This window comes from Oncorhynchus clarkii, chromosome 6, assembly GCF_045791955.1.
Source record: "Oncorhynchus clarkii lewisi isolate Uvic-CL-2024 chromosome 6, UVic_Ocla_1.0, whole genome shotgun sequence".
Taxonomy (NCBI): domain Eukaryota; kingdom Metazoa; phylum Chordata; class Actinopteri; order Salmoniformes; family Salmonidae; genus Oncorhynchus; species Oncorhynchus clarkii.
This window is the reverse complement of record NC_092152.1, coordinates 72,852,440-72,996,618: the sequence shown is the minus strand read 5'-3', so window position 1 is coordinate 72,996,618 and position 144,179 is coordinate 72,852,440. Positions and strand designations below refer to the sequence as shown.

Sequence of the window (144,179 nt, the reverse complement as noted above, 5' to 3'; positions counted from 1 at the left end):
GGGTGAAGGAGAAGCTGGAGGCTTGGGCATGTAGCTGCGGGGGGTGCAGAGCTGTTGGCCAGGGTTGGGGAAGCCAGAAGGAAAGCATGGCCAGCCATAGAGAAATGCTTATTGAAATTCTTGTTTATCGTGGATTTATCGGTGGTGAAAGTGTTTCCTAGCCTCAGTGCAGTGGGCAGCTGGGAGGAGGTGCTCTTATTCTCCATGGGACTTTACTGTGTCCCAAAACTTTTGGGAATTTGTGCTACAGGATGCACATTTCTGTTTGAAAAAGCTAGCCTTTGCTTTCCTGACAAGTTGCATATCGCGGGGACTATTCGATGCTAGTGCAGTCCGCCACAGGATGTTTTTGTGCTGGTCGAGGGCAGTCAGGTCTGGAGTGAACGAAGGGCTATATCTGTTCTTAGTTCTAAATTTTTTGAAAGGGGCATGCTTATTTAAGATGGTGAGGAAATTACTTTTAAAGAATGACCAGGCATCCTCTACTGACGGGATGAGGTCAATATCCTTCTCGCATTAGTGTTTTAGGGAGCGTTTGACAGTGATGAGGGGGTGGTCGTTTTTAAAAAGACTCATTGTATAAATGGTCGGGGTTTAGACATAATCATGACTTACTTTGTGGCCATGGAAGTTAGTGACGACCGTATTATTATCTGGCAGATGCTGGATAATGTCTCCGCCTACCCCCGATCTGCACTATCTAGTAACCACTATATGCTCCCTAGGCAACTACTGGTTGGACTAGGACAGCACGCTACAGGCCACATACAACCACACAATTGACATGCACTAAGGTAGCTAGCTACCTTATTATTATCATAATTGCGGTTCTTTGGTTGTTGTTTCCCTGTCTTCTCCTGGCCTTTGTTTGTGCCCCCCTTGCCCTGTCCCTCCAGGGCGAGCTCTTCCTGGAGACCCCGGCGGAGGTGCACGAGACGAAATTTGAGCTTCTCATTCTCGCTCCGTAAACTCTCCAACTCCGGAGAACTGGCGAGAATGCTGGCGACCTCTGGACCACCATTTAACCCGTCTCGTAGGAGGCTAAATTCCCGAGTGAGGAGCTCTATCTGCTCCTCTTGCGCGGTCAAACGTGCTGCCATGCACTCCGCCATCTTTAAATTACTATTCGCTTTCATCAGCAACTGGGAATAGAGTCTTCCTGCCATCAACAGGGAATGGAGTCACAGCGCCCTCTTTGCGCTTTAGTTTTGTGTTGTAACTTTCACATTTAGAATAGTCCGTTAATGTCGGCTTGATGCTGCAATTGTAAAAGCCACATACATAGTAAGAGTTTTACTGTAGCAATGACTGATTACTATTTCAATAAACGTGAGGTTGTCTTCTCTGGATTACCTTTACAGATAAGGCTGAGTATTAAATATCAAACCGGTAGGGGGCAGTATGAAAAAATGTGCCATGGTTTGGAGCATCGACGAGTTGACGTGTTTTGCCAGCTGACAACGACAGCATGTTCACAGTGGAGCTAGCTAGCCATGTAAACAATCATTCTGCAACTCACAGGCACCGGAGTCTGTGTATTGGTGTGATTTGAATGTAACTGAAGGAGTGGGACGGTTGTTTGATTTTTGTTGTTTTATGTCGCCCCCCTTCCCGAAATTGAAATAATTTTGGTGTCAATACCATGTACTGTAGGTGGCGGCAATACACCAAGGTGTATGTATAGTCTGTCAATACAACTTTGAAGAAGAAGAATCATTCTGCAAATTCGGCAGTATTTATACTTGAATGACGGTAAATATTTGTATAAATATACACATTTCTGAGAAGTATAGAAGATGGGCTGAGTTTTTAAAAAATTATAATAATAATTGCTTGCTAGGTAGCAGCAAGTCAGCTCAACATACCATGCAATAGCCATTGTTGTAGACGTTCCTGTTTCACTTCAGTCTGGTCAGATATAGGCATTGCTTTTGTAGCTACATTTGAATTATATAGACCAACTTCCTCTATATATGTTCTAGTGCACTTTGCAGCAGTGAAGGGGTCCACAGCAGCTTTGATGCAACCGTGAACATCATCATCATCATCATGGCTTCGAGCTTCGCCCCACCGAAACTGGCTAATTTCATTCTCACAGAGAGGCTGGGCAGTGGCACCTATGCGACAGTTTACAAAGCCTACAGAAAGGTACGCCATTCGTTGCAGACCGAGTTAGCTAGCTACTAGCTAGCCTATAAGCACAACTACTTGCATAAACAACACAAGTAAATAGTAGCAACTTCCCTAATATAAATTACAGTTTTAAGACTTCCCCTGTAGCCTGGCTTCCAAACTGATATCATGTCCCAGACTAGAGCATTGTTCAGACTACTGGATCTGTGTGCGCAGGGGGACAACCGGGAGGTGGTGGCAGTGAAGGTGGTTGGGAAGAAGACTCTGAACAAGGTGTCTATGGAGAACCTGCTGACTGAGATAGAGATCCTGAAAACTGTTCGCCACCCTCACATTGTTCAGCTGAAGGACTTTCAGGTTTACAATCCATTTAATATTTAATCAGCCCAATATTTAATCAGCCAATCCCCACTCATATAAGTACATTTCATATAGGCTATCCTGACTCCCACATTGCTTGCCAGACAAGAGAGCACAAACTGATCAGGGACTCAGCAGGCTACATTTCACATCCTTGTCTGAGTGAATTGAGTCTAATTGTGTTCTCTGCCATTGGTCAGTGGGACAGTGAAAACATATATCTGATCCTGGAGTGGTGTTCTGGTGGGGACCTGTCCCGTTTCATCCACAGTAGGCGCTTGCTACCTGAGAGGGTGGCTCGGCTCTTCCTGCAGCAGATAGGTGAGTCACACCAGAGTCAGTGGTGCGTTGGGTATAAGTAACCTACATTATTTAGAGAACTATTTAATGATGTTGAGCAGTTCTCTCTCTCTCCCACTCTCTCTTTCTCTCTCTCTCCCACTATCTCTCTCTCTTTCTCTCTCTCCCACTGAAATCAATTCAATTCAGAAGACTTTATTGACATGGCAAGTTATATTACTTGCATTGTCAAAGTATACATATAACAAAAAATGGTGGGACCAACACCAATAAGGCACTCTCTCTCTTACTCCCTCTTCTCTTGCTACATGTCTGAAAACAGCCTGCGCTCTTCAGTTTCTCCATAATCATAACATCTCCCATCTGGACCTGAAACCCCAGAACATTCTGCTCAATGGTTCTGTTCTTAAACTAGCAGGTACAGCACACTGGCAAGTGCCACAATCACACTTACATACAGTATTCCTTATGGTCACATTTCTATCTTTATTCATATTTTGCATTTCATCACCATGGGACTGTGATATAGCTACGAAATCATAGCAGTGCCAATATGCCAGAGGTTATTGGTGGCACTGTCTCTGCGCTATTCAGTTGTGACATTTAAAATGATGGAATGCAACAGTTGAACCACTGAATCATGCATTAGAGGATTTTGTTATGCTGCTACAAGTATTACCAGGTGTATCACAGTCTTGACTGAGGCTAGTCTAGGGCACTGAGCATTAAAACATTTTTGCCCTATGCTGTTGTCAGATTTTGGCTTTGCAAGTTACATGTCTCCGTGGGATGAGCAGAGTGCTCTGAGGGGCTCTCCTCTCTACATGGCCCCTGAGATGGTGTGTCGACGGCAGTATGACTCCAGGGTCGACCTCTGGTCTGTGGGAGTCATCCTGTATGGTAAGAGCACAGATTTAAATGGATAACTATCTCATCTCTCCATGCAATTAAATAGAACACTATCTCCTCAAGAACACTCTATGCTCTCTTAAGCACAAACCAGACATTTCAGTGACATCAAACTTCAACGTTACTGCTTTGAATTATATTGCTTTCTCACTTACTCTTATCATTTATTTGTTGTTCTTACTTCTGTATGTAGAGACACTATTTGGCCGGGCACCATTTGCCTCCAGATCCTATGCTGAACTGGAGGAGAAGATCCGCAGTGACAAGCCCATCGAGGTAAGCTCTGTTACATCTATCTAAAGAAATGTGTGGTAGCAATGATTGTTCATTCTGTGACTGCTGTTAGAAGAATTATTCTTTCCCCTGTGAGTATTTTTGCCACCACATGGTGGCACACTTGCCCAATAAACCTTATCTCACAGTGCTTTCTTGTTGGAAGGGACACTCCTGTGCCGGAGTGGGTACTACACTCTCCTCCTCAATCCAGTGGTCAGGACAGAGTGTAATTAGTTGGAAGATAGATATAATTTATTCGACAATTAAAAAAATATAATTCCAGCCACAAGTGGAAACACTGCATTTAAAATCATCAAGGATAACACAAAGTATGTGTTGCAACTTCTTATAAAAACATTGTGGTTCTCTGGTTGTGTTGTGTGTCTCAGCTGCCTGCAGGGGCCAGAGTGTCCAGGAACTGCAGGGACTTACTGCTGCGGCTGCTGGACAGGGACCCTGACACCCGCCTCACCTTCACTCAGTTCTTCTCCCACCCCTGGGTGGACCTCGAGCACATGCCCAATGCAGAGAGCCTGGGGAAAGCGGTGTGTGTGTGCGTGTGGGTGCATGCGGGTGTGTGAAAGAGAGTTAGATGTATTGATGTGACTCCCTGTCTGTCTCCTCTTGCAGAAGGATCTGGTCCTGAAAGCTGTTCAGAAGGACCAGGAGGGGGATAGATCAGCTGCTCTGTCTCTGTACTGCAGCTCACTAGAGCACTTTGTCCCCGCCATTCACTGTAAGAGCAACATGCACAGCCCCTACCTGCCACAATAACTTATCTCAGGTCTCTCATCTATATAATGTCTAATTCCGTACCACAGTCCAACATCAACTGAAAAGTCATACAAGCTCACAGAACTGGAGATGACATAATCAGAACACTATTGGTAACTGTCTAAGGAATGTATCTTCTCTCCCCTTTCCAGATGAGACAGACAGACTGCGTAAAGATGCCCTTAGGCAAAAGGTACAGAGTACAAGTATATTTGGTCTATTGTATTTTCATACCCCAAAGGCTAGACTGAAATTATTTGAATAACATATGGCATGGATGAAAAACACATGCTATGGATGACATCATAGAATGAAGTGAATGACAGCAATATAAACCGTTCCTGCAGGTTAGTCAGTACGTGTCCAGGGCAGAGGAGCTGAAAGCTCTGGTGTCTGCAGACAACAGCCTCTGCTTTGAGCAGTTCAAGTCCACCAGAGACATCCTGAGAGGTAATACAGCTAACTTTACCTGCTGTACATCATAAATACCGTATTTCATGACCCTTATATAGAGGACCTAATTTAAACCCTACTTTATTTGAAGGGAACCTTCATAAGGACTTGATAACACATTCATAACTCAGAAGGAGCACGTTATCAAGTGTAACTGGATATTGAAAAGTACCTAGAGGCGGTGTTCTGAGAAGGCCTCAGGTCCATCTCTCCCTCTCTCTCTCTTCTCTCTTCTCTCCTCCCTCTTCTCTCTCTCTCTCCTCCCTCTCTCTCTCTCCTCCTCTCTTCTCTCTTCTCTCCTCTCTCTCTCTCTCTCTCTCTCTCTCTCTCTCTCTCTCTCTCTCTCTCTCTCTCCCCCCCTCTCCCTCTCCCTCTCCCCCCCCCCCCTTCTCAGAGATGTCCCGTGACCAACCACGGGTGCTGGCTGCTCTGGAGCTGGCATCTACAGCCATCGCCATGGTGAGTGAGAGTGGACTACTATGCCATAGTGGGACATCTTCCCTTTTCATAACACACTTGTATTCCATTCCAGGAGGAGAATGGGATAGAGGACCATGATACACTGGCTCTGTACCAGCAGAGTCTGGGAGAACTACTGCTAGCACTGGCAGGTAAGGTCAACTCACTGAAAATCCCACATAGACTATATTAGTCCTTTAGATGGGGAAAACAATGAGTCAGTCATCTATGCCACATACAGCGTCCGCTGCATAGACTCTAATAAACACAGGTGTGATTTTACAACCCTGCAGGGAGTCCGGGAGTAACACAGTAATTCAATCTCCAGAATTAAGAGGGTATTACATCAGAGACCGCAGCAGAGCCTGCCCTGAGTGTCTGCTGTGTCTCCAGCCCTCAGCTTTGGCTGGCTGTTATTGTTATTAAAGAGAGACGGTGGCAGTGGTGGCCCATAATGGTCTCCTCTCCTCGGCGCTCTGGCTCAGTGTCTGTATGTGGACTAGACTCCTCTAGGCTGTGGCCTGGTCTCTATTAGCCCTGACTCCACATGACCTCATCTGGGAGATGGTCCTAGTGGTGGAGGGAGGCAAGGCAGGCAGGCGGGATGGGGATGATGATGCTGGAGCCAGATGTGGCTTTGAGCTGTGGATGAGACCTGGTGCCAGCGCCCTGTGTGTGGTATAGAGCCGCTCGCTGCCATCTGGTTCCCATTGAGAGCCCAACAGTTAATTTCTCAGTGTTATTACACACTGGAAACAAATAAAAACTATTATCTATCTTAATAGAGAAGAGACAGCTTGAGTCGTTAAATAATCATGATGGATCGGGGGAACAGGACCGTGGCACGTCATCGAGACCAGGGGACTGTGGGAGAAAACATTGTCCCTTTTGGTTGATTACATTCCCTCCCCAGAATGCCTTGCTGCTGGAGAACTGGTCCCCTCCTCCTCAGGCAGGCTAATTGAGGAAAGGCTGCTTCAGTTTCAAGGGTTCTCCCTGAGCCTCAGTGGGCTATCACAACCAAACTGGCTCGGTAAATTACCCACTCTTGTGCAAACATGGGGATTGGGAGAGCAGTGATTCATCTCTTTATATTCTCTCCACCCACCCACCCTCCTTCCTTCTCTTTCTCCCTCTCCTCCCCCTCTATGTCTGTCTTCCAGCTGAAGCCCAGGGGCGCCGGAGAGAGTTGCTCCACGGTGAGGTGAGTTACTGGGGATGAGAGGGTTTCGGTGAGAAAGTGATCTGAGTTACTGGGGATGAGGTGGATGAGAGGGTTTAGGTGAGAATGTGAGATAAGTTACTGAGTGTGGGGTGAATGAGAGGGTTGAGGTGAGTTACTGGGGGTGAGGTGGATGAGAGGGTTTAGGTGAGAATGTGAGGTAAGGGGGTGAGGAAAGACCTGGTTCAGTGCTCACCATAACAGCACAGAGCACCTGAAGACATACACACACCAGGTCTCTGAGACCAAACAAGCACAGCTATATCTGGGACACAACACCCAGGAGCATTCTCTGGTAGTCACGTGAATGTTTCCCTGAATAAAAGCTACTAACGTAATAGATCAGTGACACTGCAGTTTGGTGTACATATATCACCCATATACCAGCTAATTCTAGGGCTACAATACCTCCTTTGCCAATTGGCCTGGACCCTTTATTGTCGACACGGAGCCCCGCCGATCCATCACGACTGGACTGCCGACATGATCGCCCAATGTGGTCTCAACAGGCTATTCTGTTACGATGTCGCCGAAGAAGCATCTACTAGCCCCGGCCCGCTAGCTTTTCTGAACGCTGTGTCCCCTACTCGCCTAGCGTAGTAGTGACTACTGAACTGCACCCTGACTCACCTATTGCTGCTCTTTTGACCCTATGATCACTCGGCTACACAGCTGATGCCCCCTGGACTGTTTCAATAATAGGTAATTTTGTTTACCTGTCGGCCCCAGCCTCGAACTCAGGTCCTGTATGTACCTAACTGACCCACTCTGTCCGTTCATCACCATTTACCCGTTGTTGTCTTAGCTCTCCTGATCAACACCTGTGATTGCTTTATGCCTCTCTCTGTCAATATGCCTTGTCTACTGTTGTCTTGGCTAGTTCTTACTGTTTTTATTTCACTGTAGAGCCCTCAGTCCCGCTCAAAATGCTTTAGATAACTCCTTTGTCCCACCCCACACACATGCGGAGACCTCACCTGGCTTAACTGGTGCCTCCAGAGACGAAACCTCTCTCATCGTCACTCAGGTTTACCTCCACTGTACTCACATCCTACCATATCCTTGTCTGTACATTATACCTTGAATCTATTCTACCACGCCCAGAAATCTGCTCCTTTTATTCGCTGTTCCCGACCAGTTCTTATAGCCTTTAGCCGTACCCTTATCCTACTCCTCCTCCTCCTCTGTTCCTCTGGTGATGTAGAGGTTAACCCAGGCCCTGTAGCCACCCCTATTCCCCAGGCGCTCTCATTTGTTGACTTCTGTAACCGTAAAAGCCTTGGTTTCATGCATGTTAACATCAGAAGCCTCCTCCCTAAGTTTTTTTTTTCTCCCTGCTTTAGCACACTCCGCCAACCCTGATGTCCTAGCCGTGTCTGAATCCTGGCTTAGGAAGGCCAACAAAATTCAGAAATTTCATCCCCAACTATAACATTTTCCACCAAGATAGAACTGCCAAAGGGGGTGGAGTTAGCCTGCAGAGTTATGTCATGGTTTCCAGGTCTGTGGCCAATCAGTTCGAGCTTCTACTTTTAAAAATCCACCTTTCCAGAAATAAGTCTCTCACTGTTACCGCTTGTTATAGACTCCCCTCATCCCCCAGCTGTGCCCTAGACACCATATGTGAATTAATTGCCCACCATTTATCTTCAGAGTTTGTACTGTTAGGTGACCTAAACCGGGATATGCTTAACACCCCGGCCGTCCTACAATCTATGCTAGATGCCCTCAATCTCACACAAATTATTATGGAACCTACCAGGTACAACCCTAAATCCATAAACACAGGCACCCTCATAGATATCATCCTGACCAACCTGGCCTCAAAATACACCTCTGATGTCTTCACCCAGGATCTCAGCGATCACAGCCTCATTGCCTGCGTCCATGATGGGTCCGCGGTCAAACGACCACCCCTCATCACTGTCAAACGCTCCCCAAAACACTTCAGCGAACAGGCCTTTCTAATTCGCCTGGCCCGGGTATCCTGGAAGGATATTGACCTGGGATGCCTGGTTATTCCTTAAGTGTTTTCCTCAACATCTTAAATAAGCATGCCCCATTCAAAAAATGTATAACTAAGAATATATATAGCTCTTGGTTCACTCCAGACCTGACTGCCCTCGAGCAGCACAAAAACAACCTGTGGCGTACTGCATTAGCATCAAATAGCCCCCGCTATATGCAACTTTTCAGGGAAGTTAGGACCAATATATACAGGCAGTTAGGAAAGCAAAGGCTAGCTTTTTCAAACAGAAATTTGCATCATGTAGCACAAACTCCAAAAATGTTCTGACACTGTAAAGTCCATGGAGAATAAGAGCACCTCCTCCCAGCTGCCCACTGCATTGAGGCTAGAAACACTATCACCACCGATAAATCTACGATAATCGAGAATTTCAATAAACATTTTTCTACGGCTGGCCATGCCTTCCACCTGGCCACCCCTACCCCGGTCAATAGCTCTGCACCCCCCACAGCAACTTGCCCGAGCCTCCCCATTTCTCCTTCACCCAAATCCAGATAGCAGATGTTCTGAAAGAGCTGCAAAATCTGGACTCCTACGAATCAGCTGGGCTAGACAATCTGGACCCTCTCTTTCTAAAATTATCCGCCTCAGTTGTTGCAACCCCTATTACTAGCCTGTCCAACCTCTCTTTCGTATTGTCCGAGATCCCCAAAGATTGGAAAGCTACCGCGGTCATCCCCCTCTTCAAAGGGGGAGACACTCTAGACCCAAACTGTTACAGACTTATAAGGGGCGGCAGATAGCCTAGTGCTTAGAGCGTTGGACTAGTAACCGAAAGGTTGCAAGATCAAATCCTGAGCTGACAAGGTAAAAATCTGTCATTCTGCCCCTGAACAATGCAGTTAACCCACTGTTCCTAGGCCATCATTGAAAATAAGAATTTGTTCTTAACTGACTTGCCTAGTAAAATAAAATAAAAATCTATCCTACCCTGCCTTTCTAAAGTCTTCGAAAGCCAAGTTAACTAACAGATCACCAAACATTTTGAATCCCATCGTACCTTCTCCGCTATGCAATCTGGGTGCACCTCAGCCACGCTTAAGTTCTTAAACGATATCATAACCGCCATCAGTTACTGTGCAGCCGTATTCATCGACCTGGCCAAGGCTTTCAACTCTGTCAATCACCGTATTCTTATCGGCAGACTCAACAACCTTGGTTTCTCAAAAGACTGCCTCGCCTGGTTCACCAACCACTTCTCAGATAGAGCAGTGTCTCAAATCAGAGGGCCTGTTGTCCGTACGTCTGGCAGTCTCTATGGGGGTGCCACAGGGTTAAATTCCTGGCTGACCCTTTTCTCTGTATACAGTGCCTTGCGAAAGTATTCGGCCCCCTTGAACTTTGCGACCTTTTGCCACATTTCAGGCTTCAAACATAAAGATATAAAACTGTATTTTTTTGTGAAGAATCAACAACAAGTGGGACACAATCATGAAGTGGAACGACATTTATTGGATATTTCAAACTTTTTTAACAAATCAAAAATTGAAAAATTGGGCGTGCAAAATTATTCAGCCCCCTTAAGTTAATACTTTGTAGCGCCACCTTTTGCTGCGATTACAGCTGTAAGTCGCTTGGGGTATGTCTCTATCAGTTTTGCACATCGAGAGACTGACATTTTTTCCCATTCCTCCTTGCAAAACAGCTCGAGCTGTTGGATTCAGGTCTGGACTTTGACTTGGCCATTCTAACACCTGGATATGTTTATTATTGAACCATTCCATTGTAGATTTTGCTTTATGTTTTGGATCATTGTCTTGTTGGAAGACAAATCTCCGTCCCAGTCTCAGGTCTTTTGCAGACTCCATCAGGTTTTCTTCCAGAATGGTCCTGTATTTGGCTCCATCCATCTTCCCATCAATTTTAACCATCTTCCCTGTCCCTGCTGAAGAAAAGCAGGCCCAAACCATGATGCTGCCACCACCATGTTTGACAGTGGGGATGGTGTGTTCAGGGTGATGAGCTGCGTTGCTTTTACGCCAAACATAACGTTTTGCATTGTTGCCAAAAAGTTCAATTTTGGTTTCATCTGACCAGAGCACCTTCTTCCACATGTTTGGTGTGTCTCCCAGGTGGCTTGTGGCAAACTTTAAACTACACTTTTTATGGATATCTTTAAGAAATGGCTTTCTTCTTGCCACTCTTCCATAAAGGCCAGATTTGTGCAATATACGACTGATTGTTGTCTCCCACCTCAGCTGTAGATCTCTGCAGCTCATCCAGAGTGATCATGGGCCTCTTGGCTGCATCTCTGATCAGTCTTCTCCTTGTATGAGCTGAAAGTTTAGAGGGACGGCCAGGTCTTGGTAGATTTGCAGTGGTCTGATACTCCTTCCATTTCAATATTATCGCTTGCACAGTGCTCCTTGGGATGTTTAAAGCTTGGGAAATCTTTTTGTATCCAAATCCGGCTTTAAACTTCTTCACAACAGTGTCTCGGACCTGCCTGGTGTGTTCCTTGTTCTTCATGATGCTCTCTGCGCTTTTAACGGACCTCTGAGACTATCACAGTGCAGGTGCATTTATACGGAGACTTGATTACACACAGGTGGATTGTATTTATCATCATTAGTCATTTAGGTCAACATTGGATCATTCAGAGATCCTCACTGAACTTCTGGAGAGAGTTTGCTGCACTGAAAGTAAAGGGGCTGAATAATTTTGCACGCCCAATTTTTCAGTTTTTGATTTGTTAAAAAAGTTTGAAATATCCAATAAATGTCGTTCCACTTCATGATTGTGTCCCACTTGTTGTTGATTCTTCACAAAAAAATACAGTTTTATATCTTTATGTTTGAAGCCTGAAATGTGGCAAAAGGTCGCAAAGTTCAAGGGGGCCGAATACTTTCGCAAGGCACTGTACATCAATGATGTTGCTCTTGCTACTGGTGATTCTCTGATATCCTTCATGTCCTTCTTTGGACACTGTGTTAACAAACCTCCAGACGAACTTCAATGCCGTACAACACTCCTTCCGTGGCCTCCAACTGCTCTTAAATGCATGTCAAACTAAATGCATGCTCTTCAACTGATCGCTGCCCGCACCCGCCTGCCCGTCTATCATCACTACTCTGGACGGTTCTGACTTAGAATATGTGGACAACTACAAATACTTAGGTGTCTGGTTAGACTGTAAACTCTCCTTCCAGACTCACATTAAGCATCTCAATCCAAAATTAAATCTAGAATCGGCTTCCTATTTCGCCCAAAGCCTCCTTCACTCATGCTGCCAAACATAACCTCGTAAAACTGACTATTCTACCGATCCTAGACTTTGGCGATGTCATCTACAAAATAGACTCTACTCAGCAAATTGGATGTAGTCTATCACAGCGCCACCCGTTTTGTCACCAATGCCCCATATACTACCCACCACTGCAACCTGTGTGCTCTCGTTGGCTGGCCCTAGCTTCATATTCGTAGCAAAACCCACTGGCTCCAGGTCATCTATAAGTCTTTGCTTAGTAAAGCCCCGCCGTATCTCAGCTCACTGGTCACCATAGCAGCACCCAACCTTAGCACACACTCCAGCAGGTATATTTCACTGGTCATCCCCGACGCCAACTCCTCCTTTGGCCGCCTTTCCTTCCAGTTCTCTGCTGCCAATGACTGGAACGAATTGCAAAAATCACTGAAGCTGGAGACTTATATTTTCCTCACTAAGCATCAGCTGTCAGAGCAGCTTACAGATCATTGCACCTGTACGTAGCACATCTGTAAATAGCCCACCCAACTACCTCATTCCCATATTGTTATTTATTTTTTGCTCCTTTGCACCCCAGTATCTTTATTTGCACATTCATCTTCTGCACATCTATCACTCCAGTGTTTAATTTCTAAATTGTAATTATTTTGCCACTATGGCCTATTTATTGCCTTACCTCCCTAATCTTACTACATTTGCACACACTGTAAATATACTTTTCTATTGTGTTATTGACTGTATGTTTGTTTATTCCATGTGTAACTCTGTGTTGTTGTTTGTGTCGCACTGCTTTGCTTTATTTTGGCCAGGTCGCAGTTGTAAATGAGAACTTGTTCTCAACTGCCCTACCTGGTCAAATAAAGGTGAAATAAAAAAAATCTATAACAATATCAGTCATATGACACTATAATTGTATCCACTGCACTAGCAATGGTCAGGTGAAATAGCCAAGCCTTTCCCTTGACATTTAGTTGGAGAGGTATACTCTTACAACAGTTACTTCAGTTAGTTTGACTGTATTAATATTCAGTGGTAAAGGAAAGTTATTCTTTTGTGTTTTGAGCATTTGTTTTGCAAGCAACCAGGTCAACAACACACAACAATGTTTCAACAACAAACCCCAGAGGGAGAGAGATTTAAAGCTGGGCTCATAGACCTCCCTATTTGAAGTTTTATGGGCGCTTGGCTTAAGTAAATTCAGATGCGGCTGTAATAATCGAACGCTGGGGAGGACTGCAGATCAAAAGCATGTGTGTGAGAACACAAAGAGCCCCGACTGCAGCTAGGAATGGTCTCCATGTGTGTTGGTTCATCTCTTGAGCACAGTTCAGCCTTTCTTAACTCAGGGCTGTAATTCCCAGTTCAATGTGCCTGGGCTTATCATATAAGAACACCAGCCTTGAAATAGTTGGAAGGTTAATACATTTATATTACAGCTGTAATCTTACTTTGGGTGTGATTTGATAGTATTACAGCCTTGGTGCTGAGGTTAATATGATATAAAATGTTGGGAGTCTGGGTGGATGCAGCCGCCTCTGTCTCGGTCAAGAAGATTATTCTACCACAACAGATCTGTCTTTTAAAGGGTCATTATAGGAGGCCATCCACCTTGGTCTACCCTCATCATCATCACCATCACCAGACGTTATAGATAGGAGAATGTGAATGACTGTGGATGGATTACGTACTAAACACCACCTCTCACAGATCAAGAGCCTAATGACCAGAGCTGAATACCTCAAAGAACAGATCAAGGTAGGAATAGCGATGACTTGACTTTAGATATTAGTAGATATAAAAATCCCACGCTAACATTTTGGCCCATGATTTTGAGTCTTTTTGTGTCTTTCAGATGCTAGAGACCCAAAAAGATGTGTCAATGGATAGAGAGCCTCTATCAGAATCTGTGAGAAGTTGTGAGTATTATTGTGAGGATAGCATAGTATTCACATTTCCCCTTAGATATTGTGTACGTGCTGGTGTAGGGGTGTGCGTCACAGAACGTCCCAGCACAGGGGCTTGCAGCTAAGCAGACTGGTCATTTACTTAACCAGGGGTTAAGTGAGAAGCTGTAATGAAATTTCCCTTCAGTGGAGGTTTAACCACTACTAAAATACAAGCTTGTTGTCTTACCATGCTGGCCTCCCCGTAGGAGCATCTGGATCTTTGATTTCAGCTCAGTCCTGTACAGCGCTGCCCTCTGACCTATTAATCCCACCTTGTGAAAGTGAGACTTGGTTATAACCAAGAAGAATAATCCCCCCCCCCCCAGTCACAACACACACATGCAGAACACAAACATGCACAATGCACACACTTGGACAACACACACACTAGCTGCGAGGGAGGGAGTTAGTTGATATATAGTAGAGCCAGACAATATCCTGTTTCGAGTTAGAAATTCCAGAGGAATTATGTGCAAAGGGGGTTCAATGAATTTGGAACAGATTCAGGTTTCATAAACATGGCTTGTTACGTTGCTGTTATTTTAACACACCGGCGGCCACAGTCAGCCATGTCATGTTGGCAACTCTCCAGCTGGAGGGGTCACAGCAATGCCCAAGACTGTCTGGCTGGTGACCTTAAACTACTACTACGCTAACTACAAACAAAGCAGTAAAGTCTAGGCCTAATGCTCTCAACTGTATCCTAAATGCCACCCTATTCCATACATAGCTCACTACTTTTGACCGGGCTGAACTATGAATGGAATAGGGTGCCATTTGGTACACAGCCTCAGTCTCTGAGCTTGTCCCATAATACAGGACAGTAATACAGCCATTCTACCTTTTTATTGCCATGTGTATTGAATACATTGGAAATCTTAATTACTCAACATAAATCTACTCACAGATCAGTACTGAGGTAAGCCATGTCTATATGATGATAATGCAGTCTCTAACACATCTGTCTGTCGATGCTCGCCCTCCTCAGCATGCTGTGTGCAGTGAGCCAGCCTGGCAGTAGGAACCAGAGAGAGGGTCCATCGTGCCTGCGGAGCCCCAGACCCCTGCACCTCTACGGGTCAGGCTAAGGAATCCCTCAGGCCTCTGAGACCATGGCCTCAGTAGTCTCGAGTCACCCTACTCGTAAGTCTCAATCATCGCGCGGCTGTTGTTTCCCAACAAAAGTGAGAAAGCCTGGAAATGGAGGCTATGGCGTCAGAGACAATCTACCCTGTTATTACTCTGCCTGGACATCAACTAGCAGCTTGTCAGCCTTGCATCCCCCTCACCAACACAACACTGAAGACTGTCACAGTCTCGAGTCACTGCTCAGCCTCAAAGCCCTCCTGCCTAACCATTCATATGGAAAGGCTGGACAGCTTGTATGCTAATACTGTACTGTCATGATAAACTAGTGCTGTATCATGTTGTTGTGTTATGTTGCAGGATGAATAAGGGTAATAATGAGCCTCAAATGCTTGTAGTTGCACAATAGATGGCGACTCAGAATGGCTACCCAGCATAGAAAGTTTGTCGTCTGTAACTGAAGGGAGTTATCGAAATGTATCATGAATATTTGGGAAAGCCCTTCTGTCGCCCCACACACACACACACATGCACACACACACAAACGAAATCCCTTTTCTGTGGCCTGACCACAGCCTCACCACGCTCCCTCTGCTGATGGAGCAGCCTCTACCACTATGAGAGGAAAACTGGAGAGGTGCGGCTGCAGCCTTATTTACTCTGTAGACTTTCATTTACTTTTGGGTTGGCACCGGTCAGGATGAAGGCATACAGTAGCAACTGTGAAGTCAAGGCGTGCGTCACAACTCAGCCTGCTTTAGTAGCCTGCCAAAAGGTTGGACATTTAGTGACAGGTTAACCGTTATTACTGTTGTGGGTCTTTTCCTTTCTGTTTGTTTTCAGTGAGCAAGGTTGTGTGCATGAATCTACTTTCAAGGGAACTTTTAGTATTTGTGAATATGCTGTATCATAGGAGGCGATCTGCTGTCTAATCAGGAAATTGAATGGTGTAACTGAAAAGGAAGAAATGTGTGTCGAATTGAGAACTGACAATTGTGTATTGTTTTTGTTGAAATATTTTGTATGGATATGATTTTATAAATTATTTATTACCTTAAAAGGCTGATTCAATTTCATTAAAATGGCTATGTAATGTGTTGTCATGGCCTGTATTCATTGTGTTTTGAGATAAAGCCCAAGATTGAGTAAATTAAAATAGAGTGCCTTTGGAAAGTATTCAGACCCCTTGACTTTTTCCACATTTTGTTACATTACAGCCTTATTCTAAAATGGATTAAATAAATACAATTCCTCAGCAATCTACACACAATACCCCATAATGACAAAGTGAAAACAGGTTTTTTGAAAATGTTGCACTCATTAACAAAAAAAACATACCTTATTACATATGTATTCAGACCCTTTGCAATGAGACTCAATTGAGCTCAGGTGCATCCTGTTTCCATTGATCATTCTTGAGATGTTTCTACAACTTGATTGGAGTCCACCTGTGGTAAATTCAATTGATTGAACAATATTTGGAAAGGCACACGCCTGTTTATGTAAGGTCCCACAGTTGACAGTGCATGTCAGAGCAAAAACCAAGGCATGAGGTCGAAGGAATTCCATAGAGCTCCAAGACAAGTTTGTGTCGAGGCACAGATCTGGGAAACGGTACCAAAACAAATCTGCAGCATTGAAGGTCCCCAAGAACACAGTGGCCTCCATCATTCTTAAATGGAAGAAGTTTGGAACCACCAAGACTCTTCCTAGAGCTGGCCGCCCGGCCAAACTGAGCAATCGGGGGAGAAGGGCTTTGGTCAGGGAGGTGACCAAGAACCCGATGGTCACACTGACAGAGCACTAGAGTTCTTCTATGGAGATGAGAGAACCTTTCAGAAGGACAACCATCTCTGTAGCACTCCACCAATCAGGCCTTTATGGTAGAGTGGCCAGACGGAAGCCACTCTTCAGTAACTGGCACATGACGGCCCGCTTGGAGTTTGCCAAAAGGCACCTAAAGACTCTCAGACCATGAGAATCAAGATTCTCTGGTCTGATTAAACCAATATTGATATCTTTGGCCTGAATGCCAAGTGTCACGTCTGGAGGAGACCTGGCACCATTCCTACGGTGAAGCATGGTGGTGGCAGCATCATGCTGTGGGGATGTTTTTCAGTGGCAGGGACTGGGATTCTAGTCAGGATCGAGACAAAGATGAACAGAGCAAAGTAAAGAGAGATCCTTGATGAAAACCTGCTCCAGAGTGCTCAGGACCTCAGACTGGGGCGATGGTTCACCTTCCACCAGGACAACGTCCCTAAGCACACAGCCAAAACTACGCAGGAGTGGCTTCGGGACAAGTCTCTGAATGTCCTTGAGTGGTCCAGCCAGAGCCCGGACTTGAACCCGATCGAACATCTCTGGAGAGACCTGAAAATAGCTGTGTAGCAACGCCCCCCCATCCAACCTGACAGAGCTTGAGAGGATCTGCAGAGAAGAATAGGAGAAACTCCACAAACACAGATATGCCAAGCTTGTAGTGTCACACCCAAGAAGACTCAAGGCTGTAATCTCTGCCAAAGGTGCTTCAACAAAGTACTGAGTAAAGGGTCTGAATACTTATGTAAATGTGATATTTCTGTTTTTTATTTTTAATACATTAGCAACAATTTCAAAAAACAGTTTTTGCTTTGACATTATGGGGTATTGTGTGTAGATTGATGAGGAAAAACGATGAATCAATTTTAGAATAAGGCTGTAACAAAATGTGGAAAAAGTCAAGTGGTCTGAATACTTTTTTCCGAAGGGACTGTACTTGTAGTTCGGGTTGAAATGTAAAGCTTGGTAAAATAACATTGTGGTCTGAGTGTAAGGTTTCATGGATGTCTTGGTGAGTCTGTCACTGCCTGTTGGAGGCCTACTGCTGTCTCCTGGCCATAGTCACCATTTGGTTCCCTCTCCTGAGGACACAACTGGCCTGTTTCTATAACGTAAGGAGAGGAAGCCCTAATGTAATCCAGGGTAGCAGGGCGTGTAGAGGACTGGCATGAGCACCAGTAGAGATGGCGGTATACGCTATAAGGAGATGCCAAAAAGTTGAATAGTCAACCACTATGCCTTTTACCACTTTGACCCCCTTGCCAACCAACCACAGCCCTGTGGCATTGTGGGTTTAATTGGCTTCCATTTCAGTTCAGCTCCATCATGAGCACTTGTACCCTTTCCCCCTCTCCTGGGTCTCTATCAGCCTCTATTGGTACTCCTAATGGGACGACGGTGGAGCTGTATTGACATCAGCTAAAGTTATAAAGGGGGGGGGGGTTAATCCGTAAGGAACTAAGGACCTCTCAACTCTCCTACCCCCAAACACACACACATCAACCATTCACCGTGGGTAGACTGCTATCATGAATAGAACATTGTACAGATGAGAGACAAAACTCTCCCCTAAATCCCTGTGTCACCCCCTCTCGTAGGCCTGGGGGCAGGCAGGGGTTTGTTTCAGAGAAACGTTGAATAAAGATAATTTAGAAAATGGGCTCCAGCACACTGCAGCCTCTGTAAATCCTCCCTCTGCCGTCCCCCACTCACCCCAAGGCTCCCCTGCTTCTGTTTGTTTTGATTTTGTTCCCAGAAGCTGAGTGGGGGATTTGAAGGAGGGTGAGTTAGAGTTGGACAACTTTGAGATGCATGGCGATGGTTAGACAGATTGGCTGAGCCAAGTTAGGAGGGTCTTACCTCAACTATACAGAATCCCTTTCCCTCCCTTCCACTTCTAAATGTACAAGTGAAACGCACTTTTGAACAATCTAAGGACTGTCTGTTAGGCGTTACATTATTTTCTAAACAAAATACTTGCTCGTAAGTAAGCATTTCACTGTGAAGTCTACACGTTGTATTCGGCGCATGTGACCAATCAAATTTGATTTAGGTGAAGATGGGAAGGGGACAACTTGGTCAGTCTATTGTCAAAGGAACTATGAATTGAACACAAATTTCCTGTCATGACTTCAAATTCCACTTATCTTGACTCATTCAAACTTAATAGATTACATAACACTTCCATACAGTTTGTTAAGGACCTGTAAATAAAGAATTATTACTATGAGCTATTTGTGCCAAGGATTTATATTTACCTACTAACCTGCCTAAAACGTTATTAGCAGGATTTAGGAGATTAGTAGACACAAAAACACCCATTGCATTCTCACTGTGTTATAAAAGTGATACATTTATTAATGTGCTATATTTCCATATTATTTCTCTGAAAAGGTAATTGAAGACCAAGAGAACTGAGAAGCACTGTAAGGCTAAACGATCAAATGCACAATCCTGCATTCTCAAGAGTCGTGACTGACCTTTTAACACTGACACAGAAAGTGCCATTTACACACAAGTAATTAGGCACAATTTACTAGGAAGCAGTAACTTAAACCAGAAATGTCTCAAAGAGCACAGAGAGTCCTGGCCTTCTCTTCCAAATAAGATGTATTGTGCAGCCAGACACTTAACATTCCTGCTTGGGTTTCAGTTACACTGGGCCTGATCCCTAAAGTATTACACAATGCTGGTATTATGAAAGGTACACAGCAGTCACAAAGTTACTTGTGGTTTCAGCAGCCACAGGAGGCATTCATTTAGATGCAATCACCCTGTTCTAGGACTTGATTTAATATTGTGTCAACAAAATACGTGTCTCTAAAAACTTTTTACAAATTCCAGGGAAGATGGATGATATGAGAAGGGGTCCTGTTTTGTCTTTTCATGTAAAAGTTGCTATTGCCAGGACTACCAGAATTGCAAGTGTATCATTTCAAAGATCAACGCAGTAGATATTTAAAACGATTCCATGTCTGCTGGTCCTTTAGCTTTGCTTGGCAATGGCACAAGTTCACATTCAAAGGCGACACGTGACTTTGGAGCCTGATCCAAAATGACATTTTTCCCTTATTGAACATTCCAGTCTTCTCTACTTCCAGCGCAGTTACATTTGCCTATACTTTAGGTCTGATAGTTTTGGTGTGATGTTTAATTTAGTTGGGGGTTGGGAAACATTCCTACTTTTGAATAACATACAGGATGTCAAATAAACAGTTGGACTTTTTGACTCACACAATCATTTTATTACATAAATTATTTTCCATATATAACAAGTACCCATTATTTCTTTCCACACTGGTTGAGATGACAAATCTACCTGCAGAATTGTTTCAAAAACATTGTTTTTGTACATGTAAACTACTGCCATATTATTCATGAGGTGGTGTATTGACTGCAAAGTCACAATGGACAAAATTGGACACTAATTTACAGCATTAATATATGACATATACATGTAAAACATAAATTCCTTTTTTTGATGTATATAATTTAACATCAACATGACAGTTACATTTCCCTATGGACCAGCATCTACCCAACAAGGTGAAATAAAAAAGAAATGACTGACGATGATAACAAAAACAAAGATTAGTTTAGAAAAACTTCAAGTGACATCTTGTAAAGATAATGACAAGACACGGGAAGGATTAGCTTCATTAAAAAATAATGGAATAACTTCTTAGCTTTTTTCCCTTCTTACTAAATATCTAGGCTAACTGTCAAGCATGTTTCTGCCCTGGAAAGGAACCCATTACACTTTATATGAAATTAATAATAAATTAAACTAGGCCTATTAACAAGTAGCTTATGTACTGCTGTTCATAGTAATAAACTGGTATTTCTTATTTTTTTTCAGAGAAAAAACACTAGTGCCTCTTCTTTTGTCCATATAAGTCTATCATAAGCCCACATTCATCTTGTAGAGGCCAGTCTATAAGGAGAAGGGTGACTTCTTGCTTTCAATAAAGAAAGGGGGTCCCTAAAGGGGGAGAGTGGGGGGACATTTTAAATAAAACTATCAAGAGTGGGGGATGTGTCATGGGGGGTAGGGGGGCTGCTGGAGAGGCACTTCAGCTAATTTAACTAGGCCTACTTGATTCCAAACCCTTGTCTGTTCACTGGCAGTTCCCTACAAATATTTGAAGTGTGATGGCTGCAACAATGCAGAGGCCCCTAAAATAGAGAGGAAAGCAAACAGAAACTGGACTGGTCCAATGTTTATCTTAAGTCTTAATAAAGCCACACTCCAAGGACCATTGAGACGAAACTAAACAAATAGGCATAAGAGCTTAAAAGGTAGCCCAGAAGTAATGGCTGCAATGCCCAATGAGGAGTATTGTTACAATGAAGTCAAGTTTGGTTCACTTCTCCCTAAACAATCACTTTATGGATCTTTACACTCCAGAACAGTTTCGACCTAGGATATTTCATGAGTAGCCTAGGCCTAGTTTGCAAACTGAATTGGTGGTCTGAATGTCCTGACCATTCTTGTGTCCCAGATTAAGGCATCACATCAAAATATGAAAAATCAATTAGGCCCATAGGAGATTACTAGGAGCAAATAGTATTCGCTACATCAAACCCACGTGCTCATTAGATTGGACCCGTCCCCGAGCAGACTGTCCTGTCTGTCCAACTGAGAGGTCACAACAAGAGGTCACATTCAGTCTCAAAAGAATATCCGTGCAAGAGTGATGCATAATAAGGCCATATAGCTCGACAGCTGCGAGGAACTAGAATTTGAGTCAGGAGGATATATCTCCTCTATTTTCGAATCATAGTCTTCATCCTCATACATATCGTCCATATCTGCCTGGTCTGAAATAACACTGTGGTCTCCAATCTGGCAAAGTTTGCTCATGTTCTCCTTGACTACCTCACAGAACGGCCTTTCCACCCCGTCGCACACACACTGGTTTAGTAGCATGCCATTTGGGATGAATAGCATCTGTTGTATTGTGGCTTTGCACCTGGAGGAGCATTTCCTTCCATTGAAGAGTTGCCCACAGTAAGACAAGTAGGCTGTCAGGGAGGAGTGGCAGCCGGTGTCCTCCTCACAGCGTTGACGGGCCTCTGTGCATCCTATCCCCCCCGCGTCTCCAGGATACCTTCGGGGGAGGCATGGCTCAATCGCCCGCTTTGCATCCCTACACTCCATGTCCTGACCACAGTCACACCTCTCGAGGTAAGGACCGTTGCGGGTGTGATTCAGTCTTATCAACGCGTTGATACAGTGGCTGGGGCATTGCCTCCTGGTGCCTCTAATGTTTCCTTCACAGGCGGCTAGATACTGGCTATATGCAAGCTCACAGTCTGCCTCCTCATGGCATCGGAGCAGGGCTTGCCAACATATTAACTGGGCATCTAGCGCCAACAGCACCGATGAGAAGAGCGCCAGAGCGCTGCACCAACTTTTCATGCTGGAGAGAGCTCTAGTTCGACGATGCGCACATTTTCCTCCAGTTAGTGCGGGACAGCCAAGTCTATGATGAATTTAAAACGTAATGTAACTAATAAATCCATTTAGTATGAGGCGTTTATGGTCCAAACATAAATGTGTTTAGTAGGCATTCATGGTCCAAACATAAATGTGTTTAGTAGGCCTAGCTACAAACCTAAAGATGTCCCTCTGTCTCTCCAATACACGCTTGACAGTTGTGGAATAATAGTCCGTTTTATGCGGTAGAATGAATCCAGTCTGGGACGGATGAGTAAAAATGTTGAAATCCTTTGCATAGAGTCAGCTACGCAACAAAGCAATACTATCCCTCGCAAATCTGTCACAGTCGTGTCAGTAAAAATGGAACAAAAAGTGACCACATGCGCAGTCCAAAGTTCGGACACCTACTATCCACATTTCGTGCCCTCGTTTGAAAGCATAACTCTTTACTCTTGTTTTTCAAAATATGTCCAACTTTCTTGGGTTTAAAAAACGTTCATATTTTCCATGTTCCATTCCATACTATTTTGGTTGAATTCATTAGGACTGCCTCTTCTCACTGTAGCATTTCCTCTCGCTATGTGTCTTTGTCCCCCTCTTGCAGTTACGCTTCACGCTTCGTTAATCTTTTCCCCACAACACCCCTCCTTTTCCAGAAAAAGAAAGGATAGTTTTCCTTGCCCCCTCTCCCATTTACAATCCTGGTCAACGATTGGTCGTCATTGAGGAGTTCGTGGGACTCATTTCTATAGCAACGTAGTTTTTGGCAATCTGCTCGTCATACAGGATAAATAAAATGTTTATAAATTTAATGAAACTCACGACCTGTGTGGTCCCCTTTACAAAACACGTCAACGTTTGGGGAGGTAGTGAGTGTGGGGCGCACACAAGCCCCCTAGCAGTCGACAGAAAGCATTCCATTGCTAGAAGCTCACATCTGCACCCACTGCTCCACTTTTAAGTGCAGAAAAAACAAATCTGTTCCTTTTTAACGATAACTCGATGAGGGAAACCTCTATGAAAACCGTCGCACAGTGAGGGTTTCACTTAAAGTTCTACTAATTGTCGCCCTTTTCACTCTCCCTCACGCTGTTCTTTCTAGTGAGTTTTTAAGCCCTGATTGATAGAACAGAATGGAAGAGAATAGTATTTTCTGGCCCGTTTCACCCCAATTGTGTCAGATTGGCCATGCAGTGGCACAGTGTCTTTCTAGGCTGAAGATTGTTCACGCCCTGCGCCTATCAATAGAGGAAGGTTTCAGCATCAATATATTTTACAGCTCTCCCCTTTCACACCGCACTTGAAAACTACCAATAGCTCAGGCTTCTCTGCTATTGAAATGCTAACTAACGTGTTTTGAAAAAAGCGATTGGAAAAACCCGTAGCGACACCCGGGCTGTCTAGAAATGTCACAAAGCAGTTTCTGGCTGGCTTCTCCCTGAAAAACACTGTACACTTTTGCAAAAAGCCATTGATTCTGCCAGATGGCTGAGCTTATTATCAGACTTCACTGGAAGGTAAAGTTGCCACTAATAATGGTTATAATAAAAAATAATAACATCATTATAAAGGTTAACTTAAGAACGTGGTTATAACAATGGTTATACATATACATACATATACATATACAACTGTAACATAATAATTTGGCCTTTCAGTATTGTAATGATAATAATTTCATGATAATAATTAGGGGCTAATATGGATTTTGGATTAAATTCCGTTTGTCATTAATTCAACAATCACTAATCAACAAACATTCCGATTACGTTGTATTTTTGTCTCCACCTAGTGTTCAGAACATTAGGTTTTGGTTTTATAGCATCAAACGATGGCTACTGTAAATTATATGTTAGAAATCTTCCGTCCTTGAGTTTCTGACCAGATGGTCAGACAGGCTGGAAAACAAATGGAGAAACATGAAGCATACATCATAAAAATCTGTTTATTATGCTTTCAACAGTCAGTCAAAAATCAATACAGCATTGAACAACAAAGATGATGTAAAAGAAGCAAAGAGTGGACAGGAAACAGAAACATCATGAACAACATGTCTCTTCCTGAAATATCATCATGAGATCAACCTGAATCACCCCATAGGGTGACTGGAAATGAAATAATGTATTTTTGTTGGCTTTATAGTATCATTGCAGGTCACACACTTTAATACAGATAGGTATGTATAGGTGATCAGGCTCTGTAAGACTTGAGTAAGAATTCATTATATTCACACTTGTTTGTTTTGCTTCATGGAACTGACAAGAAAACACAAAGTAGCTATCACATAAAACAAGCTACTAAGGCATGTTCACCATCCTTTCTTCAAATGCTATTACTGTAATGTCACGAAAGGGCTGTTCAACTATTACAAGACATGAACCACTGCATTTAAGAAATATATACTGTATATTACTGTAATTCAAATAAGGTTGACAAACCCCTCTCCTGCTCTCACCTGCGTCTTTATTTAGTGATACAACAACAAATCAGACAAATATCAAGTACTATATGTTCATATATGTTCATAGTATTGTGTACTTATTAAACACTATGACCAGCACTCAGCCAGAGGATGACATTTTCAAAGACAGCATTTGGCATATCATAGCGTTTAAACGACACCAAACCACCAGCACAAAACAACACTGAGATGGAGAGGTCATGGTCAATATGAGGACAGGTTAAAGGCTAGAGTTGAAAGGTTAGATGGGTTGGCATCACAGAGGACGAGCTGTCTCTTAGCAAGGCCCCAACGAGTTAATGACCATAGACTAGATGGACAACAGAACAGGCAAACCGCAAATACATTTACACCTGCGATAGATATAACAGACACTTGGTTTGTAATGTACTGAATGTGGTCCCAAGACAAGAACGTTTGATTTAGTCTCACACTTAATATGACTAGTTGATATACTTTGTGCCATTGTCTAAATTATTTTTGGCGAAGGGTCTTTGGCATAAGACTATTACTCTGATTACCCCACAGCTTAGACAGTGTTTACTCTGATTCCCCCACAGCTTAGACAGTGTTTACTCTGATTACCCCACAGCTTAGACAGTGTTTACTCTGATTCCCCCACAGCTTAGACAGTGTTTACTCTGATTCCCCCACAGCTTAGACAGTGTTTACTCTGATTCCCCCACAGCTTAGACAGTGTTTACTCTGATTCCCCCACAGCTTAGACAGTGTTTACTCTAATTCCCCCACAGCTTAGACAGTGTTCACTCTGATTCCTTGGCCAGGAGCTGCTGCAGTATGTTTGTGTATGTGAGGCAGTGTTGACTGTATGTGTGTGTATTCAAAGCAACATGACTATCAACGTTTGTACATGATCATAGATCATATCTTACACAGATCCTTTGTTGTATAGATAAAGAAAGTAAGGGAGGGAGAGAGAGAGAGCAGGAATTCAATCAGCCAGCCAGATCACATGAGATTGCACTTTTCAGCAGACTGTTTGAGGTCTTCCAGCGTGGCCTGGGCCTTGTCCTTCAGCTGGTCCATGTCCACATTCTGGATGTTGGTCAGCTGGCCCAGGACAGACGTTTTGGACGCCTCCTCCTTGTTGTCATCAGCGATCATCTTGGCTAGCTCTGTGGGCAGCTCCACGTCATCCCCCGCCTGCTGGATCTGAGTGTCATCCAGCTCATTCTGGGTCGTACACACAGTGGAGACAGACACACACACACAGGCCAGTGGGAGAGGGTGTAGGGAGCGAGGGCAAAGGAAAGGGAGAGGAATGAGATGATTGAGACATAGGGAGAAAAGAAAGAGAGTACAAACAGAGCACATTTGTATGGTGTTTTTGCTTCAAGGACACAACCTAGATCTGACCCTGTAATAACTGTAATAACATGTAGTAAGAAAATGCTTGAATCAAATATGCAGAATCAGTAATGGATGTACCTTTGGCAGTCTGTATTTGTCCCGGAAGTGACTTCTAACTGTTGCCCGCTCAGCTTTCTTCTGCGCAAAACTAGCATCTCGTTCCTGCCTGGGTTAAACCAGAGAGAAAATGGTTAACAGCGGATTAAATAGTGTCGCTGCATGTAAACGCACGCACGCACGCACGCACGCACGCACACACACACACACACACACAACGTCTGCAAAGGTGGGATGATCTCAAGGCATTACTCAAATTGATGCTTCATAACAAACGCCTCCTTCATAACCTCCATAATTAGACGGAAGGATTAAGGATTTAACAGCATTAGTGGCAATGTGTAACTGACATGGGCTAATTGAGTGACTGTCAGTGACTGACATAACAAGAAGCGGCTTCCTATGTTGCTTATGCCCAGGGCTGGCCCTGTATCCCCTGAATGATAGGGATATGACCTTGTCATTGGCCATGCACATGTATCATGCCATTATTTACAGTACTGTATGCACTATGATGTCATGCTGTCATTCAGACCACACTGTTGGCATGATCACATAGGTCTCGTGACATCACCTCGATGCTATAATGATAATTTAATTAATCCATAAGGCTCCATAATGTCAACATGTCACGGTATGGATTGTTGTTAGATTTGTTTGTAATGCGATGTATCACAAATGCACAAATTCATTGGTTACTATTAACCACATAGCTCAGCCATCGCAGTCAGTAATGAAAAGGTCGCTGCTTCGAATACCTGATTGGCCACCTTGGCTAGCGTACACTGCGCCCAGCCCGCCACAGGAGTCGCTGGTGCGCGATGAGACCCTACCGACCAAGCCCTCCCCAACCCGGGCGACGCTAGGCCAATTGTGCGTCGCCCCACGGACCTCCCGGTCGCGGCCGGTTACGACAGAGCCTGGGCGCGAACCCAGGACTCTGATGGCACAGCTGGCGCTGCAGTACAGCGCCCTTAACCACTGCGCCATCCGGGAGGCCTGATAATAGATTTTTATACCACTGTGGATCTCATAGTGAGGGCTGAAACAAAAGAACACAGGGAGCCCTCTGCTGAGCTGCACTCTGACTCAAGAGTCCAGGCCAACAGAAGGTGGACAAGCAGCAGTAACACCTGGGGGTAGAGGAGGAGGGAGGGAGGCAGAGAGAGGCTCTTGCAGTCAGATCCAGATGCAGTCTATTGCCGGTCCACTGCTCACCTGGGGAATTATATTCAGACTTCTGGGATGTAGAGCAGCATTGACTCACTGACTGACTAGCACTCACCTATTTCTACAGCTGCTAACTTAGTGAGCCCACAGAAACCTAGGATCACACCACTCTACAGAACTCTACACCCTTCCAACCCAGAGCCTAGGACAACACCACTCTACAGAACTCCACGTACAGCAATACTGCAATACTACCCATTTGGTAACTCCAGCAGAGGGCAGACAAGAGACAGTTTGTGTTTTCCGTGGCAGCCCTCTTAGTATTACTCAAATAATCTTTGTCCCTAATTTTCCAATAATCAGATTGAAATAGATTGAAAGATTGAAAGACAAGACTAGACCTACAACTTGCACCAAACATTCCGAAGCAGACTCCATGAACCGAGGTGATGTCACGAGACCTATGTGATCATGCCAACAGTGTGGTCTGAATGACAGCATGACATCATAGTGCATACAGTACTGTAAATAATGGCATGATACATGTGCATGGCCAATGACAAGGTCATATCCCTATCATTCAGGGGATACAGGGCCAGCCCTGGGCATAAGCAACATAGGAAGCCGCTTCTTGTTATGTCAGTCACTGACAGTCACTCAATTAGCCCATGTCAGTTAATGTGTTTTAATTGGTAAATTAGTTTGCCCAGCTATCTAAACTAGTAATCTTGGCCGAATTACCAACCGAGCACGAAGGGTGATCTCCAGGGGGCCCCAATTGATTTTGTTAGTCACTCTCATTCAAATATCATATAAACATGGGAAAATGCATGGCAAAATTTATAGAATGTAGAATGTATAAAACTTGCTTTAAAACTCCAAAATGTTCTCTCCGCTGTCAAGGGGGGGGCACTAAAATGTTTTGCCCGTGGGCCCCCCCAACCAAATCTCGCCTTGGTCCCCCAAAAGGCTAGGGCTGGCCCTGAGTGTACAAAACATTAAGAACACCTTCCTAATATTGAGTTTTTTGCCCTCAGAACAGCCTCAATGCGTCGGGGCATGAACTCTACAAGGTATCGAAAGCGTTCCACAGGGTTCCACAGGGATGCTTCCCACAGTTGGTTGGATGTCCTTTGGGTGGTGGACCATTGTTGATACACATTGAAAACTGTTGACCATGAAAAACCCAGCAGCGTTGCAGTTCTTGACACAAACCGGTGCACATGGCACCTATTACCATACCCTGTTCAAAGGCACTTAAATATTTTGTTATTCCCTTACACCCTCTGAATGGTACACATACACAATCCATGTCTCAATTGTTTCAAGGCTTAAAAATCCTTCTTTAACCTGTCTCCTCCCCTTCATCTACACAGATTGAAGTGGATTTAACAAGTCACATAACTTTCACCTGGATTCACCTTGTCAGTCTATGTTATGGAAAGAACAGGTGTTCTTAATGTTTTGTTCACTCAGTGTATATTCACAGTGGCATTACTGTTATCTTGCCCACTATGAATTTACATGAGCATGTAAACCACCACACAGCAGCACATAAGCCAGCTCTCTGTGACAGCCAATGGTAGAGCTCCTGATGGCACTGAGATGACGAGTCTTGTGTCTTCTCCTCTCAAGGGCATCATATAACCAGGGGATGTCATTGTGACTACTGTGCCTGATAACATGATTATATATGACATGCCACTGCAAACAACCCCATTCCAACAACCCTATTCTCCTTGGATTATACAAAGCACTGACACCAGACTTTGTGCTATGATCTATTGTATGGCGGTAGCCACATTATAATAGCCCACCTCCCCTGAAGCCCAGTGTAATGTATGATGGTATGGGATTGAGGTCAAAGTGGGCTGTGGACAGTTGAGGCTAGTCTCTGAGGGGAGTCAGTGGATGCTCCACCATGTCTGACATGTCAACAGTAAACAGGCTGTTTGTCCTGGAGCCTGGAGCCATGTGACCTTAAGCCAGGGTAGTGCCCTGTAGTAAAACCCATTTCTTTTTAATGAAGTATACTTTTCATATAGATACAGGTGTGTGTGGAGGCACTGTACATGATAAGACACATTTCAAGGGTATTTTTTCACAGGACAAGATATATGTTCAGATTTCTTAGCTTTTGTAGAGTGATCGGTTTCAAACCTTGAGGACATCTTCTCCTCTCACATATGGGAATTTGAAGTAAAGTCAATTCAATTAGCAGATGTTTTATGATGTGGACAGAGGACAGTCTATGGCTATGGCAATGGGTTTCTATGTTATACCCAGATAAAAATACATTTCAAGATCAGAGATACTCACATCAGACTCATTTATTCTGTTGAGGTGTCTACTCTTTGTGAACAAAATGAAGATAGAGGCCTACATCACAGGGACATGCATGAAAAGGGGGGGGGGGGACTATTTGGAGAGCTCATAGATGATGATATTCAAAATGTTACATCAATACATTTTGAGATAAATTGGACATAAAAGTAACTGAATTCATGTTCTAGAATGGATCTGAGGACAATTATCAACCTGAAGCATTAGGATATGCCTATTGGGAAACGAGCCGTTTTACAGTATAATTGGGCATTAAACTCAACTGTGATTACTGACACATTTTTGTTTCTAGTCTATTGCAAGAATTCCAATGGAAAACCGTCCTATACAGCCCAATTCTTGAAACCTGAAAGAAAACTAATTTATCGAGTGTAGCAGCTACGTGGTGAGCTCGGGAGCACGCCGTGGATCCCACTGATGCGTAAAATAGTGCATGGCGCACTGGGGCTAATAAAGGCACGCGCTCAGCTGCGTCTTTACATTGGACATTACACATAATAAACGCCGCTTTATAGTACGCAAACCCTTTCAAAAACTATAGGCTATTCAAATGGATCGATAAACTTGGGTTTGGTCTTACTTTTCCTCCTCTAACTGTTGTTGATATTGTTCAAATTCCTCCTGGGTCATTCCTGCCGCTGCGGCTTCCGATTTCTCTCCTTCGGGCTTTTCCTCAGTCAAACCCCCGGTCAGGTTCTTCACATGCCCTCCCACCATTTGTTTCACCATAAAAGCCATCTTTCTCCCTCTTAAGAGTCCGTTAACTGACCGGGTCAGAACGTGGACCTTTGATGCGCTCTTGATGAAAGCTGAGTAAATCAATGTATATCCATCCACCGAGGTGTCTCAAAAATATATGGATAAAGTCAATACAATCATCCAACTGTTTTACTCTCGACCCTCAGTCTCGCACCGCTGTGAGGGAATGAGAACCTACGCGTTTCAGCACCTGTGCCAATGGACAGCTCCGCGTTGAGGGTGGAGGTTAGCAAGAGAGGACGTGGCTGCACAAATATCTGAGTCAATAAATTTGACTCTCAACTCTACCAATCGTGTTTTTTCCCCCAAACCCAACCCCCACTCCCTTTGCCCAATCCCACGGATCGCTGGATTAAGCGTGCGCTTTCACGATGCGCCCTAGCACCACACGTGGGTTCCCGTGATTCGCCGTCTGATTTGACTCAGTATTGAGTCAGACAGGCGCTCCTCACATTCACCACGGACTCCGGCAGGGACAGACACACGTGACGTGTCTGCTAGCTGTTTTGTATGGTTTTGATGCCCGTGCGTCTTTGGGGTCCTTTTGTGCGCTTTTTTGTTGTTTTGAAAATCATAGGGTTTCCAAACGCATTTATGTCATATGAAATAATCCGATCCAATTTGAAGAAATACATCACTTATTATTATTTTGGCATCATTTGTCCTGTGTAGTATAGTCTAATACTATTTTTTTTCAAAAGTTAATGTGGAATATCATCTGTTTTCCACTGAGCGCACATAAACATGTGTCTCATATAGAGTGGGGGTGGGTAGTTGTCTGCTGCTCAGGGAAAGAGAGAGAGAGAGAAAGAGAGCAAGAGAGAGAGAGAGCGAGAGCAGCTCCTGCAGGCAAACTGGTGTGTAATTGCATTTGAAAGGAATGTTGCACAAACCTCAATAAACAGTTGTCCATGCCCCTGATAAAGGCTATTTTGCTTTATGGTTTACACACAGACCACACACTCACATCACTCAGATCTATTTGATCCTTCACCGCCAGGTCATTAACAGTGTGTCTCACCTAACCTATCTCCATACACAACAGTACAGGAAAAGGGTATGGTGTTACAAATTAGTGAGACCAATTAGAGATCAGAATGTTTCCTTTTTCTAGGCCTAAGTGTGTCTGCTGGCCTCTACTGTAGGGGTCGTCATTAAGACAATGTTATTTAAATATTTGGATACAGATCTCTTGCTCTCTCTGCCCCCCTCTCTCTCCCTCCTCTCTCTCTGTCTCCACCCTGTCTTTTTCTTAAATCCCAAAAATGTGAAATGTATACTCTCCACAGATACAGTATGAGGTGCATCTTCAATTAACAACTTTTGCGTCATGATGTGCGCAGCACGCCTGACACCAAGAAGCATGCCCTACTTTCCAGTGGATTAGGAGAGACAGATCATGTCTCAATGCACTCTGTCACTGGCTTAACAGACCCACCTAGGTAGTTTCAAATCCCCTGGCTGCCAAACTTCAAAGCCTCCTCTACATAAAGTAAATTGAATTATAACTTTCCAAATAAAGTATGATCGAATTGTAATCTGTGTAAAATATAAGAAGAGGAGGAGATGTGAGGATATGTTTCTTATTTAAGCACAAGTGTTCTCCTGGGACCTGCTCTCTGATCACAGCTCAGGTCTCGTCTTGTCTCACACACTGCTCGTCATGAGTCACCATTCAGCCCTGGATAAGGAGGTTGCATACAGACCCATATTAATATACGTTATGTCAATTATACAGACGCACAGTATATAGACTGCAGATACCAGTGGGACCAGGGTGTTTGAGGGTCTCCAGGGGCATCCATTCTACTGCAGGCCATGTCACATGAGCGTGCGTAGTGGTGGTGGTGAGGAGGATACTGATATTGATACAGCATGGTGCTTCAGCTTTTCTACATTATATATACTCAAATAGGCCTATACAGTTACTCTGTAATTGATGACTCTGACAGACAGAGGATATAAATCTATCTCAATCTCCCTGTGCATCTCTCTCTTCCTCTCTCTCTCTCTGCTCAAGGACTGAATCACCACCAATCTTCTCAGACAAACAAGCTTGTTGAATCTTTGAATGTTAAGTACTGGTATGTAAAATTCAAAACGCGAAAATACAACAACATGTCTCTGCATTGGAGTAATTATTCAGAAAATCCTTAGTTTCATTAATAGGTTGCCATTTTCTGTTCATTTTAGTCTAGATGATGAAAAAACAGATATTCATTGCTCTGCAGGACATATTCTTACATACTGGTAAGTGCCAAAATAAAGGAAACACCAACATAAGGCATGTTATTAATAGGGCGTTGGGCCACCTCGAGCCAGAACAGCTTCAATGCGCATTGGCATAGATTCTACATGTGTCTGGAACTCTATTGGAGGGATGTGACACCATACTTCCACAACAAATTCCATCATTGGGTGTTTTGTTGATGGTGGTGGAAAACGCTGTCTCAGGCACCGCTCCAGAAACTCCCATATGTGTTCAATTGGGTATAGATCTGGTGACTGAGAAGGCCATGGCATATCGTTTGAATAATTTTCATGCTCATCAAACCATTCAGTACCACTCGTGCCCTGTGGATGGAGGGATTGTCATCCTATGGGGGGGCATAGCCATGGTAGCCAAAATAATGACCTGCCCAGCATTTGTATACATGACTCTAAACATGATGTGATGTTAATTACTTAATTAACTCAGGAACCACACCTGCTTTCAATATACTTTGTATCCCTCATTTACTCAAGTGTTTCCATTAGATTGAATGTTCTGTGAAAATGACCAATGGAGCTATATGCAAAGTATAGACGTGACCCATGAGTGCGTTAATGAAAATGTCTCACACAAACCCTTATATAATGAGCACGCATGGACAAGCACTTTACACACAAACCCCAACAGAACTTTGCGGGCCTGTCTGGGTGAGGGCACAGCTGGCCCTGCCTCAGCCTCAGCCTGCCTGGATCAGCCTATTTCTGTGTTTGTGTGTCACAGTGTAGCATATGGAGCTGTAGCTGAGGGGCTTGATTGCTGTGACCTCTGAGACATAACCCCAGTTCAGTGTGAAGGGGGTAGATGTACTACCCAAGGAACCATCTCCCCTCTGACTTCCCATGTTCTGATTAACTGGTACTAACTGGTCCAGTGAAAATACACACACAGAGTATCCTTATCCTCCAGGTAGGAAATCACCAGCAGAATTTACAAATGTGCTGCTCACTAAATGTGACTTGAGCATTTCCAGTGATTAGTGTGAGTAAACGTGACAGAGAGCACCATGCTATCGATCTCTCTGGGTTAGGCAGGTGGTGGTGGTGTTTAGGATTACCAAACGATGGGATAGAGACTCCTGTATGTCAGCCATCCCTTCTGATACTCAACAGAGGTCACACCTTTGTTTCCTCAGACGAGGGCTTAAAATCCTCATGTAACTACTGACTGCAGCAGCACACAATAGAATGGTTCAGGGAGCTTTGCTTGCTTGGAGCTCTACAGCGATGAGTATATGCAGTCATCAGCTGGTGCAGGGCTGTCACTTACTTTGCCTAAGGGACCATTTCTACAAAGGCAATTATCCAGAGGGTCACTCACTTTTCACCTGCGGTGCTTGAACAAAACAATCTAATGCTAGGAATGACCTAATTCCATTGTGTGGAGTGTTGTTTCTCCAACATCAAATCTTTTGAAATAATCCAAGAGGCAAGTGTTGCTTGGTGTTAGTGTTACATCATGGCAGGCTGCACACAGCCCATGGACAGCATGTTTGACACGCCTTAGGTTCGTTTTTTAGGTGCTAAACTACATTCTGGGTCACGATGCTAAAACTGGGCCTTCCACTTACATCACTGTCTACCATATAAGCAACATATTATGTTGCGGCTTAGCATGAGTATGAAGACATTCTAAGTGGTAGTGGAGGTCAGGAGGCTTTAACATGAATAGAAAACCATGGGCATCATAATGTAGATTGGATATGAATCTTTATTTGATTTATTTAACCTTCATTTTATCAAGGAGTCATACTGAGACTCATTTACAGATGAGCCCTGAATGACAAAGTACAGAAAATACACACATCAATATAAATACATAATGCAAGCAGAAAGAAAAACTAGGTCATACATTTTTTTCTTAGAATGCGCCATATCCTGAATATGAGCCTAAGGTAAGTTACATCATGCAACACAAGACTGGTCCATACCAGCTTCCTATTCACTTAAACCTTGTACATTTCACCCTCAACCGCTCTCTGTCCCCTTCTCTCCCATTACCTCACATTCCCACCCTTCCCATCTCTTCAATTCTCTCTCTACCCCTCCACATCTCTCCCTCCCTCCATCCTGTATTTTCCTGATGTAGTCCAGTTGCCTGAGAGGGAGAGCAGAGCATAATAAGGTAGTGCTGACTGTGGTGAAATGGGATGCAATAGCCGGAAGATTCTCTTTCATCTGAATTGCTGCAAACAATTGGCAATGAGAGGGCGAAAAGAGAGAGGAATGGTGAGAGAGGGAGAAGGGAGGAGTGGTAAAATGAGGATGGGGAGGAGAGGAAGTGGAGGAAATAGGGTTAGAGGATAAGGGAAAGGTCAGAGGTGACTGGGGGCAGGAGCAGGAGTGGTGAATGGTGATGGTAATGTATGTCAAATTAAATCAAAATAAAACTTTGTCACATGCATCGAATACAACAAGTGTAGACTTTACCGTGAAATACTTACTTACAAGCCCTTAACCAACAGCGCAGTTCAAGAAGAAGAAAATATTTACCAACTAGGCTAAAATAAAAAGTAACAATAAAAAGTAACACAATAAGAATAACGAGGCAATATACAGGGGGCACCGGTACAGAGTCAGTGTGCAGGGGTACAGGCTAGTTGAGGTAATCTGTATATGTAGGTGGGGGCGAAGTGACTATGCATAGGTAACAAACAAACAGCGGGTAGCAGCAGTTTACAAAAGGGAGGAGGGGGGGGTCAAATATAAATTGTCCGTGCGATTTTTATGAATTGTTCAGCAGGCTTGGGGGTAGAAGCTGTTGAGGAGCCTTTTGGTCCTAGACTTGGCGATCCGGTACCGCTTGCCGTGCGGTAACAGAGAAAACAGTATATAACTTGGGTGACTGGAGTCTCTGACAATTTTATGGGCTTTCTTCTGACACCGCCTATTATATAGGTCCTGCATGGCAGGAAGCTTGCCCCCAGCGATGTACTGGGCTGTACACACTACCCTCTGTAGCGCCTTATGGTCAGATGCCGAGCAGTTGCCATACCAGGTGGTGATGCAAACGGTCAGGATGCTCTCGATGGTGCAGCTGTAGAACCTTTTGAGGATGTCATCATGACTGTCTTGGTATGTTTGGCCTGCCTTTTCCTGTAGTCCACGATCAGCTCCTTTGTCTTGCTCACATTGAGGGAGAGGTTGTTGTCCTGGCACCACACTGCCAGTTCTCTGACCTCCTCCCTATAGGCCGTCTCATCATTGTCGGTGATCAGACCTACCACTGTTGTGTCGTCAGCAAACTTAATGATGGTGTTGGAGTCGTGTTGTGGGTGAACAGGGAATACAGGAGGGGTCTAAGTACGCACCCCTGAGGGGCCCGAGTGTTAAGGATCAGCGTGGCAGACGTGTTGTTGCCTACTCTTACCACCTGGGGGCAGCTCGCCAGGAAGTCCAGGATCCAGCTGCAGAGGGAGGTGTTTAGTCTCAGAGTCCTTAGCTAAGTGATGAGCTTCGTGGGCACTGTGGTGTTGAACGCTGAACTATAGTCAATGAACAGAATTCTCACATAGGTGTTCCTTTTGTTCAGGTGAGAAAGGGTGGTGTGGAGTGCGATTGAGATTGAGATTGCATCATCTGGGAATCTGTTGGGGCGGTATGCGAATTGGAGTGGGTCTAGGGTGTCCGGGAGGATGCTGTTGATGTGAGCCATGACCAGTCTTTCAAAGCACTTCATGGCTACCGACGTGAGTGCCACAGGGCGATAATCATTTAGGCAGGTTACCTTCGCTTCCTTGGGCACAAGGACTATGGTGGTCTGCTTGAAACATGTAGGTATTACAGACTTGGTCAGGGAGAGGTTGAAAATATTAGTGAAGACACGACAATTGGTCCGTGCATGCTTTGAGTACACGTCCTGGTAATCCGTCTGGCCCAGCGGCTTTGTGAATGTTGACCTGTTTAAAGGTTTTGTTCACATCGGCTACCGAGAGCATTATCACACAGTCATCTAGAACAGCTGGTGCTCTCATGCATGCTTCAGTGTTGCTTTCCTCGAAGTGAGCATAAAAGGGCATTTAGCTCATCTGGTAGGCTCGTGTCACTGGGCGGCTCGCGTCTGGGTTTCCCTTTGTAGTCCGTAATAGTTTTCAAGCCCTGCCACATCCAACGAGCGTCAGAGCCGGTGTAGTAGGATTCAATCTTAATCCTGTATTGACACTTTGCTTTTTTGATGGTTTGCCTGAGGGCATAGTGGGATTTCTTATAAGCGTCCCACTCCTTGAAAACGGCAGCTCTAGCCTTTAGCTCGATGCGGATGTTGTATGGTGTAAAGTGGTGGTTATACAGTGAGGGAAAAAAGTATTTGATCCCCTGCTTATTTTGTACATTTGCCCACTGACGAAGAAATGATCAGTCTACAATTTTAATGGTAGGTTTATTTGAACAGTGAGAGACAGAATAACAACCAAAAAATCCAGAAAAACGAATTTCAAAAATGTTATAAATTGATTTGCATTTTAATGAGGGAAATAAGTATTTGACCCCCCCTGCAAAACATGACTTAGTACTTGGTGGCAAAACCCTTGTTGGCAATCACAGAGGTCAGACGTTTCTTGTAGTTTGATTTTATTTGATTTTATTAGTTGGCCACCAGGTTTGCACACATCTCAGGAGGGATTTTGTCCCACTCCTCTTTGCAGATCTTCTCCAAGTCATTAAGGTTTCGAGGCTGACGTTTGGCAACTCAAACCTTCAGCTCCCTCCATAGATTTTCTATGGCATTAAGGTCTGGAGACTGGCTAGGCCACTCCAGGACCTTAATGTGCTTCTTCTTGAGCCACTCCTTTGTTGCCTTGGCTGTGTGTTTTGGGTCATTGTCATGCTGGAATACCCATCCACGACCCATTTTCAATGCCCTGGCTGAGGGAAGGAGGTTCTCACCCAAGATTTGACGGTACATGGCCCCGTCCATCGTCCCTTTGATGCGGTGAAGTTGTTCTGTCCCCCAAAGCATAATGTTTCAACCTCCATGTTTGACTGTGGGGATGGTGTTCTTGGGGTTATAGGCAGCATTCCTCCTCCTCCAAACACGGCGAGTTGAGATGATGCCAAAGAGCTCCATTTTGGTCTCATCTGACCACAACACTTTCACCCAGTTGTCCTCTGAATCATTTAGATGTTCATTGGCAAACTTCAGACGGGTATGTATATGTGCTTTCTTGAGCAGGGGGACCTTGCGGGCTCTGCAGGATTTCAGTCCTTCATGGCGTAGTGTGTTACCAATTGTTTTCTTGGTGACTATGGTCCCAGCTGCCTTGAGATCATTGACAAGATCCTCCCGTGTAGTTCTGGGCTGATTCCTCACCGTTCTCATGATCATTGCAACTCCACGAGGTGAGATCTTGCATGGAGCCTCAGGCCGAGGGAGATTGCTTCTGTGGACAGGTGTCTTTTATACAGGTAACAAACTGAGATTAGGAGCACTCCCTTTAAGAGTGTGCTCCTAATCTCAGCTCATTACCTGTATAAAAGACACCTGGGAGCCAGAAATCTTTCTGATTGAGACGGGGTCAAATACTTATTTCCCTCATTAAAATGCAAATCAATTTATAATATTTTTGACATGCGTTTTTCTGGATTTTGTTGTTGTTATTCTGTCGCTCACTCTTCAAATAAACCTACCATTAAAATTATAGACTGATCATTTCTTTGTCAGTGGGCAAACGTACAAAATCAGCAGGGGATCAAATACTTTTTTCCCTCACTGTACATGTAGCCTATGCATGGTGGTGGAATACACATAACCCTCAAAAGAGGTCTGTTCAGTTCTATATGGGATATTCATTATGCTGCAATTGTAACTAGAAACATAGTGACATCCTTTGGACACTTAGGATATGTAAAAATTACTTTAAAGAAGGTTCCATTTAGTGAGTTACAGTTGTTCAATATGTTGAACCCAAAAAATATAAAAGCAGCAGTCAATCTCCTCCAATTCCATCCTGTCATCTGGACGTGGCTCAAAGGCCGTCCCCAGGCTAGACACTCCTCCTGTTTTCTGTGTGGAGTTACAGACCCCCACTCCTCACCCACCCCTTCCCTCCTCACCCCTACCGTTCCCTCCTCACCCCTTCCCTCCTCATCCCTCCTCGCCTCCCCATGCCAACATCCCCTTCTGTCTTACGTAAGCGGTAGCCAACATATAGCCCTATCCTCATTCTAGTCCCCCCCCCCCCCTACTCATGCAGGCAGGCCAGATTAAGACTGTCACGAAGACCATGACAAAGATTCCTGTATGAAGTGATGTATGCTTGAGTCATGGCAGAGCCGTGTGCACTTCTAACCACATTCAAATAAACAGTGTCCCTGCATGTTTATATGATGTTAACTGACTTCCTCCCAGCTAAAGTGTCCTCACATGCCCGTGTTAGGGCCCCTCCACTACACTACACTGACTGGCCCACTCTGAGTGCAAGAGGAATGTCTAGGATTAAAAGTAAACAAAGCGAGGGATCCGAGGGAGGGAGAGAGAGTCTTTGCCTTTGAGAGCGTTCAGTTCCCAGGCTTGGGAGAACTAGGATGATGTAAGAGGTCGGGCGTGGTCCGTCTGGGGGCGTGGTCCATCTGGGGGCGTGGTCCAACTCCGTCTCCATTCTGTTCTCATCATGAGGCTCCACTCTGCTCTGCCACACTGACCCAAGCAGCTTGCCCCAAGCCCTGGCTCCAACCTAATATTAAATGGGATCTGGGGTTGTCTTTTTATTAATGTGATGTGTTTGTGTATGTGTGTGTGTGTGTGTGTGTGTGTGTGTACAATGGTCCCCATCCATTCACTGTTTCAGTCACTCATTGAGAGAGAGAGAGAGAGAGAGAGAGAGAGAGAGAGAGAGAGAGAGAGAGAGAGAGAGAGAAAGAGAGAAAGAGAGAGAGAGAGAGAGAGAGAGAGAGAGAGGAGAGAGCGCACGCTCTGAGTAGGCCCTCATGCTTACCCACTACTAGTGGACATATTGAAATGGAGTGCAGTGAAATAGGACAAGTGTAAATATGGGGCCCTGTGGAGTGTGCCATATAACGAAGTGAGGAGTGAGACAGTAATATGGACAGCGCAGAAGTAGTCATGCCCACAGACATTCACAAGGAGAGTGTTTGAAACACTGCCAGGGAACATTGCCAAACACACACTGTTTAACATCTTCCTAAACACACAAATGAATTTGCTTATGCACACACACACACACACACACACACACACACACACACACACACACACACACACACACACACACACACACACACACACACACACACAATGACAAGATGGCACCAAGACATGGACGCCCTGTCCTTGCCCTAAGCAACTTTGCAGTATTTCACAAGCATATCCCCACACCCGCAATAACATCTGCTAAATATGTATGTGACCAACAAAGTTTGATTTGACTTCTGTACAGCTGACTCAAAGTACAAAGTACTGTGGCTATGAGGATAGCCATGGTACAGTAGCATTCCATCCTTGATGAACTGATCTGATTTCCCGCTATTTCACCTCACTGCATATACATCATAGTTGTCCTCATATAGAATAGAATAAAGTTGTCAGAAGATACCCACTACACAGTGCATTTGGAAAGTATTCAGACACCTTCCCTTTTTCCACATTTTGTTACGTTACAGCTTAATTTTAAAATTAATAAAATAAATAAAAATCCTCATCAATTTACACACAATACCCCATAATGGCAAAGCGAAAAAAGGTTTTTAGACATATTGAAAATGTATTAAAACATTTCAAATTAAATATCTTATTTACATAAGTATTCAGACCCTTTGCTATGAGGCTTGAAATTAAGCTCAGGTGAATCTTGTTTCCATTGATCATCAATCCATTGATGTTTCTACAACTTGATTTCTACACCTCCGAGACAGAATTGTGTCAAAGCAAAGTACAGAGAGAACCTTGACGAAAACTGAGAGGTTCCTGTCCCGAGCTCTGTGTTGTATTGACTTCCTGTGACAGGAGGAAGGATGCGCAACGGTGTTGATCTTAGCCTCGAAGCCTCTCGTCCCCATCCTGTCACATCCAGCCTTTCTCTGCCTCCTCAGGTTCCTGGCCCATTGCCCAAAACCCAACTTCTAGACACACTTCTAGATGTGTGTAAGCTATCCTACAACAGTCAGACCTCACAACAACACACCAGAGAAGGCTGGTGGGAGGAGCTATAGGAGGACAGGCTCATTGTAATGGCTGGAATCAATGGAACGGTATCAAACATATGGAAACCCTGTTTGACTCCATTCCATTCTTTCCATTCCAGACATTACAATGAGCTTGTCCTCCTATAGCTCCTCCCACCAGCCTCCACTGCAACACACACACACACACACACACACACACACACACACACACACACACACACACACACACAGCTGACTAACTAACTGCCCAGCGATGAGCCTTCAAACACTTCTAAATGTTAATGTACGCCTACAACATTCAGACCATACAACAACAGAACAGCACACACAGACTACTGTCTGGCTGCTGTCCTGATGACACAAACCCTCCCTCCCTGCCTCAGTCAGTCTGTTGAGGCCAGTGAACATGAGATGAGTTCAGTAGAGGACGACAGAAGGCGACTCAGATGCTTGTTGCCAACTAGACTTTGAAAAACCAGGCCTATCCCCTGGGCACACTCGTCAATCTCTCCACTACTGGAGGGATTGTCTACCCTCTCCCCTCCTCTCCCTCTCCCGCTCCCCTCCTCTCCCTCTCCCTCTCCCCTCCTATACCTCTCCCCTCCTATCCTCTCCCTTCTCCTCTTCTTTCCTCTGTTCTCTCCCATTCTTCTCCCCCCTCTACCCTCCTCTCCCCCATATTCTCCTCAATCACCAAAATTATTACTACTGGCCCAATGAAAGAGGCTGTGTTGTGTGTCATGGCCAGGCTGAGGTGAAGGATAGGTGAGGCCCAAACTTAGGCTGCTGATGGCAGAGGAGGTCAACTGCAGCCAGGAGCCATCAAACTCCCAGGACTGCTGGACAGGGACCTCAGATTTATGTGACAGGCTGCCTGGAGATGTTAGCATCGCTGGGCCTCCGGTCCCAAGCGGAGTGACCAAAGACCGTCACATGCACACACACACACACACACACACACACACACACACACACACACACACATATGCATGTATGCAGGCACACAAGCACACACAGTCACATACACACACAACGTCACATTACCCAGTCCACCATCACACACCCAACACCCAACACACAATGGCTCGCTGGGCGGACAAGTCATACACACATCATTGGATAAAATAGAGCGGTTACACAAGCCATCGCATAGAACATCAGCCTTGGCTTATCCTGACCTGAAACACCACCACTGTATGGGTTGTAATCAGTCAAGTCCAACTTAAAATGGATTTAGGACATGAAACCTCCAAGTCAAATAAGAGAATATACACTCCTAGAGCCAGTAGGATTTGTGTGAGGAAGTCAACAGAAGAGGGTCTTTTCAAAGGGCCATGGCCCCCTTTTATACTTATTGTGAAACTCTCCTTTAAGAGGTCCAAGAATTCCCCCGGAATTCTCTGCATCCCCGAATATCCTGCAGTTCCCGCTCCAACATATAAACAGAGACACACACACACACACACATAGCACCGTGGAGCTGTCAGGGCGGAATTGATTTATGGCCTTCAGAACCAATCTCATCACAGGTCGGTGAAGATGACACCACCTCTCTCTGCTGTAGTTTCTTATGAATGCCACAGGTCTCAGCTTTCAGTCTCCCCAGGGTAGGAAACCAATGCTCCATTCAGTTACAACGCCCAGCCCACCCACACACACAATGTGCATCAAGGGATGGATCCATCAGTGGCTTTCTTCCATCAACAACCCTGGGGCAAGGCTTACTTTATCAACCAATGTCCTTCACCGGGACATTTCTTTGTAAATAAACATCAGTGCTTGGCTGCTTGCTTGTATGCTCTCCTGTCTGGGTACAGGCTTGAGTATTAAGGGTTAAAGCAAACATTATCTGGGGAGCGAGAGAGAGTGAGCCACGTGAGTCAAGCACGTCAGCGGCTGCCCGTGTCTGCCTTGGGTCCAGTAAGGTGGTGAGTAATCTGGCCCAGGGTCCCTGCCTCGTCTTGCAGTGAGGTCATTACTGCCAGCTGACCCAGAGAGGCCAGACAAACAGGCAGAGCAAGCCCTGGTAAAAACACATGCCTCATCATACACAGCATCTCCAATCACAAACACAAACACACCTTTTATTGTGAGTCTTACATGTTGAGAAACACAATGATGATCATTCACATGATCTCACTTCCATTTGTTGTAATAATCTAATTATGGTTAAAAGGGGAAACCATTTCTCCATAGACTCAGACCCAACATGACAGAAAAAGATAATGGCACCAAACTATTTCAAACTACCCTGACCATTACAAGCCATTGAGTTGCTCACCTCAAATAGATCCAGTGAAGGAGAAGAAGAGGGTGAGGAGGATGCCTGGGAAACCCTCCATAGGATCTGCTACAGATGCTAGATCTTAATTTAACCAGATCCTCACAGCAGGAAAATAATGCTGCAGCAACAGGAAATGTTCATTATTATGTGGATAATAATTCATGGACATGTCATACGGACACATAACGCACCGCGACTTGAACTCCTCTCCTGTTTTTAAATCCTCATGGTGTTCATGCAGAACCTGTCTGCTCTGTTCCTCAACAGCTTGTTGTTCTAAGGCTATGTGATTACATGTCTCTTCGCATGTGAGTTGCCACAACACATTATCTTCATTACTGTGAATGTACTGGAGGAGCCACGAGTCATTCCTGCCCATGGATGGTAAAGAGGCTGTTACTCACATACGGCCCAGCCTGAGATACACACAGGAGCTGTGTGTATGCATTGTGTGTGTGTGTGTGTATCTGTAGACTCCTCTCTAGACTGGAGAAATGCAGACTGGACCATGCAGTCCACAGCCACACACAGCCACTCACTCCTGGGTGCATTCCATCAGCCACAATGTGTCGGAGAGAGTCTGATCCCAGTCTGCCTGGCTTTCACTACTCATCTCTGTCAGCAGGGTCCAGGGTCATGGCTGCTCTATCCTCCTCTCTCCCCCTGCCTTCGCCCTGCCACCCAGAACACAGACAGCTCAGCCTTGTGTGGTCCTCCAGGACAGTACAGGGACAGTAGGGGATGGAGGATGGAAGAACCAGGTTGAGGGAGGGGATCATCAGGCAGAGTCAGTGTGTGTGGAACTAGAGGGACATTCAGGTCCTTTGGGTGGTGGATCATTCATGATACACACAGGAAACTGTTGAGCATGAAAAACCCAGCAGCGTTGCAGTTCTTGACACACTCAAACCAGTGCACCTGGCACCTACTACCATATCCCGTTCAAAGGCACTTAAATATTTTGTCTTGTCCATTCACCCTCTGAATGACACACGTAGGCAATCTTAACCTGTCTCCTCCTCTTCATCTACACTGATAGAAGTGGATTTAATAAGTGACATCAATAAGGGATCATGGCTTTCACCTGGATTCACCTGTTCTTAATGTTTTGTACACATGTTTATACAGTACACCGTTTTTGGATGGTTGTTTACTGGTTGTTGTTACTTTAAAGGACTTACAAGCATAACATGAGCCACTGACATTATTCATGATGCCAGTACTGTTTATATTTACTTTGAGCTAATATTCTTTAAGAGGAACGTGAGCTCAAGCAGCAGAACATTTTGAGCTCCTGCCCAAGTCAAGCGCTATGTGTGTACCCTGTGTGCATGTACCCTGTGTGTGTGTACCCTGTGTGTGTGTACCCTGTGTGTGTGTACCCTGTGTGTGTGTGTGTACCCTGTGTGCATGTACCCTGTGTGTGTGTACCCTGTGTGCATGTACCCTGTGTGTGTCTGCTATGGAGTTGAAGTGGTCTGTAGATGTGTGGAATGTGAGAAAAGCTCGTCTTACAGAAGCTGCTTGTTCAGGGAGACTGTCAGCAAGCTGATAGCATGGACCAACTAGTCGATGACAGCGGGCTGCATGGGCAACATGATCTAGTCCTCAGTGTTGAGTCAACCACTGACCCATCTAGATTCATTAAAGCATCAGTTAATCTGCACAACCTCAGTCACATCTACACCTTGTATTCATGTATTAAATCTAGCTCTTCTCTTCTTTATGGTTGTCATGCCATGGAATCTAATGTACTGGTGTTTCAGGTGGCTAACTAGGCAATGATGGAGGATAAAGTGATCCAGGAGAGGGGGTTGGGTAGAGGAGGAGGGGGTCTATGGTGGTTCCAGGGGCCCTTCACCCTGCTCTGAGAGAGATGTGTGTTGGCACCGCACGCCCCTCCGGCAGGCAGTGGGCGCGGGGCTTGGGGCAGAAGGGTGAAATGTCACAGACAGAATGCAAATCCAGCCTGACAACTGGTGCAGAAAACATGTTCTCTCTGACTCTTGGAACCTTGCTATTTCACAAAGCCAAATGAACATATCAGCCATGCGGTGCCCCGGGCGCCAATTGGGTTATTTTTAAAAGAGTCCCAAAAAAACAGCCCAGCTAGCATTACATCATCACAGCTTTGTTGTTGCTGCTGTTAGCCATCTTCTCCAGCTCAGAGCTCCACCTCCCTCCCTCTCTACACACCTGTCTCCCAGGAGGAGCTCTACACACATGGGATAGGGTTAGATGTAAGTTGGCCATCTGGAGTCTCGTTGTGGTAGAGATGATAAAACAACTACACGCTGACTCCTGTTAGTCATCTCCGATACTGTATGCTCAGATCAGATCCAGCATATTGAGCATCATAACATGCTGTTTGGTTCAACCTCGCCATGATCATTTCCTATCCATGATCTGCAATGCCACGCGTCAGTGAGTCCATAAGCTATTTTGTTCAGACGTCCATGTGACCCAGGATTTGTGGTTCCACGTACGAACGAACGGTGAGCCTTGCTCTGCCATGTGTATTTGATTCATAGCTCACGGGTTTTTCTCTCAGTACATGATGTCCACTGACAACGACCCGGCCAGGGCCAGCCCAGCTCAGTGACGTCACACGGTCACAGGGGCCGAGACATGGTCCTCAGTCCTCCCTGTCATGTACTGCCTGGGGAGTCAGGGTTACTGAGAAAAGGCTCTGCCTACCTGCCAGGTCTAGTGGGTCGATGACTAGCTGTGACGGCAAGGTCATGCCTTCTACAGTCAAACCTGAAAACTTGTTGTCTGCACAACTGGTCCAAGCACACCAAGACAGTAATGAAGAGGGCACGACTAAACCTATTCCCCCTCAGGAGACTGAAAAAATGTGGCATGAGTTCTCAGATCCTCAAAAGGTTCTACAGCTGCACCATCGAGAGCATCCTAACTGGTTGCATCACTGCCTGGTATGGCAACTGCTCGGCCTCCGACCACAAGGCACCACAGAGGGTAGTATGCGCGGCCCAGTACATCACTGGGGCAAAGCTTCCTGCTATCCAGGCCCTCTATACCAGGCGGTGTTGTTAAAGACTCCAGCCACCCTAGTTATAGACTGTTTTCTCTGCTACCTCACGGCAAGCGGTACCGGAGCACCAAGTCTAGGTCCAAGAGGCTTCCAAACAGCTTCTACCCCCAAGCCATAAGACTACTGAACAGCTAATCAAATGGCTACACAGACTCTGTACCGGTACCCCCTATACTGTATAAAGCCTCGTTATTGTTATTTTACTGCTGCTCTTTAATTATTTGTTACTTTAATTTCTTATCTTTCTTTAGGTATTTTTCTTAAACTGCATTGTTGGTTAAGGGATTGTAAGTAGGCATTTCACCTGTTGTATTCGGCGCATGTGGCAAATAAAATATGATTTGAACTAAGAATCCTCATACTGAAGAGCACAATTACAACAATAACAAACCACTGAATAGCATTACAGAATATTATTCAGCCCATTAGTCCATCCAACCACCTCAGAATGTGATTACAGAAAAATTATTCAACAGCCATCTGCACTCACTTATGTGGCACAAGGCTGTCGTACTACTACCACGACCAACTAATAATAACCAAGGCTGTCGTACTACTACCACGACCAACTAATAATAACCAAGGCTGTCATACTACTACCACGACCAACTAATAATAACCAAGGCTGTCATACTACTACCACGACCAACTAATAATAACCAAGGCTGTCATACTACTACCACGACCAACTAATAATAACCAAGGCTGTCATACTACTACCACGACCAACTAATAATAACCAAGGCTGTCATACTACTACCACGACCAACTAATAATAACCAAGGTTGTCATACTACTACCACGACCAACTAATAATAACCAAGGCTGTCATACTACTACCACGACCAACTAATAATAACCAAGGCTGTCATACTACTACCACGACCAACTAATAATAACTAAGGCTGTCATACTACTACCACGACCAACTAATAATAACCAAGGCTGTCGTACTACTACCACGACCAACTAATAATAACCAAGGCTGTCGTACTACTACCACGACCAACTAATAATAACCAAGGCTGTCGTACTACTACCAAGACCAACTAATAATAACCAAGGCTGTCGTACTACTACCACGACCAACTAATAATAACCAAGGCTGTCATACTACTACCACGACCAACTAATAATAACCAAGGCTGTCGTACTACTACCAACTAATAATAACCAAGGCTGTCATACTACTACCACGACCAACTAATAATAACCAAGGCTGTCATACTACTACCACGACCAACTAATAATAACCAAGGCTGTCGTACTACTACCAACTAATAATAACCAAGGCTGTCATACTACTACCACGACCAACTAATAATAACCAAGGCTGTCGTACTACTACCACGACCAACTAATAATAACCAAGGCTGTCGTACTACTACCACGACCAACTAATAATAACCAAGGCTGTCGTACTACTACCACGACCAACTAATAATAACCAAGGCTGTCATACTACTACCACGACCAACTAATAATAACCAAGGCTGTCGTACTACTACCACGACCAACTAATAATAACCAAGGCTGTCGTACTACTACCACGACCAACTAATAATAACCAAGGCTGTCGTACTACTACCAACTAATAATAACCAAGGCTGTCGTACTACTACCAACTAATAATAACCAAGGCTGTCATACTACTACCACGACCAACTAATAATAACCAAGGCTGTCATACTACTACCACGACCAACTAATAATAACCAAGGCTGTCATACTACTACCACGACCAACTAATAATAACCTAGGCTGTCATACTACTACCACGACCAACTAATAATAACCAAGGCTGCCATACTACTACCACGACCAACTAATAATAACCAAGGCTGTCATACTACTACCACGACCAACTAATAATAACCAAGGCTGTCGTACTACTACCACGACCAAACTAATAATAACCAAGGCTGTCGTACTACTACCACGACCAACTAATAATAACCAAGGCTGTCGAACTACTACCACGACCAACTAATAATAACCAAGGCTGTCGTACTACTACCACGACCAACTAATAATAACCAAGGTTGTCGTACTACTACCACGACCAACTAATAATAACCAAGGCTGTCGTACTACTACCACGACCAACTAATAATAACCAAGGCTGTCGTACTACTACCACGACCAACTAATAATAACCAAGGCTGTCGTACTACTACCTACTAATAATAACCAAGGCTGTCATACTACTACCACGACCAACTAATAATAACCAAGGCTGTCATACTACTACCACGACCAACTAATAATAACCAAGGCTGTCGTACTACTACCAACTAATAATAACCAAGGCTGTCATACTACTACCACGACCAACTAATAATAACCAAGGCTGTCGTACTACTACCACGACCAACTAATAATAACCAAGGCTGTCGTACTACTACCACGACCACCACTAATAATAACCAAGGCTGTCGTACTACTACCACGACCAACTAATAATAACCAAGGCTGTCATACTACTACCACGACCAACTAATAATAACCAAGGCTGTGTACTACCACAACCAACTAATAATAACCAAGGCTGTCATACTACTACCACGACCAACTAATAATAACCAAGGCTGTCGTACTACTACCACGACCAACTAATAATAACCAAGGCTGTCATACTACTACCAACTAATAATAACCAAGGCTGTCGTACTACTACCAACTAATAATAACCAAGGCTGTCATACTACTACCAACTAATAATAACCAAGGCTGTCGTACTACTACCAACTAATAATAACCAAGGCTGTCGTACTACTACCAACTAATAATAACCAAGGCTGTCATACTACTACCACGACCAACTAATAATAACCAAGGCTGTCGTACTACTACCACGACCAACTAATAATAACCAAGGCTGTCGTACTACTACCAACTAATAATAACCAAGGCTGTCATACTACTACCACGACCAACTAATAATAACCAAGGCTGTCGTACTACTACCACGACCAACTAATAATAACCAAGGCTGTCGTACTACTACCACGACCAACTAATAATAACCAAGGCTGTCGTACTACTACCACGACCAACTAATAATAACCAAGGCTGTCGTACTACTACCACGACCAACTAATAATAACCAAGGCTGTCATACTACTACCACGACCAACTAATAATAACCAAGGCTGTCATACTACTACCACGACCAACTAATAATAACCAAGGCTGTCATACTACTACCACGACCAACTAATAATAACCAAGGCTGTCATACTACTACCACGACCAACTAATAATAACCAAGGCTGTCATACTACTACCACGACCAACTAATAATAACCAAGGTTGTCATACTACTACCACGACCAACTAATAATAACCAAGGCTGTCATACTACTACCACGACCAACTAATAATAACCAAGGCTGTCATACTACTACCACGACCAACTAATAATAACTAAGGCTGTCATACTACTACCACGACCAACTAATAATAACCAAGGCTGTCGTACTACTACCACGACCAACTAATAATAACCAAGGCTGTCGTACTACTACCACGACCAACTAATAATAACCAAGGCTGTCGTACTACTACCAAGACCAACTAATAATAACCAAGGCTGTCGTACTACTACCACGACCAACTAATAATAACCAAGGCTGTCATACTACTACCACGACCAACTAATAATAACCAAGGCTGTCATACTACTACCACGACCAACTAATAATAACCAAGGCTGTCGTACTACTACCAACTAATAATGACCAAGGCTGTCATACTACTACCACGACCAACTAATAATAACCAAGGCTGTCGTACTACTACCACGACCAACTAATAATAACCAAGGCTGTCGTACTACTACCACGACCAACTAATAATAACCAAGGCTGTCGTACTACTACCACGACCAACTAATAATAACCAAGGCTGTCGTACTACTACCACGACCAACTAATAATAACCAAGGCTATCGTACTACTACCACGACCAACTAATAATAACCAAGGCTGTCGTACTACTACCAACTAATAATAACCAAGGCTGTCGTACTACTACCAACTAATAATAACCAAGGCTGTCGTACTACTACCACGACCAACTAATAATAACCAAGGCTGTCATACTACTACCACGACCAACTAATAATAACCAAGGCTGTCATACTACTACCACGACCAACTAATAATAACCAAGGCTGTCGTACTACTACCACGACCAACTAATAATAACCAAGGCTGTCATACTACTACCACGACCAACTAATAATAACCAAGGCTGTCGTACTACTACCACAACCAACTAATAATAACCAAGGCTGTCATACTACTACCACGACCAACTAATAATAACCAAGGCTGTCGTACTACTACCACGACCAACTAATAATAACCAAGGCTGTCATACTACTACCAACTAATAATAACCAAGGCTGTCGTACTACTACCAACTAATAATAACCAAGGCTGTCATACTACTACCACGACCAACTAATAATAACCAAGGCTGTCATACTACTACCACGACCAACTAATAATAACCAAGGCTGTCGTACTACTACCACGACCAACTAATAATAACCAAGGCTGTCATACTACTACCACAACCAACTAATAATAACCAAGGCTGTCGTACTACTACCACGACCAACTAATAATAACCAAGGCTGTCGTACTACTACCACGACCAACTAATAATAACCAAGGCTGTCATACTACTACCACGACCAACTAATAATAACCAAGGCTGTCGTACTACTACCACAACCAACTAATAATAACCAAGGCTGTCATACTACTACCACGACCAACTAATAATAACCAAGGCTGTCGTACTACTACCACGACCAACTAATAATAACCAAGGCTGTCATACTACTACCAACTAATAATAACCAAGGCTGTCGTACTACTACCAACTAATAATAACCAAGGCTGTCATACTACTACCACGACCAACTAATAATAACCAAGGCTGTCATACTACTACCACGACCAACTAATAATAACCAAGGCTGTCGTACTACTACCACGACCAACTAATAATAACCAAGGCTGTCATACTACTACCACAACCAACTAATAATAACCAAGGCTGTCATACTACTACCACGACCAACTAATAATAACCAAGGCTGTCGTACTACTACCACGACCAACTAATAATAACCAAGGCTGTCGTACTACTACCAACTAATAATAACCAAGGCTGTCGTACTACTACCACGACCAACTAATAATAACCAAGGCTGTCGTACTACTACCACGACCAACTAATAATAACCAAGGCTGTCGTACTACTACCACGACCAACTAATAATAACCAAGGCTGTCGTACTACTACCACGACCAACTAATAATAACCAAGGCTGTCGTACTACTACCACGACCAACTAATAATAACCAAGGCTGTCATACTACTACCACGACCAACTAATAATAACCAAGGCTGTCGTACTACTACCACAACCAACTAATAATAACCAAGGCTGTCATACTACTACCACGACCAACTAATAATAACCAAGGCTGTCGTACTACTACCACGACCAACTAATAATAACCAAGGCTGTCATACTACTACCAACTAATAATAACCAAGGCTGTCGTACTACTACCAACTAATAATAACCAAGGCTGTCATACTACTACCACGACCAACTAATAATAACCAAGGCTGTCATACTACTACCACGACCAACTAATAATAACCAAGGCTGTCGTACTACTACCACGACCAACTAATAATAACCAAGGCTGTCATACTACTACCACAACCAACTAATAATAACCAAGGCTGTCATACTACTACCACGACCAACTAATAATAACCAAGGCTGTCATACTACTACCACAACCAACTAATAATAACCAAGGCTGTCATACTACTACCACGTCCAACTAATAATAACCAAGGCTGTCATACTACTACCACGACCAACTAATAATAACCAAGGCTGTCATACTACTACCACGACCAACTAATAATAACCAAGGCTGCCAAAAGACACCAAGAACTGCGTTATTAAGCCTTTCTATAACAAAGCCAAAAGCTGCCGAGCCAATAGACCACTGGGCATAAACCTCCCAGTCCGCAGACACAAAACAATGCCCCGGCCAGACAGTCAGGACCACAGTGACACCCGTATCTATCTGAGATGTCTGCACGCATGGCCACAAATAGAAGCTAATTGCTGCTGAGACATCAGCTGAAGCAACAGATTATTTTTAGGGGCTGTTCAGTGGAGTGAGAGATCTGATCACAGACCAGAGTAGACGAAGGAGAAAGAAGGGAATTGATGGAAATTTGTGGAAGGGGATTTGTCAGGGATCAGGGAGGAGTGGAGTGGGGAACACAGTAGGCTCATGTGCACAGCTGAAACAGCCACACATCGCAGCCACATCAGCCTGACATTGGCCTGACTACTCCCTTCAGCTCCAATCACGTCACTGCTCACTAAGTTCCTGTCATCACCGAATTGGGCTGGAATCGGAAAACATCCCCACATGTCCTGCTGCTGTGCCAGTACAAATTAACCCATTTTGACGTCAGTGTCTTTGTTCTCTGCATATTTCTCCCAGTAAAATAACCTCATCTGTTCTGTATAAAGCATAGCATTATTATTATATATCTTATCTAGGGCTTCTATTTCTATGTTCTAGAACATGTTCAGTGTCTCCAGCCTTGAGTTATTGCAACAACATCAGGTGATATAATTAAGCAATAAGGCCAGAGGGGGTGTGGTATATGGCCAATATACAATGCAGATTGCCTGGACACAGCCCTTAGCTGTGGTATATTGGCCATATACCACAAACCCAAGGTGCCTTATTGCTTTTATAAACTGGTTACCAACGTAATTAGTATTTTTTTTGTCATACCCATGGTAAACTTAAAGGATAATGCCCGAGAAGCCGGTGTTTGAAGGATATATTGGCGTGGGTGTTGTTAGGCCCGAGACAAAGTCGTTTCATTTGGCCTGTTTTCTATTGATATTTATTTTTATATATCGATAAAAATGATACTGATTCATGATTTCAACTGGCTGAAAAAAGCTGCCTGCCTCATCCCGACTACCGACACGTCCATTACTATGCGACAGCTGGAGATAAATGGATATAGAATATTGAAACATTGCTGCAAATGTCAGAGAGACAGACAGCAAGGTTTATACAAATCTCCACTGTTGAAAACTAAATGTTAGTCTAAAAGAAATGTGAGATAATGTCTAAATACTTTTGATAACAGAGATCAAGTTTATAAATTGCCTGGCCTGGCTGATAAAACAGTGGATTGCACAGTCAGATGGAACAGAGTAATTAGGCCTTTTAACATCATAGATTTAGCCGGTGGTAACTTGTGGAATAGACACTGGCTTGAATGCGGTTTTAACCAATCAGCATTCAGGACCCACCCGTTGTATAAGGTCTGATATACCACGGCTTTCAGCCAATCAGCATTCAGTGCTCAAACCACCTAGTTTATAATTGGATTGTGATCACAGCAGCATTTTGAATTGGATGAGGTACCCATGAGGAGACATGGCTTCCTGTCATAGCAGACAGCTGTCGTACATGGAGTAAAAGAAAGACGACCTCGCCACATTCTGTCACATGTACATCTGTCAACTCAACTACTCCAAATGGCCCGGAGGCTAAGGCACTACAATGTACACGCTAACTCCACAATCCACACTAGCTTCTAGTCTACAAACATCAGAATCCTCCTAGATTTAACAAAAATTGTTGGCGTAATCAGATTAATTCATGGTGGGTTTTAATGGGTTGCTGTCAAGAAATACCAGGCTTAGGAGATACGTCGTCAGCAGAGATCCATAACTTATCAAAAGCTGATTAAAACAGGACGCATCCTCCACTCATCTGTGCAAGTGAAGAGCACGCACTGAACTGTGTGTGTGTAGTTGACAGGATTGTGGCATTTAATTGTGAATGTGAGTGTCAGTGTGAGATGAGAATCATACGCAAAATACCTGGAATGAACTATGACCCTTCCAAGGTAGGATGACATCTCTGTACCTCACAAGAAGCCTAATGCTACATTTGAACACACAAGAGGGGTGACTAACTATGGTGTTACCACTAGAACACTAGCAGTATATCACATACAGGCTTTTTAATGATGCATTGCATTTTACCAGGCAGATCAATTAAAAACAAATTCTTATTTACAATGAAGGCCTGACGTAACATATTTATCTCCATCCATCCATGAGTTCTACTGGAGTAGACTACACGGTGCCAGCTGATGGTGATCCATGGTAGTGGTACAACCATCACATGACTGGGTGAGTAAGATTAATTGTTGCACTCTTGCAGTAGCCTAAGCCATAGAGATCTAAATCTGAGAGGTCCCTCTCCAGCAATGCTCCTCCTGTGTTTTCAGCAGCACTGTATAATGTGAGACGGAGTGACGGCCCAGTGTAATGATGGGTCCTGACAGCTGAGCAGAACCGCACAGCCTTGGCTGAGAGCACCTTGTGTTGTGTAACCAGCCCATTGTTACCACTCTGTGGACTGTTAGCGCCATTAACATTCATAGGAATCAAAACGAGCCAGCCAGCCAGGGACATAGACAACTGCTGTAAAGGGGCGAGACAGGACGAGGGATGGAAACAGAAAGACACATGGGCAAAGAAGGAAGGCTTTGAGCCAGAAAGAAAGACACAAAAGCTGAAGATAATTGAGTCAAATGTTTCTTTTTTTCCCTTTACAAAAAAAATAAAAATACACAAGACAGAACAGAAAAGGCCCGTAAAGCTGTTCCATTTGAGCTGGACTGTGTGCTCTGCTCAGTTCAGGCTCAGAATCATTCTGTGTGCCCCCTGTTCGCAGCAGAACATCACTGGAGGCAAGTGGAGGAACAGCCACTCCAGAAAGGAGAGAATGGAGAAGAGAATGAATGATGAGAGGAGCTTTAGTCTATTTGACTGACCATTGGAAATGGAAACAGGTCAGCTGACACAGAACACTGCAGCTTCACACCTTGAAGGCTCTTTTGGCACATCAGCAATATCTGTTATCACACCATCATAAACACTTCTACATTCTAAAACAGAGCTGCGTGTGAGAATTATTTTAGGCTCAATCTGTGAAATCACAGGTTCTGACAAGCATTTCGCTACACTCGCAATAACATCTGCTAACCATGTGTATGTGACCAATAAAATGTGAAGACCACAGGCCACAGGACCAATCCATAGTTAGAATACCTTATTCACAGTTCAACCAAATAAGATTCATTGGCCCAAGTATATGTATGAACCCAGTGGGTATGTAAAGTGTGTGGAATTGCTGTATTACCTCTGTGTAAATGAATATTTACTGTGTGGCAATGTGTGTAATAGCATAATGACTCGAGGTTCACTTCATATGGAACAAACACCCAGGGCATCCCCAGTGGCCCACTGCCCTGCTGTTACCTCTATCATCCAGGACATTCACATGACTGAATAGTACCCAGGTGCTTTCAGAGGGGAGCCCCCACTCCCTGTGATGTCAGTGTTTACATTCTTTCCACACTAATCAGATGGAATGATTTATTCATAATCATGGTAGCATAATAAACATTGAAAGCACTGACAGTTAAACCCAAGGCCTCTCGCACAGCATGCACATACCCAACCCCAGCGTTCGCTTCACACAGACACTAAAACATTCTTATATCCTTCAGTCTGTCTTTTCGTGGCTTCTTTAAGTTTTTTTTTTATTTTTTATCATTTAAATATAAAACAAGCCCACATATGATGAATCGACCATGTTGAGAAGTGCTCCTCCCTCTCCTGTTCTGTAGTCCTGTGTTGAGTTGGAGATGGGCGCTTCCCAGCTGAGGCTCTTTATGCACTGGCCTCTTTTCTTCTCAAATGTTCACGTTCTCTTTAACGGACATAGAAGAACCTGTTCTGGAGCCGGAGGGAGACAACTTCAAAGCAAATCAACAACCAACCTCAGAGACGAGAAAAAAAAAAAGGGATAGAAACGGAATAGTCTGAGTGGAGGAGTAGGTTCTGGAGGCTGAGGGGGATCTGGAGCTCTGTATACTGGAGGCACTTTGGCACAGAGCCAAGGCCCCAAGCAAGGCCCCACACAGGAGGGTAAGGGACAGACAGCATGCAGCACCACACTACCACCCAACACAGAGATACAGGAATGATCATGGCACAGAGAGAGGAGAGATTGAGAGCACCTGACGAACATGTGGAGGAAAAGGCCAGCCTCCCCATTATCACGTTTTGGAAAATATGAAAATCAGAAAAGAGTTTGAGGTGGTGACAATGCCACAGTGGAGAGACTGGGAGAACAGGAGGAAGGGGGTAGAGGGAGGCCGACGGAGTGAACAGAGGAAGACAACCAGCTGACAGAAAGCTATACAACACACACGCTGTTCCTTTCTTTCAGAAGAGTAGAGAGGGAAGGTAACACAGGGGAGGGTTTACTACAGTCTCAGGTCAGGTATCAGGTAGGGTGTGGTCTACAGGTGAAGCAGGCAGATGACTTCCGCTCCTGCTTCAGTTAGTTTCCCCCAGCCTGGACGCTCCCTCCCTCCGCTCTAGTCTGCTGTGTCTTCCCTCTCTGCCCCTCACAGGTAGAGCTCCTTGGCTCTGATATGTGACAGCTTGTCTCTCAGCATGCGGAAGGAGGGCCGCAGCCCCACGTCCAGGGTCCAGCACTGCTTCATGACGTCGTAAACCACCACCGGGCATCCGTCGGGGGCGTCCATCTTGTAACCCTTCTCCACCCGCGGCACCACCTCCTTCAGGGGCTGAGGAGCAGAGAGGAGGGCGTTATCAACTCAACCACATACTCTACTAGTATGTTATAACATCCTCCACTGTCTGAACAGCGGCCTCAACCTATCTGCCTGTGCACAAGCTTAACAGCTATTAAATAATACGAAAGACATCACTCATCAAGATATAGCCATTTTTGCCTTGCATTGGAGAAGGCAATACAGAAATCTGCTGCCCCCTGCTGGAGGCATACTTACAATTCTGGGGTAAGGCACACGCCCAAAGGAGTAGATCTCCCATAGCAGGATACCATAACTCCACACGTCTGACTTAGTGGAGAACCTCTGGAGGGAGCAGAGAGAGAGGCTGAGGTCAACTACACAAGACACAAAGACAGAGCTTAGGCTACACTATTTACACTATTTAAACATCCTCCCATTTACACTCCCTCCCTCCTTCATCCAATCCCCTCTTTTTCCACCCTCACCTTCTCTCGCAGGGCTTCGGGGGAGGTCCATTTGACGGGCAGTTTGGCAGTGTCCTGTGTGGACGAGGCCTCCTTGGTCAGACCAAAGTCACTGACCTTGGCGATGTTGTCATCAGACACCAGCACGTTCCGGGCCGCCAGGTCTCTGTGCACAAAGTTATTGGCCTCCAGGTACTCCATGGCTTCACATACGTCACTGCACAGCAGGGGAGAACGAGGAGGAGTCACCAAATGGAGATGTGAGACACAGATAAAGAGAGAAACAATGGGATCACTCAGCCAAGACAAATAACTCATTTCATTGTAGATAAGTGATACCAATAGCCATTTAAAATACTTTGGTTCCTGGCATCCTCTCCAGGGAAATCACATTATAATTGCATAAAGAAATCCAATACTGCAGAACTTCCTGAGGATGACTTACAGTGAGAATTTGAGTAAACAGTCTCCTCCCAGCACGGTCCGTCCTCTAGAACGGAGGTAGTCCACTAGACTGCCCTGTGGTGGGGGGAGAGAGGGACAGCTGTCAAGCTGGGCAGTATGAACAGACCCTATCATAAAGAGACAGTGGACTCCAGCCCACAGCCTAGATAGAGTAGTCCCTGGACAAGCAATAGACTAGACTGAAGTACCTTGGCCATGTACTCTGTGACGATGTAGAGACTGCCCCTCTCCTCTACGATCACGCCCAGCAGCTGAACCAGGTTGTTGTGCCTCAGTTGCCTGCAGGGAAGAGAGAGGGTTTTTAGTGACATAGCTACACACTAAGGTGTACAGACACAGAAACACACAGTAATAAGGTATTATAGAGAAAGTGGATAAGACCATAAAACAGAATGGTTGAGACCTACGTCATGACGGAGGCCTCAGCGATGAACGCCTGGGCCGTGGCGTCGTGTTTGATGCACTTCACTGCCACCTTGGTCCCTCTGTAGTCCCCCACCATCACATCTGAACAGATACATAGAGATGTAACATTGGACAACGACACACAGATCTCACACGGGATGGAAAGAGACATCTTTATCAGCGCTGGTCTCAGTTAGGGTCTTTACCTCCAAACTCCCCTTTGCCAATGGTCTGGATGAGCTTGAGTTCCTTTCTGTTCAAGGCCCATCCGCCTGTGTGTGTGTGTGTGTGGGTGGGGGGAAGAGATCGAGAGAGAGAAAGTCAGACTCTGGTTCCAGCAGAACTAATGAAATATCATCCTTCCCCAGACAGAGCAAAGCACAGGGTTAAAGACTTACTGCTAATTGAAGTGATTAAGCCCAGATTTCCTGTACTACAGAAGATGAAGACAGACCGAGTCACTGTGTATTCTTACAGACCAAGAGTGACTCAGAGAATGGAAACACAAGGTTAGTAAAAGTGTTCTTACTCCTGGAGAATTCATCCTGGGCGGCCACCGTTCCCTCCATCAGCTTTGGCTTGATGAGTCTGGTACAGAGGCCGTCGGCATCTTTAGTGTAGTGCTGAATGGAGATCGGCGAGAGAGAACATGGCGAGTTGGATAGTGTGTATATTAACAGTAGCTGCATAGTCACACTGAGGAGGTAGAACTGCATTGTCAACCGTATGTCAAAGACCAGACAACAAAGAGCAGGAGTCAAGAAGGCTCTCAGCAGTCTGGGGTGAAAAGGATGCTGGGATTGTAGGGCTAGAGGGGACTGCTAGTTAACAGGAGAAGCATGGGAATTGTGTGTTTGGTGGCGAGAGGTCACTAACCACACCTTCACTTTAGATACACTCACATAATCCTGTCGACACCAACTGGTCTACGTGTGATCAGGTCAACCAGTCAAACACACCGGCCATCCTTTTGACCTGTGATTAGTTTGTTAATCAATGGAGAAGCACCCAGTCATAGAGTGTAATCTGACTGCCACTGTGTTTTACATGTGAGTAGCATTCACAACCACCAGAGGGCAGCATGGTATAGGAACTATTGCCTCTGTAAAAGCTACTAAACAAATATATTCATGTCAACACTATTTGAGCTTTAAAGACCCATTATCAAATTAACACATTATTTCTGCATATTTGCGGTCATGAAACCAAGGTTTTATAACTGATATTTGGACAATACAAAAATAGTCAATGTGCCTGAATACACACTTGAATCTCCACACAAGTACCCACCATCCATAATAACCCAAGTACTTAACATGTGATTGACTAATCCCTTAAACACAACAGTGTTTGATTTCCATTATGTGGTTAACACCACAAATCCCACTGAATGTGGGTCTATTGACAGGGAAGGATAACTTGTGTGGAGCCTGTTGTGATAGGCCAGTGGAGAGTAAGGGGAAAAAGAATGCGCTAGAAATCACAAGAATGTGAGAAATCCAGTCACAATATTAGAGCGAGAGAGCGAGAGAGATTTGACGATTACCGATTGTTAAGAAAACCTGAAATAGGCATGCCTGATTAATCGGTCGACCTCGACTCACGATATAGCATCATGATACTTGGGTGCCGATTCTGTATGTTTTGTGATTTGATACTTCAATTTTGTTTGCTATTTGATGTTCCAAACATATTGCTCACTATATGTCTGCTGCAGAGAGACGAGAGAGTATGACAAAAGGAGTTTTGATCAGTCATGGAATTAAAAAGTGCTGAAAACATGTTGGCTCCCTATTTAAAAAAGGCAGAACAAGCTATAGGGTGAAAAATTTAAAAAAAGGTACAGCCGACTAGCGCTTGCTAACGTTATCTTAAATCCATACTTGGAGAAAAAGTATCAATAAAATAATATTGATTTCTCCCCGATCAATAACCTCCACCCCCTTTGCCTTCTCCAACTATGTCACTAAGCGTCATTGACGAGTACCTTAACACCGTGCAGGGAAAGCAGATTGGGAGGGAGTAGCCTAAACAGTAAGAAACAGGGAGCGTTTGGGACTGACAGGGAAGGCAGAGTGGGAGGGAGTAGCCTAAACAGTAAGAAACAGGGAGCGTTTGGGACTGACAGGGAAGGCAGATTGGGAGGGAGTAGCCTAAACAGTAAGAAACAGGGAGCGTTTGGGACTGACAGGGAAGGCAGAGTGGGAGGGAGTAGCCTAAACAGTAAGAAACAGGGAGCGTTTGGGACTGACAGGGAAGGCAGAGTGGGAGGGAGTAGCCTAAACAGTAAGAAACAGGGAGCGTTTGGGACTGACAGGGAAGGCAGAGTGGGAGGGAGTAGCCTAAACAGTAAGAAACAGGGAGCGTTTGGGACTGACAGGGAAGGCAGAGTGGGAGGGAGTAGCCTAAACAGTAAGAAACAGGGAGCGTTTGGGACTGACAGGGAAGGCAGAGTGGGAGGGAGTAGCCTAAACAGTAAGAAACAGGGAGCGTTTGGGACTGACAGGGAAGGCAGAGTGGGAGGGAGTAGCCTAAACAGTAAGAAACAGGGAGCGTTTGGGACTGACAGGGAAGGCAGAGTGGGAGGGAGTAGCCTAAACAGTAAGAAACAGGGAGCGTTTGGGACTGACAGGGAAGGCAGAGTGGGAGGGAGTAGCCTAAACAGTAAGAAACAGGGAGCGTTTGGGACTGACATGCTGACACCACCTTACCTCCACCAGCTGCATGAGGTTCTGGAAGAACTCCTCCTCGTCGATGCTGAGCTTGCCGTTGTGGTAGATGATGCGGTAGTGCTCCACCTTGCCGTCACAGCTGACACACAAGGTGTAGTCCCCAGGGTAGTTGGTGCTCTCCCTCGCCAGGAACAGACCAGTCTCTGGGGGGTAGAGGAGGAGCTCTGCCTGCTCCCGCGTTATCTTACCATGGAACCATCTGGAGATGGACACGAGAAGGATAGGAGAGAGGGGGAGGGATAGGACACAGAGATAGGGCCTTAGTGGACTACAGAAAATTACCATACCAAGGTCATCAAAAGGGCAAAAATACAATTTATAAGTAGAGGGGAGATCTACTCATTATTGCTAGCGTGCAATGTTGGCGATGTAACGCATACAAAGCCCTGTATTAAAAGAGTTGATAAACAGTCAGTCATAGACAAGGTAAAGGGGACAACAGCAGTAGATCAGCATAATGTAAGGCAGTGGCATTTCTAAGCAGTTGTACTTAGAGCAGTGGAGTGACCCTGTCTGTGTCTCAAGGAGCCAGTGAGAAAGTGCCTTGGCGTAAACAGGAAACGCAGACACAGAAAAACACACATGGGCAGGCAAAGACGGAAACTGACACAGGCTCTGCAATAACAGGAAAATGCAAAGCAGCTCAGAGCCGGCAAGGCGCAAGCCAGGGCCTACCAGACCTCTCTATTCACAGAGAGGTGAGACCACACAGAGGAGAGAGGCTTTTAGAGAGAACAGCACAGTGGCTCTCATCCCCTCAGAACAGTCTATGAAACCTGCCCCCGGCTGACCGCAAGGCAAGCTGCAGGACACTGGACACACGTGGTTCCCTTCTTTGTTTTGCCTCAAGCTATTAAACACGGCCTCCATCTCACCTCATGTACAAGATCTACAGGATTCTACTGGATAAACTCCACCCCTTGCTTGGCTTTTTCCTTAAGATCATTCATTTCTTATCTGTAGTAGACCCTAACACAGAATCCCCCAGCAGTATGGAAACAGGAGCAGTAGGAGGTCCTCAGGGGTCTCTCTGGGGGCTGGTGAGTTAAGGGTAATCAAAGTGTGTAATTGATTTACACAGTTCCCTTCCTCCCTCCCTCCCTCCCTCCGTTGCCCAGCACAAAGACAGAGCAGGGCCTTTGCAAAGCGGCTTAATGCGGAGGGAGGATTGAGTTGATTAGATCAGCGGAGCTGCTTCTCCATGGACAGCAGCCTCCTTAACTCCCATTAATCTGAGAGCAGGCGCCAGTAAGCCAGCAGTCAGCCAGACACTGAGTAACCAACAGCCAAAACACAGGAGGAGCACACAGGAGCTACCAGCCAAACATATGACCAACCAGTCAGACTATTTAATGAGGAAGCAGGGCATGTAATATGCCATTTATATGTTTCAGTTTGTGCCATTCACTAGGGAGAACAGGCTGCTAGAAGTAAGGGAGAAATAGAGTAAGGAAGGACAGTGGGGAAGGAGGTAGGAGAGAGAGAGACTGCAGTAAGCAGGGGACGGAGGCCTTTTGCCAGTCTTCTTTAGGGTGGTGCTGTAACCCCACCTCCCTTCCAACAGAGTGGATGATTACCAGCAGGTGGCAGCAGTGAGCTGTGAGGTCAAAGAGCAGCATCTCTCAGGGTGTGGAGATCAACAGACCCAAGAACACAGCTGACACTGTTCGTTATATAAGCCAACAGGGAGTTTTCCCCAAGACATCTGTTACAAATTCATAATAACATAATAACAACAACCCCCCCTCAGACTCACACCACTAACCACTCCTCTCTGAGGGTATCCACAGTGCTGATGTATTATTGGCTGTATTTACAGAGAGTTTGCTCTCTTACAGCTGAAGGAGAGTAGGAGGGCAGTGGACTCTGCCCAGTCCCTCCACTGGTGACCTCTACTTCATAAGGACAGCAAACCCACTCACTCCCTCTAGTCAGTTCCCTGTCCAGTGGAGTAGCCGTGCCTTTGTTCTTCCTTGTAACACTTGACTGGTTGCCCTTCACCACACAGCTTGAGCTTTCCTCTCCTCAGCTGAGCGGTTAAGCTCAGAAGAATGAGATGTTGGGGGAGAGAGTCTGCAGTGTGTGTGTGTCTGTGTGTGTGTGTGTGAGTGAGAGAGAGAGAAACAGAGAAAGACACACACAACAGTGTGTTTTGGTCCAACACGTTTGAGTGCATCAACTTCAGCCTTGTCCTGTGTGTGTGAGTGAGTGAGATAACTCTGTGATTATCTCCTGGCCTCCAGTTTTATACCATTTGCATAAGTCTAATTTTTTTCCTCTTTTGAAATAGCTGGCCCTTCAAAGAGCCAGATTCAAATCGGAGCGGCACTTAGCCCCACCCACATTGGCAGGCAGCCACCCAGAGAGCAGACGGGACAGAGAAGAGGCGGTAAAAAACAAACAAATATTACCAACATCTCCTGTCAGGCCTTTGTAACACACACCACCCCCCCCCCCCCCCCCCCCCCTCCTTCTAATGAACTAAGCACCATAGTCATACCTTTAATATACAGTGAAAGATGGGAACTTCTCACAGGTAAGGGCACATCTTATGTGACAGAGCAGCTGAGGTCCTATCATGTACTTACGGCATAAGACTGAGTTTTCCCCCTGACTTGACCCCTTCCCTTTTCTGGACGTAGTTAGCTGGGATGGTGCCCTCTCTGCCCACTGTGTTCTTCGCTTTGTACCAGTTGGGATCCTGAAATATCAGCAGAAACACCCTTTAACCTCTACGGGATCGGTGTGCTAACGTAGGCTATGTGATTAGCATGAGGATGTAAGTAACAAAACCTTTTCCCAGGACATAGAAATATCAGATATGGGCAGAAAGCTTGAATTATTGTTCTTCTAACTACACTGTAAAATGTACAGTAACTGTTACTGTGAAATAATACCATGCTATTATTTGAGGAGAGTGCACAATTATGAACTTGAAAATGTATTAAACAAACCAATTAGGCAGTCTTGAGACAACATTTTTAACAGAAATGCATTGGTTAATTGGATCAGTCTAAAACTTTGCACATACACTGATGATCTAGTGGCCAAAATCTAAATTGTGCCTGGGCTGGAATAATACATTATGGCTTTCTCTTGCATTTTAAAGATGGTACAAAAAAAGTGTGTTGTCTTTTTACCAGATCCAATGTGTTATATTCTACTACATTAATTTCACATTTCCACAAACTTCAGTGTTTTCTTTCAAATGTAATCAAGAATATACATATCCTTGCTTCAGCTCCTGTGCTACAGGTGTCATTTTGGTGAAAATTGAAGAAAAAAAGGGTCCAGTTTGGAAAGGTGAGCCGTGCTTACCCTGGTGACTCCAATTATGGTCAACACATCTCCTTTACAGAAAGGCAGGTCCTGTTCATTCGTCGACTGGAAGTTGTACTTGGCTACACACTCTGTGCCAGGCAACCATGGCACCTAGGTCACGAGTGAAGAGGAGAGGCGCTGTTATAAAGGCTGAGATTGACTACAGTAAAAGGTTACAGACAGTCATAGCTTGGACGAGTGAATTGCATTTATGCCGTCATTGACACTAGGGAGAAATTCAATTGCAATAGGGTTAAAATAACACGAGCATTTAAAAAAAGGTCTACAACTTAAATAAGCATGCACCACTCCAGACCTGACTGCCCTTCACCAGCACAAAAACATCCTGTGGCGTACTGCATTAGCATTGAATTGTTGCGATATGCAACTTTTTTTTATTTTTTTGAATTTTACCCCTTTTTCTCCCCAATTTTGTGGTATCCAATTGTTGTAGTAGCTACTATCTTGTCTCATCGCTACAACTCCCGTACGGGCTCGGGAGAGACGAAGGTTGAAAGTCATGCGTCCTCCGATACACAACCCAACCAAGCCGCACTGCTTCTTAACACAGCACGCATCCAACCCGGAAGCCAGCCGCACCAATGCGCCGGAGGAAACACTGTGCACCTGGCCACCTTGGCTAGCGCACACTGCGCCCAGCCCGCCACAGGAGTCGCTGGTGCGCGATGAGACAAGGACACCCCTACCGACCAAGCCCTCCCTAACCCGGGCGACGCTACGCCAATTGTGCGTCACCCCACGGACCTCCCCGTCGCGGCCGGTACGACAGAGCCTGGGCGCGAACCCAGGAACTCTGATGGCACAGCTGGCGCTGCAGTACAGCGCCCTTAACCACTGCGCCACCCGGGAGGCCGATATGCAACTTTTCAGGGAAGTTAGGAACCAATATACACAGGCAGTTAAGAAAGCAAAGGCTAGCTTTTTCAAAAAGAAATATGCACAAACTCAAAAGTTCTGGAACACTGTAAAGTCCATGGCGAATAAGAGCACCTCCTCCCAGCTGCCCACTCTACTGAGGCTAGGAAACACTGTCACCAATAAATCTACGATCATTTCAATAAGCATTTTTCTACGGCTGGCCATTATTTTCCACCTGGCTACCCCTACCCCAGTCAACAGCTCTGCACCCCCCACAGCAACTTGCCCAAGCCTCCCCATTTCTCCTTCACCCAAATCCAGATAGCTGATGTTCTAAAAGAGCTGCAAAATCTGGACCCCTACAAATCAGCTGGGCTAGACAATCTGGACCCTCTCTAAAATTATCCACCACAATTGTTGCAACCCATATTACTAGCCTGTTCAATCCCTCGTAACGTCTGAGATCCCCAAAGATTGGAAAGCTGCCGCGGTCATCCTTGTCTTCAAATGGGGTGACACTTTAGACCCAAACGGTTACAGAACTACATCTATCCGACCCTGCCTTTAAAAAAAGTATTAGAAAGCCAAGTTAATAAACAGATCACCAACCATTTCGTACCTTCTCCACTATGCAATCTGGTTTCCCAGCTGGTCATGGATGCACCTGAGCCACGCTCAAGGTCCTAAACGATATCATAACCGCCATCAATAAAAGACGATGTGCAGAAGTCTTCATCGACCTGGTCAAGGCTGTGTGTTGGTGTTGGAGGGCCAGTAGGAGGCACTCTTTCCTCTGGTTTAAAAATATCCCAATGCCCCAGGGCAGTGATTGGGGACACTGCCCTGTGTAGGGTGCTGTCTTTCGGATGGGACGTTAAACGGGTGTCCTGACTCTGAGGTCATTAAAGATCCCATGGCACTTATCGTAAGAGTAGGGGTGCTAAATTCCTAATCTGGCCCTCAAACCATCAGTCACCTAATAATCCCCACTTTGCAATTGGCTCATTCATCCCCTGTAACTATTCCCTAGGTAGTTGCTGCAAATGAGAACGTGTTCTCAGTCAACTTACCTGGTAAAATAACAGATACATTTTTTTTTTTTTTTTAAAGTGTTATTTACTTATTTTGCACCCCAGTATTTCTACTTGCACATTCATCTTCTGCACATCTATCGCTCGTGTTTAATTGCTAAATTGTAATTGGTTCACCACTATGGCCTATTTATTGTCATATGGGCTAAGTACAGGCCACTATGGCCTATTTATTGTCCTATGGGCTAAGTACAGGCCACTATGGCCTATTTATTGTCCTATGGGCTATGTACAGGCCACTATGGCCTATTTATTGTCCTATGGGCTATGTACAGGCCACTATGGCCTATTTATTGTCCTATGGGCTATGTACAGGCCACTATGGCCTATTTATTGTCCTATGGGCTATGTACAGGCCACTATGGCCTATTTATTGTCCTATGGGCTATGTACAGGCCACTATGGCCTATTTATTGCCTTACCTCCATAATCTTACTACATTTGCACACACTGTATATAGACTTTTCTATTGTGTTATACGTTTATTTATTCCATGTGTAACTGTGTTGTTTGTATCGCAATGCTTTGCTTCATCTTGGCCAGATCGCAGTTGTAAATGAGAACTTGTTCTTAACTGGTTAAATAAAGGTGGGGGGAAAAAAATAGCTACACTGGTTTGTCCTACACGCTATTCAGACCATATAGCATGTGGGCCTATTCTTTAGGCATTAACTGAGGCTCCTACGTCTAACCGGTGGTGTCGTGGCATTAGTGTTGTAAATAGCATCTTCACAGGAGTCATGGTTGTATGTTATCAGCTAGAGGCAATGACAGTACACAGCAGCGTGTGTGTGTGTGTGTGTGTGAGAGAGGGACACAAGGTGTGTCCAAAATGGCACCATATTCCCTGGAGGCTCTGGTCATAAGTAGTGCACTATATAGGGAGGGGCGCAGCCACTATCCTCATATAACCTGGTGTATTCCTGAAGCAATGCTCTACGCACAGCTCTGTATGTCTGATATCGTTATCGGGACACACATCCCTCAATCATTTCCTGATAGGAGTCAGAGAGACGAGCGTCACAGAGGGAGCGATGTGAGTTATGTACTGTTGTGTGCCAAAGATTAAAATAATTTGGGTTGATAAGCAAATGTGAATATGGGGGATGCAAGGGGGTTGTAATCATGCTTTGTGGCTGCTGGCAGATGAAAAGCAGAAGCACTAAAGTCAGTCAGGAAATATGACACGTCTGGAAGGGGCACGGCACATTAGAATGTGTGTGTAAGTAGGATGCGTGCGTGCATTAGTGATTCACTTATAACCTGCAGTCCCCGTGGTTGTATATGCGGGGCAGGCGCGTTTAGGGTCATGACATATTGTGTGGATGAAGGTGGGTTGAATAAAAGAGAAAACAATACCTTTAAAAAAAAATGTGAAGAACAATGTAGAATTCTTGTGCATTTTATAATAACAGGGTATACTGGTTCTCTTTCATTACTTTAGGCTGTCAGCCTGAGCTTCAGGGCCCAACTGTACGTGTGTCAAATCGCCTATACACCAATCACAAAATTATTGTGGGAACAGGCAGAGAAAGTTGGGAGTTTAATTCAATAAGAGAAAAGCTGTGAAATGGAAAGCTGAAAATAAAGAGAAGCGAGGGCCAGAGAAGTAATGTTTGGGAAAGCATTGGTGACGTGGTAAGAGGATGATAGCAGTGATCTGTGTGATGGCTCTGTACAAATTTGACAGTCACAAGACTGGGGACATCAAATATGCCGATGGAAGATCAAGGGAACAGTAGCCTATTGTTCAGATGGGTTAAATGGAAAATGAAATCTGGACACTAACCTCTCAGCCTTAATATTAACACCTGCAGAATTAAAAATCTCTTGCAGTAAAATGATAGACCAAATGTAGGCAACATTTTTACTCAGGAACAGGAGTGGAGAAATATGATTTCTTTCTTTCATCTAGAGAGAATGCAAATACACAGTTAAATGGCATCTCTTCATTTGTTGGAATCATAAAAGCTGATAGTATTACAACCACATAAGATTTCAGTTCTGCTTGGGTGCATATTTATTCAGAAACATGTTGGGTCGTTTTCATAGCTTTCTATTTCCTTACAACGGGTCAAACTTAGCACAGAAAATCTTCTGTTTTGAGTTTAAAATTCAAATAAAAAAAATCTCCCCACCCAGTCCGTAAACGTCTTTGCTCCGCAAAAGAAGCAGGGATGACAGAACTTTACCGATGTCAACTAGATTGAAGCATTCATTCTATCGATTTATGACAATATTATGTTGAGCAAGGATTTATTTAGTCTTCTAGGGCAGTGATTCTCAACTGGTGCGTGGTTATAAGTGGATTGTAGGTGTCCCCTACTTATTTTCCACCATCATTTGCAAATAAATTCATTTAAAAAAAAAATCATGCTTAACACCCCAGCCATCCTACAATCTAAGATTGATGCCCTCAATCTCACACAAAATATCAATGAACCTACCAGGTACCACCCCAAAGCTGTAAACACAGGCACCCTCATAGATATCACCCTAACCAACTTGCCCTCTAAATACACCTCTGCTGTTTTCAACCAAGATCTCAGCGATCACTGCCTCATTGCCTGCATCCGTAAATGGGTCAGCAGTCAAATGATCTCCACTCATCACTGTTAAACGCTCCCTGAAACACTTCAGCGAGCAGGCCTTTCTAATTGACCTGGCCGGGGTATCCTGGAAGGACATTGACCTCATCCCCGTCAGTAGAGGATGCCTGGTTATTTAAAAAAAAATGCCTTCCTCACCATCTTAAATAAGCATGGAAAAATGTAGAAGCAGGAACAGGCATAGCCCCTGGTTCTTTCCAGACCTGACTGCCCTTAACCTCTTGAACCTCTGGGGGCAGTATTTCATTTTTGGATGAAAAACGTTCCCGTTTTAAACAAGATATTTTGTCACGAAAAGATGCTTGACTATGCATATAATTGACAGCTTTGGAAAGAAAACACTGACGTTTCCAAAACTGCAAAGATATTGTCTGTGAGTGCCCCAGAACTAATTCTACAGGCGAAACCAAGATGAAATTTCATACAGGAAGTGAGACAGATTTTGGAGGCGCTGTGTTCCAATGTCTCCTTATATGGCTGTGAATGCGCAAGGAATGAGCCTACACTTTCTGTCGTTTCCCCTATGTGTTTGCAACATTGTGACGTATTTGTAGGCATATCATTGGAAAATTGACCATAAGAGACTACATTTACCAGGTGTCCGCTCGGTGTCCTCCGTCGAAACTATTGCGTAATCTCCAGGTGCATGCACGTTTCCATTTGGTTCAGAAGAGAAAGTCAACTGCCCCGAATGATTTATCATCGAAAGATGTGAAAAACACCTTGAGGATTGATTATAAACAACGTTTGCCATGTTTGTCGATATTATGGAGTTAATTTGGGAAAAAAATTGCGTTGTAATGACTAAATTTTCGTTTTTTTTTCTTAGCCAAACGTGATGAACAAAACGGAGCGATTTCTCCTACACAAATAATATTTTTGGAAAAACTGAACATTTGCTATCTAACTGAGTCTCCTCATTGAAAACATCCGAAGTTCTTTAAAGGTAAATGATTTTATTTGAATGCTTTTCTTGTTTTTTAGAAAATGTTGCGTGCGGCATGCTAGGCTTAATGCTATGCTAGCTATCAATACTCTTACACAAATGCTTGTGTAGCTATGGTTGAAAAGCATTTTTTGAAAATCTGAGATTACAGTGTTGTTAACAAAAGGCTTGTGAGCCAATATATTTATTTCATTTCATTTGCGATTTTCATGAATAGTTAACGTTGCGTTATGGTAATGAGCTTGAGGCTATAATTACGCTCCCGGATACGGGGATTGCTCGTCGCAACAGGTTAACCAACAAAAAAACATCCTATGGCGTTCTGCATTAGCATCAAACAGCCCCCGGAATATGCAACTTTTCAGGGAAGCTAGAAACCAATACACACAGGCAGTTAGAAAAGCCAAGGCTAGCTTTTTCAAGCAGAAATTTGCTTCCTGCAACAAACTCAAAAAAGTTCTGGGACACTAAAGTCCTTGGAGAATAAGAACACCTCCTCCCAGATGCCCACTGCACCGAGGATAGGAAACAGTCACTACCGATAAATCCAATATAATTGAGAATTTCAATAAGCATTTTTCTATGGCTAGCCATGCTTTCCACCCGGCTAACCCGGTCAACAGCACTGCACCCCCCACAGCAACTCGCCCAAGCCTTCCCCATTTTTCCTTCGCCCAAATCCAGATAGCAGATGTTCTGAAAGAACTGCAAAATCTGGACCCCTACAAATCAGCCGGGCTAGACAATCTGGACGCTTTCTTTCTAAAATTATCTGCCGAAATTGTTGCAACCCCTATTACTAGCCTGTTCAACCTCTTTCGTGTCATCTGAGATTCCCAAAGATTGGAAAGCAGCTGCGGTCATCCCCCTCTTCAAAGGGGGGGACACTCGACCCAAACTGCTACAGACCTATATCTATCCTACCCTGCCTTTCTAAGGTCTTCGAAAGCCAAGTCAACAAACAGATTACCGACCATTTCGAATCCCACCAAACCTTCTCCGCTATGCAATCTGGTTTCAGAGCTGGTCATGGGTGCACCTCAGCCACGCTCAAGGTCCTAAACGATATCTTAACCGCCATCGATAAGAAACAATACTGTGCAGCCGTATTCATTGACCTGGCCAAGGCTTTCGACTCTGTCAATCACCACATCGGCAGACTCGATAGCCTTGGTTTCTCAAATGATTGTCTCGCCTGGTTTACCAACTATTTCTCTGATAGAGTTCAGTGTGTCAAATCAGTGTGCCTGTTGTCCGGGCCTCTGGCAGTCTCTATGGGGCTGCCACAGGGTTAAATTCTTGGACCGACTCTCTTCTCTGTATACATCAATGTCGCCGCGCTTGCTGCTGATGATTCTCTGATCCACCTCTACGCGGATGACACCATTCTGTATACTTCTGGCCCTTCTTTGGACTCTGTGTTAACCCTCCAGACGAGCTTCAATGCCATACGACTCTCCTTCCGTGGCCTCCAATTGCTCTTAAATACAAGTAAAACTAAATGCATGCTCTTCAACCGATCGCTGCCTGCACCTGCCCGCCCGTCCAACATCACTACTCTGGACGGTCCTGTCTTAGAATATGTGGACAACTACAAATACCTAGGTGTCTGGTTAGACTGTAAACTCTCCTACCAGACTCACACCAAATATCTCCAATCCAAAGTTAAATCTAGAATTGGCTTCCTATTTTGCAACAAAGCCTCCTTCACTCATGCTGCCAAACATACCCTTGTAAAACTGACCATCCTACCGATCCTCGACTTCGGCGACGTCATTTACAAAATAGCCTCCAATACCCTACTCAATAAATTGGATGCAGTCTATCACAGCGCAATCCGTTTTGTCACCAAAGCCCCATATACTACCCACCACCGCGACCTGTACGCTTTCGTTGGCTGGTCCTCGCTTCATACTCGTCACCAAACCCACTGGCTCCAGGTCATCTACAAGACCCTGTTAGGTACAGTTCCCCCTTATCTCAGCTCGCTGGTCACCATAGCACCACGCACCTGTAGCACACGCTCCAGCAGGTATATCTCTCTGGTCACCCCCAAAACCAATTCTTACTTTGGCCGCCTCGCCTTCCAGTTCTCTGCTGCCAATGACTGGAACAAACTACAAAAATCTCTGAAACTGGAAACACTTATCCCCCTCACTAGCTTTAAGCACCAGCTGTCAGAGCAGCTCACATATTACTGCACCTGTACATAGCCCATCTATAATTTTGCTCCTGCACCCCCATTATTTCTCTCTACTTTGCACATTCTTCCACTGCAAATCTACCATTCCAGTGTTTTTTTTTTTAAGAAGTTTGTTGTTTTTACTGTCTATATTGTATTTACTTTGCCACCATGGCCTTTTTTTTGCCTTTACCTCCCTTCTCCCCACATTGTATATAGACTCATTTTTCTACTGTATTATTGACTGTATATTTGTTTTACTCCATGTGTAACTCTGGTGTTGTACGTGTCGAACTGCTTTGCTTTGTCTTGGCCAGGTCGCAATTGTAAATGAGAACTTGTTCTCAACTAGCCTACCTGGTTAAATAAAGGTGAAATAAAAATAAATGTAAAAAATTTGCGCAATGTTATTGGGCCTCTGATTTTCACATACAGTTGGATGGGTTATTAGCAATTGCGAGCAGGGATGAACAAACAGTTGACTTTCGCACTACTAGCATGTGCAGGTGTGTTCTCCTCTCACCTGGATCCCAGACATGGTAAAGGGGGTGGGGGAGGTGTCCTCAGGCAGGTGTCACTGGTCAGCTGGTACCATCAGAGCTGCAGGACAACAGAAGAGAAGATTGACAGACTAGCACCACACTGGAACATGATGTTGTCTACCAGGCTGAGCATACCACATGTGGTCTGGTCACTAAGCAAAAGAGAACCAGATTCAAAATGCTACTCTGGTTAGTTCTGTTAAACAGCTTTAAATCTGCAGTTTACTGTATGTCAACTCAACAGCTGTGAATAAGCTTCACATGCAGAGGAAAAATAGTCTACTGTCACTACCTTGTTTTTCAACCAATGTGCATGAACACTGGCACAACCTCATCTACTGCAAATGTTTTTTTTTAAACACTTAATGTGCAATAGCCTACGTACTAGAATTTGTGAAATATAGGCCCCCCCAAAATAAAGACTGCTCTATGCAGATAATCATTTCTAAGCGCTAATAATTGTGCCTCTCCACGGTGACCTTCAGAGCGAGGTACATGCATGAGAGTTGATCCTCCCAAAGGAAATGACGCCTCCCTCTGCCTGTTGTCCACTGCTCAGATCGCTAAAAGCTAAACCCACCACTTTCTCAGCTCATCTGTCAGGCAAAGCTCTGTGCTGTGAGAGCTGAATGATCTGTATTGGCTGGAGGTAGCTGACCCTACAGTGTTTCTACCTACAGTAGACGGGCAGTTCTGAGAGAGCAGTATGTAGGCTAGGCTACAGTATGCAGGGCTGTAAGAGAGCAGTATGGTGTCTGTATCAGCTGCATCTAGGCTACATTAGTGAGCAGTATGATCGGTTTTGGCTGGATCTAGGCTATAGTATGCAGGCAAAACACAGCAGATGCCGGGCCTGAAGCGTGTCTCTGTGCTCTGTCCCTGAGGATGAGAAAGAGGAGGAAGCCAGAGAAAAGACTAGAGGCACATGACAAGGCCATACAGTTTATGCTGCATCAGACAAAGGCACACACGGCATGGTCAATTCACCATAGGAGGGCCAGTACAGTATCACACAACCTCATCCACTGCCTCTCAACTCAGGCCGGCCGAGAACAGGAAGTGAGGGGGAACTGGAAGTGGCTGACTCGTATTTTCCGATGGTGTGGTGGTGGGTGGGTCGGAACTCCATAAATGTACGGTAGAGATCTAGAACCATTAAATTACGCATGTCTCATCCATACAGCCACTACGGTGTATCAATGGCTCACAGCACAGCAGAGCACTGCATGTCCTGTATCCTGTGTTAAAACAGGAAGTTGGCTAATTGCAGACTGCTGCAGATCTGTATGCAAACTGACAGAGCCAAATATAGCAGCTCTGGTATACCCAGAGGCCACCCACTTTTCTATTTGGAATTCTTAGTGTCAGTCAGTGCAAAGGGAAAGCATCACAACAAAAACCTGTTGTTTTTAATAATAAATATGCATCTCTAATCTAGCCTACTTCCATTGTCCTCTAAGAGGGACTGAATATCCTCCTCACTTAAGTGTCAGTCAGTGTTTGTGTGAGAAACAGCCATATTCCATCATCCATTGCTGCTATAGTGCTGGTGAAAGGAAAAGATTCAACACAGAGCTGGTGAGGAAATACAGGCAAGGTTTCTGAACCAAGGTAGGAAGGCGGATTACATCTGAGAAATGAGCTCAACTCCAGCAGCAGTGCTGACGTACGAAGGTCAAAGACAGATGCTTAGCACCCACTCAGCAAGTCTAGTTCACTGAGGTGCCTACACACACAGCCATGTGAGTGATGCTCTATACCCCCGAGCGCAATTTTCTCCTTTCCCACTCATCCCTCCATTCTTTTCAGCTCTCCCAGGCTCCCTGCTGATATCGCTACCATGGAAACCAACAGTGATGTAACACACACTATACAGCCAAGATAACTACCTCTTCATATAGCAGAACACTCCTTTCTCAGCTGAGTTCAATGACAGTCATTAGGTGCTCCATTTCGGTTACATTCACACTAGGTCTAAATCAATCCATTCACAGAGACAAGAAATACTGCTGAGAAAGAGACAGCGTACTACAGACAACCATAAATGAACTCCATTTTACAAGCAGTGCTGTGCCGAGGTATCTAGTTGGAAAAACTTTACACCACTCTCCAGTGAGTGTAAAAAACACATCTCTGAAAGGAAAACCATCAATCCAAAACCTCTCAGTACTCCTCTCTAGCGTTGAATGAACACAGACATCGATAGTATCCACAGCAAAATCTATTATTTCTACCATGTCATGCTTATGTGTAGTCAACAAGCACTAAGCAAGTAGGTACTGTATACATGTTTGCCAGAAGAGCCTCCCAGATGAATAGCATTGCTTCAGCTACATGTGGAGAGAGATCATTCTGCTTGTGCAGTCAGCGTGCTACTTATTGTTTTCCTGTGCTGGCTGAACTCTCCATGGCTGCAGCTGGTCGGAAGTGAACAGTAATTCACACTTTCAAAAACAACCACACAATCATGATTAGGCCTACAGTATATAACAACTACGCCAGTGACAGACAAAAAAATGTGTTGATATGTGCCACATATGAGTAGTAAGCTAATGTTTCTCAACAGCATATACATGACAGGTTGCTCCAGGTAGAAATGGATGGTGCAGAGTTGAGTTCACATTTCAGTACTCAACTACCTTACATGACCGGAGTGTCTGGCAGTGGTGTGGCCTTATTTCTATTAAAGCATATTGGCTGACTGTCATTTATATTCCATATCAATAGGTTTAGGTTACTAAATGATCATCTAAATTTGTCCTATACCCATCATGAGGTTGCTACAACGTAGCCTACAAATTAAAGTTCATAACATAGGTGCACAGGTCAAGAGACAAAATTGGAGTAATCAAGGTGAAACAGTGACACATTCAATACCGCCTTGAACACTCTTGCCTGCATCTAGCTGATATGGGGTGTAATCATTAGTCGAAACAGTTGCAAAATGAAACAAAAACAAGTTTATAGGACATATTCAGTTAGGTCCCTCCCATTTTCATTCCATTTGCTTTTTTATTTTATTTATTTATTTATTTCACCAGGTAGGCTAGTTGAGAACAAGTTCTCATTTGCAACTGCAACCTGGCCAAGATAAAGCAAAGCAGTGTGACACAGACAACAGAGTTACACATGGAGTAAACAATAAACAAGCCAATAACAAACAAGTCAATGACAGAAGAGAAAAGAAAGTCTATATACAGTGTGCGCAAAAGGCATGAGGAGGTAGGCAATAAATAGGCTATAGGAGCGAATAATTACAATTTAGCAGATTAACACTGGAGTGATAAATGAGCAGATGATGATGTGCAAGTAGAGATACTGGTGTGCAAAAGAGCAGAAAAGTTAAAACAAAAACAGTATGGGGATGAGGTAAGTAGTTGGATGGGCTATTTACAGATGGACTATGTACAGCTGCAGTGATCGGTTAGCTGCTCAGATAGTTGATGTTTAAAGTTGGTGAGGGAAATAAAAGTCTCCAACTTTAGCGATTTTTGCAATTCGTTCCAGTCACTGGCAGCCGAGAACTGGAAGGAAAGGCGGCCAAATGAGGTGTTGGCTTTGGGGATGATCAGTGAGATATACCTGCTGGAACGTGTGCTACGGGTGGGTGTGGTTATCGTGACCAGTGAACTGAGATAAGGTGGAGTTTTACCTAGCATAGACTTATAGATGACCTGGAGCCAGTGGGTCTGGCGACGAATATGTAGTGAGGGCCAGCCGACTAGAGCATACAGGTCGCAGTGGTGGGTGGAAAAAGGTGATTTGGTAACAAAACGGATCACACTGTGATAGCAAACTGGATGCAGGCTGAGTAGAGTGTTGGAAGCTATTTTGTAGATGACATCACCGAAGTCGAGGATCGGTAGGATAGTCAGTTTTACTAGGGTAAGTTTGGCAGCGTGAGTGAAGGAGGCTTTGTTGCGAAATAGAAAGCCGATTCTAGATTTGATTTTGGATTGGAGATGTTTAATATGAGTCTGGAAGGAGGGTTTATAGTCTAGCCAGACACCTAGGTATTTATAGTTGTCCACATATTCTAGGTCGGAACCGTCCAGGATGGTGATGCTAGTCGGACGGGTGCGGGTAGTGAACGGTTGAAAAGCATGCATTTGGTTTTACTAGCGTTTAAGAGCAGTTGGAGGCCACGGAAGGAGTGTTGTATGGCATTGAAGCTCGTTTGGAGGTTAGTAAGCGCAGTGTCCAAGGAAGGGCCAGAAATATACCGAATGGTGTCGTCTGCGTAGAGGTGGATTAGTCCAGCTGTCTTCATCAACCTGGCCAAGGCTTTCGACTCTGTCAATCACCGTATTGTCACAGTACGGTCTTTTATCGATGGCGGTTATGATATCGTTTAGCACCTTGAGTGTGGCTGAGGTGCACCCGTGACCGTCTCGGAAGCCGTGTTGCACAGCAGAGAAGGTACAGTGGGATTCGAAATGGTCAGTGATCTGTTTATTAACTTGGCTTTCGAAGACTTTAGATGGGGAGGGCAGGATGGATATAAGTCTGTAACAGTTTGGGTCTAGGGTGTCACCCCCTTTGAAGAGGGGGATGACCGTGGCAGCTTTCCAATCTTTAGGGATCTCGGACGAAACAAAAGAGGTTGAACAGGCTGGTAATAGGGGTTGCAAAAATGGCGGCGGATAGTTTTAGAAAGAGAGGGTCCAGCTGATTTGTACTGGTCCAGGTTTTGCAGCTCTTTCAGAACATCTGCTGTCTGGATATGGGTGAAGGAGAGGCTGGGGAGGTTTGGGCGAGTAGCTGCAGGGGGGTGGAGCTGTTGGCCGGGGTATGAGTAGCAGGAGGAAGACATGGCCAGCCGTTGAGAAATGTATTGAAATTTTCGATTATCATGGATGTATCAGTGGGGATCGTGTTACTTAACCTCAGTGCAGTGCAGTGGGAAGCTGGGAGGAGGTGCTCTTGTTATCCATGGACTTTACAGTGTCCCACAACTTTTTGGAGTTAGAGCTACAGGATGTGAATTTCTGCTTGAAAAAGCTAGACTTTGCTTTCCTGACTGACTGCGTGTATTGGTTCCTGACTTCCCTGAACAGTTGCATATCGTGGGGACTATTCGATGCTATGGCAGTCCGCCACAGGATGTTTTTGTGCTGGTCAAGGGCAGTCAGGTCTGGAGTGAACCAAGAGCTATATCTGTTCTTAGTTCTGCATTTTTGAACGGGGCATGCTTATCTAAGATGGTGAGGAAATGATTTGAAAGAATGACCAGGCATCCTCGACTGACGGGATGAGGTCAATATCCTTCCAGGATACCCGGGCCAGGTCAATTAGAAAGGACTGCTCGCAGAAGTGTTTTAGGGAGCGTTTGACAGTGATGAGGGGTGGTCGTTTGACCGCGGACCCGTAGCGGATACAGGCAATGAGGCAGTGATCGCTGAGATCCTGATTGAAAACAGCAGCGGCGTATTTGGAGGGCAAGTTGGTCAGGATAATGTCTATGAGGGTGCACATGTTTACAGATTTAGGATTGTACCGGTTGGGCTCCTTTATGATTTGTGTGAGATTGAGGGCATCTAGCTTAGATTGTAGGACTGTGTTAAGCATATCCCAGTTTAGGTCACCTAACAGAATGAAGTCTGAAGCTAGATGGGGGGGGGGGGGGGGGCGATCACTTCACAAATGGTGTTTAGGGCACAGCTAGGAGTGGGGGGGGGGGGGGGGGGGGGGGGGTCGATAGCAGGCGGTAACAGTGAGACTTATTTCTGGAGAGGTTCATTTTTTTAATTAGAAGTTCAAACTGTTATGGCATAGACCTGGAAAGTATGACAGAACTTTGCAGGCTCTCTCTGCAGTACATTGCAACTCCTTCCCCTTTGGCAGTTCCATCTTGATGGAAAATGTTGTAGCTGGGTATGGAAATCTCAGAATTGTTGGTGGCCTTCCTAAGCCAGGATTCAGACACGACAAGGACATCAGGGTTGGCGAAGTGTGCTAAAGCTGTGAGTAAAACAAACTTAGGGAGGAGGCTTCTGATGTTGACATGCATGAAACCAAGGTTTTTTCGATCACAGAAGTCAACAAATGAGGGTGCCTGGGGACACGCGGGGCCTGGGTTTACCTCCACATCACCCGAGGAACAGAGGAGTAGTAGGATGAGGGTACGGCTAAAGCCTATCAAAACTGGTCACCTAGAGAGTTGGGGCCAAAGAATTAAAAGGAGCAGATTTCTGGGCGTGGTAGAATAGATTCAGGGCATAATGTACAGACAGGGGTATGGTGGGGTGCGGGTACAGCGGGGGTAAGCCCAGGCACTGAGTGATAAGAGAGGTTGTATCTCTGGATAAGCTGGTTATAATGGGTGAGATCACCGCATGTGTGGGAGGTGGAACAAAGGAGGTATAATGAGTGGAACTAGGGGCTCCATTGTAAACTAAAACAATGAACTAACCTAAACAACAGTATACAAGGCATATTGACATATGAGAGAGACATACAGCGAGGCATAAAGTAATCACAGGTGTTGATTTTGAGAGCTAGCTAAGACAACAGCTAATCAGCTAAAACAGGGCTTCCATTTAAGAAATGTTTTGCAACAGAATTGGCAGAACAAATACACCCCTGATTACTGTCACACAGTTCACTTTCATAGCAGCCAAATACAGCATCATTACTATGCGCGTTGTACTGTATAATTCCTAATTTCACCTTCGCTTGTAGCCTTCAGAGCACAGTCAAACCGTCATACCATAACAAAACCGCTACACAGCCTATAAAATCGGGACGCAATATTTTTTTCCATGGCAAAAAAAAAAACTACACACTAAGCAGACCAAATTCTTTGGTCCTTTAAAAAACTGCTGTATGTAGAATAGTTTGTTATAGGTTGGAAAATGACTCTGGATGACAATGTTTTCCTAAAGAAGTTAAATCCACTTAGTTTCCTTGCCACAAAACTAATGATATCAAAACTGATATCATCCCAGCCCTAGTTGTAACTATAATAACGTTATAGTCAACCAAATAGAATTTACATGTTAGTAATCCCACAGTCCAATCCAAGTGGACAAATCACACAGTACAGTGTACTACACGCAGTTACAACGGCAGGCCCCGGCGGCAATGAATAAAACCGAAAGCTTACCTTGGCCTCACTTGGAAGAGTTGCAGTGTTGGATAGCCTTAGCCAGCTAGCGAACATAAATAGCATTCTTCTCTGTTTGAGTTATTGTTGAGTAGCTTAAATTAAACTGCATTAGTTGGTAAACTAAAAGGTAAACCAAGAAATATATAGCTAGATCACCCTCTCCGTGCCTCTTCTCCTTAATTTGTTCTAAACTGTTCAACTATCATCTTTGAGTCAACTACTCACCACAATTTACGCACTGTAGTGCTAGATAGCTATAGTTTATGCTTGCTGTACTAGATTCATTCACTGATCTTTTGATTGGATGGACAAGATGTTAATTCATACTGCATTGGGTCTGAATGGCTGGACGACTTCCTAAAGAAGTCATCATAATTACTGTGAAAGTCTACGGAAGGGGAGAACCATGAGCCTACTTGTTGTTTTAAGTCAATGTACCCAGAGGAGGACAGACAATAGCTGTCCTCCAGCTACACCATGGTGCTACCATAGAGGGTGCTGTTGAGGCTACTGTAGAATTGCTTGCAAAACAGTGTGTTTTAATCAATTATTTGGTGACATGTGAAAGTTAATGTTGGGAGGAGTTTCATGGTAGGCTCAGAGGTTGCAGGTGTGTTGGTGTGTGCTGGGCCTGTAGCACAGAGAAGTTGTTATTGTAGAGTTTACTGGCAGCAAAGAAAGGTACGGGGAGAAATATGGAAATGTGACATACTGACTATGTAAATACAGAGCAACAGCTCACACTACAGTACACACACACAGCTCAGTGGAGTGGTCCGATGTAGACGAGACAAGTGCACAAACAATGACTCAATAGTTTAGTTCCTATTGATTAGCATAACCACAGCAAAAATCACAAGATGGGTGACCTATGTTCTATGAAACATGATGTCATTGCATAGAGTATGGAAGTCACAAGTGCTATGCACACAAGTGAGATATCATTATTCTCTTTGCACAGAGGCATAGTGTAAACAATCCTATGGTGAAAAGCACAGTAAGTCCAGTGTCGTGACTGGTGTCCTGACAGCATCTACTTTCTACTAGCCTTAGCCTAACTGAGTGAGGAGAACTGAACATGGACCCTCCCTTGCAGAGCAGAGTGGAAGTTTGAGGTATTGTGCTCTGTTTGGAGTGTTGGCGGTTCTAAAGCAGGGCCCAGACAGACTGTATCTGGCGCAGACAGACTGTATCTAAATTGCTGCAGTCAGACAAGGCCCAGCTGTCACGGTGTTGTCTGCTGCCGCTCTCCTACAGTCCCTTGCAGCAGGAACCAGGAAGTGGGCTACAATTAGTGCTAGCGCAGTGAGACACGATGTGCCCTGAGATAGGGAGCCAGGCTGCTCAGGCTGCTCTGAGTCTTAAAAGCCCTTCTGTTCTTTTCATGTCTGCACTAATCCTGTGTCCCGGTGCCCCAGCAGCACTGCAGAGCAGAGAGAACAGACAAATGGCACAACGTGGTATCATGAGTCGCATGGCACTTCCACGACAGGACCAGGTCAGCACCCCTACCACAGAGAAGACAGGTGACTCAATATCTCACATGGCAATTTCTCTGGCCAAATGCATTTTAAAATGCTGTCCCCATTACACCATTCAGTGCTGGCGAGCTTCCCTCAGGCTTGGTGTTTGTCAAAGTCTACATAAAAAGGCACCACAAGGGACACACTATACTAACAATTGGGTCAGTTTCCATCCAAAAATAGAATACACAAGCCTTTGATTGTGGGGAATACACAAAGGTAAAAGTGGAACAAGTGCAACAGTGAGAAGAGAATGATGATATTTGAGTGAAGTGATCAGCCTAGATCTGGATTCCTCTGTTTAAGACGAACAGAGCCGATACAATATGTTTTGCGATTAAATAGTGCGATTTGATTTCCAAACATATTGCTCACTGCAGCAGATAAACAAGATAAAGTTTTAATCTGTCATGGAAATACAAGTGCTGAAAAGATTTTGGCTCCCCATTTTAAAATAATATGGAGAACAAGCTACAGGATTCAACATACCAGAGTTTGAGGAGGTACAGCCGACTAGCTTTACCTAGCAAAAAAAATAATATATACACTGCTCAAAAAAATAAAGGGAACACTAAAATAACACATCCTAGATCTGAATGAAATATTCTTATTAAAATACTTTTTTCTTTACATAGTTGAATGTGCTGACAACAAAAATCACACAAATTAAATCAATGGAAATCCAATTTATCAACCCATGGAGGTCTGGATTTGGAGTCACACTCAAAATTAAAGTGGAAAACCACACTACAGGCGGATCCAACTTTGATGTAATGTCCTTAAAACAAGTCAAAATGAGGCTCAGTAGTGTTAGTGGCCTCCACGTGCCTGTATGACCTCCCTACAACGTCTGGGCATGCTCCTGATGAGGTGGCGGATGGTCTCCTGAGGGATCTCCTCCCAGACCTGGACTAAAGCATCCGCCAACTCCTGGACAGTCTGTGGTGCAACGTGGCGTTGGTGGATGGAGCGAGACATGATGTCCCAGATGTGCTCAATTGGATTCAGGTCTGGGGAACGGGCGGGCCAGTCCATAGCATCAATGCCTTCCTCTTGCAGGAACTGCTGACACACTCCAGCCACATGAGGTCTAGCATTGTCTTGCATTAGGAGGAACCCAGGGCCAACCGCACCAGCATATGGTCTCACAAGGGGTCTGAGGATCTCATCTCGGTACCTAATGGCAGTCAGGCTACCTCTGGCGAGCACATGGAGGGCTGTGCGGCCCCCCAAAGAAATGCCACCCCACACCATGACTGACCCACTGCCAAACCGGTCATGCTGGAGGATGTTGCAGGCAGCAGAACGTTCTCCACGGCGTCTCCAGACTCTGTCACATGTGCTCAGTGTGAACCTGCTTTCATCTGTGAAGAGCACAGGGCGCCAGTGGCGAATTTGCCAATCTTGGTGTTCTCTGGCAAATGCCAAACGTCCTGCACGGTGTTGGGCTGTAAGCACAACCCCCACCTGTGGTCATCTGGCCCTCATACCACCCTCATGGAGTCTGTTTCTGACTGTTTGAGCAGACACATGCACATTTGTGGCCTGCTGGAGGTCATTTTGCAGGGCTGTGGCAGTGCTCCTCCTTGCACAAAGGCGGAGGTAGCGGTCCTGCTGCTGGGTTGTTGCCCTCCTACGGCCTCCTCCACGTCTCCTGATGTACTGGCCTGTCTCCTGGTAGCGCCGCCATGCTCTGGACACTACGCTGACAGACACAGCAAACCTTCTTGCCACAGCTCGCATTGATGTGCCATCCTGGATGAGCTGCACTACCTGAGCCACTAGTGTGGGTTGTAGACTCCGTCTCATGCTACCACTAGAGTGAAAGCACCGCCATCATTCAAGTGACCAAAACATCAGCCAGGAAGCATAGGAACTGAGAAGTGGTCTGTGGTCCCCACCTGCAGAACTACTCCTTTATTGGGGGTGTCTTGCTAATTGACTATAATTTCCACTTGTTTGTTGTCTATTCCATTTGCACAACAGCATGTGAAATTTATTGTCAATCAGTGTTGCTTCCTAAGTGGACAGTTTGATTTCACAGAAGTGTGATTGACTTAGAGTTCATTGTGTTGTTTAAGTGTTCCCTTTATTTTTTTGAGCAGTATATATATATATATATATATATATATATATAGCCTAGGCTATATACAGTTGAAGTCAGAAGTTTACATACACTTAGGTTGGAGTCATTAAAACTTGTTTTTCAACCACACTTTCTTGTTAACAAACTATAGTTTTGGCAAGTTGGTTAGGACATCTACTTTGTGCATGACACAAGTAATTTTTCCAACAATTGTTTACAGATTATTTCACTTATAATTCACTGTATCACAATTTGTGGGTCAGAAGTTTACATACACTAAGTTGACTTTAAATAGCTTGGAAATTTCCAGAAAATCATGTTAAGGCTTTAGAAGCTTCTGATAGGCCAATTGACATCATTTGAGTGATTTGGAGGTGTCCATGTGGATGTATTTTAAGGCCTACCTTCCAACTCAGTGCCTTTTTGCTTGACATCATGGAAAAATCTAAAGAAATCAGCCAAGACCTCAGACAAAAAAAATTGTAGACCTCCACAAGGTTGGTTCATCATTGGGAGCAATTTCCACACGCCTGAAGGTACCACGTTTATCTGTACAAACAATAGTACGCAAGTATAAACATCATGGACCACGCAACTATCATACCACTCAGGAATGAGACGCGTTCTGTCTCCTAGAGATGAACGTACTTTGGTGCGAAAGGGAATATCAATCCCAGAACAGTAGCAAAGGACCTTTTGAAGATGCTGAAGGGAACAGGTTCAAAAGTATCTATATCCACAGTAAAACTAGTTCTATATCGAAATAACCTGAAAGGCAGCTCAGCAAGGAAGAAGCCACTGCTCCAAAACCACCATAAAAAAAGCCAGACTACAGTTTGCAACTGCACATGGGGACAAAGATCATACTTTTTGGAGAAATGTCCTCTGGTCTGATGAAACAAAAATAGAACTGTTTTGCCATAATGACCATCGTTATATTTGGAGGAAAAAGGGGGAGGCTTGCAAGCCGAAGAACACTATCCCAACCGTGAAGCACGGGGGTAGCAGCACCATGTTGTGGGTGTGCTTTGCTGCAGGAGGGACTAGTGCACTTCACAAAATAGATGGTATCATGAGGAAAGAAAATTATGTGGATATATTGAAGCAACATCAGTCAGGAAGCTAAAGCTTGGTCGCAAATGGGTCTTCCAAATGGACAATGACCCCAAGCATTCTTCCAAAGTTGTGGCAAAATGGCTTAAGGACTAGAGGTCGACCGATTAATCGGAATGGACGATTAATTAGGGCCAATTTCAAGTTTACATAACAATCGGAAATCTGTATTTTTGGACACTGATTTGGTCGATATTTATTTTATTTTTTAAAAACCATTATTTAATCTTTATTTAACTAGGCAAGTCAGTTAAGAACACATTCTTACATTCAATGACGTCCTAGGAACGGTGGGTTAACTGCCTTGTTCAGGGGAAGAACGCCAGATTTGTACCTTTTCAGCTCAGGGATTCAATCTTGCAACCTTACAGATAACTAGTCCAACGCTCTAACCACCTGCCTCTCGTTGCTCTCCACAAGGAGACTGCCTGTACGCGAATGCAGTAGAAGCCAAGGTAAGTTGCTAGCTAGCATTAAACTTATCTTATAAAAAAAACAATCATAAATCACTAGTTATAACTACACATGGTTGATGATATTACTAGTTTATCTAGCGTGTCCTGTGTTGCATATAAATCGATGCGGTGCGTATTCGCGAAAAAGGACTGTCGTTGCTCCAATGTGTACCTAACCATAAACATCAATGCCTTCCTTAAAATCAAAACACAGAAGTATATTTTTTTAAACCTGCATATTTAGCTAAAAGAAATCCAGGTTAGCAGGCAATATTAACCAGGTGAAATTGTGTCATTTCTCTTGCGTTCATTGCACGAAGAGTCAAGGTATATGCAACAGTTTGGGCCGCCTAATTCGCCAGAATTTTAGGTAATTATGACATAACATTGAAGGTTGTGCAACGCAACAGGAATATTTAGATTTATGGATGCCACCCGTTAGATAAAATACAGAACGGTTCCGTATTTCACTGAAAGACTAAACATCTTGTTTTCGAGATGATAGTTTCCAGATTCGACCATATTAAATGACCTAAGGCTCGTATTTCTGTGTGTTATGTTATAATTAAGTCTATGATTTGATAGAGCAGTCTGACTGAGCGATGGTAGGCACCAGCAGGCTCGTAAGCATTCATTCAAACAGCACTTTCATGCCTTTTGCCAGCAGCTCTTCGCAATGCTTCAAGCATTGCGCTGTTTATGACTTCAAGCCCATCAACTCCCGAGATTAGGCTGGTGTAACCGATGTGAAATGGCTAGCTAGTTAGCGGGGTGACCGCTAAAAGTGTTTCAAACGTGACTTGCTCTGAGACTTGGAGTGGTTGTTCCCCTTGCTCTGCATGGGGGGTGGCTGTTGTCAATGTGTTCCTGGTTCGAGCCCAGGTAGGGGCGAGGAGAGGGACGGAAGCTATACTGTTACACTGGCAATACTAAAGTGCCTATAAGAACATCCAATAGTCAAAAGGTATATGAAATACAAAATTGTATAGAGAGAAATAGTCCTATAATAACTACAACCTAAAACTTCTTAAGTGGGAATATTGAAGACTCATGTTAAAAGGAACCACCAGCTTTCATATGTTCTCATGTTCTGAGCAAGGAACTTAAACGCTAACTTTCTTACATGGCACATATTGCACTTTTACTTTCTTCTCCAACACTTTGTTTTTGCATTATTTAAACCAAATTGAACATGTTTCATTATTTATTTGAGGCTAAATTGATTTTATTGATTCATTATATTAAGTTAAAATAAGTGTTTATTCAGTATTGCTGTAATTGTCATTATTACAAATAATATTTTATTTTATATAAATCGGAATCTGCTTTTTTTAGTCCTCCAATAATCGCTATCGGTATTGAAAAATCATAATCGGTCAACCTCTATTAAGGACAAAGTCACGCTATTGGAGTGACCATCACAAAGCCCTGACCTCAATTCTATAGAACATTTGTGGGCAGAACTGAAAAAGCATGTGTGAGCAAGGAGGCCTACAAACCTAACTCAGTTACACCAGCTTTGTCAGGAGGAATGGGCCAACATTCACCTAACTTATTGTGGGAAGCTTGTGGAAGGCTACCCGAAAGTTAAACAATTTAAAAAGGGCAATGCTACCAAATACTAATTGAGTAAATGTAAACTTCTGACCCACTGGGAATGTGATGAAAGAAATAAAAGCTGAAATAATTCTCAATTTCTGACATTTCACATTCTTAAAATAAAGTGGTGATCCTAACTGACCTAAGACAGGGAATTTTTACTCAGATAAACTCAGTTTCTCACAATTCCTGACATTTTAAGTGTATTTGGCTAAGGTGTATGTAAACTTCCGACTTCAACTGTACACACACACCTGGAGTCAAACTATCAATATAATCCAAAATATTGTGATGTGCAACTGTATCTCCCCCCCCCCTAATAAATTCCCCATCCTCTTATCCATTTGTAGAAAAACATGGTGTAGAGTATGTAAGAAATTCTCACATGAAAGACAGGAAGGCAGCAGTATGCACTTGAATAAAGTACAGTATGTCATGCAGAAGAAATGGAGGGTGTTGATCTGAGTGAATGTGTAGCCTATTTTGACAGCACAGTAATAGAAGGTGAAAGGCAGCAAGAATCCCCTTCCCTTCAGAAGCTGCTGTTAGCAGCAGAGCCACAGCAGCTCTCTTAGCTGTGGTCTCAATCTCAGCACAGCAGGTAATTTGGTAATCTCGTGCTATTTATAGCCTATGCATATCCAGGCAAATTGAGACTGCATTCACTTTCATAATTGCATACATTAGTTGTGTGTGTGTGTGTGTGTGTGTGTGTGTGTGTGTGTGTGTGTACATACATATGAGGGGATTTTCTCCGCCACAGGATGTCAGAGATGCCACAAAGGAAATTCTGGGGAAGGTGAGCAGACGGCTAGAAAAGAGGGAGGGGGTAGAACCTCTAGTTGTCAAGCAGCATGGAGGCAGAGGGGATGAGTGTATTGGAGTGATGAAGGAGTCCCTTGAACAGACACAAATCAAGACAGAAGGAGCTTGAGCCATGAAAGGGGATTTGGGAGGCTGAGACAGTGTGAGAGTGAGTGAGAGTGTGAGAGAGAAATGACTGTGCTCGGTCCTGACAGCAGGTTACCAGCACTAGCAGCAAAATAGACTGTTGCAGTGTCTTAAATACGCAGAGAAGCAGTCTGCCTGCCTCAGTCAATGTGCCTCATTTCACTGCACAGCTCCCCACTCAATCTACAGGAGAAGTCAGAGTAATAGATGACAAAGAGCCTCATCACACACAGCAATGAAAGGGTTCAGCATCAGCAGGGTCCTGGTACAACAACGCAAATCACTCATCTCCAACTGACAGACTGTGGCAGGGGAGAGTAAGGGAAGAAGAGTGACAGGAAATACAGAGGAGAGAACAAAGGAAGTGAGGGAGATGTCCATAGAGAAGAGGTTGTTGGGTGAAGGGCTATCCCGTGCTGCTGTGGTAAAGGCTTCAGGGCTGCAGTGACAGTGAGTCCTTTACATTTTAGTAATTTAGCAGAAGCTCTTATCCAGAGAGACTTACAGTAGTGAGTGCATACAATGTCATACTTTTCCGTACTGGTCCCGTGAGAGTTGTTTCACTCGGACACTAAACATGAATAATGGAGCCACACCCCGCGGCCATCGGACCCTACTGTACACCAGCCAGCACTGCGAATAATCACACACACACAGCTAGCCTGTGAATAATAAACACAGACTTACATTAGCATCCTCCACAGAGACTCACATGCAAGCTCAAACAGAGAGTGGAATTGAATTCTCTTCCTCATATATCCTCTAAAGATATAGGCTAGGCTCCTGATGAGACAAAAAAGGCAATTGTGGTAGGCTACAATTCATGAATATCTTCTGATATTATCTTTGTCTCACAGAAACAGATTGTCAATAAAGATATTCAACAAATGAAAAGCAGAATAAATAAACATCCTTCATTGTAATGAAGGCAATGAATTCTTGATAGGGAAATGAAAATGATCATATGGTACAGACATTAGGGTTTAGTGAGTGCAAGACTGCAAGTCCTCGAGCTCCAGGTCAGGACAGTGTGCTGAAGGGTGTTATAGCTCCTCTAGTCTCTACATATGGCCTAGATTCACCCAGCACACATCAAGTCAGATCACACAACATTAGAGGTTGACCGATTAATCGGAATGGCCGATTAATTAGGGCCGATTTCAAGTTTTCATAACAATCGGAAATTGGTATTTTTGGGCGCTAATTTTTTTCATCCTTAAATATATATATATATTTTTTTTTTACCCCTTTTTCCTCTCCAATTTCGTGGTATCCAATTTTTTTAGTAGCTACTATCTTTTTTTATAATACCTTTAACTAGCCAAGTCAGTTAAGAACACATTCTTACTTTCAATGACGTCCTAGGAACGGTGGGTTAACTGCCTTGTTCAGGGGCAGAATGACAGATTTTCACCTTGTCAGCTCGGGGGATCCAATCTTGCAACCTTACCGATAACTAGTCCAACGCTCTAACCACCTGCCTCTCGTTGCTCTCCACAAGGAGACTGCCTGTACGCGAATGCAGTAGAAGCCAAGGTAAGTTGCTAGCTAGCATTAAAATTATCTTATAAAAAAAACAATCATAATCACTAGTTATAACTACACATGGTTGATGATATTACTAGTTTATCTAGCGTGTCCTGTGTTGCATATAAATCGATGCGGTGCGTATTCGCGAAAAAGGACTGTCGTTGCTCCAATGTGTACCTAACCATAAACATCAATGCCTTCCTTAAAATCAAAACACAGAAGTATATTTTTTTAAACCTGCATATTTAGCTAAAAGAAATCCAGGTTAGCAGGCAATATTAACCAGGTGAAATTGTGTCATTTCTCTTGCGTTCATTGCACGAAGAGTCAAGGTATATGCAACAGTTTGGGCCGCCTAATTCGCCAGAATTTTAGGTAATTATGACATAACATTGAAGGTTGTGCAACGCAACAGGAATATTTAGATTTATGGATGCCACCCGTTAGATAAAATACAGAACGGTTCCGTATTTCACTGAAAGACTAAACATCTTGTTTTCGAGATGATAGTTTCCAGATTCGACCATATTAAATGACCTAAGGCTCGTATTTCTGTGTGTTATGTTATAATTAAGTCTATGATTTGATAGAGCAGTCTGACTGAGCGATGGTAGGCACCAGCAGGCTCGTAAGCATTCATTCAAACAGCACTTTCATGCCTTTTGCCAGCAGCTCTTCGCAATGCTTCAAGCATTGCGCTGTTTATGACTTCAAGCCTATCAACTCCCGAGATTAGGCTGGTGTCACCGATGTGAAATGACTAGCTAGTTAACGGGGTGACCGCTAAAAGTGTTTCAAACGTGACTTGCTCTGAGACTTGGAGTGGTTGTTCCCCTTGCTCTGCATGGGGGGTGGCTGTTGTCAATGTGTTCCTGGTTCGAGCCCAGGTAGGGGCGAGGAGAGGGACGGAAGCTATACTGTTACACTGGCAATACTAAAGTGCCTATAAGAACATCCAATAGTCAAAAGGTATATGAAATACAAAATTGTATAGAGAGAAATAGTCCTATAATAACTACAACCTAAAACTTCTTAAGTGGGAATATTGAAGACTCATGTTAAAAGGAACCACCAGCTTTCATATGTTCTCATGTTCTGAGCAAGGAACTTAAACGCTAACTTTCTTACATGGCACATATTGCACTTTTACTTTCTTCTCCAACACTTTGTTTTTGCATTATTTCAACCAAATTGAACATGTTTCATTATTGAGGCTAAATTGATTTTTATTGATTTAAAATAAGTGTTCATAAGTGTTCATTCAGTATTGGTGTAATTGTCATTATTACAAATGAATAAATAAAAAAATGTAAATTAATTGGTGAATTTTATTGTATTTTAAAAATCGGCGGATTAATCGGTATCGGCTTTTTTTGGTCCTCCAAGAAACGGCATCGGCGTTGAGAAATCATAAATCGGTCGACCTCTACTCAACATACTGTCACACAGCCAGAAAGATGTAGCCAGAACAGACACGCTGGCATCATATACTTTTGTATTCAGTTCTTTTCTTAAGGACTTTGTATGAGCGAAGCTGTTTAGAGCTCATCTCAGAGGCTTTAGGAGTAGTTAACCATTCATCATTACTGATAGAAAGAATCCTTCTCTCAATGACATTATTATACCACACAGGGATGCCTGCTGTCCGTCTCCCCCTCTCACATAGGTGCCAAGAAGCCAAGCAACGTGTGGACAAGTCTTCATTAGAATCTCAAGCAACCAACATTAACACATTTAACAAAATGAGGGCAAGAAAGCAAGCAGATGTCTCAATGGTGTGAAGACAGGTAGGGTTGGAGAGAACTTAACACATGTCCAACAGCGCTAAATTGAAAGCCATCTTATCCTACGCCCACTGAATGCATTATAAAGTGACTAGAGTGGCAGGCAGAATTGATCCCATTAAGAGGAGTGTGAAGAGAGAAGTGGGATAGGCTACATGAGAGATTCCCCTGTTGGCCTCTTTTTGTCAAGATGCCTCTTTTTGTCTGACCTGCATAAAAAGAGGCCATCAGAGATAAGGGGTGTGTGTGCGTGTGATAATCTATGAGATCATAGGCCTAGTGAGAGATGCTTAGAGAGGATTTCTGCAAAGTAAACTGCAAATGCTTGCAGAGGCAGCAGTTGCGGGGAGCCCTGTGGAGCAGAGAGCAGAGAGCATAGAGACAAGGCCAACAGGTTGTTTATGACTGTACAATAGCCTCACATACTGGGGGTGAAGATGACCAGTGTTTGTGCATGAGCTTGACACTTAAATACAGGCCATTGGCATTTCCATGTCTATGATGGAACCATAGCTAGACTGTTGTTAGCTTTGTAATGCATGACAGCTCAAGGCAAATAATTGCACTGCGGTTAGATCAAATTATTCACATACACATGGATGGGAGATGTTATTGCAAGTGTAGCGAAATGCTTATGCTTCTAGATCCGACAGCGCAGCAGTATCCAACAGGTAATATCAATCATTGCACAACAAAACCTAATACACACAATCTAGTAAAGGAATGGGATAAGAATATAAAAATATATGGACGAGCAGTGACAGATCGGCTAAGATGCAATAGATAGTGTAGGATACAGTATATACGAGATATGTAAACATTCTTAAATTGGCGTTATTAACGTGACTAGTGTTCCATTTATTAAAGAGGACAATGATATTAAGTCTAAGTAGGCAGCCGCCACTCTGTGCTAGTGATGACTGTTTAACAATCTGATGGCTTGAGATTGAATAACAGCTTCCATCTCTGTCTGTACTGACCTCGCCTTCTGGATGGAAGCGGGGTGAACAGGCAGTGGCTCGGGTGGTTATTGTCCTTGATTATCTTTTTTGCCTTCCTGTGACATCGGGTGTTGTAGGTGTCCTGGAGGGTAGGTAGTTTGCCCTCTGTGATGCGTTGTGCAGACTGCGCCACCCTCCGGAGAGCCTTGCGGTTGTGGGCGGTGCAGTTGCCGTACCAGGCGGTGATACAGCCCGACAGGATGCTCTCAATTGTGCACCTATAAAAGTTAGTGAGGGTGTTCAGTGACATTTTTTTTCAGCCTCCTGAGGATGAAGAGGTCGCCGCTGTGCCTTCTTCACCACACTGTGTGTGTGTGGACCATTTCTGTTTGTCTGTGATATGTACACCGAGGAACTTGGAAGCTTTCCACCTTCTCCACTGGGGTCCCGCTGATGTGGATAGGGAGGTGCTCCCTATCCTAGTACAGGAGGGGGATGAGAATGCACCCTTGTGGGGCCCCAGTGTTGAGGATAAGCAAAGTGGAGGTGTTGTTTCCTACCTTCACCACCTGGGGGCTGCCCGTCAGAAAGTCCAGGGTCGAGAACCAGGGTCTCAAGCTTAATGATGAGTTTGGAGGATACTATGGTGTTGAATGCTGAGCTGTAGTCAATGAACAGCATTCTTACATAGATATTCCTCTTGTCCAGATAGGATAGGGCAGTATGCGTGTAATGGCGATTGCATCATCTGTGGACCTATTGGGGCGGTAAGCAAATTGAAGTGGGTCTAGGGTGACATGGTCCTTGAATAGTCTCAAAGACAGGAGTGCTACGAGGCGAAAGTCATATCTCTACTACTCTCTCCCCTCTTTTCAAACATAAGAAAACGGGAGGGGCGCCTACCTGAATAGAAACTAGTTTTCGGGGCAAAACATTTAACTGTTTGGACAAACGATAACACCCCAGCCAGGTCAGGCCCAGCAGAGGTCAAAGTCCAGGGAAACATGAGCCATGGAGTGGGAATAAAGAGTAGCATCGCATGGCAGAGGTTAGGGTGCTGGTAACCCTAGCCTACACAAATGTAGGATTAATTTAGGATAACCCTAAATCACAATATTGATCCATAGGTGAAAGGGATCTGGGTACATCCCACTGTGAGGACCTCTAATGCACTGTTCCATCTGAAACCATTCAACTAAGATACATGAAGGCAGGAGCTACTCCTGAAGCATTTAAACAAAATCTCACTGCCGAGTGGTACTTATGACACTAGGCCTTTCCTTCTCTTGCTAGAACAAAAGTGGTACCTGCAACAAACCTACGGATTCTACTTTTAGGATCGCAATGCTCGTCAGTGGCCAACAACTCGACTTTCGTGCTCTTTTTGTCCACATTTTTTTTTGCCCCTTTTCGTGGTATCCAATTGTTGGTAATTACTATCTTGTCTCATCGCTACAACTCCCTTAAGGGCTCGGGAGAGACGAAGGTCGAAAGCTATGCGTCCTCCGAAACACAACAACCAAGCCGCACTGCTTCTTAACACAGCGCACCGCCAACCCGGAAGCCAGCCGCACCAATGTCTCGGAGGAAACCCTGTGCATCTGGCTACCTTGGTTAGCGCGCACTGCGCCCGGCACGCCACAGGAGTAGCTGGTGCGCGATGAGACAAGGATATCCCTACCGGCCAAACCCTCCCTAACCCGGACGACGTTAGGCCAATTGTGCGTCGCCCCACGGACCTCCCAGAGTCGGCCTAACATCCCAGAGCCTAACATCCCAGAGTCTCTGGTGGCACAGCTGTGCTCTTTGATTGGCTCAAACTCCACATGGGGAGCCAAAAAAATAAAAAATAAAAATTGCATTTTCACCATACATCTACAGATGAGCCAGTCACACTTAAAATGCAATGTAGGCGAAAGGATTTTAGCTAGCTAAGTGCACAGACGCAATGCACAAAACACTATCTACTTCCTCCAAGCTAGCTAACCACTGTAGCTAGTATTGACATAATTAAATCACAATGGATTAGCTACTCTATTAAAAACGGCTGCCCGTGTTAGCTAGCTAAGGACACTGCACTGTTGTGCTAGCTAGCGAATATGCTAACATTAACTAGCTAAACATTTGGCTATGGGCTGGCACTGGCAGTATGGGATTATGGAGAAAAAAAAGCAACATTAGCGCAGATAGCTTGGAATCTAGACCCTAAGCACGGATAGGCATTGCCAAATAACGCTACTGCAACCTTCTGGTTTAGAGTATTTTAACAAGGCTGAGTGGCTGACGAATTCCAAGGTCTTTGCTGTGTGAACACAAAAAAAGGGATTGACCGCCGACCCTCTGTTCAGAGGTACTAAGTACTGTCGGCAGGCAAACGTTTGACAATCCTACCAGTGTGTGAGAGCTTTAATACTCACCCAAACTCTACCCGAGTCCCTGCCTCACCACAATGAGGTTAATGCTGCAAAACAAACCAACCAACACCTAACACGGTCAGAACATGCAGAATGACTGTCTGGCACATTATAACATTCCCCAGAGGCTCAGAGGAGTTGGTTGGAGAGGAACTAGCGACAGCAGGGGTTTATTTTCCCCAAAGCTAACCCTGATATAGTAACGCAAAGGCCTGGAGAGATGCAACAGCTAGGCAGCCTGTCAGCAGAATGCTGTGTGTGTGTGTAAAGAGCAGAGCAGCACTGTTCAGACTGGACATCAGCTCTCCATCCCAGCTAGATGGCCTGTCCAATAACAGACATAAACCACTACAAGAGCAGTGTCTGACAGTTAACTAACTTCCTGAAGCTACTATTCTTAGACACAGGAAACTGAATTGGCATACTCAAAATTGAAGACGTTCCAGGAGTTGAGTGTGAAGTAGTAACAATTACTGCAAAAATTAATTATAGCTATTTATGCAGTGTTAATGACACTGCTAGTTGACACTCTCAGTACCCCAGTCAAGGACTGAAGAGAGCATTGAGAGAATTAAACTAGTACTGCTTGTCTTAGTAATAAGGGTGATAACACAACATGGCTGTACGGTGGAAGGCTTTCACAAAGAACATGACCAGCCCCCCACCATAGCGGAGTAGTCTGAAAGAGAGACTGCAGACAAGCACATCACTAAGCATGCTCAGACTACCAGAGCAATCATCCTCCTTAAGTATCAATCAATAGCTGATGCAAGTTCCTCTCCTTTTCCAGAAACCGTTCTCAAGTGTGAGCTCTTGTCTTGGTACATCTTGATTGGCCAGCTAGCCATTGGATGAAAGCTGCCTTTGGCCTGATTGAACTGCTGTTGAGTCAAACGTGCTACATCAAGTTCAGAGGTGACTTGCAAGCTGATAAAATCCTTGAAATCATCTGCTTTCAGGAAGTAAACCTAGCATATAACCTGCAAAATTATCAAAGAGCTCAAAGAGGGTGTCTGGTAAAACTGTTAAAAGAGTTCATAAATCTAGACACTTGTAAGTGTCTACTGATCAATTGTTGAGAATTCCTCCGTCTTTGATGCTGGTTGTTATTTGAAGTTCGCTTGTACAAGTTGGCCTAAATTCCATCAAACAGCAGATGATAGTAGATGGCTTCCCTACTGAGACAGATGTATCATCTAGGACTTATCCCGTGTTCCATACAAACAGGTCAGTCTGTCAAGAACAATGTAGATAGGCTATGAGTCTACCCCCCACGGCCCCACCAGTTACATAACAACCAACATAATTATCTCCCTTTCATTGAGGGCTCAAAATCCAAAGTTAGGCATCTACAATAGAGCTGCTCCTACCTAGGGAAGTGCGGGGAAAGCAGGGGAAACCACAGGCTAAAATACAGGACAGGCAAGCAGCATACATCTCTTCCCTGCAGTGACTTCACAACACTTCCTGCTAACTAGGTGACCACAGGGCCAGAACAACCTCAGCCCTGTGTGGACAAGACAATGAGGGTCACATATGAATACCACATCCCCAACAGAAATAGGCCAAACAGGTAAAGCCCCCAGTCCACAGCAATTTGACAAAATACTTGTGCACACTCAATATGGCTGAGGTGCAGGCTAGGCCTAGCTACTGACATGACATTTCTATGATATGCCCGCTCCCAGATTAAATGTCACGATCAGAATCTATGATACCAAACAACGGTCAGTCCGTCATCCACCATCAATTTAACAGTCAGCCAGTCAGGTTAGCCAGCCACAGCCAGTCAGGTTAGCCAGCCACAGCCAGTCAGGTTAGCCAGCCACAGCCAGCCAAATATGTAACAAAGTGTCTTGATGTGAGCTCTTCTGCATGGCTCAGTCTGTAGGAGGAAGTGACCTTCTGTTCCCATCGGCGCAACATTTATCTTTTTCTCATTAATTCAAATCAGCTCCCACAAACACAAAACCCTGACTGATGCCTTCCAAAGCCCAACATTTGAATAATTAACCATGGCCACCTGACCGTTCGCACAACAGGGGGTTGTGCAATTGTGTTCTAAAAGAGGCTGAAAACATAAGAGTAAGGCAACAAGGGATAGATGGCATTCAGTGACTGAGCTTCAATCACCTCTCCTGTAAATCTGTGTCTACTATATTGAGCTGTGGAATGTCTCTCGGTGTGGTCTTTAAATCATCACTTGAGAGTGATTACTGAGATAAAAAAAGGTTTGGGTTGCAGCAGGTCTCAGACATGGCAGGCAGCGCTGCTGTCGACTTGTCAAGTTAACAATGTCACCCTTCTCGGTGACACACACTGCGGTCGGCCTGGGAAGGCAACAGTTACTGAAAGTAGTGGTGTAAATGTGATTCTTAGTCAGTAAACCTGTGAGTGTGTTAAAACGACAACCACATTCTACCGAAATCTGTGTAGAACCTTTTATAGAAGTAAAGAAGATGTGTGCTTTTACACACCAATGCAAACACTCAATTAGACAAATAACACCTTAGGCAGTTATTCTAATCTGGGTTTTGGGTCAGATTGGTGTAAAATGATTCTCAGCAGGGAGCGAATGTCTCACTGGGTCTCAGTGTGTGTGTGTCAGGCCAGCAGCTGTGCTCTCCTTAGAAGTGTGAGGGTCCCTGTGGCTGTCCAGCAGGCCCAGTAGCAGGAAATACATGCACCTCTCAATGAGCAGCCTGCCTAGCCAGCCGCTGCCCAGATGGAGATGCTCGCCCACTGTGTTTGTGCCTCAGACCGCCACCACAATGCCCCCTTTCTGCTGGGCGGTAGGCAGGGCCGGAGGGGTCTCTTGCCCTCCATGTGGGCCCCAACACAACACTGCTCCTTCCTTCCACAGCTGCTGAACAGAGAGAAGGAGACATAGGAGCACCAGAGGGAGAGAAGAGAGAGCAGGGCTAATATGGCTCTCTGCCACCTCTACTCCCATGTTACATAGAGACCACAGTGCCAGGGTTGTTTTAATGACATATAATAATATGAAGCTGAACGGCTACAAGGCCAGCCTCTTTGAAAGCTGCACACTGACTGCACTGTGTGAAAATAATTATAGTGCATTGTGTTACACTTATGGTGGTGCTACTAAAACATGTTGTTAGTATGACATGGTTCTGATTGGATAAGTTAAATGGATCCTAGCATGATCCACCACATACAGAAGCCAGGGGTCAGAGTGCATGTCAACAAACACCATCTAGGCATAGGCTATTTCTCTCACCATCTTACTGCTAGATATTCAAGAAACAGAATGTAGCTCAAATGTATGCCCCAGATGTGCCTTGTTGAACGAGACAGCAGGGAGTGTGGGGCAATTTCTTTCCTTCCCGGCCCCTAACAACCCGCACAGGCACTGCTCAGACACAAACAACTAACCAACTCATTAACCTCAAAACTACATTTCTCCTCTAAAAACAACTATGCCAAGCCAACTTAAACTGACTGAGGATGATGGAGGTAAAAGGGAATAAAAACAGGAACATCTAGGTACGCTAGTCTAGTGCCCACCAGATCATCTTAATGCCACTTTCAATTGAGGACTACACAAATCTACAAACAAAAACCAACATGCATTCCAGAGGAAAAAAAAAAACATTTGGGAGGAGAAAGAAATAGAAAGTGGCAACTGTTTAAAAGTCAGGGTCCTTGGCCTGTTGGCCAGGCTTAAGATGTCTAATGAGAGAGTGTACAGCAGACCGAGAGGAGCCATTACCTCCCTTCCTGCTGAGTGTGTAAGCTGAGCTCTGAGATACTAAATACTTCATAGAGACAAGGGGGAGCAGAAATGAGCTCCAGCTGACACCTCGTCTTCTTCAGCCTGCCATGCTCAGTGGCTAATGCAATCTACCATCAGTCAATCCATCAGTCGATCAATACTGCAGTGTGAGCTATTAACAAAGAGCAGAGGAAGGTGTATTGATGGTTTGGTGTGGTCATGCATTCCGTACCTGCATGGGTCTGCCTCAGTAGATGGGGTCTGTCGCTATCTCACTAGATAACCATGGTGCATGAATACTGGAGCAAAGCGAAAGATAGACAGGTTGGTTGTTTTGGAACAAAACCAAGGAGTGTGCAAAACAGACAGGGTTGGCTTAGACTGTGGACAACGTGTATATTGTGTCCAAGGTTAATAAAATAAAATTACATCATGAGCACTTGACTCTCAAATAGATTGTTACAGTTGCTGGTTAGCTAGCTAGCGAATTTCAACCATATTAACACTGACATAAAATTATTTAAAACACCTCAAAACAAGACATGGTATCAATAAGTCTTCAAATGAGCCACTTATAATTCCCAAATGGTAGTTTGCTTGCAAGAATGACAATCTGGCTATCCAGAATCACAACACGCCGAGTTCTGCCCCATGGAAGAACTCGCATCATTTTCATGACGTTGTCAGCTAACCTATCTATTCAGCAACTCTTGGTAACAAAATGGAAGTTTGCTTGCAAACTTCTTAAACAGTGCCTTTTGACAACTGCCTTCATCAGGGTATCAGTAGATGGTCTGCTTGCCTTTACAGATAGAGATGAGAACAGCCCTGTCTTCAATTACTGCATACCAATTCTATAGCCTACCCTTATGCCCTAAGTGCATACTTGCTCACTTACCTTGAGTGCACAAGAGCACACTTTGGGATAATTGGGACACAACCACTCAACTCACTCAGCCTCCATGTGCCAGGTGGACAACCCAACAAGGCAGCAGAAGGCCCAGCTCTGACAACATAGAGCCCAAACATGTTGCAGTCTGGTTTCCAGATACCTCGGGGGATAATGAAAGGCAGGATCAACTCCTCCCGCAATCTTGATTACAGATTTTTCTCTAATGGAAAACCCAAAGCTACAGTATCTGCTACATTACACTTTGCACTTAATAACCATATAGTGAAGACGGGGCATTTGTTAGGCAGAGAAGTGATTTAGTTCATTACTCCTCTATGATGCCCAAATTGTTCATGTGACATGTTACCATCCACAACCCCTGAAAAGTAAAACAAAATATTTCACATTGCATTCATTATAGTCTTTTGACACCGGTTTCTTTAAACCTAACTGACAGCACATCATGCCAAGTACAACAATATTATGGTGCTCTGTCACATTGACAATATTATACTTCCAATGGCATGTAAGCTTACAGCCTAACTAATACCAGAAGAAGAGACAACCAAAACAACTGGACATAACCAAATGCTCTAGCTTCTGATTACCGCTATGGCTCATAATAACAAAGACAAGGTTGTAGCTAAGTGTGGCAACAATGAGTTGAGGCTACATGGTTTCAGACAGGCATGCCACAGCACGCGATAACATGGGGTTACATTGCAGCATTTGTAATGATAGGGACAACAATGTTAGAAAACGTGTTGACGGAGGATTGATTATGACGACATCCTCAAACCTAAATCACAACAATGAACAAATCACAAATGGTCAGATATTAGTATGGAACACAGAACCATATTCACTCACAACAGTGTAACTACATTGAGCTGTGCACGAGGCCAGGCGATTAATAATACAATTCAGGCATGCAGTGACACATTTTTCCTTGCAGACAATAACATACCCACTTCCTGTTTTCCTTGTCGTTTTTGCTGAGCTGTCAGCGGCCACAACACAAACAACTCAGACAAACTACCAGTCAAATAACCCTTTGGTTCCATCAATTGGCTGACCCTCCTGGCCGCGGCACCAGTCAGTCAATGTGACTGATCGAAGGAACTCGGAGGTCGCTAATAATGTAGCTAGCTAATAGCACCGGTTAAATGGGTGGAGCCGTTGAACAATTCAAAACAACTTGGAATTACATCTAATATATGTAGCTATACTGGCGGTAAGAAACTCAGTTCAAAAATACAAAACCGCCTAATATTTCAAAAATATTCTCAAGCTTTCCTGTGCTGAGATGGTGTGCTGCAACACGGCGCTAGAGACACTGCTTGAGTGTGCAACAACTCACCGTAAGAGATCGCTTTATGTTGACCAGATGTCTTTACAACTTAACGCGGCAGGCCATGAAGATGATGTCTGTTATTTCGAGCATCCAGTTTGTCTACCGTAAAAAGAAGAATATCCCAATTTGACGTTTGGACGCTCGCTCTATGCGGAGTTCGCACAGGCCTCGTAAATGAAATGGATGGCCTCCCCCTCCTTCCAACCAGCAGTACTACGCATGCGCTAATTTATTGGCAGCAACACACACGGGAATTTCAGCTGACTGAAGACGTGTGAGCTGTGAGTACAACCTTGTGGTCAAACCAGTGATGTGGAAGCAAAAAATATCTCCCTAACAAAATGCGGCCAAGTTGCAGTTTGCAGGAAACAGATATCGAGAGAAGAATACCTAATGGCATGGTCCTTCACTACTGATACATCATTAACTCTTTTTTTTACCATTTGAATGAAATGCCCGATCTTGTTAAATGTTCTCTAAGGCAGTATCAATTCTGATGATTTTCACCACCTTTGCATGCATTCATCTCAAAGCTGCCAGCCTAAGCTTAATTCAAAATGTAAAAAGAGAAACAGAGGCAAACTTTTGACATCATCCCAGCACAGCACAGGCTGTATTGTAGCTTCCTCAGGTTGTGGCTACTTAGAACCATCTGGTGGACAACCTGTGAAAATGCATCCTCAGTACCCCAACATACAAATAATATGTGAACACAAATCTGGCACAAACATGAAGAGTAGCCACATGTCCATTTAATAAACTAAAACACTATACATTTGCTGCAGCTTCATAGAAGTGTGACTTGGAGAACTTTAACAATTACTATACACATTCCCACGCATGATCTTGTAACAAACAAACAAACAAAATTGTAGCTGTGGTCTGTGGGATAGGCATAACAAATAAGTGTGCTTTCAAGATTCCTACAAAAGTAGTGCATGTGGCACATTTTGCCCCCTTGTATTTTCTATATACATTTTTTTATGAAGTGGTCTTTATTACAACAACAGGTCAACAGAAATTGAAATGGAAGTGTGTTGAAAAAATGAAGCCCTTTAAAAAATTTAATATTTTCTATGCAGTGTCACATTTAATGTTTATCAGTCATTAATTCTCAAGCTTGATCTCAGTATACAGAACAGTGTCAACTTGGACCAGACCTGCACACCGTTACAAGTACTTGTGGTGTCACATGCTTCATCTGCCTTGCTGAAATTCCTTTATGATGAAGGATAACGTTTATTATTCCAGTTTACACACCAATTCCTCAAAAAAAACTTAAGTAAACAAAATCCTGATTAAATCTGTAATGATATGATCAAACAAAAGTGGTTTAGTTCCTCCATCATGACATATGAGATTAGCCACTATCCCATTGCTAGCTACCACGAGGACACTTCCCAAAAACTATTACTGTAAGTCCTTAAGAAAATGACTAATTAGCTGTGCGAAAACTGTGTTTTCTGGCAAATGTTTTGTAACAATATGACCATAAATCACTTAAAAATAAATCTGTCTGGGCTGGAATGTCACAATACAAGATCATCATTTCCCAGGGAAATATTTCTGAAAGTAGCACTTTTAGATGACAAAAAAATCTCCTGTAAGACTTCTCACCTCAGCATCCATAGGTCTCTGGCATCACATGCAGGAACAGGCATTCCTCTCAAAGCTGACAACAGCAGCAGCCTCAAGGAGCCCAACTACTAAGCTAAAATACGTGTTTTGGATGCTTTATAAAGATACATTGTGTTGTTCTATTCTCACATCATAACATGTTATATATACCTGCAGTATCTGTAGTTGGCACCTGCAGTGAGATGGCATACATTTACAAAAACAGGCTACATACACTTGTAATACGTGAGAAAGCACATTGCGTGACATTGTTGAGCAACACAGCATTATTGAGCAACATTATCAGAGATAAACAAAAAATATATAAACTCATAGTCCTACCAACTAGAACACAATTGGCCACAGATGCCATTGATTCACTGTATTACATGTACTGTATGCACTATTAACAATAGCCTGATTTAGTCGTTTGGAAATGTAGAGCAGATACACAGACAAGACAGTACTTCCAATTCATAAAAGTTGCAAAGTTGTAACCCAAACAATTCAGATCAATCCTCATCGACTACCCATGAAAATAAACATGTGCAAACACACCAATAATTGGATTTAGAATAATAAAAAAATAATGAAATACAGTTTAAGAAAGCAGTCAGCCTCAATACCCTTGGAGCCAAACCTAAATCTAACCCATTCACAAAAGCTCCCTAAAACACAATGTCTGCACTCCATACTAAGACCATACTAAAATGCACCGAGTGTTTGCAAAAATCGCTAATCGTTTGCAAACACAATTCAGACATCCTGGCCAGTATGTGACCTAACAGGTCTGTAATTACAGATCTGTTTACACAACCACAGAACGTCTCACACAAATCCGAGTCTGGCTCAAGCGCATTTGAAGATCCACTTTCAAAATGATTGCAAAAAAAATAATATCCGAGTCTTATCTACCGTGGCCCATCTGTTTAGCTGCACATCCAAGGCTTGTGTTCGGAATTTAAATGGCATATTGCCTATACAAATGAAATACAAACCCAATCCTATCAGAAAGTGAATTAAATGGTACAATGGCTACTACTAGGAAAACTATCTTTACATTTTTTTTTCTTGACAAATGCTGTAATACTAAGTGTAAACTAAATGGTACTGCTTGGCAAATGACATGTTTACAAAACCTGAAGCAAGAACACAGTCACGGCAGCAAAGGTAGAGCCTGTGTACCTTTCTACTGTGTATAGCTACTTAACAGATACATATGCATACCCTTGTAAACTATTATAAGACTGTATGTGGCCTTATCTGACAGGTGTCAAACAGATATGATTTCATATGAGAAGTGTAAAAGACAGAGAAACTATGTTTGTGTGGTAACACAAATACACTGAAACAAAAGTGTTGAGCACCACTTTACATCTTTCATTGCAGTGTTGTTAAAAATATAGCCCAGATGCAGCTTTAGAAAATATATGCATTCAAACAAATCCAAAATATCTTCCCTATTTATCAAAAACAGACAAATTCTTAAACATTTTCTTCTTAGATAGAGAAAAGAGGACAAACAAATGTGTTTGTTCCGAGTTGATACCAGTGCTAGCTAAATACAGATTTCAATTGAAATTCGCTACAACCAATGTTGACCAAAAAGTGGCATTTAAGAAAAACACACCAATTGAATTTAGTGAGAATAAGGGCATTTCAAATAAATATCTCCAATTCAGATCATAGGGCTTTTCCCAGAGAGGCGAGAGAAATTGAGCTCTGTTGTGGGGCACTGGGTCAGCCAGGTCCTGTGGTCTCCAGTCCACACAATCTACAGTAGGAAACAGGAAGTATGTCTCAGGCCCAGGGCTGGTCACACGGTCAGGGTTCATAGATACCACTATGAGTCAGTCTCTTAGTCAGCTCTCTGTAAACATAACATACTCAAGACTGGCTGATAGAGGGCAATGCACACACATAGCCCTTATCACAAAGCCCAACGGGACAGGAAGCCCTCCTCTTGGAGCTTTACCCTTCTCCCGTGGCACGCAATACACTCCCAGGGGTCAACCGGGAGCAAAGGAAAAACATATACCAACCAGCAATACAAATAAGTGCCAATTCTGAAATCCCCCCACAACCTTTTTTCAGTAACTGTACACATCACCCTCTAAGAAGGCCTTCTGTATTTCACTTGAATGACAACACAATCCTGTGCACAGCCAGGGCTGGTAGGTTGTGGCAGGTCCTGCTATGTAGAGTGTAAAGGAATAACGAATTTGCAGCCGAAGGGTGAATGGTAGTTGATGCCCACTTCCTGGAACACCTGCTTCGGCACCCCGATGTCACACAGGTAGACCCTAGCCTCCCCACCATCCAGAGGCAGGGGCAGGCCCAAAGACAGGGTCCACTTGGCCTCCACGGCCTGCTTCTTGCCACTCACTGGAGGGTCAATGCTGAGCACCGGAGCCCTGTTCTGGTTGGCCCAGTCCGCAGCCGCCAGGTACCAGGTCTTGTCCCTCAGGAAGCCATTCTCATGACAGTCCAGACAGTTGATGACCAGGTCCACTGGGCTGACCGGCAGGTCTGGGAGGAGAGAGAGGGACAGAGATCAGGGTTTGAACTGAAAGCTTCTGAGTAGCTAGACCTCCAGCAGAGGGCAACATCGTTTCAGTGTACTGCTGTTAAAAGCAGACAAGCAGCACAGATTTGAGTGTTTAGCTAATTGTGCCTTGTGTGTCTAACTATACTGAATGGAAATATAAATGCAACTTGTAAAGTGTTGGTCCCATGTTTCATGAGCTGAAAAAAAAGATCCCAGAAATGTTCCATATGCAAAAAAAGCTTATTTTTAAATTTTGAGCACACATTTGTTTACATCCCCGTTAGATTGCATTTCTCCTTTGCCAAGAAAATCCATCCACCTGACAGGTGTGGCATATCAAGAAGCTTATTAAACAGCATGATCATTACACAGCTGCACCTTGTGCTTGGGGACAATAAAAGGCCACTAAAATGTTGTCACACAACACAATGCCACAGATGTAAAGTTGAGGGAATGTGCAATTGGCATGCTCACTGCAGGAATGTCTACCAGAGCTGTTAACAGAGAATGTAATGTTAATATCTCTACTATAAACTGCCTAAAATATGTTTTAGAGAATCTGGCATGTGGACAAGTGGTTTGCTGATGTCAACGTTGTAAACAGAATGCCTCATGGTGGCGGTGGGCTTATGATATGGGCAGACATAAGCTACGGACAACGAACACAACAGCATTTTTTCGATGGCAATTGTAATGTCCAGAGTTACCGTGACGAGATACTGAGTCCCATTGTCGTGCCATTCATCCGCCGCCATCACCTCATGTTTCAGCATGGTAATGCACAGTCCCATGTCCCAAGGATCTGTACACAATTCCTGGAAGCTGAAAATGCCCCACTTCTTCCATGGCCTGCATACTCAGACAGGTCACCCATGTTTGGGATGCTCCGGACCAGTCATATGAAATCCATAGATTAGGGCCTTATGAAGTTATTTCAATGAACTGATTTACTTATATAAACTGAAAAATCTTTTAAATTGTTGCATGTTGTATTTATATTTTTGTTCAGTATACAGAGGGAAGTGTCTACTCTAGATTAGAACACAATGGTCTTTTTATACAGCTCATGCCAACAAAAGAATACACTACCAGGAAGTGGATTCACCATCCTCACTATCTACAATCCATTTACCTTTCCATCTACAGTCTCATCACATCTAATGATTTCAAAAGCTGATAATATCTGTGAACAGAGAACACATCTGTTAGTCAGGATAAGTCGGTACCTTTGATGCTGGCCACCTGCTTGCCGCTAGTCTTGCTGTAGAGGGCGAGCTCGTTGGTAATGGACTCCTGCATCTTGACGAAGTTGGGAAGGAAGAGGATGACCTCCACCTCGTGGTTGGCCAGGTGCCGTCCACAGCTGATGCCCTGGGCCCCCTGGACATGGGGGCCACACAGCAGGGCCACCGTGGGACGCTGGTGATTATTCTTAGGTGTCAGCCTGGGGACATCCAAGAGACATATGTGATTTGTTTGTTGTCTTATTTTGATTTATCATCAATACAAATAGTACAAGCCAAGGCCTGGGATATGTGATTACTGGTGGATTAGACAAACTTTGTCCTCATTGAGATAATTCATTGTGCAGAATACAATCATGACTGATCTGAACATCATGATCTGCAGTTTCCACACACTGCAAACAAAGGAGCATTATCATCACCTCAGGACTGCATCGGTAATTAACTGGTTGTTGTGCAAGGGTTTCCCTTTCTTATAAAAACACAACTCTTCAACTATAGCATAAAAACCAGAGGAAGCCTTTATCTGCAATCATTGTAATCAAGGTCAGTGGAGCATTGTGTCCTATGTCGACCATAAACACCTCATGCGTTCAATTGGCTGTTACACCTTTCCATGCAAAGTATTGGCTTTCTGTCATGATTAACTGCTAAAGCCACTGTCTATTCGTCATAAATATGGAGTTTGCATTGACTCCTTCACACGCATAAAGAGAAAAGCCTAAAGCAGAGGGGAAATGGAAGTTTCACAGCCTGTCAGACATTCTTGACTTAACAGGGAGAATGATTTGTAAATACACTAGATGACAAATAGGGGGGCGCTGTTTTGAAGCCACCGCGCTTCCATTTTGGTGCTCCCCAACCATTGTAAGTAATAAAAAAAATGGAAAGTCTTTGCAACTCTGCCTAGAAGGCCAGCATCCCCGAGTCGCCTCTTCACTGTTGATGTTGAGACTGGTGTTTTGAGGGTACTATTTTTGCTTTGGGTACTCAACTAGTCTAAAGGCGGCTAGTTTTATTGCTTCTTTAATCAGAACAACAGTTTTCAGCTGTGCTAACAATCGCAAAGGGTTTTCTAATGATCAATTAGCCTTTTAAAATTATAAACTTGGATTAGCTAACACAGGAGTGATGGTTGCTGATAATGGGCCTCTGTACGCATCATGACATGATGACTCCTTGCTGTCCCCAGTCCACCTGGCTGTGCTGCTGCTCCAGTTTCAACTGTTCTGCCTTAATATTATTCGACCATGCTGGTCATTTATGAACATTTGAACATCTTGGCCATGTTCTGTTATAATCTCCACCCGGCACAGCCAGAAGAGGACTGGCCATCCCACATATGCTCTCTCTAATTCTCTCTTTCTTTCTCTCTCTCGGAGGACCTGAGCCCTAGGACCATGCCCCAGGAATACCTGACATGATGACTCCTTGCTGTCCCCAGTCCACCTGACTGTGCTGCTGCTCCAGTTTCAACTGTTCTGCCTTATTATTATTCGACCATGCTGGTCATTTATGAACATTTGAACATCTTGACCATGTTTTGTTATAATCTCCACCCGGCACAGCCAGAAGAGGACTGGCCACCCCACATAGCCTGGTTCCTCTCTAGGTTTCTTCCTAGGTTTTGGCCTTTCTAGGGAGTTTTTCCTAGCCACCGTGCTTCTACACCTGCATTGCTTGCTGTTTGGGGTTTTAGGCTGGGTTTCTGTACAGCACTTTGAGATATCAGCTGATGTACGAAGGGCTATATAAATAAATTTGATTTGATATGATTTGTACGCCAATGAAGTATTCCATAAAAAATCATAGTCATTTACAACATTGACAATGTCTACACTGTATTTCTGAACAATTTTGATTCAATGGACAAAAAAAAAGTGATTTTCTTTCAAAAACAAGGACATTTCTAAGTGACCCCACACTTTTGAATATCCAGGAAAACACAAGTTAAGTAAATAATTCTAAAACCATTCCAAAAATACAATAATGATGCCAATTTGCTAGATAAAGAATGCACAAATATTGTTTCTCACGCAAGTTTATTGTTGCCCACACAAACATCCCTTATTTATATATGTTGGGTTGTAGGCCCAACTCTTTCAACAACATTTCTGAGTACTCCATAGGTTTTCATACTTCCCGGGAATGACTAATTCTGACTAAACGGATAGCTGAGGTCCTTCACTGCTCAAAGCTGTGCTAACTGCATCCTGTGTCGCATGTCGAAGTCTCCTCGAAGCTGTAGCAGGTCATCCGTTGTTGGTGGTGGCACTTCAGGGAGTCTTGGATCATCTGATCTCAGTATCATTCCCCTTGGTAGCCCCAATCGAGAGCCCAGTGTTCTCAACACTGCTCTCTGAAGTTCTGGGCTGTAGTCCTGTGCAGTTTTCAATGTGTAGACACTCTACCTTCAAGACTTGTTATTGTAGAGTCTCCTTTAGCTGAATGATAGAATAATATTTGGTGAGTATTTTGTCTATGGATTTTCATTACCATCAGTACAGAACTGTAGCGTGCAACTACAGGCTACAAAACTCTAGATCCTCTTTACTCCACACACAAAAACACATACAATGCCCTCCCTTCAGCAAATCAGACCATCACTCTATCCTCCTGCTTCCTGCTTAAAATATTTTTTGCAAGACCTGCCACATCCAAGAGCGTCAGAGCCGGTGTAGTAGGATTCGATCTTCGTCCTGTATTGACAATTTGCCTGTTTGATGATTCGCCAGAGGGCATAGAGGGATTTCTTATAAACTTCAGGGTTAGTGTACCGCTCCTGGAAAGCGGCAGCTCTAGCCTTTAGCTCAATGCGGATGTTGCCTGTAATCCTTGGCTTCTAGCTGGGATATGTACGTACAGTCACTGTGGGGACGACATCATCAATGCACTTAATGAAGCCGGTGACTGATGTGGTAAACTCCTCAATGTCATCGGATGAGTCCCGGAACCTATTCCAGTCCACAGTGCTGGCGAAACAGTCCTGTAGCTTAGCATCCGCTTAATCTGTGCACTTTTGTACTAAGCGGCCTCTGTGCACTGGTACTTTGTGTTTGAATTCTTGCTTGTCAGCAGGAATCAGGAGGATAGAGTTATGATCAGATTTGACAAATGGAAGGCGAGGAAGAGCTTTGTATGTGTCTTTGGTGTCTGGAGTAAATGGTGATTTTGAGTTTTGCGCCTGTAGTTGCACATGTGATTGGTAGAAATTAGGTAAGATGGCAACTCCTATCCTCGGGGGCCTGATTGTTTTCACACTTTCCTACAGGCCTATAATAATCACACCTGATTCAACAAATTGTATTCTAAAATAAGGACCATGATTAGTTGATTATTGGAGTCTGTTGAGTCAGCTGGGGTTGGGGCAAAAGTGTGTCACCAATCAAGCCCCTGAGGACTGGAGTTGTCCAACCCTGACCTAGATAGACAACCAATAAAACATTCCCCATCAATCCCCATTTGGAATATGATTTTACCATTTGACAACTATGAAAGAATTGCCTTTGATAACTATCAATCTTAGATATTCAGAGTAAATACATTAATTGGAAAAGTAGGCTATTAGACAGAATGAGGACTTAATGTTTCCAGTCATTTCATATAATTTCATGTTACAGTCTTATACACTCAATACATGTGTATATTTTGGGCTGTCTGTTTACATCTCAGCCAGACAGCTCAAACGGGGAATATCATAGTAACATCTCTATACAGTAGGATAATGTTGGGCTAGAATGTCATCAATAATCAAAGTAAATCCTGTGCAGTTCATTTTCCTAAACAGCTTAGCTAGATAGATGCATAGCATTAAAATATGTTACTTTGTTATTACTGTTCTTAGCTAGCTAGGGGAAACAAAATGATGGAACAGACATGGTCAAAAATATTTTGCTAAAGCCTATGCTTACCGATCTGATTCTGCTCCAATACTCAACAATGGTGGGGCTGGAAACAGGCTTGCTAGGTGTTGATGTCGATTTATTCCTTTCATGACTGAAATTATATTTCAGGTTCAAAGATATTTTTGAGAGCTTTGACGTCAAGCAATGAAGTCCAGTTCAGATACAACAGCCAACAGGAGACAAAACTAGCTAGTTTAAGAATGTTGTGTTGTACAACAGCTGACTAAAGACGGGGCATTCCGATCAAGAAGAAGAGACGTGCAGTTGACACCGTTTCGTCAGTGAATCTTGGAAAATCCAGCCAACGACATGACAGGTTCTAAAACTAGACCCTTCAGATCAAACAAACCGTTGCATTGTGTCTCATCTTGTGTATTTCAAATTAACTTTATGATCATGGCTATTCCTTGCCAGTAGAGTAGTGTGTGAAATAGCTAGCTAGCTAATATCACAGTGTGACTTTCAGACCACAGAAATATAACACAAGGTCAAGTGACGTCATACACATAAATTAGGTAGCTAGTTAGGACTTATTAGTGAAGCTAAATGTTATATTCAAATCAAATAAAAACAGCAATGTCAAAGTCAGCAAATAAGCTGCACACGCTAATACAAACTATTGGATGTGTGGCTTGACAACAATCAAAACAAGCAAACCAAAATAAACACTTGCATACATATTTACAACTAAATATCAAAACCATCATTTCACTTTATATCTAGAAAGATGTATTATCTACCTAACAATGTCTTTTCAGCAGAAAAAATGCAAACGGTGTCAGTTTTGAATCCCTTCAACTCTCATTGTTCTCTCCACTGAGTGAACGCAAATCCGAGGTTTACTCTAATCTTGGCCCCGGCTCTATCATTTTCCCTTTTCTCCTACAGGCAGGCTAAAGGTGCAATATTGTTATGATTGCATCACATTGTATGACCACTAGCGACTAACTCAAGCTTTTGAAAAAGCTCCATTCATTCCTATGGAGGACTGCTTCTTCTGAGGACTGCCAATATGTCCGACCGGTGGCTTCAAAACCTCTCATCGGCCAATACATAGCATCCGCAATCCAGAGTTTCATTGATCAGTGCCTTACAGGGAGGTTAATTGCCAGTTTAAAACACCTTACTACAGTATATCACCACGGCAACAATACAAGAAACAATGAAAAATTGACAAAAATAGAAGGACAAAGGCATGTTCGTATAACCTTGGGTCGTGTTCATTAGGGCACACCGTAGCAAAACACCTTGGAACTGAAAACAAAACGAACACTTCTTATCGGGCAAGTTCCGATATTGTAGTACGGTACCTCCCCATTTCGAACCGTTTTCTTTAGTTTCGTGCCTATTGAACACAACTCTGGTATCAATGAAGCCTGTTGCATGTGATGTTACCCCAGTAGAGGAAGCCCACCCAGCCACTCACCGGTTGGGGCCCCCCAGTAGAGTGAGGGCCATCTGGCTGGCACACACACCAGTCATCTCCAGCCTCCGCTCCAAAGACAGGCCATGCCGCTCCGCTGAGGCCAGAAGACACTTGTGAAGCTCGTAGGACACACTGGGGACAACCAGGCCAGAGTCTACAGTCAGAGGAGCGAGAGAGACAACAGGGGAAAATAAACATGTATTAGTTGTTATTGTGCCAGATAATAATATATGTAGCTATGAGAAGAGTAGAGATCGGAATTTTAAAAAGTTCCAGATTTCCCCAAAAAATATATGGAAATGGTACTAAAAATAGAACTGTATAGAATCCTCATAATCAGTGTGACTAGACATTATCAAAAGGAACTACAAGGCCTAATTCACCAACAGCATGAACTTTCACGATGAGGACAAACACACACACAGGAACTCCTCAAGGAGTAGGAGTTCATGAATAAGCAGAACATCCCCTCACGCGAGGAGCCAGTTCCCTTGGGAAAGCTTCTTCCCTTGACCTGATCTCTTTCCAATCACGGAAGGAAGATTCCCTTCTTCCCCTTTCATTTGTCACTGTTGTCTGCCGCAACAACAAAGAGAGTGTCATATTTTGTAAAGGGCTGCCAAACATGAGGATGCGAACTGAACTGCCTCTCCTAGCTATCCCCTGCGGTCTTCTGGAGGGGCTGGGTTCACACGCTTCAGCTCATCCCTGCTGAGCTCCCTCAGCATCCCCATAACCAGAGCTTTGGGCTGAGAAAGACACCGGCGGCAGCCCCCCGGGCCCACACACACTACCGCCACACCTCACATAGGACTCCACCAAAACATAAGGGTACCATGACAAAGGGGAAAATTGATAACAGGTGGTTAAGGTGTACTGGTTGGTACACCCATGTGCCAATGAAGATGGCTAATGTTTGTGGGAGTGTTGCAGCTTGACTTCTTGAGTGAATACTCAGTTCCAGGACCACCCACACACACACACACACTCTCAAGGTTTTTCTTTATTTTTACTATTTTCTACATTGTAGAATAATAGTGGAGATATCAACACTATGAATGAGAAAATATTTCTAAAAACCTGTTTTTGCTTAGTCATTGTGGGATATTGTGTGTAGAGTGATAAGGGGGGAAAAATATTTTATCAGTTTTAGAATAAGGCTGTAACGTAACAAAATGTGGGAAAAAATCAAGGGGTTTGAATACTTTCCAAATGCACTGTATGTGTGTATGCATGTACAGTTGAAGTCGGGAAGTTTACATACACCTTAGCCAACTACATTTAAACTCAATTTCTCACAATTCCTGACATTTAATCCTAGTAAAAACACCCTGTCTTATGTCATTTAGGATCATTTTCAGTTCTGCCCACAAATGTTCTATAGGTTTGAGGTCAGGGCTTTGTGATGGCCACTCCAATACCTTGACTTTATTGTCCTGATACCATCTATTTTGTGAAGTGCACCAGTCCCTCCTGCAACAAAGCACCCCCACAACATGATGCTCCCACCCCTGTTCTTCACGGTTGGGATGGTGTTCTTCAGCTTGTAAGCCTCCTCCTTTTTCCTCCAAACATAACGATGGTCATTATGGCCAAACAGTTATACTTTGTTTCATCAGACCAGAGGACATTTCTCCAAAAAGTACTATATCTGTCCCCATCTGCAGTTGTACACCATAGTCTGGCTTTTTTATGGTGGTTTTGGAGCAGTGGTTTCTTCCTTGCTGAGCGACCTTTCAGGTTATGTCGATATAGGACTCGTTTTACTTTGCTGTTCTGGGATTGATTTGCACTTTCCCACCAAAGTACGTTAATCTCTAGGAGACAGAATGCGTCTCCTTCCTGAGCGGTATGATGGCTGCGTGGTCCCATGGTGTTTATACTTGCATACTATTGTTTGTACAGATGAACGTGGTACCTTCAGGCATTTGGAAATTTCTCCCAAGGATGAACCGGACTTGTGGAGGTCTACAATTTCTTTCTGTGGTCTTGGCTGATTTCATTTGATTTTCCCATGATGTCAAGCAAAGAGGCACTGAGTTTGAAGGTAGGCCTTGAAATACATCCACAGGTACACCTCCAACTGACTCAAATGATGTCAATTAGCCTATCAGAAGCTTCTAAAGCCATGACATAATTTTCTGGAATTTCCCAAGCTGTTTAAAAGCACAGTCAACTTAGTGTATGTAAACTTCTGACCCACTGGAATTGTGATACAGTGAATTATAAATGAAATAATCTGTCTGTAAACAATTGTTGGAAAAATTATTGTGTCATGCAAAGTAGATGTCCTAACCGGCTTGCCAAAACTACAGTTTGTTCACAATAAATTTGTGGAGTGGTTGAAAAACAAGTTTTAATGACTCCAATGTAAGTGTATGTAAACTTCCGACTTCAACTGTATATCTATCTCTCTGCTGCTCAGGTCTGTGTGTCAACACAGTAGAGGATATCTAGGAAAGACCAGCCCAGGGAACATGGTTCCTAGATACTGCCACAACCATGTCATTATTCTGGTAGCTGCTCGCGGAACCCTTTAAAAGAGCCCTGTGCTAATCTCTACCTATAGCCCATGGCACATTAGTCTAGAGAGGAACACTAGCTGGAGGGGCTGCACGGCTCAATATCCCTTTGATAGTGAAGCAGGTAAGACCTTAACGGCCTGTTCCAAAGCGCTGGCCTGGCATTTGAGTGCTCAGCGTGGCCTCCCTCCTCATGTATTATGTGCATGCAGGCACGTATGCAGCTATCAGAAACACACAGGCATATCACTCAAGGCAGAACACATGCAATGTGACATGCAAACACACACCTGCAAACAGCAGATAGACGGATGTCGTGCCTGGGTGAAATTAACCTTATCTCTTCCCTCTCCGTATCTCCACATCCCTCCCACTGTTCCAATCCAAAGACAGGTAATATACTACAGTTGGGTGAGAGAAACCCAGTCTACTCTGCTGCACCGTTCCTCGGACAATCACGTGAGCGATAAGCACACAGCAAAGTTAACTGCTCCTTGTCATGCAACCTGCCACTGAGGAGAGGGAAAGGGAGAGGTGGGAGTTGCACTATGATCTAATTGCTTTTTGACCATCCCGCCAGCTATGTGTGTTTGTAAGGAATTCCCCTGCTACAGCCCCCCACCCCGATCCTGTGTACTCTCACACTCACACACACCCACTCCACTACACGCAATGCTCAACCTGCTCAACTGGGTAGCCAGGAGCACGCAGCGGCAGTAAAATAAACTGAGCTGGAAGCAATCCTTCAAGCATGACAACGAGAACGTTGAAGCTGAAATCAATACACACATGCAGGCAGGAAGCGGGTCATGGGTGATTAGGGCTGGCGCTGAGAGAGGGAGGGGAGAGAGAGAGAGAACAAGGAGTGAGGTTGCACAGTTTCACAAGGCTCCTCCAGACTACAGGCCTGTTACTGCTGCAGTACCAAGGGGCTGCGAGCCTCTAACACTCCAGACACTCCATAACCCCAGCCCTCATAACTATGATTAATGCAGGTCAATTGATTAGACTGATTGATTGATCAGTGCGTTCTACGGCACTGCATCCCTGGCTGCGCGGTTTGGCGTGTCATGTTTCGGAGGACGTACGACTCGACCTTCGCCTCTCCCGAGCCCGTTGGGGAGTTGCAGCGATGAGACAAGATTGAATTTGGGGAGAAAGAGGGAGCACAAAAATGTTCTCATGCCACCAGACCAAGGGAATCAATAGCTGTGAATAACACTTGTCCTCAGCTCTCACGCCCTCTCCTGTCACTCTCTCCACCAAAGGTAGTTAACAGGGCAGTGCTTTGATTTGTTCTGTGGCTTTAGTATGTTTACAGTGAAGAGATTTGAGTACATGTGTAGCAGTGGAGGCTGCTGAGGGGAGGAAGGCTCATAATAATGGCTGGAACGGAGCAAACTGAATGTGTTTGATGTTGTTGATACCTTTCCACTTTTTCCATTCCAGCCATTACCACGTGCCCGTCCTCTCCAATTAAGGTGCCAACGTGTAGATGAGGAGTGGTTTAACACACATAGCAATTAGCAAAGGATAGCAGACAGACAATATGTTATCCCAACGCCAAACATTTGTTTTCCTAGCCCCTTTTCTGTTGTTGATTTAAATGTTTACAGTGGATAGGAATGGATTCAGGTGAGAGCAGCCTGGAGTAGGGTAAGGGTTTGTTCCACATGTAGTGTGGTTGCATCCCAAATGGCACCTTATTCCCTATGGGCCCTTAGCAAAAGTAGTGCACTATATAGGGAATAGGGTGCCATTTGAGTGGTAACCTGTGTGTGACTATGAGAGGTGCTGTTTATGTAAAGCTCAGAGCGGTCTGATAATTACAAGGTACAGAGGATGGGGCTTAGCATGACAGAATTCAGGCAGAGGTAGCAGACCTGCTTAGCCCGTTCGGTAAAAAGAGAAAAGCGTCCACATTCAGCTCCCAGTTCTCAGCACCAGGGACAAGGCTTTTAATGGCCGCCTGGCCCGCATTGTCATCATAGTCACCGCACTGCTGTCGCCATGATAACTCTGGCTGGCGGCCATGTTAGGCTACTTACATAACCCTTTCTAAGAACTGTTGCACATTTCACATACCTGTATGTCGGTACAGTATGTACTGTAGTGTAGCGGGCTATTTGAGACTAGGGCTCACATTCATGTAGTGAGTCATTTCATGTAGTGATTTAAGTTATCCAGTGAGGTGTATCAGTGTAGTGTCTTTGTCTGGGAGTATTTAGTCAGCTGCTAACAGAAGCACAACACTCCTATCTCCATGGGTGCACAGAATGCATTCTATGATTCTCTCTTTCTCTCTTTATTTCTCTCTCTCGGAGGACCTGAGCCCTAGGACCATGCCTCAGGACTACCTGACATGATGACTCCTTGCTGTCCCCAGTCCACCTGACCGTGCTGCTGCTCCAGTTTCAACTGTTCTGCCTGTGATTATTATTATTTGACCATGCTGGTCATTTATGAACATTTGAACATCTTGGCCATGTTCTGTTATAATCTCCACCCGGCACAGCCAGAAGAGGACTGGCCACCCCACATAGCCTGGTTCCTCTCTAGGTTTCTTCCTAGGTTTTGGCCTTTCTAGGGAGTTTTTCCTAGCCCCCGTGCTTCTACACCTGCATTGCTTGCTGTTTGGGGTTTTAGGCTGGGTTTCTGTACAGCACTTTGAGATATCAGCTGATGTACGAAGGGCTATATAAATACATTTGATTTGATATGACTAATAGCGATGGTATTGGCATCGCTATCCTTTTTCCCTAATGAGAGAGCGAGCATGTGTGTGAGTGTGCTTGTGTTCCACTAAGACCTATATGACTTTATGCCAACACCAGAAACCAGATTTGACTGGTACTGATCCCCTATCCCTACAGCGTAGTGATTGGTCCAGCGGAGCCAGAATGATAGGTGTTGCTCTTCTTGTCACACCTTGGAATCCAGGCCAGGGGCCTAGCATAGTGTGCCATTCACTTATATCCTGTATGAAACCAATTATATAACACCCTTATAAAGAGTGGGACTGCATGGTGGGGCAGTGAGCTCAAAGCTCAAAAGTCACCTGCTGCCTCAATCAAAAGAGTAACCAAAGTTGGAGCCGAGCCAGCACAGCACAGCACATTGCAGAAGTGGGAGGTGGCCCTCTCTGGCCAATAGGAGACAGTCAAACCCACACCCAGCAAAGAGTTTCAGTGTTGCTTCACAGAAGCACAAGAGGTAGGCCTACATTAGACCAGCACTGTCACTGAGAACTTATACTATTTCTGTCTAAAGTCAATACTGACATGGAGGGGGAATTCAACTAGTTTCCAAAGTAAACACTACAATCATTATCACCGGTCCGCAAGACACGCATGCAACAGAAAACATCCTGAGGGTAGAACTTGTTGTGTCGGTCATCAATTCTTCTCATTTTCACCAGATACAGAGTCAAAAAATATATATTTTTAATGGTAAATCCCCATTCTCTGGTTGAAAGGGTCACCAATCTAGAGGTTTTCCCATCTTTGAGCTACATGAAAAACATTCTAGAATCTTAAAGGAGAGAAAAACAAACAAGAGACTGTATGGACAGAGAAGAATAGCTCATTAGAGCTGTGTGTGTGTGTGTGTACGGTGGGTGTGTCACTCCGTAGGGAGAAGCCAGCAGTGATTACTGAGAGGGAGAGGCTCAGCCTCTTCACCACACGCTGCACACGGGCTGGGCTGTGACCGGAACCTATATCTCTCCCCCATCACATCTCCAGCCCGATGGTCTTCACTGAGAATACCGACACTGTTGCGTCCGATTACTGGGTATTTATTTTTCTTGCTTGTTGGTTTAAGGTCTATTTTAGAGCTGTACACAATGTCCTGTCTCTCCACTAGTCTGGCTCGCTTAGCCAAACCCATGGGTCTACTGTAGCCTCAATAGATCCAGCGGCTGGGGTGAGAGACACTCAGGGCCTAAGGGCACTGGCAGACAGGCCTCTGGAAGTGAATGTGTGATGACAGATGTGAATGGAGAGTGTTCTATCCGTCTAACCCTCAGGGCAGCAGGTTTCTAGATGTGGATGTGTGATATATTGGTGAATGGAGGGCTCTCTCTCTCTCTCTCTCTCTCTCTCTCTCTCTCTCTCTCTCTGAATGGAGCGTGTTGTGTTCGCTCTCTCTCTCGCTCTCTCTCTCTCTCTGAATGGAGCGTGTTGTGTTCGCTCTCTCTCTCTTACCAGTGCAGTACTCTTTGCCCCCGTGCTGTGGGACCGTGATCTGCCGGTAGACGACTGGTTTGACCTCCAGGATGTTCTCGTCGTGACGGTAACGTGTGGGTGTACCACGTTCGCCACCGGGCGTACCACGGGAACGTGCCCCATTGCAATCTGTGCCGTCAATCTGCGAGAACACGGCTGCCTTGTCGAACAGTGCCAGGTTTGCCTCAAAGTCAAAGTCTGTGTCCAGACCCTCGTCCATGTCAGCACCAAAACACTCGTCGTCCCTGAGCCTCATCTGCCCTCCACCTCCTCCGTTCTTCACTCCATTCTTCTTCGGCGTGGCCTGGTTTGGCCTTCGGTTACTAGATGATGATGGAGGACCTGAAGAAGATAAATCAAGACATTAGAAGGACGATTTATTCCGATTTCTTTTTACAGTATATATTTTTATCTAACCTTTATTTAACTAGGCAAGTCAGTTAAGAACAAATTCTTATTTACAATGACGGCCTACCAGGGAACAGTGGGTTAACTGCCTTGTTCAGGAGCAGAACGACAGATGTTTACCTTGTCAGCTCAGGGATTCGATGTAGCAACCTTTCGGTTACTGGCCCAATGCTCTAACCACCAGGCTACCTGCCGCCCCTATAGCCTGACTAGCAATTATGGTGCACAAGCCCAAAATCCCAGTTAAGAGAGTAATATTTCAGACTGGAGGCCATTAATCTCTGTCAGGACTCCAGTCTGCTTTCTAATGTGTCCTCAATACTGATCTTATCCTATGACTGTATCAGGAGCTACAGTTATATAACAAGCAACATCAATAGCACATTAATAATACAGGCTAGTAGTTTTCTACCAACACACAATCCTCAACACACAACGTTTAGATACATGCATGGCGCACTAACAAATCAAAAAGAACCAACTGGAAAAAAAATAACTGGAAAAACCGGGTGTTCAACCCTAACTGTGATGAGGTCTCACGCTAACCTAGAGAGAGAGAGAGAGAGAGGCACAGCCGCACGCAAGTGTCACACTGACAGCTAGGTACTTTAGGCTCTCACGCAAGATACACACCAAGACTCTCAGTCAAGTCACGTACACACTACTGTTGTCACAATGGCATTGTCACCCGATCACACCGACTGATCTGAGACCTGCTACTATATCAATGTATTTTTGACAATGGAGGGGAGTGAGGGACTGCTTAAAAAAAACATCTGTTCATGTGTGTGCATTAGCTTTTCAACATAGGCAAACATTTTACAATGAGACCACACAGAGTATAATTACCTACAGGTCTATTGTAAATCTCAGTGAATCAGATGTCTGAATGCACTGGGCAACGCTCCAAGTCAAGCAGAGAATAATGAACACCAAGTTAGTACTAGTGTCTGATAGAATTGATGTGAAAATGTGGAGAGGTGTAAGAATCTTAGGTTCAATAAAGGCTGAGATATTTGAACAAAACATGAACTTGAGCCATGTGAAAAATCATTGACTGAAACTTCACGGTGAACTACATTTCAAACACTGATTAAACATGACCCATATTTAAGTTACACACATTACAAGCAAATGTTTCTTACAGAAAAATGAATCACTATGACACCAGTGAGTGAGATAAACACACAGGAGCTAAACTGGAGTGAGCGACAGCGTGCTGTGACAGCGTGTGAGGCTTGTCAACATGTTGCTGTGTTGTGTGGAGGGAAATGTGTTCACATGCAAGGTAAGACTGACAGAAGGAAAATAATGTCAGTCAGCCGCAACAACTCCCTCTGTGTGTGTGACACAGTCCAATTTGTTTTATTTTACCTTTATTTAACTAGGCTAGTCAGTTAAGAACAAATTCTTATTTTCAATGACGGCCTAGGAACAGTGCTGCCTTGTTCAGGGGCAGAACGACAGATGTTTACCTTGTCAGCTCTGGGATTCGATCTTGCAACCTTTCGGTTACTAGTCCAACGCTCTAACCACTAGGCGACCTGCCACCCCAATCAAGAACAGGAAGGAAGAGCTTTACTGTACACTTAATGTATGTACCAGGGGCACAGGAAAACCAAAGGGCTAAGCTGATAGCATGTATAGGAACATTTTTATATGCAAAAAATAAATGTAAAAAGCTATTTTCCCCTCCAATTATACTCTTAACAAGGTATGTTTGGATCCAAGATAATCCACTCGATTTGCATAGGACTATGCATCCTTCATTTCATTCCTACATTCCCATCCTAAATCTCCCAGCAAGATTAATGTCAGATAATTACAAATCATTTGCACAGCCCATGATCTTGTATAAGTAGTCCGTAACCCCACCTCCCTTTCTTTCTATGGCCCCCTGCTAAGGGGCTGGTTAGGGGCATGGCATTGCGTGTGAAAGGGTCAGCCCAACCCCTGCCACTCAGCACTTTGGTCTCATGCAATTTGTGCATTAGCTCCCTTGGCTGTTGGCCCAAGAATCTGGAGATTAAAATAAAAAATCCAAAAGGTAAACAGTGCTTCCACAATTGATATGGCCTGGCCCCTTCCAAGCGTACTGCCACTGGGACAACATGGCTTCCTGTGGGGGGGGTGGGGGTGGGGGGGGGGGCAGAAGGGCACTAAGGCACGTAAGCCAGGCCTTGCATAACCTCTTTAGGAGCAGACACAGCGAGGGGGGAATGTTTATTGATCTTAGTCACACACGTATTGTAAAGAGGAACTTTGGTACAAGCCTTTAGCACGCTATGGGAATGTGGGGAAGTCACAGCATTGCAAACAGTGCCTGGCTGCTTCCGAGCTCAGTAAGTAGTAACCTGGTGACACCATAGACTAGAGGAAAGGACACCGGTTCACCAGACAGACAGAAATAAACTAGACTGATTAAGCAGACTACTACGTAGTAGTTATTTTAAAAGGGTTACTGCTTTATGGGTTGTGGTTATTATACCTGGCAGAAATGATTTAAAAAGTATTCTCATAGTACATCAGAGGTTAATAATTTACTAAAATGTGCCAAAACACTGCAGGGATTTGTGTCTGATAAACAGAAATAACAGAGCAGAGACCAAACAAAAGAAACAGAAGCCCTTAATGTATGAATATGCCAGTCAGGTAAAACATAGTATAACCTTTCCCTTCCTATCCACAGAGCCTAGGTATCTCTCAGAAAAGACAAGTGCATAAATGTTACTATGATCAAAAAGAGAAAAAATATGCCAGGTGAAGCAATGTGTTGGCTTGGCTTCAATGACTGCTGACAAACTGTGCAGATCCTAGAGATTAGGGAGTGGATTTACATGTGACACTGATACTTGTAGTTTCACATTTCCTCCTGTCACTGAATAAGGAAAAAGATCAACAATGAGAACTTTCTGCTCTATAATCACAGTCAGATAGCGGGAAATACGTTCATGGCTGTGCTTAAACTGTCTTATGTAAACATGTCATAATTGAGAAATAGCCTTGTTCCCAATGTGACAATGTGTTGAGTGTACTTTCTAAATGGGACTAACTGTTACGGTTGGCACCAAATTCATTGGGTTAACACATGAAGGGGCTAAATATAGTGTGGGTCAAATGTATTAGCCTACATCTAGCACTCATAAGCAACAGAGGCAGAGATAAAAATGTATGTAGTCATTGAGTGTGATGGTTAAATAAAAAGGTTAAATAAATGGTGTAAGATTCTAATGCAATAAATAGCGCATTCAGAAAGTACTCAGACCCCTTAACTTTTCCCAATTTTTGTTATGTTACTAGGGCTGTGGCGGTCACCAAATTTCATCAACCAATGATTGTCAAGCCAATAACTGGTCAGTCTCATGCTAATTGACCATTAATTAAACACATTTAGCATCTCCTGGCTTCCACACACAGCCTACAAGCCACCAATGCAGACCTTTGGAACATCTATATTACAAAAAATTTAGAGATATCAATGTAACTTTAGTTGTTTTACAAACGTTGGGCTATATGTTTAGATTTTTAATACATTGTAAGACTGCATGATGCGACTAATGATGATTTGCAAAAAGTCGATTGAAAGGCATAAGCTCTGCTTTGTTTTTTCGCAGGCTGTACACACTTCATTAGTCTCTCATTTACAATTTGACAAGCACTTGATAATGCCCAACATTTCATGGCAGCATCCCCTTTGTGGCTGTAATGCACCCTAAAAAAATCCATGCCTTTCGCGCAATTGCGTGCGTCCTTATCCAATTCCGAGGTGCATATTGAAGATTTTGGAAGAACTGTCCACATTCACTTTTCGTCAGCCAACAAGGAGTAGGCATAACGAACAGCAAAAGCACGAGCCTATGTCAATCTACTATCCCCCATAGTACAAATGTCAACCTATTCTATTCTGTGTGAGAAATAAATATGGTAAGCAAGTCTATAGGCCTAGCATACAGAAAGCTGATGGGATCCTCCTCTTTTAAGTAGAGTAGACGTGTGACGGTAATACGGTCACCGCAACAGCCCTATATGTTACAGCCTGATTCTAAAATGTATTACATTATTTTTTTTCATCAATCTACACACAATACCCCATAATGACAAAGCAAAAACTATTTTTTGCACATTTATTATAAATAAAAAAAACTGAAATATACCATTTACATAAGTATTCAGACCCTTTACTCACCGATTACACCGATTACCGATTACAGCCTCATGTCTTCTTGGGGATGACGCTACAAGCGTCAATCTCTGCAGATCCTCTAAAGCTCGGTCAGGTTGGATGGGGAGCGTTGCTGCACTATTTTCAGGTCTCTCCAGAGATGTTTGATCGGGTTCAAGTCCAGGCTCTGGCTGAGCCACTCAAGAACATTCAGAGACTTGTCCAGAAGACACTCCTGCGTTGTCTTGGCTGTGTGCTTAGGGTCGTTGGAAGGTGAACCTTTACCCCAGTCTGAGTGCTCTGGAGCAGGTTTTCTTCAAGGATTTGTCTGCACTTTGCTCTGTTCATCTTTTCCTCGATCCTGACTAGTCTCCCAGTTACTGACGCGGAAAAACATGCTTCACCGTAGGGATGGTGCCAGGTTTCCTCTAGAAGTGACGATTGACATTCAAGCCAAAGAGTTCACTCTTGGTTTCTTCAGGCCAGAGTTTTGTTTCTCATGGTCTGAGTCCTTCAGGTGCCTTTTGGCAAACTCCAAGTGGGCTGTCATGTGCCTTTTACTGAGGAGTGGCTTCCGTCTGGCCACTCTACCATAAAGGCCTGATTGGTGGAGTGCTGCAGAGATGGTTGTCCTTCTTGAAGTTTCTCCCATCTCCACAGAGGAACTCTGGAGCTCTATCAGAATGACCATCGGGCTCTTGGTCACCTCCCTGACCAAGGCCCTTCTCCCCCGATTGCTCAGTTTAGAAGGGGGGAAGATCAATGGAAACAGGATGCACCGGAGCTTAATTTCGAGTCTCATAGCAAAGGGTCTGAATAGTTAAAAAAGGTATCTGTTTTTTTAGCTTTAATACATTTGCAAAAATTTCTAAAAACCTGTTTTTGCTTTGGCATTATGGGGTATTGTGTGTAGATTGATGAGGGAAAAAATGAATTTAATCAATTTTATAATAAGGCTGTAACGTAACAAAATGTGTAAAAAGGGGTCTGAATAATTTCTGATTGCACTGTACATAAGAAGGCAGGCTGTGGCCATTGTAGAACACACTGAAGAAACCCATGGCCTATTCAAATGCACTCAGTCAGACAGCACTCTTTGTAGCTTCTGGAGAACTGCTGATAGAAGATGGTGTTCCACTACCACTGTATAAAAAGTCGCCCAGCCCAATTGTTGTTACCTGAAGGGATGTTGCATCGGGGCCTTGCAACCAGTTTAAAAAATAAAACTCCCAAACTAGTCCTCTCATCTCACCTTTGCGTAAAATGGTAATAGGAGCGGTGGTGGAATGGGTGTTGTTGGCAGGGTAACCACCTCTGCTATTCTGACCACTCTGCCCTGAAGATTTGACAACTGGATCAGACAAGACCCCCTGTCCAGCACTGGCTCTGCTGACACCACTTTGAGTTTGGATATCCAGGAACTTGAGCTCTTTGATGTCCATAGCACTGCACAGAATGTAAACATTGACATGTTAGACATGTTAACAGTAGATTGCTTAAAACAAATAAGTAGGCCCCTATGTATTGTGAAATAACTAGAGCAATGCACAGAATGTAACTAGTATGTACAGTGGGGCAAAAAAAGTATTTAGTCAGCCACCAATTGTGCAAGTTCTCCCACTTAAAAAGATGAGAGAGGCCTGTAATTTTCATCATAGGTACACTTCAACTATGACAGACAAAATGAGAAAAGAAATCCAGAAAATCACATTGTAGGATATTTAATGAATTTATTAGCAAATTATGGTGGAAAATAAGTATTTGGTCAATAACAAAAGTTTATCTCAATACTTTGTTATATACCCTTTGTTGGCAATGACAGAGGTCAAAGTCTTCACAAGGTTTTCACACACTGTTGCTGGTATTTTGGCCCATTCCTCCATGCAGATCTCCTCTAGAGCAGTGATGTTTTGGGGCTGTTGCTAGGGAACACAGACTTTCAACTCCCTCCAAAGATTTTCTATGGGGTTGAGATCTGGAGACTGGCTAGGCCACTCCAGGACCTTAAAAGTCTTCTTACGAAGCCACTACATCGTTGCCCGGGCGGTGTGTTTGGGATCATTGTCATGCTGAAAGACCCAGCCACGTTTCATCTTCAATGCCCTTGCTGATGGAAGGAGGTTTTCACTCAAAATCTCACGATACATGGCCCCATTCCTTCTTTCCTTTACAAGGAACAGTCGTCCTGGTCCCTGTGCAGAAAAACAGCCCCAAAGCATGATGTTTCCACCCCCATGCTTCACAGTAGGTATAGTGTTCTTTGGATGCAACTCAGCATTCTTTGTCCTCCAAACACGACGAGTTGAGTTTTTACAAAAAAAATCTATTTTGGTTTCATCTGACCATATGACATTCTCCCAATCTTCTTCTGGATCATCCAAATGCTCTCTAGCAAACTTTAGACGGGCCTGGACATGTACTGGCTTAAGCAGGAGGACACGTCTGGCACTGCAGGATTTGAGTCCCTGGCGGCGTAGTGTGTTACTGATGGTAGGCTTTGTTACTTTGGTCCCAGCTCTCTGCAGGTCATTCACTAGGTCCCCCCGTGTGGTTCTGGTATTTTTGCTCATCGTTCTTGTGATAATTTTGACCCCACGGGGTGAGATCTTGCGTGGAGCCCCAGATCGAGGGAGATTATCAGTGGTCTTGTATGTCTTCCATTTCCTAATAATTGCTCCCACAGTTGATTTCTTCAAACCAAGCTGCTTACCTATTGCAGATTCAGTCTTCCCAGCCTGGTGCAGGTCTACAATTTTGTTTCTGGTGTCCTTTGACAGCTCTTTGGTCTTGGCCATAGTGGAGTGTGACTGTTTGAGGTTGTGGACAGGTGTCTTTTATACTGATAACAACTTCAAACAGATGCCATTAATACAGGTAACGAGTGGAGGACAGAGGAGCCTCTTAAAAAAGTTACAAGTCTGTGAGAGCCAGAAATCTTGCTTGTTTGTAGGTGACCAAATACTTATTTTCCACCATAATTTGCAAATAAATTCATTAAAAATCCTACAATGTGATTTTCTGGATTTTTTTCTCTCATTTTGTCTGCCATAGTTGAAGTGTACCTATGATTAGTTGATGATGTACCTATGACAATTACAAGCCTCTCTGATCTTTTTAAGTGGGAAAACTTGCACAATTGGTTGCTGACTAAATACTTTTTTGCCCCACTGTATGTAGCCTGAGTCTCAGATCTGTTTGTGCCGTCTTGCCAAATGCCAACTCCTATGTCATTGTCACCGCAAATTATTTCCTGAAATCTGTGACGCAGGCTAATCTTTCTGTACTTCACCATGTGAAAGCCTTACCTGAAGGTGACCTCAGGGACAGGGCATCTGACCCCATTGTGGAAAGGTTGTCTGAGAGAGATGGTCTGACTAGTCTGGTCCACAGATGACACTTCTCCCTGGTACATGCCCAGGGTTGGTCCACAGTTTATTGACACCAGACTACCCAACCAGTCTGCAGCCATTCTCTCTGGATCTAGGCATATATGGAAGACAGAGAAGAACTTCACAAATACGTCATAGCTTTCTGATCAATGGGATATTAATGGTGTAAAACTGTTCTGTTTGAGCTACAAAGCAAGTTGGATGATATGTATAAATTGAAAGCAGAGGGAGCCTTTGTCAGATCTAGGAAGAAGAACTAAATTAATCTTATTTTTTCAGGTTAGAAAAATACCACTCTAAAAATAATACAATTCAACAATTAAATATTAATGGTCTCATCACAGATGATCCCAAATTAATCTCTAACTTTAGTTGCAACTTCTACAGGAATTTATATAGTTCTAAGTATTGAGGTTTCTTCAACTTTTTTCTTTGACTCTCTGGGGGATGTGAAATCAATTGGGGAGGCTGAGAGGTAACAGTGTGATGACTCTATTATAGTTGAAGAGATCATTTATTCTATTGAACACATTCAAAATAAAAAGTATCCTGGGATTGATGGTATATCTGCTGAGTTTTACAAAACTTTTTCTCAACAGTTGGCCCCATATCTGTTTGAGGTCTTTTCTGAAAGCATTACAAATAATTATCTCTCCCAGTTTGACTCCAGGTCCAATTACATTAATACCTAAGCCCAAGAAAGACTTGCTTCTACTCAATAATTGGCGTCCAATAAGCAGGCGTCCTGCTCAATAATGACTACAAAATATTAGCCTCTATTTTTGCAAAAAGAATGAAGGAAGTATTGGACTCAATTATAGAAGAGACCCAATCTGGCTTCATGAGGAATAGACATATCTAATAATATCCGACTATTCTGATTTAATCTTCGAAGATCGTTTTATTGTCGTCTTAGACTTTTATAAAGCCATTGATATAGTGGAACATGAGTTTCTATTTCTCTCCCTTGAGAAATTTTGTTTTGGGGAATTATTTTGATGTACTATTAAAACTCTTTATATGAATGGGAACAGTTCAATTAAATTAAAGCATGGCACTTCTCCTAGATTTGATTTGAAAAGAAGAATTAGGCAAGGTTGCCCAATTTCACCTTACCTCTTTCCTGCTTGCAACCCAACTTCTTACAAGTTCTGTTAAACCAGCAATATAAAAGGGATCTATTGCTGACAGAGATATTATCATAAGTCAACTTGCAGATGACACAACCCTCTTTTTGAAAGATGCTGACCAGATTCCTAGAGCAGTCGATGTGATAAATATATTTTCCAAAGCATCTGGTCTTTGCCTAAACCTTAATAAGTGTCAATTGTTTGCTGTTAAAGACTGTGTGATACCCTCTATATGCAATATTCCAGTCAAGGAAAAAGTAACATACCTTGGGATTACCATATCTAAGGATCAACAGGAAATATGCTCATTAAATGTTATACCTATTATTGTAAAAGAAGAAGTTGAACCATTGGTTGCAGAGGGATTTATCCTTGAAAGATTGAGTATTGCTTTCTAAAGCTGAAGGTATCGCCAGACTTACTTATGCAGCCCAGTCCCTACATCTTGACAACAAAATAGGTAAAGCGGTTGACCAGGTGCTTTTCAACTTCATCTGGAAAAATCGTACACATTATATTAGGAAATCTGTCGTTATGAACTCATATGAATATGGTGGTCTCAATTTTTTAGATGTTACTACTTTTGAATAATACTTTTCAGGTAAATTGGGCTAAGCATTTTTTTAATAATCCAACTAATGGTGTAAAAAAGTCTAAGGACTTAGTTACAGGTCTAAAATATGAGTTCCATTGGCTATACAATTGGCTAACAGCGGGGTTAACCACAGCCCTTTGTAAATGACTACTAGCTGCTACCTAACGTAAACTGGCTACTCACTCATCACTTACCTACTCTGGCAATTACGTCGTTAGCTAGCTAGCTAGGAAACAAGCTGGCAGTGTAGCTGTCAAATACCCTAGTTAGCTATCACTGTGTTAAATCGGTATCTAGCTAGGTAACCAAATAACGCAACTAGCTAGCTGTTCCATTCGAAAAGATGGCTAGCTAACGCTACCTAGCTAACTAAATAGCTAGCTACTGCCAAATTGTTGTGAACGCTAACGTTAACTAGATAACGTTAGCGTAGCTAAATCAGAGATCATGGCTAACGTCGGTTATTAATATATCCATCCTCTCCACTCTTTTGTTATTCATTAAACGCTGTCAGGTAAAATTGAAAATTATATACCTTGTTTTTGTGTATGATTGTTTTTTGTGATGAATTTGCTAGTTTGCTAACAACACTTTCTGAACTCTAAGAATCTGTGTTGTTTCCTGGTCACAACGTCACTTCCTTCGCTTTCCCCACCTGCGTTCATTGATTGTTTATGCAAGGGGGCACCAATGGGGCCACATGTTGCTGCAAAGGTGTATTAAGGTAAATGCAATTATGAAAAAAAGTGAAGGCATTATTTACAATGCCAACAAAGGTTGTTTTAAATCATTGCACCAATGGCAAGTTTATAGCTTATTTACTCATGAAAACGTGCTCAGTTTGTGTGCTGATTGTTTTTGTAGTAGAAGTCCAAGTCTTGTACACAGGTAAGTGATGATATCCAACCCTATCTTATCTAGCTAGTAGTGTTACAGATGTACTCTTCGATCAGCCAAATACCGATGTCCTCTCCTAATGATTGGCCTGTGTATATTAGCTTGTGAATGCATGCATGGGTTATCAATGATATAATGATGGTTATCAAAGAAAAGAGAGCACAAGTTCATTGATTTTCAGCTTTTATTTCAGTAGCTACCTAGATAGCTACCAACAACACAATGCATAGTGTATACAGTTGGGGTTTTAGTTTTCAAGAGTCCTTCGTTACATTATAAAATGTTGACATTTATAACACAGTCAGTAATACATACGTATTTTGGTATCCTGACAAAGCCACCACAATATATACACATTTTAGGCACATTTCAAAAAAGGACTTTCCAAAATACATCTAGGCTTAAAAATGTACACAAACAATCAATCACATGTTGGTGGGATACAAGCATAGCTTCAGTGTGTTGTGTCCACATTTGACTGATTTATTCAGTGGAATAAAAATATATAGCTTAGAATTGGGAGGATACATCCATTCAACTCTGTCTGTGACCACCTGAACAATAACTCAAAAGTACGAGAACAGGCACTTTATGATGTAGGTTGTAACATTTTTGCCTCAAAACATTCTGTAGCAAAAAATTATACCCAAACATAGAACTAAAAAACAATGCTCTTTAAAACCCCATCATGGGTTTATGTATATGTTTTAAAGATGTATCCTCTTTAAAGCGATCTGATACAGTATATGAGCTGTGATCAAGGCAAGAGGAGCAGTAAAACACGATGATGTAGAACAAAAAGGCAGCTAAACAGCTATAGTCTCTCCTGATATCTCCTGAAGCAACACCTGAAAAACTCTAGGAGGCCCTGTGGTATGCTGGTCATAGAAACTAATCAACTCTATGAGTTTGTGAAGGTCCTTTATCCAATACAACACTTGTTTGGAATCCCCCTACATACCATTTCAGATTATAATTTTATCGATTTCAAATTGTCTACAATTTGACTCAGTTTTCCCTCACTGTTAATTCTCCAATGAATCAAGAGAGGTGTCAAGCCCAGTCGTTCCTAGAGAGAAAATGTACTCTCGGACATTTAAATCTGAACTCATCTCATGCCATCAAGTATGTAGGGCTAACTATAAATCAGTTATAGTGATGTTGAGAATCATCATAAATGTGACCATGGCCCTCACTCCTCCTGCCCCCATGGCCGCATGCTAGCCTTCAGCTGACAGCGCTTGTGCTTCATGGTGAGGCCGTATTCTGGGGTCATGTCCAGTGGGTGCCCAGGTTTCTCCTGGAAGCGCAGCCTTTGGAGCAGGATGGCCAAGAAGAGGTAGACCTCGTTGCGTCCGATGGCCTCACCGATGCAGCGGCGCTTGCCCATGCCGAATACGAGCACTTTCTCCCCCTCCAGCTTGTTGAGTTCTGTGCCATCAGCACTCAGGAAACGGTCAGGGTTGAATGAAGAAGGCTCCTTCCACAGCTCCCTGAAGAGCACAGAGGTAACCATTTACATTAGGTTCTTGTTATACCTGTGTAGTAACACTGTAATTACTGCAGTAACAACACTGTTGTTGCACAGTAGTTGCATAGTAATGGAGTTGAGAAGTTTTAGTTTGAAAATCCTACTCACGGGTCATGGTTGACCTGCCACTGGTTGATGAAGACACAGGTGTCCTTGGGAATGAAGTAGCCATTGAGGGATGTATCCTTGATTGTGCTAAAAAAAAATTGACAATACCAGTCAGACCATGCCATATGTGTCTATAATGTGTAACTGATATTGTGAATGTCTGTTTGGCTGATATTGTAAATTTGTGTTTTGAGCAGGTGCAAGTGCAACTCACCAGTGTGGGATGGTGAACGGCAGGAAGGAAGAGTGCCGGAAGATCTCCAGGATGAAGGCTTCCAGCAGAGGTAAGTTGATTTTGTCTGAGAGACGGGGAGTGCGAATCATTCCCACCTTTTCCTCTGTTGGGAGGACAATAGAGAACATTGGATATCAAAAAAGAATGGGACGGGTAGTGACAGGTCAGTAAGCCACAATCTTTTGAATCATGACTCTATAGAATTACATATAGAACTGATTTATAGGATCTCTGTGGATGACTCATTTAATTTAAGGAACAGAACTATCTGTTAAAACCAGCAAGGTTCAACTTACTCAGTTCCTGATGCAGTCTTTCCTGGATCTCTGGGTAAGCCACAAGGTACACAACAGCCCATGACAGAGCTGTGCTGATGGTGTCAAAACCTTGAGAGGGAGACAGAAGCCGCATTGCATAATTAAAACATCTTACAAATGTACATTTGTTCAAATGATATGGAGTGACCCAGCATAACTGTTACGTTATTTTTACTCGACTCACCTGCACCAAACAGATCATTGACAATGCCCACAATCTTCTCATCAGAAACCTGGATGTTGGCGTTCTCATCTAGTTTCCTGTCCTCACAGTGGTCAATGAGGGAGTCAGTGATGTCACGGATGTTGTCCTGAAAACAGAACAATGGACAATCAGTATCACAGACAACAAACAGCAATAGTTCAAACATGGAATGAAACATGTAACATCTTTGAAACATGATGCAATGTATTATTTACCTTGTCATAGCTTTCATAGTGCTCACTGACAATCTTCTGCACAAAGGTGTTGAAACGGTCATTGATATCCATAAACCTCTTCATGGTGCGGTTGGGCAGGTAACGAAGGATGGGAATGAAGTCTGCAGGGTTGCCGCTGCCCACCACCTGCCCAAACTCATCACTCATGTTCACCAAGCCCAACAGCTCCTGGTCATCATGGCTGTAGCGCCGGCCGAAGCACATTCCACAGATGACGTTGGCCACCGATACGACAATATGGCGGAAGGGGTCAAAGCTGCCACTGACATCCATGACGGAGGTCAGCTGTTTTACCAAGTACTCTCCCTCCTTGCAGACGTGCTCCTCCAGGGCACAGGAGTACTCTGGGGTCGTTCCCTCCAGGGTGGCGAAAGAGCGGAGGGCGCTCATAGCTAGCTTGCGGCGGGCGCGCCACACCCCAGCCTTGTCGGTGCTGAAGGCCAAGCTCTTGCCGTCGTTGATGAATTTGAAGCTGTATAGATCGGGCCTCCCGGCGAAGTCTTCCCCTTGCTTGATAAGAGCCTGGCGGACTGTCTCATTGCCACTCAGAACAACCACAGGCCGCATCCCTATTTGGATCTGGAAGACTGAGCCGTAGCGCTCGCTCATGGCAGTCAGGCTAAGGTGAGGGTTGTTGTACACCTCCAGCACATTCCCGATGATGGGAAGGGGCTTTGGTCCTGGGAGCCGTTTTAGTCCCTCTGGGATCTCTGTGTGCTTGTACTTCATGAGCATGTACACCAGGCATAGTGTTACTATGGCCACCAGCCCCTCAGACACAGAGACTGAGCCGATAATGGGTAGTATCATCAGAACCATTTTTATATGTTTTTTTAGTGGCTTGTGCACAATCTGTAAGAAGGAGAGGTACATGTTTTAGTGATTAATAGTGAGCAAGAAAAATACTCCAGCTGAGTAATAAACATTGCTCGATAACATTGTTCAAAAATTGCATTGGGGGAATTACGCACGAGTGATGCCATACTGACTGCATGCTTTACGCATACAGCCCCATGTACTTTACGCATGGTGCACTCACACTTTTCACGCTTTTGCAAGCCACCTTACTCTACCAGTCTTGTACCATTAAACATAGGCTACATAAAAGGCTGTATAGTATTTTAAAAAATTAAAGCCCTTTAACTGTTACATTGCCTACACGTACGTACATTTTTTTCGAATAGATTATACTAAAAAGAAGACTCAAGAATAAACGGTACAATATAACAGTGTATAATGCATTTTGTAGCTAGTTATATTGTATTTAAGAAAAGAAGGAAAAAAAACAGTACTAATATTATGTGCAAACTAGTTAATAAATGTTATTTCGAGACTTCATTCACAACAAAAAGACACCTGCTATTCCAACATATGTTTACCATTTTTATTACCTTCCGTTATGAGCCAATTGAGCCGTCTTGCAGGGAGATCGAAGAAGTTTGCAGGTGAGGTTATATTTATGCAAAGCTTTTTCTCTTGCTATAAGAGAACTCCGTTTCTCTGTACTTAAAAGTAAGAATGGGAACTTCTTTTATAGAGCGCTTCTCAGCTCCATTGGCTGATGTCTGAGTGACGTAACCTCTCTCCCTCTCTTGGCTTGCTAGCAGCAGCGGCTGTCTCTGAAGGAGAGGTGTAATAAAATATCAAGCGGAAACATCAATGAGTAGTGTGTATATATATATATATAGTTGAAGTCGGAAGTTTACATACACTTAAGTTTACATACACTTAGTCAATAAAACTCGTTTTTCAACCTCTCCACAAATTTCTTGTTATCAAACTATAGTTTTGGCAAGTCGGTTAAGACATCTACTTTGTGCATGACACAAGTAATTTTTCCAACAATTGTTTACAAACAGATGATTTCACTTATAATTCACTGTATCACAATTCCAGTGGGTCAGAAGTTTACATACACTTTATTGACTGTGCTTTTAAACAGCTTGGAAAATTCCAGAAGATTATGTCATGGCTTTAGAAGCTTCTGATAGGCTAATTGACATCATTTGAGTCAATTGGAGGTGTACCTGTGGATGTATTTCAAGGTCTACCTTCAAACTCAGTGCCTCTTTGCTTGACATCATGGGAAAACCAAAATAAATCAGCCAAAGACCTCAGAAAATAAATTGTAGACCTCCACAAGTCTGGTTCATCCTTGGAAGCAATTTCTAAATGTCTGAAGGTACTAAGTTCATCTGTACAAACAATAGTATGCAAGTATAAACGCCATGGGACCACGCAGCCATCATACCGCTCAGGAAGGAGACGCGTTCTGTCTCCTAGAGATGAACGTACTTTGGTGCGAAAAGTGCAAATCAATCCCAGAACAACAGCAAAGGACATTGTGAAGATGCTGGAGGAAACAGGTATTAAAGTATCTATATCCACAGTAAAACTAGTCCTATATCGACATAACCTGAAAGGTCGCTCAGCAAGGAAGAAGCCACTGCTCCAAAACCACATAAAAAAGCCAGACTACGGTTTGCAACTGCACATGGGGACAAAGATCATACTTTTTGGAGAAATGTCCTCTGGTCTGATGAAACAAAAATATAACTGTTTGGCCATAATAACCATCGTTATGTTTGGCTTGCAAGCCGAAGAACACCATCCTAAACATGAATCACGGTTGTGGCAGCATCATGTTGTGGGGGTGCTTTGCTGCATGAGGGACTGGTGCACTTCACAAAATAGATGGTCAAGGTATTGGAGTGGCCATTACAAAGCCCTGATCTCAATCCCATAGAAAATTTGTGGGCAGAACTGAAAAAGCATGTGCGAGCAAGGAGGCCTACAAACCTGACTCAGTTACACCAACTCTGTCAGGAGGAATGGGCCAAAATTCACCCAACTTGTTGTGGGAAGCTTGTGGAAGGCTACCTGAAACGTTTGACCCAAGTTAAACAATTTAAAGGCAATGCTACCAAATACTAATTGAGTGTATGTAAAATTCTGACCCACTGGGAATGTGATGAAAGGAAAAAAAGCTGAATTAATCATTCTCTCTACTACTTATCTGACATTTCACATTCTTAAAATACATTACTAGGATTATATATATATATTTATATATATATATATATATAATGTAAGCTTGCCTTTATTATAAAAATAAACATCTAAGGAGTAACAAAAAAAAATATATGAGTGTATGCTTTCTCTGATATATCAGTGATGGGCCCTATTGAAAAACGATATACATACAATTTCATATAGTTTGTTATAAAAACATAACCATAGGGAAATTCAATAGGGAAATTCTCAGTAGGCTATTCCACGTTCATATGACTTTAAAACATTTTATTTATTTTTTAAACATTTTTAGATTTGATTTTAGGTTTATATCAGAATAATTGGATGAGTCTCTTTTCAGATGTTCATTAGCCTGTTGGAGGGAGTTATAAAAAAGACTATACAGAAGAAGCCAGTCAGGTAAGAGGAATACAGGACCCATTGATTTGTGGAATGATCAACAATGATATTTGCAATTGAAGTAGAGCATGTTAAATGTGTTATTGTGTAATAACAATACAATAATACAATCAGCCTAACTTTTAATCATAATATATCATCATAATCATTAGCACAACCATGTAGATGTAGACTTATAATCACTATCATACCTATTCATCATACTACACATCTTACTTATAATGTTATAGATGTGGTAATTATATTTGTATTTTTTATTTTATTTATTTGTTTAGGCCTAAATATTTATGTGAATTTTATAATTATTTTTTCCCCATTAATGTTAGAGTATTGGGCCTAATTTTGCAGGCTATGGTAGGCAGTAGGCTAATAAGCCATATTGAAAAAAGGCAATTCACCCACTCCTTATCATGTTATGAACTAGTTATATTAAAAGTATATGGAACATATTCATGAAAACAATTATATAAAGCACATTGTATAAGGATGACAGTACTTTGGGCCAGATCCAAATATTTATTCTCAATGATCTATTGAACATGAACTCTTCCACAACTAATTTAAGGACACAAGGTTAATCACTTTGGGCCCACAATATTTTCAAAAGTAAATGTACCATCAGTGTCTAGTCTGTTTCCAGTGGTATTCATTTTTATATTTTATTATTAGCAAACATCAACATTTCCGCTTGAAATACTTGTTACATAAATTAATTAACAGGACATTGTTACGCATTAGTTATTAAGTCATAAACCCTTTGGCAATCATTCCTTTGGTCCTACTCATTGCAACAGATTTCGATAGCGTGCAAAGGTGTAGCCTATCCCAAGCGGGAGAACTTACAGCCCCGAAGTACTTTTTATCAAGAGACTCATCTTTGACAGTTTGATAAATCTCACTCAACCTGTCAACAGTATAACGGTGGTGCATATAAGGACAATGGGAAGACGTGTGCGTCTTATTAACTTATAGGAAACAAATGTAGCCAACCTATCAACTGTGTCATGGAGGATAAAACATTCGATTGAGATAAGAGACTATATTGTCTTGTCTGCTTGTGTACGCTATCCAAAGTGTTTGACTTCGGATCCCTGTTGTGTTAATCAATATCCCAATTGGAATGTACTCAAATGTAAGTTATATGCATTAAGACCCAGAATAGAGTATTCTAGACCGCAGCATCCACAACACACCAGTCTGAGCGGAGTCTGTTTTGAAACAAGTCGTGATAAAAACTGTCAAATGCCATCGCGTGCGTGTACCTGTTAGCATTCGAGTTAAAGATTGGCCAAGTTGCGTGAGAGCGTTTTGGTCATGCCCTCGCCTCCCCCAGCCCTTGGTTAAGGATGCTGGGGTGTGAGGGTGGGGGAGTATTCTGTCAGCACTGCAGGGGTGAAAGGGTGAATGAGTTCATCATTACCCTTACAGTCTCTCTTCTTTTAGGAAATGTACATCCTATTCCAGATAGCCTACTGACAGTGAATATATATCGACTCTGCACAGCAATACGAGGGATTTCCAACATAGTTGGACCATGAACTGAAACATTCTCAGCGGTAATGAGGACATCGACTGAAAAGGACCTGTATGGATTGCATATAAGCACCACTGATATAGAAGGCTTTATGGTTATGGACAACATGCACAAAATCTGTTCCTCAGAATTAAATGATTGTTTATTTACTTATTTCAACAACGTATTTTGGATGCATATACGACTTTCCTGTTAACCAGCATCATATTAGGCTGGCTGTTAGCCTATATGCTTTGATTGATAAACAAAACTTGTTGCTGAGAAATCTATCTCGACTAAATCCTAACTTAATATCCACGTGCGTAATTAGACACTTAACCAAATCTCCTATCAGTGCAGGATTTACGCGCAGACATGCGTTATTATGCACGCATATCTCTATCATTGGGGCCACAATGACCTGTCCATATACAAATAAACACGCTGAAATGGTTTACTAAAGGCAAGGATGTTTTAATTAAGTTTTTATTGAAGACAATTATGGTTAATTAGGCTATATTTTAAGCATTCACTAATCTCTTTGTTATTTTATTTTAGTTGTTCTCTATATCATAATTTACAACAGGTAAATAAATGGCTTTATATTAATTGTCTTTTGCCTACTTGACAATATGCCTCTATATTTTGTCTTGCGGTATTTCAACTTCCAAGACCTGTGTTAAACATTCGGTTTTGGGTAAACTTTAGGAATGTATAATTCACAATGGGTTAACTTTATTGCTCAATTTAAATAATTAGCATAATTCAACTTGAAGACGTCACAAGACATTTAAGTGCACAATTCAGTGTATGAATGTGTGGCTATTAGACAGCGTCGCTATTAGTTTCCTAAATAGTTAAACATTTGGATGATCATTCCTGGAACCCTGGATCACAACTAGTAGGCAACCCAAAATGTGCAGACTTTGAGGAAAGTGAAGTGTCACTCCAAAGCCAAGATAAATGACGCCAATGTGTAATTGAAATTGTGAAAAACAATAGACTAATTTACCACTGTTTGAGGCATATGAACACTATAATAATATTGAGAGACGCTCTTAATCGCTTATTTTTCTCCTCCGAGATTGGCCTAGGTATTATTGCCATGCTCAATATGATGGATAATGCCAGTCGCTGGGCTTTCGCACACTCGCCGCCCGCCCGTGCCCCTCAGCGCTACGTTCCTGCTCCTGCAGTTCGCGTGAGAAAGCGGAGCTCCCGCACGGAGGGGTGGGCTTGGTCTTCGGGACAATCCTAAATCTGCTTGGTCAGTCACGCGAAGGCAGCAGCCCATGGAAAGACACAAGGGTCTTAAACGCTGCAGAACAAAGAGCGCAGGACGTGAGACTTTTTCTTGGTCACGGAGGTGCACATATTCGCGCGCTATAGCTTCTGTAAATGCGAGGATCTTGGGCTTTGTAGTCATGCGATCTACCACTCAGGCTTCACGCAGGCATGCAACTGGCTGGCTGAAGTCAAATGCCTAAATCCACCAAATACCAATTGACCTGCATAGTCACGGTAATGTCAACCATGGCAGGTACCTTCGCGTACGAACTTGGAAACCATTTTATGACATTTCAAAGAGCTGCTTAAAAACAAAGTTCTCCAAATGAGACTGTTCACTGGTACAGCATGACACAGTCAAAGGCTGATTTATTAAGCATAAACATAAAGTATATAATCACACTAAGCATTACGCACAGCTTTGTGAGGGGAGAGGGAGACGATAGCGTGAGAGGCTATGGAGGGACATTATTCCATACAGGTCCAGCATTCAACGTAAACATCAGGATCACACCCGTTTGAAATAGGCTTCTCTGTTCATATGGTTATGGTCTAACACGCCACTCCCTGCTCATCATTAGTGACTTGCTCAATGACCTCCAACAGTTTGTATGACCTCTAGTTGCAACGCAGGTTCATACATGGAATTACATTCAAATCAAATATTTTTGGTCACATACACATATTTATGTTATTGCGGTTGTAGCGAGATGCTTGTGTTCCTAGTTCCAAAAGTGCAGTAGTATCTAACAATTCACAACAATACACACACATCTAAAAGTAAAAGAATGGAATTAAGAAATATATAAATATTCGATCAAGCAATGTTGGAGTGGCATTGACTAAAATACAGTATAACATAATACAGTATATACATATGAGATGAGTAAAGTAGTATGTAAACATAATTTAAACATTATTAAAGTGACTAATGTTCTATTATTAAAGTGGCCAGTGATTCCAAGTCTATGTCTATAGGGCAGCAATTGAGGACAATAACGTGACAAATATCAATAGGAAATGTTCAAGTAGTCTGTTATTTAGTCATGTTAGGGTCCCACACATACATCCAGGATGTCCATTTACAGAGCTCACATCATAACCAAAACACTGTTTAGCCCACAGCAAATTGAAATTCCCTTGAAGAATCTCCCTTTCTGAGTAATGACTGTAAAGGCAGCTGAAGTCTTCAGTCCTTTGGCACGCAATAACCAAACACCTGTCACACACCTTCAAACCAGGTATGTGTGTGTGAGTGTGAGGGAATTTTTCGTGAGTGGGTTTGCATCTGTGTGAGGGCGTGTTGTTGTGTGTGCATGAGGGCAGGAGTTTGTTATGGAGGAGGTCAACTAACCCCTGTACACAGACTGGTAGTTAGAGCAATTAACCACTCAGGTGACAGGTCAGATTGGTGCACTCATCTCTCAGTATTTTATTCTAGTCTGACAGAACAGACAGAACAGTCTGTGCTACCAGAGGATTGGAAGTGTCTTCTTTGAACTCTCAGGAAAATAAAACATGCATGAACAGTCAGGAGAGAGCGACAATATCACAATTGTTCATACACGCAATGCCAAAGCACACAACACTTATTTATTAACATGTTATTACTGTTTATACTATGTTATTACTGTGTTTTATTACCATGTTATTACTGTGTTATTACCACTTGTTATTACCAATTCTATGGAGTACTGTAAACCATTAGGGCAGTACTTCAAATGTATTTATAAAGCCCTTCTTACATCAGCTGATATCTCAAAGTGCTGTACAGAAACCCAGCATAAAACCACAAACAGCAAGCAATGCAGGTGTAGAAGCACGGTGGCTAGGAAAAACTGCCTAGAAAGGCCAAAACCAGGCTATGAGGGGTGGCCAGTCCTCATCTGGCTGTTCCGGGTGGAGATAATACCAGAACATGGCCAAGACGTTCAAATGTTCATAGATGACCAGCAGGGTCAAATAATAATAATCACAGTGGTTGTCAAGGCTGCAACGGGTCAGCAGCTCAGGAGCAAATGTCAATTGGCTTTTCATAGCCGATCATTCAGAGTATCTCTACCGCTCCTTCTGTCTCTAAAGAGTTGAAAACAGCAGGTCTGGGACAGGTAGCACGTCCGGTGAATAGGTCAGGGTTCCATAGCCACAGGCAGAACAGTTGAAACTGGAGCAGCAGCACGGCTAGGTGGAATGGGGACAGTAAGGAGTCATCAGGCCAGGTAGTCCTGAGGCATGGTCCTAGGGCTCAGGTCCTCCGAGAGAGAGAAAGAAAGAAAGAATTAGAGAGAGCATACTTAAATTCACACAGGACACCGGGTAAGACAGGATAAATAGATATAACAGACTCCAGATATAACAGACTGACCCTAGCCCCCCGACACATAAACTACTGCGGCATAAATACTGGAGGCTGAGACAGGAGGGGTCGGGAGACACTGTGGCCCTGTCCGACGACGTCCGTACTTGTTACCCTGAAAAAGCTAACGACATCTCCTACTATGCAGATGTTATAGGTTTTAGGGACGATCATCTGAGAGGGTTTGCCTCCGCCTTTTCTTTTGACTTGAAGATGGCCCAAACCCTAAGAAGGAAGAATGTGTAGTCTTTTTAAGTGCAGGGAGTGATGCATTTATCAGTGGGAAATCAGCCGTGTGGCTGAGTTGGTATAGCATGGCACTTGCAATGCAAGAGTTGTGGGTTCAATTCCCCTGGGGACAAATACAAAAAATAAAAAACAAGTACAAAAATGTATGCCCTCACTACCGTAAGTCACTCTCGTTAAACTAGGACAACCATCTCTGTAACGGGTGCAATAAGTACAAATACTAACAGATTGGATTAGTTTATGTATGTTATTAATCTTTGTGTAGCATAAGATTAATCAACCAATAAATGTGCATGCCAAAACACAGACATTGAAACAAACAATTCTGAAAAATGTACCTGCAATTGAGCATGCTGGGAAATATGATAATGATGGGCGTGGTTTTGAGTGATTTACTCCACACAGATAAACATTTCATAATCACACTTAACTCTGTTTATTCATACCAACACAGGGTTCCTTTACACCACTGAGTGTTGAATGTAACTCCTGAATCCACTCGAAATGTTACACTGAAAAATCAACACTAGATAAAACTGGCCAATTTGCTGTGTATCATACTATACATTGCTGGTTCACTCATACTCCCTTCTATTCTCCTACTTTCTGTTCAATAAATTCACAGAAAATACTCATTTGAAAAACAGAAATCATGGCAAAGATATCAACTATGTCAGTGCTGTATATGTAAAATGATTAAGGGAATACCAGATACAGTACATGCATAAATATTCCCATATCATTACAGATAAAACAATTCTCACAGCTATCTTTTTAAATGTAGCAGATTACTAAAATTCCTGATGTTAAAGTTTAAACACTGAGGTAAACATTATTGCTCAGGCACAATTTAAAAATAAAATAGCTTATACAGATTCAGAAAGGTTCTATGTGGAACCCTTCTTGCTTTCCAAAGAATCACCAAAGAACCCTTTCTTCCAAAATTGTCTCTTAGGATGAAAAATGTTCTAGGTTGAACTCTTTGCCTAACAAAGAACCCTTGTCTTCCAAAAAGGGTTCATTCTTCAGATGAAAAGGGTTCTTGGAAGAACCCTATCCATCTACAAATAACCCCTTTGGAACCTTTTTTTCTAAGAATTTAGGTCATGACACTACTCATGAATGTGCGACTGTGACCTCATACAAACCCCCTCTGGCTTGAGTAAGTCAACACGCAATCACTTACACTATACACAAACTGTAATTGAGCAACATTCTGTCTCGCTCGCTCCCGCGGCCGGCTCGAAGTGCACTCACAGGAATGCTGGGGTTCGGAACAGGGAGAGGAGGGGGCCGGTCCCCATATTGTATCACCTTCCCCTCACGGATTGGAGTGAACATAACATTAGTAACTGAGCGAACAGTCCCGGTCTCTCTCTGTCCTTAAGCAAGCCAAAGTTAAAAATACTCACCGGGAAAAACAATAGTTGCGTGCGGAAATATCTCGGTCATCCGTCTTTCTGTCACGCACGAAGCTGCCATGCGCTTTTTTTTTACGCTGACTCAAACGGGGGGCGAAAAAATAAAGAGGACATGTCATAAAGAAAGGAAAATATGAAACGCGTGTACAAAGACAGATATACAACCACATAGTGAAAGAAGATATGGATAGGCTTGACACGCAAAACAAGCCATGCGTGAAACAAATTAACCTCGTCTGCCCCTCCAATTCTCTCAGCGGGCTTCGCAGGCTATGGAGCGGGTTGACAGCACATTTACGGGTTAATCATTGTGCCACAGACCCGGCATTGCGTGCAGACTGTGTTTGCTCTGGCTGTGCCAAGGGTCGCGAGGTTGTGTACAGAGAGAGCAGGGGAGGCATCAGCCAACCTCGCGGGTCACCCCTTTTATCAAAACAGTCACCGACCGTTTTTTGGGAAGCACGCTACTGTTGTGTAAATAGAAAAGTTTACAGAGATTGGCCAGACTCAAATGTGGATTTCTTCTAGAAACTGGTGCACTATAATGCATATTTCAATCAGTGTTTGGCCATAAAACAAACGGACATTAAATATTTACCAGAACATCGTAAGATATTGAAGTCGGCCTACAGAAAGATCTCCCTACATTCTTCAATTGTGTTTCATTGTGTTTTTTTTTGTATAAATAGCTAATAAAAAGGGATATTTCTAATAAACAAATATATTAACTAATGTTAGAAGCACAAATGCTCAATATGCCTAATATTTGTAGTATTAAGTCTACACTTTAAGTGTTAATATTTGTCAAGGTCTCTGACATGTGCAGATTTACTCTCACAAAAAATGTACTAAATTACCTAGAATAATTTCAACATTCTTGCTTTGCCAAAAGAGTGATACTACAGAGACAGGATGGTCAAAACAATCTCTTGTCTGTTTCATATTGTGTGCATTCTGTCAGTCTGTGGGAAGTTGTGTGAAAGAGAGAGTGTTGTGTTGTGGCCAGGCATCTATCTGCACCATGCAGTGTTTTTCTTGGACAGCACAGAAGACTTATCCCCAGGGCCCTGTTGAGTAATGGACTGAACCCGGTTCAAGCATAACAATACCTTTCACCCTACTGAGACAGGATGTCTGACACCACTGGCTACTGAATGGGTGGATGTGTGCGAGCAGCCTACACACTCATGCACGTGTGTTATCACTGCTATGACTGTTGGGTGACTCGCAATGTTGTTGTAGGTTAATCTCTGCACCCACAACCAAATAAGTCACGAGAGACTAGGTCTAGCTCTACTTGTCAAAGGGATCAATCAGTAATGATGTGTGCTATGAAACATTTCCTATAGCAAGAGTCAGCGGTAGCAAAGTGACTAAGTCCATCATTAAGGCCATCATCACAAAGTCAGTCTTCTGAGTCATTGCATGTGGTTTAATAGTATTGTGTATTGTGTCAGAACCCCTGACATCCATTATACTGTGTCAGGGGCTGCAGCTTTCCTCTATGGGTCCCCCAACCACCAGCTCTGAGGATGTGATCCCAGGGTGAGCAGCTGTAACGTTAGATATAGAAGGAGTCTTGACAATAGTCCTGACTGTTATCATCAGTAATATGAGTTCATTGTTTTGCTGATCCTTTTTTAACTTCACACAAGCGTTTTGTGAAAGTTTTTCACTGCCTTCCGGTTACCACTTGTAAAATTCAAAACTAATTTTGCCCCTCACTCATACCTCTCGGTTTCATATGTTTCTGATCCAAAGTTTTCGCTGTGGTTTGTGGTCCTTCGCCCGACTTGCTCCGTTTAACTTGTTGTGAACAAACAAGGTATAGCAGCACGCAATATGTTTATATGTTCAGCTTTAGCATTCATTGAACTTAAATTAAATTTAAATTTACCATTGTAACCCATGCCATTGTGACACACACACATCATGACATCACATTTTCTTTTCCACATTTAGCCTTTGTAGGAGGTGCAATGTGGGAGATCTGTGTGTGAGGATGAAAGAGGGAAATGAACTGAAAAAGTCAATATCTTCTTTGCGTAAGGAGGCCTGGTCTCTCAGGTACTACCCACCATATGTAGTGCTGAAAGTCATTGTGTGCCAAGGCTTTATCTTTTAATCAGTTGTGTTCACCATCAGTTCATCATTTGTACATGCCAAGACTCAGACACATTGGATTCATTCCACGCAGAGAGAAAATAGAAGCTTGATGACCTGATAGGTGCTAATGCTGTGTGTGATTACTACAAAGCCACACAGGTCTGGACAATCATGTGGTTTACATGGGAAGGGTTTCTGTGACCATATTCCTGATCTCAACTGATCATGTGCATGTTGGGTCGGCACTTTTTTTTTTCTCTCTGTGTATGCTCAGAATTATTATATATATTTTTTTGCATAATTGTGTGAGAGAAAAAATGATTGGGAGAGAGACAAAGAGAGAGATTGTGAGAGAGAGTGATGTTGACTGCAGTGCAGTCGCTGTTCTGCCTGTGCTGTGTGAAGGAGAAGCTATAATCCGGTGGCCTGTAAGACTACCGCCCCACACAGCAGGAGATTAAAGATGCTGGCTGTAAATAAGGAACCACTAAAGAGACACAGCACCGCAGGTCACGACCTCTGAGGGTACCATGCCACAAGGCCAATGGTATACATGGCGATGCAGCAATATCCTGCCTTTATTGAGTGTTTAAGTGTGTTTGTGTGTTTATGTATGGTAGCTGATGTAGGTATGTGTATGCGTGTGAGAGGGAGGGAGTGACAGTCAGGAAGTGAGAAACAGATAGACTCCCTGCTTTGGTGTGCTTGTGTATGCCCATGGGTGTTACCTGTCCTGAGTAAACAACCGTCCCCGCAGGGCCCTGGTGTTCCCCATCCACCCACCCCGCCTCAGCTCTCTGACTCAGGGGCTACAAGGCAAGCATCCCAAACAGAAAAACAACCTCCACCTCCTCCTCCAGTAGCTTATACAGTAACATATACGGGGAGGCAACGTTATGTTTGTCTGTCTAACTAACTGCTTGGCAGCATCCCCTCACTTTACC

At 43.6% G+C, this 144,179-nt stretch overlaps 7 protein-coding genes and 1 long non-coding RNA gene across 12 annotated transcripts in view; 1 reads left to right on the top strand and 7 right to left on the bottom strand.

Moving 5' to 3' along the window:
* Positions 1-1,136, bottom strand: part of LOC139411588 (threonine--tRNA ligase 1, cytoplasmic-like) — a 22,688-nt gene extending 21,552 nt beyond the window's left edge. The window contains exon 1 of the mRNA XM_071158140.1: positions 807-1,136. Within this exon, the coding sequence (XP_071014241.1) occupies positions 807-1,136 (330 nt within the window). The remainder of the gene's footprint in view (positions 1-806) is intronic.
* A 292-nt stretch (positions 1,137-1,428) lies between these two features.
* Positions 1,429-16,328, top strand: LOC139411587 (serine/threonine-protein kinase ULK3-like). The gene is made up of 17 exons (XM_071158139.1): positions 1,429-1,752; positions 1,983-2,148; positions 2,350-2,490; positions 2,694-2,814; positions 3,116-3,211; positions 3,550-3,693; positions 3,896-3,978; positions 4,368-4,523; positions 4,609-4,714; positions 4,905-4,945; positions 5,100-5,202; positions 5,600-5,664; positions 5,738-5,816; positions 6,828-6,868; positions 13,828-13,875; positions 13,973-14,036; positions 15,055-16,328. Exons 2-17 carry the CDS (start codon positions 2,050-2,052, stop codon positions 15,069-15,071), a joined length of 1,404 nt encoding a protein of 467 aa, XP_071014240.1. The 5' UTR covers positions 1,429-1,752; positions 1,983-2,049; the 3' UTR covers positions 15,072-16,328.
* A 3,867-nt stretch (positions 16,329-20,195) lies between these two features.
* On the bottom strand, positions 20,196-23,249 carry LOC139411586 (growth arrest-specific protein 1-like). Its single transcript, XM_071158138.1, has one exon. It carries the CDS (start codon positions 22,393-22,395, stop codon positions 21,646-21,648), a length of 750 nt encoding a protein of 249 aa, XP_071014239.1. The 5' UTR covers positions 22,396-23,249; the 3' UTR covers positions 20,196-21,645.
* Positions 23,250-24,383: 1,134 nt separating this feature from the next.
* Positions 24,384-30,817, bottom strand: LOC139412226 (complexin-3-like). The gene is made up of 3 exons (XM_071159053.1): positions 30,399-30,817; positions 26,327-26,414; positions 24,384-26,071 (listed from the first exon to the last, which is right to left on the bottom strand). The coding sequence occupies exons 1-3, from the start codon at positions 30,554-30,556 to the stop codon at positions 25,847-25,849; spliced, it is 471 nt and encodes a 156-aa protein (XP_071015154.1). The 5' UTR covers positions 30,557-30,817; the 3' UTR covers positions 24,384-25,846.
* A 25,024-nt stretch (positions 30,818-55,841) lies between these two features.
* LOC139411585 (tyrosine-protein kinase CSK-like) lies at positions 55,842-100,760 on the bottom strand. Of its 3 annotated transcripts, XM_071158137.1 has the most exons (14): positions 100,177-100,760; positions 91,814-92,052; positions 72,666-72,742; positions 64,433-64,546; positions 63,703-63,815; positions 61,094-61,313; positions 58,912-59,005; positions 58,589-58,654; positions 58,385-58,484; positions 58,166-58,256; positions 57,958-58,031; positions 57,534-57,729; positions 57,304-57,390; positions 55,842-57,078 (listed from the first exon to the last, which is right to left on the bottom strand). In XM_071158137.1, the coding sequence occupies exons 3-14, from the start codon at positions 72,678-72,680 to the stop codon at positions 56,896-56,898; spliced, it is 1,353 nt and encodes a 450-aa protein (XP_071014238.1). In that variant the 5' UTR covers positions 72,681-72,742; positions 91,814-92,052; positions 100,177-100,760; the 3' UTR covers positions 55,842-56,895. The 3 variants fall into 3 exon arrangements, with proteins under 3 accessions (XP_071014238.1, XP_071014237.1, XP_071014235.1); XM_071158136.1 differs by lacking the exon at positions 91,814-92,052 and having other exon boundaries at positions 99,784-100,760; XM_071158134.1 differs by lacking the exon at positions 91,814-92,052.
* Positions 100,761-100,902: 142 nt separating this feature from the next.
* LOC139411584 (enhancer of mRNA-decapping protein 3-like) lies at positions 100,903-127,990 on the bottom strand. Of its 3 annotated transcripts, none has more exons than XM_071158131.1 (7): positions 127,878-127,990; positions 125,534-125,708; positions 123,481-123,674; positions 117,638-118,000; positions 110,911-111,064; positions 105,562-105,779; positions 100,903-104,316 (listed from the first exon to the last, which is right to left on the bottom strand). In XM_071158131.1, the coding sequence occupies exons 2-7, from the start codon at positions 125,695-125,697 to the stop codon at positions 103,982-103,984; spliced, it is 1,428 nt and encodes a 475-aa protein (XP_071014232.1). In that variant the 5' UTR covers positions 125,698-125,708; positions 127,878-127,990; the 3' UTR covers positions 100,903-103,981. The 3 variants fall into 3 exon arrangements, with proteins under 3 accessions (XP_071014232.1, XP_071014233.1, XP_071014234.1); XM_071158132.1 differs by lacking the exon at positions 127,878-127,990 and adding an exon at positions 127,170-127,243; XM_071158133.1 differs by lacking the exon at positions 127,878-127,990 and adding an exon at positions 126,734-127,159.
* Positions 127,991-128,409: 419 nt separating this feature from the next.
* LOC139411583 (cytochrome P450 1A1) lies at positions 128,410-132,398 on the bottom strand. Its single transcript, XM_071158130.1, has 7 exons — positions 132,263-132,398; positions 130,851-131,723; positions 130,615-130,741; positions 130,410-130,499; positions 130,093-130,216; positions 129,879-129,965; positions 128,410-129,732 (listed from the first exon to the last, which is right to left on the bottom strand). The coding sequence occupies exons 2-7, from the start codon at positions 131,688-131,690 to the stop codon at positions 129,432-129,434; spliced, it is 1,569 nt and encodes a 522-aa protein (XP_071014231.1). The 5' UTR covers positions 131,691-131,723; positions 132,263-132,398; the 3' UTR covers positions 128,410-129,431.
* Positions 132,399-137,423: 5,025 nt separating this feature from the next.
* LOC139412225 (uncharacterized) lies at positions 137,424-141,434 on the bottom strand. The gene is made up of 2 exons (XR_011634675.1): positions 141,121-141,434; positions 137,424-139,355 (listed from the first exon to the last, which is right to left on the bottom strand). It is a non-coding gene; the product is annotated as an uncharacterized lncRNA (long non-coding RNA).
* Between the last annotated feature and the right edge of the window lie 2,745 nt (positions 141,435-144,179).

Coding starts and splice junctions, on each gene's coding strand:
- LOC139411587 (XM_071158139.1), top strand. CDS start 2,050: ATGGCTTCGAGCTTCGCCCCACCGAAACTGGCTAATTTCATTCTCACA. Junction 4,524..4,608: donor CAGAGAGCCTGGGGAAAGCG/GTGTGTGTGTGC, acceptor CTCCTCTTGCAG/AAGGATCTGGTCCTGAAAGC. Junction 5,203..5,599: donor CACCAGAGACATCCTGAGAG/GTAATACAGCTA, acceptor CCCCCTTCTCAG/AGATGTCCCGTGACCAACCA.
- LOC139411586 (XM_071158138.1), bottom strand. CDS start 22,395: ATGAAAAGTTGGTGCAGCGCTCTGGCGCTCTTCTCATCGGTGCTGTTG.
- LOC139412226 (XM_071159053.1), bottom strand. CDS start 30,556: ATGGCTTTTATGGTGAAACAAATGGTGGGAGGGCATGTGAAGAACCTG. Junction 26,415..30,398: donor CAACAGTTAGAGGAGGAAAA/GTAAGACCAAAC, acceptor GGTTTAACCCAG/GCAGGAACGAGATGCTAGTT. Junction 26,072..26,326: donor ACAAATACAGACTGCCAAAG/GTACATCCATTA, acceptor TGTACGACCCAG/AATGAGCTGGATGACACTCA.
- LOC139411585 (XM_071158136.1), bottom strand. Junction 58,655..58,911: donor CCAGGATGAATTCTCCAGGA/GTAAGAACACTT, acceptor ACACACACACAG/GCGGATGGGCCTTGAACAGA. Junction 58,257..58,384: donor GCTGAGGCCTCCGTCATGAC/GTAGGTCTCAAC, acceptor TCTTCCCTGCAG/GCAACTGAGGCACAACAACC.
- LOC139411584 (XM_071158131.1), bottom strand. CDS start 125,697: ATGGCTGCAGACTGGTTGGGTAGTCTGGTGTCAATAAACTGTGGACCA. Junction 111,065..117,637: donor GGGCAAAGAGTACTGCACTG/GTAAGAGAGAGA, acceptor CTCTGACTGTAG/ACTCTGGCCTGGTTGTCCCC. Junction 104,317..105,561: donor GCAGGTGGCCAGCATCAAAG/GTACCGACTTAT, acceptor CTCTCCTCCCAG/ACCTGCCGGTCAGCCCAGTG.
- LOC139411583 (XM_071158130.1), bottom strand. CDS start 131,690: ATGGTTCTGATGATACTACCCATTATCGGCTCAGTCTCTGTGTCTGAG. Junction 130,742..130,850: donor ACTATGAAAGCTATGACAAG/GTAAATAATACA, acceptor TTCTGTTTTCAG/GACAACATCCGTGACATCAC. Junction 130,500..130,614: donor CAATGATCTGTTTGGTGCAG/GTGAGTCGAGTA, acceptor CTCCCTCTCAAG/GTTTTGACACCATCAGCACA.